Source organism: Pyrus communis, chromosome 15 (genome assembly GCF_041283825.1).
Source record: "Pyrus communis isolate YQ-2024b chromosome 15, ASM4128382v1, whole genome shotgun sequence".
Taxonomy (NCBI): domain Eukaryota; kingdom Viridiplantae; phylum Streptophyta; class Magnoliopsida; order Rosales; family Rosaceae; genus Pyrus; species Pyrus communis.
In genome coordinates, this window is record NC_142579.1 from 28,066,075 (window position 1) to 28,184,177 (window position 118,103).

At 35.4% G+C, this 118,103-nt stretch overlaps 10 protein-coding genes across 17 annotated transcripts; 5 read left to right on the forward strand and 5 right to left on the reverse strand.

Moving 5' to 3' along the window:
* The first annotated feature begins 7,424 nt into the window (after positions 1–7,424).
* LOC137725089 (glutamate receptor 3.6-like) lies at positions 7,425–13,739 on the forward strand. The gene is made up of 6 exons (XM_068463703.2): positions 7,425–7,774; positions 10,707–12,061; positions 12,155–12,432; positions 12,525–12,556; positions 12,722–13,128; positions 13,308–13,739. The coding sequence occupies exons 1-6, from the start codon at positions 7,501–7,503 to the stop codon at positions 13,737–13,739; spliced, it is 2,778 nt and encodes a 925-aa protein (XP_068319804.2). The 5' UTR covers positions 7,425–7,500.
* Positions 13,740–16,046: 2,307 nt separating this feature from the next.
* On the forward strand, positions 16,047–20,867 carry LOC137734150 (glutamate receptor 3.6). Of its 6 annotated transcripts, XM_088685701.1 has the most exons (8): positions 16,079–16,266; positions 16,416–16,602; positions 17,030–17,399; positions 17,525–18,876; positions 18,961–19,241; positions 19,413–19,444; positions 19,557–19,963; positions 20,102–20,867. In XM_088685701.1, exons 3-8 carry the CDS (start codon positions 17,114–17,116, stop codon positions 20,555–20,557), a joined length of 2,814 nt encoding a protein of 937 aa, XP_088541827.1. In that variant the 5' UTR covers positions 16,079–16,266; positions 16,416–16,602; positions 17,030–17,113; the 3' UTR covers positions 20,558–20,867. The 6 variants fall into 6 exon arrangements, with proteins under 6 accessions (XP_068329560.2, XP_068329550.2, XP_088541826.1 ...); XM_068473459.2 differs by lacking the exon at positions 16,416–16,602 and having other exon boundaries at positions 16,047–16,237; XM_068473449.2 differs by lacking the exon at positions 16,416–16,602 and having other exon boundaries at positions 16,064–16,266.
* Positions 20,868–22,152: 1,285 nt separating this feature from the next.
* On the forward strand, positions 22,153–31,491 carry LOC137737706 (exosome complex exonuclease RRP44 homolog A). 2 transcript variants are annotated; one of them, XM_088686475.1, is made up of 25 exons: positions 22,153–22,285; positions 22,721–22,952; positions 23,053–23,190; positions 23,289–23,446; positions 23,584–23,639; positions 23,836–23,958; positions 24,127–24,257; positions 24,355–24,595; positions 24,874–25,024; positions 25,322–25,562; positions 25,756–25,912; positions 26,032–26,100; positions 26,591–26,716; positions 26,814–26,866; positions 27,076–27,182; positions 27,900–27,954; positions 28,067–28,166; positions 28,645–28,756; positions 29,394–29,514; positions 29,632–29,691; positions 29,782–29,887; positions 29,969–30,064; positions 30,510–30,591; positions 30,682–30,747; positions 30,956–31,491. In XM_088686475.1, the coding sequence occupies exons 2-25, from the start codon at positions 22,899–22,901 to the stop codon at positions 31,152–31,154; spliced, it is 2,802 nt and encodes a 933-aa protein (XP_088542601.1). In that variant the 5' UTR covers positions 22,153–22,285; positions 22,721–22,898; the 3' UTR covers positions 31,155–31,491. The 2 variants fall into 2 exon arrangements, with proteins under 2 accessions (XP_088542601.1, XP_068333355.2); XM_068477254.2 differs by lacking the exon at positions 22,153–22,285 and having other exon boundaries at positions 22,595–22,952.
* Positions 31,492–31,854: 363 nt separating this feature from the next.
* Positions 31,855–38,558, reverse strand: LOC137737716 (Auxin efflux carrier family protein). 2 transcript variants are annotated; one of them, XM_068477266.2, is made up of 11 exons: positions 38,292–38,558; positions 34,323–34,579; positions 34,152–34,231; positions 33,773–33,897; positions 33,556–33,677; positions 33,252–33,461; positions 33,039–33,140; positions 32,842–32,942; positions 32,654–32,706; positions 32,363–32,548; positions 31,855–32,241 (listed from the first exon to the last, which is right to left on the reverse strand). In XM_068477266.2, the coding sequence occupies exons 2-11, from the start codon at positions 34,455–34,457 to the stop codon at positions 32,117–32,119; spliced, it is 1,239 nt and encodes a 412-aa protein (XP_068333367.2). In that variant the 5' UTR covers positions 34,458–34,579; positions 38,292–38,558; the 3' UTR covers positions 31,855–32,116. The 2 variants fall into 2 exon arrangements, with proteins under 2 accessions (XP_068333367.2, XP_088542602.1); XM_088686476.1 differs by having other exon boundaries at positions 33,039–33,136; positions 33,248–33,461; positions 38,292–38,437.
* A 15,324-nt stretch (positions 38,559–53,882) lies between these two features.
* On the reverse strand, positions 53,883–56,451 carry LOC137715493 (uncharacterized). The gene is made up of 5 exons (XM_068454841.2): positions 56,263–56,451; positions 55,277–55,394; positions 55,048–55,141; positions 54,430–54,516; positions 53,883–54,195 (listed from the first exon to the last, which is right to left on the reverse strand). The coding sequence occupies exons 1-5, from the start codon at positions 56,321–56,323 to the stop codon at positions 54,061–54,063; spliced, it is 495 nt and encodes a 164-aa protein (XP_068310942.2). The 5' UTR covers positions 56,324–56,451; the 3' UTR covers positions 53,883–54,060.
* Positions 56,452–62,622: 6,171 nt separating this feature from the next.
* MLO10 (Seven transmembrane MLO family protein) lies at positions 62,623–67,894 on the forward strand. The gene is made up of 15 exons (XM_068471722.2): positions 62,623–63,464; positions 64,100–64,157; positions 64,265–64,470; positions 64,556–64,672; positions 64,845–64,905; positions 65,021–65,109; positions 65,227–65,301; positions 65,382–65,470; positions 65,581–65,630; positions 65,729–65,769; positions 65,850–66,023; positions 66,709–66,744; positions 66,843–66,910; positions 67,037–67,097; positions 67,322–67,894. The coding sequence occupies exons 1-15, from the start codon at positions 63,270–63,272 to the stop codon at positions 67,739–67,741; spliced, it is 1,740 nt and encodes a 579-aa protein (XP_068327823.2). The 5' UTR covers positions 62,623–63,269; the 3' UTR covers positions 67,742–67,894.
* Positions 67,895–84,097: 16,203 nt separating this feature from the next.
* LOC137744455 (RING-H2 finger protein ATL80) lies at positions 84,098–85,077 on the forward strand. Its single transcript, XM_068484263.2, has one exon. The coding sequence runs from the start codon at positions 84,287–84,289 to the stop codon at positions 84,932–84,934; it is 648 nt and encodes a 215-aa protein (XP_068340364.2). The 5' UTR covers positions 84,098–84,286; the 3' UTR covers positions 84,935–85,077.
* Positions 85,078–92,217: 7,140 nt separating this feature from the next.
* Positions 92,218–95,174, reverse strand: LOC137740125 (GTP binding protein). The gene is made up of 6 exons (XM_068479939.2): positions 94,754–95,174; positions 94,586–94,655; positions 94,298–94,433; positions 93,874–94,201; positions 93,235–93,366; positions 92,218–93,140 (listed from the first exon to the last, which is right to left on the reverse strand). The coding sequence occupies exons 1-6, from the start codon at positions 94,848–94,850 to the stop codon at positions 92,626–92,628; spliced, it is 1,278 nt and encodes a 425-aa protein (XP_068336040.2). The 5' UTR covers positions 94,851–95,174; the 3' UTR covers positions 92,218–92,625.
* Positions 95,175–98,689: 3,515 nt separating this feature from the next.
* On the reverse strand, positions 98,690–102,300 carry LOC137709291 (monosaccharide-sensing protein 2-like). The gene is made up of 6 exons (XM_068448405.2): positions 102,179–102,300; positions 101,758–101,985; positions 101,093–101,659; positions 99,956–100,872; positions 99,634–99,821; positions 98,690–99,404 (listed from the first exon to the last, which is right to left on the reverse strand). Exons 2-6 carry the CDS (start codon positions 101,834–101,836, stop codon positions 98,945–98,947), a joined length of 2,211 nt encoding a protein of 736 aa, XP_068304506.2. The 5' UTR covers positions 101,837–101,985; positions 102,179–102,300; the 3' UTR covers positions 98,690–98,944.
* Positions 102,301–102,825: 525 nt separating this feature from the next.
* Positions 102,826–106,207, reverse strand: LOC137718183 (monosaccharide-sensing protein 2-like). The gene is made up of 6 exons (XM_088685407.1): positions 106,075–106,207; positions 105,824–105,995; positions 104,962–105,528; positions 103,845–104,821; positions 103,534–103,721; positions 102,826–103,457 (listed from the first exon to the last, which is right to left on the reverse strand). The coding sequence occupies exons 2-6, from the start codon at positions 105,900–105,902 to the stop codon at positions 103,010–103,012; spliced, it is 2,259 nt and encodes a 752-aa protein (XP_088541533.1). The 5' UTR covers positions 105,903–105,995; positions 106,075–106,207; the 3' UTR covers positions 102,826–103,009.
* Positions 106,208–118,103: the final 11,896 nt, after the last annotated feature.

The window sequence follows — 118,103 nt, forward strand, 5'->3', positions numbered from 1 at the left end:
CTACCTTCTCCATCCCTCTGCTCCCTCTCTTGATCCAAATTTACAAGCACTAAAATAGGGTTTTTTATTTTTTTTTTATTTTTTATTTTAATTATGAAAAAATGTATTAAATGTCAGTTGCCTTTTGGAGAAGAGATAAATTTTAGGGAAAAGAGAAAAAGCAGAGCGGAAAGAAGGAAGAGAGAAGGATACAGATGAAATTGTTTTGCGCACTCGTTCGCTTTCTTTGTATTAAGCTTGCTCATACACTGTATTTACATGACATGTACACGACATACACGTGTTATTCTCACAGATTTGAGCTCAAACCAAAAATCCATAGCTCACAACTTTCTCTTCGAAATTAAAAATAAAAAAATAAAAAAATGAGGCAATAAGATAAATGACCCTAAACTTTATATGGTATCAAATTTGATTAGGTTCAAATACTTCAAGGATTTGAAAATTGCAGTTTGAATGGGCATGAAAGAACCCAACTGAATCAAAGGAAATTGTTTCATGAACTTGTTCGCCTTGTTCGTAATTGCCGGATCTGCCTCTGAATCAAAGGAAAAAATAGTAAACTACGTTAATGCACATGATATGCACCATGTACACTACATGCATACCACATGCACATAATATATACAGTACATGCACATGATATGCACAGAAACGAGAGAAACTTTAATGGCAACATATTGGTATAGTGGATACAATTAAAACATAATTGTTACATATAAAAGGTTACAGCGACAGTTTGAAAAGTTTTGTTACTTATATCAACCATCGTTTAACTGTGCACGTGGAAAACATGATACTCGTTGTCGTTATTTCATGGACACGCATGACTCTTAATGTCCTCTAGGTTTTTCTTAATTTTGTTTTTCGCCAAGGCCAACTAGGTTGTGGTCATACTCGCTAAATCCCGAGGCACAACATACGTGCATCATAACTAGTGAACATTCGCGCTTATCATATTAATATGCAGCCATGCACACCATATGCACATCACATGCACATTACGGAAAAAAATTCACAAATTTATGTAATTGAACACTTGAACCAGAAATTGTTCCATCCTAGTTTTGTAGCACGTCAAAACTTGAAATTTATTCCACAACCCATAGGCCCCAACATGAAACACAAACCTTAATTAATTCATCTTACAAACAACTCATTTATTCCATTAATCATTGATGAAGGAACTTGGAACTAAACACCCTACCTTATTATGCCTGCCGCAGCTTTAGTCGCCGGAAAAAATGGAACTTTCCGACCAAAACAGAAAATATGGTACAAAACCCAGCTCACTCTTCTCACCTCTCTCTCACATTCCTTTGTTCGAAATCAAAGGTATGAGGTCAAACCAAAACCCAGCTCACTCTTCTCGCCTCTCTTTGGACTTCCTTCACTTCGAAATCAGAGCTCAACCCAAAAACCCATAGCTTATAGAACTCTTTTGACATCCATCTCTTCCAAATGTGAACAGTGATGCAATGGGTTGATGATTTTTAGTATTTATATTTGGGTGTTTTAGTAATTTTGATTTTGTGCATAAAAGAGAAGAGGAAGTGAAAAGCAGAACCAAGAGAAGGAGGACTGAGAAGGCTTCAATTAAAGTAGTGCATGATCAACATAGTAGTTCCATTGATGGTTTGGATCAAAGTGTTTAAACAAATGACGAGTCCTTTTTTTGCTAAGCCAAAAAGCCTAATCATCAGAAACTTAATGCAATACTGTAATTAGTATAATATTAAATCACCTGATGTAAGTTTAACTCAAACAAACACTTTTGTCATAGACAAATGGATAGTAAATAGTGTTTGTGGGAAGATGGTATGAGTTCAAATGTCATAAACGACGATTTTTTATAAAAAAAAGCCTCTAATCCAACCGTTCCATGGCCAATAAAGGAAGACAATAATCCCTAAATGTGGGTTAGTAGAGACCCAAATGAGATAACTCTTCTACCACGAAATTTGTTTCCCTGAAGATATGCTTCCAACTGATATACTGAAATTTAGAAGCCAATAATTTGATATCCTCGACAATAGGTTTAAAATGCCAAAGGGGCATCCAAACACCTTGCACCACCTGAAGGACCAGCTTGGAATCCCTTTCCACAACAGTTTCTTCACACCTTTGCGTCTGGCGAATATAAGTCCTTCCTTTAAAGCAACAGCCTCCGCAACCGATATGGGGGCACCATCAAGGTTCAATGCACCAACTCCAACCGATTGCCCGTCCTCATTTCTAAGAACAAAAGTAGTTGCCACTTTCTCCAAACTGACCAACCCATTGAAGTTTAACTTCGCATAGCCTTAAGGAGGAGGACGCCAACTTATTGAAAATAGTTATAACAAAAAGCTTTACCTTTATTTTGGAATAATTATAGCCCTAGTCTCTAAATTATACCTTTGTGTGCACTTTGTTCCATCAATTCATTATTAAAATTTCATACTTAAGACTTCTCATTTAAGTGAATAAAAATACCACTAGACCACTATTAAATGATGAATTTCAAATTTTTATCGGAAGGGAAAATTCGAGAAACAAAACTTGGACAATTATGCAAGTGCCACCCAAATTGAAAACCATGAGAACACCTATGCCTAAATTGGCACAAAATTTTAGAAACTATTTACCATTAGAATCTTTTACAACACCACCTTCTTCAGTAGAATTAGAATTATTTTATTCATATGAAGAATTCTACGGTATGTTTATGAAATACAGGCAGCACCATTTATTCTTTATATAAACTTAAACTAGTAACACCACTTGATGATTAGTGTTATGGTAGGTGACATCAATAAATAGCACAAGCCAAATAAAGATGATGGATTTTCTTATCCAGTAGAGGTATTGACGTCACAAATGCATTATGCTTCGTATCATCATAGGCCATGGTGGTGATTATTGACCTTTGGTGGTGTGCATGGATTGACTACTTAGGCCACATTATTCACATGCCACGCTCTCGACCCTTCTCAACTACTACATTGTTAAAACTTGAATTACATTGTTAATTATCTTTCTAGTGTGCCCATTATGGTATTCATCTTCGCTTGGAAGCGAGAGGTCTTAGGTTCAAATCTCATAGATGGCAAATTCGATACCCAATTAGGCTGCCCATTATATGGCTTAATCGAACTCCCCATCTTCTTAGTGTAAAAATATCGATGTACTAAAAAAGAAAAACTAAGAGAAGTATTAAGTACCGAAAATCTCTGACTTTTAATGTCATTTCAATTGGTCTCAACTTTTTAAACACTTCAAACTAGTACCCAACCTATTAAAAATGTTACATCGATTAAGCCCGAGTTAAATTTTTGTTAAGGGGCTTACTTTGTCTCTAAAATCAATAGAAGGTCATGGAAGCATAACCTCCACTATGTAACATTCACCACCACCCTCATCAGGTCATCACCTCCAAACTCAACACCCAATCACCAACTCTACCCTACAGCTCAAGAATATCAAAAAGAAAGTCATGAAGGTTGCTAAAATGGTATGGACTGCCATGATGCAGCCACCACCATCTTCATCAGCCACAAAGAAGAACTGGAAGATGAACCAGTTAATAGGTTTTGAATATAAAGGTTGGGAGGGAAGTTCGGTGGTCCAAGTTGAGCTTGGAGGTGGCGGGGGCTTGATGTTTTCCGATCTTTATTTTTGCTTTATTTTTTTTTTTTGTGTGAATTCACTTGTTATTTTTTCATCTTCATGTCTTATTTTAAATTATTTTTATTATGTGTAATGGTAGGAGGACTAAATTTGCAAACTAAATGATATGTTACCAATTGAAATAAGCACGTTTATCAATGTTTAAGTAATAAATCAATTATCAACTTTCATGTCATTTAGTTTCCAAGACTTTGTCTACAAATTTAGTCTTCATATCATTACCTTTTATTATTATTTTAGTGTCCAAATAAGCTAAAAAGTGGGACTCATTGTAGCCATTTAATGGAAAAATTAACTATAACTTAACATATGTGACATTTTTAAAAGGTTGAGTACTTATTTGGAACGTTAAAAAGTTGAGACCAATTTAAAATGACATTAAAAGTTTGGAGGGTTTTAGATACTTAATCTTTAAAAAAATATATATATATATATTTAAATTTATAATTGTAATATGGCCGTTCATGAAATCTCAAGTGCATGTAAGTTTTTCTTCTACAATAAGTATGAAACACATGTGAAGAGTCCAAAAGGCTGAACACGGTACAAATGTTTAGACGTGTGACACAACAAGAAGTCCAGAAGCATAACGCGTTAGTTATGAACACATGATTAGTTGAGACCTCAGACTAGGGAGTTTACCATGGTCTCATTAGTTGAGACCTCAGACTAGGGAGTTTACCTTGGTCATCCTTGGAATATATTGTATGTTGTGAAGTAAGTGTGCGCGGAAACACGTGGGGTTATTGAAAAGATAGAAACTTATTTTTACCGAGACTAACTTTTATGAGACAAGTATATTGTAATTGTTTGTGTAAAAAAAATTGCACATAACATTATATTATTAACAAAACGTTATAGTAACTGAGTACTTATGTCATGAATGTTAATCTCCATTTTCCTCCCAATGACTTGGTTGATTATTTTATGCAATCCATTTTCATTAATCAGGCTTCTAAAGTCTCCTCATATTCCCGACATAGGTTAGTGGCTACCAGCCCCTTCTCCACTTTCTCAACCACTAGCCTTCATGCATGCGCTCACGCACATGCAAACGACATTTTTTTAATCACAACGTGCTACGCGTGACTTACATGTTTTAAATGTATTTATATGAGTAAATTGACAAAAGGAAAGTCAAATATTTGAAGTAAATAAATAATCTTAGATCATGCTAAAAAAAACCCTCATAAACCAATTAAAGTAGCTGAATTCACATAATAAAATCAATCTTTGTAGAATTTACATTAAATATAGAGAAAATAGTATTTAATAAACAATTGATTGAATTACATTATTGATAGCTCATTGTGAGGTTAAGCTCATCTCCTCCCCCTTAGTGTAGGTAATATCGTTTGTTAAAAATAATAATTATTTAACAACTAATTTAATCACATTATTATCCGCATGCGAAAAATATTTTTTTATAACCGGCATTACATGCCTCTTAAAATGTTTTGAACGTGTTTAAAAATAGAGAAAATAGTATTTAATAAACAACTGATTGAATCACATTATTGCTAGTCAATTGTGAGGCCAAGCCCACCCCCCTCCCCTTAGTGTAGATAATATCGTTTGTTAAAAAAAAAATCATTTCACAACTCATTTAATCACATTATTATCTGTGTATGAAAGACTTTTTTTTTATAACCGGCATTACACACCTCTTAAGATGTTTTGAATGTGTTTAAAAGTAGAGAAATTGAATCACATTATTACTAGCCTATTGTGAGACACTAATTTTTAAAATAAAAAAATATACATATAAAAAAAAGAGCAAAAAAATATTTAATTATTAAAAAAAACACTATTAAAATGACAAAAATACCCTTACCTTATTTGATGCATTATTTTGGAATACTTTTGAAGTTTTTTTTGTCTTGGAGGCATGTGACACATAAAACACTATCCACCTTTTGTGTTCTCTTTATATATAGATATATAGATGTGTTTATCTTTCTTACATCACATGATTAAAAAAAAAAAAAAGCACAGTTTATACTACTAATTATAGGACAATAAATTTTTTTGGTGATCAGTGAGAACTGTTGTGGAGAATAAAATGACCACCTTAGAGGATAACGTTTTACCGTAATAGCGAAAAATAATCCACACTAATTCTCTATTTCTTAATATTTAGCTATCTAACTAACTAACGGTATCATTTGTAAGAATAAAAAAAAGATAATGCTAGGAAGACCAAATTTCTAAACCAATTTTTGTGAACCAAATAATGTGAATATTGATTATTGGATTATTATTAAGTAATAATTAACGTTCTTATTTTCTATTGGTGACACATCATTTGATTTGTAAATTTGATCTACTTAGCATTATCTAAATAAAAAAATAAGATACACTTTGCTGAAAGGGTAATATCAGGAAGACCAAAATTTTAAATAAAATTTAGTAAACTAAATGATATGGTTGTTGATGATTGAATTATCACTTAAGTGTTGATTAACCTATTTATTTCTTACTGACGACACATAATTTAATTTGTAAATTTGATTTAAGAATTTATTACCTTAACATTATCCTTCGTTAAGATAGTGGTGATCACCACTTTCCGGAAGTGGCTATTAATCAAGTCAAGTCAAGTCAATTGGATAATGGTACACTAGTTGCCCATTCCCATGCCTGCTGTCCAATATTGGTGACTAAGATTTTTTTGATTAAAAAAACAAAAAAAATGTTGAGAAGATTCTTTCAAAATGAGATTCTTCATAAATTTTCTGTCACCTCATGTTTTTCGCATAATTTTTTATAGTGTTGACATATGAATTAACGTTTAATTACGGTGTGGCAGAAAGTCCATGAAGAGTCCTACCTTGAGAGAGTCTCCTTAACATTTCTTTAAAAGAAAATTTTCAAAAAACCTTTATCTTTTGCTATATTTTTTCTTACCACATTCAACTGATGATGATGCTTGTAACCTTATTTATTATTATCGTAAGAGTTTAAATTTCAAATCTGTACAGTATAGAGACACAAATATCAAAGTTTAAATTCATCTAATGATAATAACTAGAATGATGAGCATTACCACCACTTGACGGTGGTGAATAAAATGCACCCGCTTATTGAGTTTGGTTGCTTTTTATTGTTTAAGAATGTCAAAGTGTACATATCGTAACCATTTTTGTCGTCGTCGAAATACGCATTGTAGATTGAGAGTTACAATTTTCATACACAACTTCGAGCTATAGTTTTTCATATTCTAGATTTGTGTTCCGTATCAGCTACTTACATAGCAAAGTACATTTTCCCAAAAGCAAGATGATTTTTTGTTTGATCATGTCATAAATTTTTGTTTATTTGGTTCTGATACTTTTCTTCAAGACCGTGTACAGTGTACACTCAAATTTTCACACCAGCTGATGTCCCCGCGGACTTCAAGCTTATTGGATCGCTCATGTTTTCCAGTGATGTTTTGGTGCCTATATAATCCTTTGGTCATTCTGCACAACACACAGGCCATTTCTGGACTTAAAAATACGGAAGTTTCGTACTGTCCTTCTCGTGTAGCTCATTCGTACGTGTTTGGCTTGAGTGACGATACATAATGTAAGCTTTAATCATTATTCGTTATGCCCTTCAGATTGATCTTGTTCACGTTTGATTGATTTATTAGGTATTTTTGGACAACATGCATGCATGTGTTTTTGGAGCATGTTCTATTGTTCTTACTGTAATTTGGCTTTCTATACAACGTATAAACTACTCTATAACATGCAGAGAGGGGGATTCGAACTTGTGCACAAGGAGGGAGCAAGCATATTGTTCTAGCCAACTGGCCTTACTCGTTGATCCTCCTTTTGGAGCTCAAACATGAACATGAATCTAGCCTTGCTTCTATTATTTATGGTTTTCTACAAAGGCTCTTCTACTAGTGGACTTAATTCTACTAATGTCACTGCAAGACCTGATGTTGTGAACGTCGGCGCAATTTTCACTTTCGATTCTGTCATTGGAAAAATCGCAAAACTCGCAATAACCCTAGCAGTTGAAGATGTCAATTCCAATACAGAAATTCTCAATGGAACAAAGCTGGCACTTAAAATGCAGAACACCAAATCTAGTGACTTTCTAGGCATCATTGAAGGTACAAACTTGTTAACTTTCCCATGTTTTTCTCCTCTGCGCAAGTCATGTAATCGAATTGCTCAGTTTTCAGTGTTTTTTTTTTTTTTTTTTTTTTTAATGAAAACACTAAAACCTTGAAAATGAAAGGTGTGTGTTATCTACACACTCCTTGTTAATTTCTATCATTTGATCTTCTTTGATTCAGTCTATCCGATGACCGTAAATTAAGAGGGTATGTATGAAGTAAAAAGGGGCCCAAATGAAATAGTTATCAAACAGACCCAAAGATTTTATCTTTATTTTTTGGGAACTTTCATGAAAATGGGTTAGGCTAAGTTTATTTTAACAAAAAACTATGCTATAACTTTATTTAATGAAAAAGAATTGAATTTTAATGAAAACCCCTTAAATTTGAATGAAAATAACAAACAAAAAAAAAAGAAAAACCTTAAATTTTAATAAAAAGGATACAATTAAAAAAAGAAAAATGACTTACAGGACATGTACACTGTGTGACATCCCGCATCGCTCAGGGAAGTGATCCTTATATGTATATTCTCATCCCTACCTAGCACGAGGCCTTTTGGGAGCTCACTAGCTTCGGGTTCCATCTGAACTCCGAAGTTAAGCGAGTAGCACGCGAGAGCATTCCTAGGATGGGTGACCCATAGGGAAGTTCTCGTATGAGTTTCCAGAAACAAAGCCGTGAGGGCGTGGTCGGGGCCCAAAGCGGACAATATCGTGCTACGGTGGAGTTCGGCCTGGGAAGTGGTTCCGTCCAGGGCGGGATGTGACACACTGTTTATGAAACTGAACACTATTTATGAAACTGAACGGTACTATACTATTTATTGGTCCAATTTCATAAATAGAGCCTAGTTTTTGTCCACTTTTATAAATAGTGTCTAGTTCTTGGTCATGTTTCATAAATAGTGTATGGTTATTAGATCCAGTTTCATAAATAATGTATAGTAATTGGTACAGTTTTATAAATAGTGTCTCTTTCTTAATCCGGTTTCATAAATAGTGTCTAGTTATTAGTCCACTTTTATAAATAGTTCCTAATTCTTGGTTATGTTTCATAAATATTGTCTAGTTCTTACTATAGTTTCATAAATAGTGTATAATCCAGTTTCATAAATAGTTTTCACCTATTGGTTTAGTTTTAGAAATAATGCCTAATTTTTTGTTTTCGTTTCATAAATAGTGTCTACTTATTGGTCCAATTTCATAAATAGGGTACTTATTTTTCATGAATAATGTCTACTTATTGGTGAAGTTTTATAAATAGTGTTTAATTATTAGTTCAGTTTCATAAGGTTTGAAACTTAGACCATTTTTGGTTCTGTAAAAGAACTCATTGTGTCGAAAACGATGAACCCATAATGACTATTTAGACCAAATCCTTGAGAAGATTATGTTTTCAGTAATTATATTTAAAAAAATGTTTTCAATTACCAAATTAAAATTTTGTCATATTTTTAACATACCTACAATAATAAATGTAGCTCTCCATCCAAAGTTTGGTTGTCATCTTGGATAAATTTTTCCTTATGCCTATAACACAAATGGTATACCACGTGTTATTATGTAAGTGGTGGAAAATGTTATTTTTATGTTATTAATTTTTTAACATGAGAATCTCAAAACTTGTATAAAGTGTATCATCCTGTGTTCTGGGCACATTGAAAAGCTTATCGTCATCATAACTACTATTGGAAAACAACACCACAAAAATAAAACTGAAGAATGTAATTCAATTTGAAGTATTTTTCTTATTCTAAGCAAAAAAAAAATTAAAAAATCTATTGATGTAGCTGGCAATGGGAGAAAATGGTGGAAGAAAAAAAATGGAGTGTGGAAGGGAAGTGGGCTACGCACCTGAGCGCAAGTTGGGGGTTTTTTTTATTTTATTTTATTTTTATAATTATTCTTTTGTTCTTATTCTTAAATAAAGTTAGTAGGTGGTATTTTATTAAGAGTGATACTAGATCCATCCTATTGTTCTATTTTTTTCACCCCATTATAATCTCACCCATCATAAAAAAAAGAAAAAAAAAATTAAAATCCTATTTTTCCACACACTATTATTCCTAAAACAACCTTTATTACACCACCATCCCATCATTATCCTGCTTCCACCCCTAGTCTCTCTGGAACTTCCAGCAAAATGCGTTACATTGGCAACCCAAAACACCAAAATCCAATACCTTAATTAAACTTGTGAAAATCAAGAATTTTAATAGACTAAGATTACCTTCAACTCAACAACGCCCATAGAGAAATCAGTATCAGCAGACGTAAAGCATTCCATGATTCTTTAACATTAACAACTGACAGGTACACACTTGCCTCGAGAAAATCGGTCGACAAAGGTCCAAGTAAAAAAGAAGACGAGTAACCTTGCAGTTCTTCTTCTCAAATGCCATTTTCTCAATCTTGTTCCACAAGCTATGAATCTCTAGATTATGTATTACTGCAACAAATCATTTGCACTTGTAGCAACTATCAACCAATGATACCATTCAAAATCAATGGAAATTGAAATTTAAGCTCCAAATGAGAGACGTGACATGACGTGACGTGGCCGAGAGGAGAGGACAAGTCCTCTTGCCCTTCCTCCATCACAACTCTGTCGTGCTCCCCCTGATACTCCGTGCTTCCGGCCATGGCGGTCGGTGCAGAAGCTGAGAATAGAAATGAAACCGAAGATAGAGAAGAACGGAGGAGCGAGAAACGGGGACGTAGAGAGAGGGGGAAAGAAATGGGGTAGGGGTTGAATAGTCTTTTGATAAAATGATAAACATGTTAATAATACTTTAAAGATTTTTATTAGAACGTGGGTGAAAAAATAGGACAATGGGGGTGGGATTATCAGCACTCTTTATTAAAATATAAAGATTTGAAGTCATTTTCATTAGTTTTCTTTAATTTTTTGTGTTCCATCACAGCTTTGCAGTTCATGGAGAACGACACGGTGGCCATAATTGGCCCCCAATTCTCAGCAACAGCTCATGTAATATCACACATCGCCGATGAGCTACAAGTCCCTTTACTATCATTTGCAGCAACAGACCCCACTCTGTCTCCAAATCAGTTCCCGTTCTTGGTTCGAACGACGAGGAGTGACCTCTTTGAGATGGCTGCAGTAGCAGACCTTGTTGGCTACTATGAGTGGAGAGATGTCATAGCAATTTTTGTAAATGATGACTTTGGGCGGAATGCCATTGCTGCCTTGGGGGACAAGCTATCCGAAAAGCGCTGTAAAATTTCGTACAAGGTACCTCTGAGCCCCAAGGCAACCAAAGATGAAATCAGAAAGGCACTGATTAGTGTGTCTTCAATGGAGTCTAGGATTGTGATCCTGCACATTTATACTAGTTGGGGTTTACAAGTGCTCACCGAAGCGCAAAGCCAAATGATGATGTCGAGTCCATATGTGTGGATTGCTACAGATTGGTTTTCCACTATAATAGATTCAGATCCTTCCTTGCCTTTTACAGCAACAGATGACATTCAAGGGGTTCTCACATTGAAAATGTACACACCAGAATCGGAACTCAAAAAGAAGTTTAAATCGCGGTGGAGCAACTTGACTAGCGCAAGGAGGGTGAATGGCTCTTCTTTCGGCTTAAATACCTATGGTCTATATGCCTATGATTCTGTGTGGCTTCTTGCTCATGCCCTTGACTCGTTTTTCTCTCGTGGAGGAAATATTTCTTTTGCAAATGACTCAAATTTGCGCGAATTACAAGTAGGAAAGTTAAACCTTGATGCTTTGAACATGTTTAATGGTGGCAGCCAGCTGCTCCAAAGCATTTTAGAGGTTAATACAACTGGATTAACTGGGCAAATCAAGTTCAATCCAGATGGAAACTTGATTAATCCTGCATTCGAAGTGATCAATGTGATCGGCACAGGGACTAGGACTATTGGTTATTGGTCCAATTCTTCTGGCCTATCGCTTGATCCACCTGATAAGTCTCAAAGGAAGCTGCACTTTAATGGTTCCAGCACTGATACTCAACGATTATACAGCGTCATCTGGCCCGGACAAACAACTCAGAAGCCTCGCGGGTGGGTTTTCCCCGACAACGGAAGAAAGCTCAGGATTGGAGTCCCCAATCGAGTTAGCTACCGCGAGTTTGTAGGCGTAAAAGGCACTGAGTTCACTGGCTACTGCATTGACGTCTTTCAAGCCGCCTTAAACGAGCTGCCATATGGTGTCCCATTCAAGTTTATTGCTTTCGGGGATGGTAAAAAAAACCCTGAAAACAATGAACTTCTACACAGGATCCTAATTGGTGTAAGTATAAAATTTATGGCACATCAGAAAATTATTTGACTTTGCTTGACATCCGTATGATTATTAATTTTTCGGGTTTCAATCTTTATGCAGGAGTTTGATGGTGTGGTGGGAGATATTACAATCACCACTAGCAGAACAAAGGTGGTGGATTTCACACAGCCATATGTTGAGTCTGGTCTAGTTGTGGTTGCTCCAATTAGGAAGTTGAATTCTAGTGCTTGGGCATTTTTGAGGCCTTTTACTCCAATGATGTGGGGTGTCACAGGCATTTTCTTCCTAGTTGTGGGAGCAGTTGTTTGGCTTTTGGAGCGTCGGACTAACGAGGATTTTCGAGGCCGTCCGAGAGAACAATTTGTCACAATTATTTGGTAAGTTCTTCAATCCACATCTCCTAATGCAAAATTGAACTCTGTTAAATGTGTTAATATAATTCTCGTTCTGTTTTTTCGGGGCTTTGCAGGTTTAGCTTTTCAACTCTGTTCTTCTCCCAGAGTAAGTGAAATAAAGAGCGTTACGTTTTGTTAATTTTACCTCTATATCAACATAGGTGTAGTCGAGGTGGATAGAGCCGCGTGCTCCCCCTTCTGCATCTATGTTTGAACAAAAGAATTCTTACTTACAAACTGGCTGATCTTATTCCATGGTAACATTATGTAGAAGAAAAAACCGGCAGCACACTTGGTCGATTTGTGCTTATCATATGGCTATTTGTGGTTCTAATACTCAACTCAAGCTACATTGCTAGCCTGACATCAATCCTCACCGTCGAACAGCTTTCTTCACCTGTTAAAGGGATTGAAAGTCTGGCAACCGGCAATGATCGCATTGGTTTCCTAAAGAATTCATTCGCTGAAAACTACTTAACTGATGAGCTAAACATACACAAGTCAAGACTTGTGCCTCTTAACTCCCCAGAAGAATATGAGAAGGCCTTGAAAGATGGTCCTAATGCAGGCGGTGTTGCTGCAGTGATTGATGAGCGTGCATACATGGAGCTCTTCCTCTCCGTTCGATGTGGATATAGTATCGTAGGTCAAGAATTCACCAAAATGGGCTGGGGTTTTGTAAGTATCTCATATCCCTTCATATCATTCACAAAAGTACATGACATTTGTTTATTAGAAACATTTCTTAGCATTTCTCTAGTTTGATATGTTACGTTGTCATATATTAATATTCGATAGTAATAATTTACGTTGTCATATATTAATATTCGATAGTAATAATTGGTCCTTCGTTTTAGGCCTTTCCAAGGGACTCACCTCTTGCAATTGACATGTCAACCGCGGTGTTGAAACTTTCTGAGAAGGGAGATCTTCAAAAGATTCATGACAAATGGCTGATGAAAAGTGCTTGCAGTGCAGAAGGACCAAAGCAAGCTGTAGACCGCCTTCCGATGAGTAGCTTCTGGGGCCTCTTTCTGATGAGCGGCACAGCTTGCTTTCTTGCTCTTGTTCTTCATGTTCTTCACATGGCGCACCAGTACTACAAGCATTATGATTCCGACTGCGAGAGCTCACAAGCAAAACGCCTTCGATCCTTCGTTTCATTTGTAAATACAAGGGAAGAGGAAGTGAAAAGTAGAACCAAGAGGAGGAGGACTGAGAAGGCTTCAAACAAAGTAGTGCATGATCAAGATTGTAGTTGCATTGATGGTTTGGATGAAAGTGTTTAATTAAACGTTAACTTTTTTTTTCTAGGATAGTGCTATTCTCACCTTCATTTTTACCTCTCACACACCATTGTCAATTTTTGGTTATTGATCTTCTTTAATTCATTTGATCCAACGGCCAAGAATTTAAGAGGTGTGTGAGAAGTAAAAATTGGTGTGTGAATAGCATTATCCTTTCGCTAAGCCAAAAGCCTAATCATTAGAAACTTAAGTTAGTACTATAATTAGTATAAAATTAAATCACTTGATGTAAGTTTAACTCAAACAAACACTTATGTCATTGACAGGTGGTTGTTGTATGAGTGTTTGTGGGAAGATGTCATAAGTTCAAATCTCGTAAATAACAACCATTTGTTGAAAAGATTTATAATTAAAATTTCGTACTTAAGACTCCTCACCATTATGAAAAGGAATACCAATTAACTCTATATATAGTACGGTGTGACAAATTCAAATTTTTTATTAAAATGGAAAATTGTAGACACAAAACTTGGACTATTATGCAAGTACCACCCAAGCTGAAAACCGTTCCAGTGCCTCATGTTTTGTGAAGTCTAGTCAAACGTACCATTTGTAATGCAATGTGAGCCGTTTGTCAATGCTATTTTTGCCACTTAAAGATTATTAAATGACTTAAGGTAGGAATTTAGTTGACTAAAACTTAAAAGCTCGTGAGATACATACTCCGGTTTCTCAAAGACAACTTGTAGTCAACAGAATTCTTACCCCAAGTCGTCTAGAGATTTTAGAGTGGCACACTCGATGAGTTTTGGAAATTCTGACGAAGATATTTAGAGGTGGTACGTCCACATTGGTCTGAATGATAAATTGGTGTGCAGAGTTCTCTTGTTTAAAAAAGAATCTTGAGCATGTGTGCTAAATCATTTTGGTGAAAGCAGCCAACTCAACTCAGTGTCCAGTATGGACCACATGGTCCATATAATATGGTTCACAAGTGGCTATGGCTTCCAGGGGACCATCTTATAACCTGGAATCCAGGTTAAGCCAATTAATTGGAGTCCAGATCCTGATCAGATTCTCTTTGTGAGGATTCCGGAAATTCGTGAATCGTGTCAATTCATCGTATATTCTGCGGTCAAAAATTATTTTAAATATTTTTATGTAAAAATAAACAGAAACAGTATTTGACAAAAACTGACTGCAGAATGTATGATGAACGGATACGATTCACGGATCCTCAAAATCCTGTCAAAAAGATCTGAAGAGGATCTTGTTGGAATTAACTGAACAACTACTGTTTCTGATTGAGACCCGAGAGTCAAAAATGGACCACATTCTTTTTCTTGTCTGTGTATAAGCAGCAATAGGAGAAGCATATGAGAAGGTGGAAGCAGGCCCGGCCCAGGCGCAGTGCAGGCAGGGTGACCATCCGGGGCCAAAAAAAATTGAGGCACCAAAATTATTAGGGTGATATATTTATATATGTTTTTATAAGAGTACAAATTTATAAAATTTGGTTTAGTGACAAAGAAATTTACCTAGAACTGGTGGTTTTGTTGTTTAAAATGAATGATGACATCTTAGGTTCAAAACACCAAGTGTGCTTATTTACATTCCTATTTTTACAAATTTCTTTTCATAATAGTATAAATTTATAAAATTTGGCTAAATGATCAAGAAGTTTAATTAGAAGCAATGGTTTTTGTTATTTAAAATTAACGAGAGGTCATAAGTTCGAAATGCTATGTGCATGTTTATTTTCTTCAATTTTTACAAATTTTTGTTTGGTTGTCAATTTATTTACTAGCTAGGAGCTATGTGAGTTGCTATTTTTAAATATCCATTCCAATTCAAGTCTAATCTTTAGTAAAGAATAATGCATATACTAAACTTTTAGACCAAATTTGCAAATAATATTACGTGTCATCAAAATGTTTAATTTAGTGTTCATTCATTACTTATACATATCCTTAAAGATTCAAAAACATTAATATTTTTTTAGTCTTATATTGACGAGGTTAGTAAATAAGAAAAAAATAACTCATGATTTATACAAAAACACTTTAAAAGTTCAGATGAAAAACAAAACTTATAATTCATCTACTTGTAAGCAAGCCCAAAGTTTTTTAGCTTCCTTCTCTTGATACAAAATAAATTAATTATTCCATGTTTCTAAATTATTGAGTTTGAAGTGTTTTTTTAAATATAATTTTATTGATATTTTACGTATGAAAATAAATATTTTTTTATATGAAATGAGGACACATTTTTTTATATCGGATCTGAAAACTCTCTGGACCAGCCCGTGCGAGAAGAAAAACAAAGACAGAAGGTAAGACACGTCAATTACGTCATTTTCGTGGGTTGTGATCACTTGGTGCAAAAATATCCTAAACGGAAGCAGAAGTCCTGCAACAATTATACACCTCCCGACTTTACATGGTGAGAAAAAGGGGGAAATTGCTCCACAAACACCATTTTGTTTGCCACTGAGAATTCCGAGATCGTCATCCTCATGTCATGGAGCAACATCTCATCAGGTCCAACAAAGTCCCTTGCTTTCTGCCTGGTATTGATTTCCGACCCACATTTAGAAGCATGCGAATTATATGCTCCCAACAATACATGAGAACTTTCTACTTATGTGTGACAATTTATGCATAAAGTTCCAAACTTTATTAATCTTTTTGCATTTTGTATGCCTTTCATGTTCTTTAGATAGAAAGTTAGAAGCCCAGTTGGCCAATTCTAGTTGTTCTTGGAGAGGAAATTTCGACGCAACGGGATTTCGTTGTGGCGGAATTAAGTTTTCCTGAGAAGGGTTTCCGGGTTTTAGTCCAGTTCTTTGGATTAAGTCGGTACATGCTGGGTTAGTTGTCTTTTCATCTCGAATCGACATTCTGAGGTTTATTTTCCTTCTTTCACTGTTTTTTTTTTTGACTTTTTAAATTCCCTTTCACTGTTGAATCGAATGTTGCTAAAATATGTATCTTCATGTTTTCGCACAAATAAAAATTCTCTTTTTAGAGAGCTCTTGCTTTTCCCTCAAAGTAAGCACTTTCCTCACAAGCTGCTTTTTCACCTTAATTTCATCTATTTGTTGGTAATTAAGCATTTCTACTTAATACTCATCAACTAGCTATTGTGTTTCATGATTAGATCTACTTATTAATGAGAATTTCTGCTTCTTAAACCCTGTTTTATCCACTTCTTTTGGAGCTTATGCTGTTGAGCTTAAATCTGCAGATTCTTTCAATACCAATATTTTATTCATGTTATTGGATGAATTTTTGAGTTTCTTGTTTATTTTCGATGTTTTCTTGATTATGTAGTATTCATGAACTCCAGTTGATTGTATCACTTTCTGGGAGGTTGGTTTGCTTCCTTGGCAAAGAAAGGTGAAAATTTTAGGGTTCATGGTTGAACAGTTAACCATGAGTATAGTTTGGCTCCAGGTGTTGATGATTTTCTGTAATGGGTTGGCCTCAAATGGTGCCAGCACTACCAATGTCTTCACTAGACCAGATGTTGTAAATGTCGGGGCAATTTTCTCTTTCGACACCATTATTGGCAAAGTTGCCAAAGTGGCAATAGAAGCCGCAGTCGAAGATGTGAATTCTGATCCATCTGTTCTTGGTGGCACCAAGATGATTGTTACAAAGCAGGACTCAAATTACAGTGGACTTCTGGGCATTATTGAAGGTACGTCTTGCGAATTCGTTCAAAGTTTTAAACTCTTCTGTTACATTTTATTATATAGGTAGTAGGGTCACTGATTCATTGATAAGTTAATTAACTATGGTTCTGTATTTTATGATTGTCTGCAGCCTTACGGTTTATGGAGAAAGACACAATAGCGATAATTGGACCGCAGAATGCTGTCACTGCTCATGTAATATCTCATATTGCAAATGAGCTCCAAGTTCCTCTAGTATCATTTTCAGTAACAGACCCCACCCTGTCAGCACTCCAGTTTCCATTCTTTGTTAGAAGTACCCAAAATGACCTTTATCAGATGGCTGCGATAGCAGAAATGGTTGATTACTACGGATGGAGAGAGGTTATTGCACTCTATGTTGACGATGACCATGGGAGAAATGGGATTACTGCATTAGCGAATGCGCTTGCTGAGAAACGATGTAAGATATCATACAAGGCGCCATTGGTCCTTGATTCTAATCGGGATAACATCACTGATGTTCTGGTTAAAGTGGCTTTAACAGAGTCTCGGATTATTGTTCTTCATGCTTATGGCAGTTGGGGTCCTCTGGTGTTCGATGTGGCCAAGTATCTTGGCATGATGGGAACTGGATATGTCTGGATAGCTACTAGTTGGCTTTCTACTTTAATAGATACTGCCTCTCCCCTCCCTTCAGGTATGATGGATGATATGCAGGGAGTTCTAACGCTGCGCATGTACACGCCGGAAACAGAACTGAAAAGAAAATTTGTTTCAAGGTGGAGCAACTTGACTAGTGGACAGACATCTAAAGGCCCAATTGGGTTGAATGCTTATGGTCTTTATGCCTACGATACTGTGTGGTTGCTTGCTCATGCAATCAATGCCTTTTTTGATCAAGGGGGAAATCTTTCATTCTCAAATGATTCACGGTTGACTCAGCTTCGCGGAGGGGATCTGAATCTTGATGCTATGAGCATCTTTAATGGAGGCAATCTGTTAATGAAAAACATTTTGCAGGTTAATATGACTGGTGTATCTGGCCCGATGAAGTTTACTCCAAAAAAGGACCTCATTCATCCTGCATTTGAGATCATAAATGTGATTGGAACAGGGATTAGGACGATTGGTTATTGGTCCAATTTTTCGGGATTATCAGTTGTGCGTCCAGAAACACTTTACACAAAGCCACCAAATCATTCCAATTCAAGTGATAAACTGTACAGTGTAATTTGGCCTGGACAAACAACACAGAAGCCTCGTGGTTGGGTGTTTCCAAACAACGGAAGGCACTTGAGGATTGGAGTCCCAAAACGTGTTAGTTTTCGTGAATTTGTTTCATACACAGAAGGCAATGACATGTTCACAGGATACTCCATTGATGTTTTTACTGCTGCGTTGAACTTGTTGCCCTATGCTGTTCCATACAAACTGATTCCCTTTGGTGATGGCCATAAGAATCCAAGCGTCACTGAGCTTGTGCACAAAATCCAAACGGGTGTGAGTATCATTGTATACAGAATATTTCTTAAAACTTAGGAGGTGAATGTTTTTTCTGATTGCCCTGTTTCTTGTTTTATATAGGAATACGATGGAGCAATAGGTGACATTGCAATCATCACCAACCGAACAAGGATGGCGGATTTTACCCAGCCATATATCGAATCTGGGCTAGTAGTAGTTGCACCTGTTAAACCAACATTGAATTCAAATCCTTGGGCTTTCCTGAGGCCATTCAATCCCATGATGTGGGGTGTAACGGCCGCCTTCTTTCTCATTGTTGGAACAGCTGTTTGGATTTTAGAGCACAGGCATAATGATGATTTTCGGGGGGCTCCTAAAAAACAATTTGTCACTATTCTGTGGTGAGTAGCTAAGAACCATATCATGTGATCGCATTCTACATTGGCAAACCTTATAATTTTTTGTTTTGTTTAAAGACATTTGGTGTTCATTTCTCATCATTTATGTTAGGAGTTTTATCTTGATGTATTATAAATCCAAATTCACTTACAATTTGTGATTTCCTTCTGCAGGTTTAGCTTTTCGACTTGGTTCTTTGCGCACAGTGAGTAAATTCAAACTAATTCCATAGATTTTTAGCAACCATGGGTTAATAGCAGCTTCGGCTTGTGCTAATCTACTCGTATTGTTCTTTTTTGGGTTGGGATCTTGTGCAGGAGAAAATACAGTCAGCACCCTCGGTCGCTTAGTGCTAATAGTATGGCTGTTCGTTGTTCTTATAATCAACTCAAGCTACACTGCAAGTTTGACCTCAATCCTTACAGTGCAACAGCTTTCTTCCTCCATCAAAGGCATTCACGCTTTGCTTTCAAGCAACGCTCCCATTGGCTACCAGCAAGGTTCATTTGCCCGGAATTATCTAGTTGACGAACTCAACGTTGATGAGTCCAGACTCGTTCCTCTTATCATGCCAGACGACTATGCCAAAGCCTTGAAAGCTGGTCCCCATAAAGGTGGTGTTGCTGCAGTGATTGACGAGCGTGCTTACATAGAAGTTTTCCTCTCGAGCAGATGTGATTTCAGTGTTGTAGGTCAAGAATTCACCAAAACCGGTTGGGGATTTGTAAGTTATCTTTTATTCATAGAGTCTGACATGTTACGTTATCAAATTTTCAATCTATACCACATATTCAAACATAAATTTGTTGAACAATCATACAGATTACGATCTGACAACAATTTGTTGCTCATTTCTATTCAGGCTTTTGCAAGGGACTCGCCTTTAGCAGTGGACCTGTCTACTGCACTTTTGAAGCTGTCGGAGAACGGGGATCTACAAAGGATCCATGATAAATGGCTTATGAGAACTCCTTGTGCCTCACAAGGCGCAAAGCTGCAAGTCGATAGGCTTCAACTCAGAAGCTTCTGGGGACTCTTTGTTATCTGTGGTGCAGCTTGCTTCCTTGCACTCGCTATATATTTCTGCATGATGCTGCACCAGTTCAGCAAGCACAACACTGAGGAACTGGTCTCTACTGGTAGCTCCAGGTCCACACGCGTTCAAACGTTTCTCACATTTGTTGATGAGAAGGAAGAGGAAGTGAAAAGCCGGTCGAAAAGAAGACAAATGGAGAGGACTTCAAATAGAAGCGCAAGCGAAGATGAATCGATGTATAACTCCAAAAGAAGACACCTTGATCAATCATCGTCAGTGTGAGTTATGATGATAGTAAATAGTAATCATGCCTGATCAGAACCATCCAACTCCAAGTGGAACTTCAGAGGGACTGTTCTGATACGAATGAGTTTTTTATACACTCGATATTGAGAGGGAGAAATCGAGCGTAGGAGCTCAGGTCCATGCGGTGAATGCTCTTAACGAGCTTAACTACAATTCCATTGCTATACTGAGAAGCATGTATACATAAGTCGTGTGGTTATATATTTTTCATGCTACATTATTCTTACGGTAATGTTTGGGCAAAGCTCTTTGGCAAAATTAGTAGAGTATACAAATTTGTGCACAATGACATGAAATCTACCTTTTGTATTTTTAGTTGGTCTTTTTAGCCAAAATAGTCTTTTAAGATTGACATAACTCTTTACATTGGTTCCTAAGATTTGAAATTGATAGAAATGGTCTTTAAGTTTATCCACCATCAATCATTTTGATCATTTCGTAAAACATCTCCATTAAATAAGGATGAAATGACGAAAATACCTTCAATTTTTGTCAAATCATTTTGACCCATTGTTTATTAAATTGAGGTATTTTTGTCATGTTGGTTATTTAACAAAAAATTTCATGAAATAATCAAAATGATTGATGGTGAACAAACTCACATACCACTTCTATTGATTCCAAATCTCAATAACCAATTTTATTGATTTCAAATCTAAAGGTCCAAAATGAAAATTTATACTAATCTCATAAACCATTTTAGCTAAAAAGCCTTTTGAGTTTATACAAATATGAATTTCTCCGACGCCAATCACAATTTGTCTTGTGAGCATAAATATTTTTATTCATATACAGACTGTAATCAACATGAATGTAAGAATTCCTCGTAAGGGAAGAGGCCAAACAATGTCATTTCCTATTTCATTGAAGTTTAACAAGCAAAACTCTGACCAAATTCAAAGTTTGTAATGTAGCCATTACTTACTCATCTACGTTTTATAATATAACAGTCCAGATTGTGACACATGGCTAACAGTAACATTTCTGAATTTTTTTTTATTGCCAAGAAACATGGATAGTTGATCGGAAAATCAAATAGTCCAGATTGTGCCACGTCATCTACTCGTTGGAGGAGATTTCATTTTATCGTTGGAAATCCAACGGTCTAGAAAAATAGCCATTGAAAATCCAACAGCCGGAAAGCAACCATGTTGCCCAAACCCATTGGAAACAGCGTGTGGGCCCCATCGTATGCAACCTTGTTGGAGACACGTCCCTAGTTGCGCACAAAAAAAAATTATAATGTGGTTGACATCAACCTTACACATTTACTCAGGCGTTAGGACCGTGACTTTTTGCCTGATTGAGCCATTATGCTCGCCTGTAGCCGAATTGCCTGGACTGATGTGAAAGGTTTTCGGAAGGGGGGAGCAGATTGGATTACCTATTCCTAAGGCTATTTGCTGCCACTAGAGTTGCTTTATATGAATGACGTAAGTAATATGTGCTAAAGCATATAAAATATTAGAAAACTTAGTAAACAAGTACACCACGTGGCCATGTCACGTATACAAAAAAAAAAAAAAAAAAAAAAAAGCTTTATCACAAGCTTTAATCTGCATTGCTTTTGAAATACTTGCCAAAGCATTCTTCTTCTCAACAACTCTGTATTACTTCCATCGGAAGTCACGGAACCGACTTGCAAAGTAGAAATGGAATCCTTCGCGAAGAAATGAGTCTTGTCTCGGAGTTCCAAAGTAGAAGGTAAGAATAAAAGATCACACTAACTTAAAATACCTCTTTAAAATACTTTTAAGTATTATATTTATATTAAATTCACGATAATAATGACGTAATTTACGATTTAACTTAAGATGCTAGACTAGAGAGTCAAAGATTTTCTAGTGTGGTTATAAGTATATTTGAGATCATGCATTTAAGTCCTGCCAATATCGCTTGGATGGAAAAAATATAAGATACAAACGAGAGATATATAAAAAAAAAAATACTAAACGTTTCAAAAAAATTAGTTGGAATGATCAATTTAAAATCCTGATACTTAAAAAAGTAGTCGAAATGATTAATCTTTAAATCTCAATGGTTCAAATGATAAAGTTTTCATCATGAAAATCAATGGATAACGTCGTCAGTTTGATCTGCTCAGCAATTAAATTAAATTAAATTTTAAATCATTTTTAGCTAAAGAGTGAGCTAGTTCGTTGCCCTACGCCGTAACGGTCAAACCGGAGGCTGTAGAAGTAAAGCCACTCAAGGCCGCCGCTCGTATATCTCTCTCGCGGCAGTCCCCTTCCGGTTCACTCGCCACTTCACAAGCAACCGAAAACGACGCCGTCGCACGTATCAGGGAGGCCGAAACATGTTGCAGAACAAGTCATTCGTCAAGAGAACCAGAGGCGGCAAAATCACCAAGGTCCCCAAAAACCCTAACCCTTCCTCTTTGCGCTGCTGTTTTTCCAATTTAGGGTTTAAGCTAAGTAGGGTTTTTGATTTCGTTGTGCTTCGATTTTCAGGTCGTGAGAGAGCACTATCTCCGGCACGATATTTACTGTGGAGCTCCGGTATGCAAAGTTTGCGATACGTCCGGAGCTCGATTGAGCCCTACCGCTTCCACCATTCTCATCTTCGATACCAATGTCGTCCTTCATCAGGTTACAATTTCTAACAGTTCATTTTTTTTTTTCGTTATTAATTTGTTTTCTAATTGCGAATGAATGAACGAATGATTTCGAGCTGTGTTGGTTTGCAGATTGATTTGATTGAGAATCCGGCAATCGACGATGTGGTTGTGCTTTCGATTGTGTTGGAAGAGGTTAAAAACAGGAACTTGTCTGTTTACAATAGAGTTAGAGCTCTGTGCAGCAATTCTTTGAGGAAATTTTTCGTCTTTTCGAACGAACACCACAAGTATGTTCTACCCCTAAATGAAAATTCTACTTATTTATGTTAAAAATGCGTGCATTTGCTCATTGTAAATAGGTTGCTTTTGATATTGTCGATTTTAGGCTCCTATTTTGATTTTTGTTGGCTGCTGCTATGTTCAGGGATACCTATGTTACAGACATGAGCGGAGAAAGCAAAAATGATCGAAATGATAGAGGTTTTCTCATGTCGTTATTATGAAACTTTATTCTTCATGATATGCTTGATGTATAGTTCTTCTTCATTTTTTGTGTCTATGTTATTTGCAATACTTGAATACAAGTATCCACTTGCTTGTTATGGAATTTGGTTTGTTGTGTGGTATGTATCTTTTTATTTCCTACTCTTTTCTCACTCGATAAATTGTTGTTCAGCAATTCGGGTGGCCGCTCAATGGTATCAAACTCATCTTGCTGGTTCAGCTAAGGTTTTACTTATAACCAATGATAAAGAGAATAAGAGGAAGGCTATTGAAGAGGGAATTTCTGCAGAGACAGGTCTGTTTATGTTTGCTATCCAAATATTTTGACAGCATTTCTGATGTTCTAGACCTGCCCTTCAAGTTTAGTATCCACATAATTTGAATGTGTTTATTTTCAGTTTTACATCATCCTGACAGAAATTTAACGGAATTACTTTCTTGGAAATTATTGTCTTGTCTTCAGTTGAATCATATGTGAGGTCATTAAGTAGGCCAGAATTGCTCGACCTTCTGGTGCAGCCTGCATCTGAAGATTTAAAGATGGAGGACGCTGAAGATTTGAGACCATCAAAAAGGAAAGTCATCTACTCAGAGGTATTGCAACTGGCTATGCATTCATGCGTTTAGGTGGTGTATAAGTTTTATGAAACAAATGTTGTTCTTACCAGTTTGTTTCTATCTTCTCTTTCAGCATAAGCCCATGTCTGAAATTACTTCTGGCTTGCATCGTGGCATATACCATCAAGGAAAACTTCGAGTTAATCGTTACAACCCCTTTGAAGCATATGTTGGAAGCGAGAGCATTGGTGATGAAATTATAATATATGGACGCACAAATATGAATAGGGCTTTTGATGGTGATATAGTAGCAGTTGAGCTTCTGCCGCAAGATCAATGGCATGAGGAGAAGTCTCTGGCTTTAGCAGATGAAGGTATATAATAAATAATTAACAATATCTATGCATATAATGTAATTTTATGAAGTTCAGGCTTGGTTGGTAACTATAAGTCTGAATTGGTGTTTTTAGGTAGCTTTAGGTCTTAGTTATAACTTATAAATTAATTTGTAGTCACTTTTTTCAGGTAGAAAGCTGAAAAACATCTCTTCTCTCTCTCTCTCTCTCTCTCTCTCTCCCTCCCCCCCCCCCCCACAGGCATTTTTTCTTCTCGTTTAATTCTCTTAATTGGTATATTTTGTACTACCTTGCAGAGGATGAGGAAGAAGATGTTCATCTGGTTCCAGGCAGTGCCGATGATGCTCCTAGGACTATAGCTGCCCAAGGCTCTGCTGGAGTAACAGAACCTGTCCAAAATCGACCATCTGGCCGTGTTGTTGGTATTATAAAGCGGAATTGGCATTCGTAAGTCGACTTCATAGGTTTTATGAAGCATTTTTGTCTTGCTAACATAAGTGGTATCTTATTTAGTTATTATTTGGCTGAAAGATGTTTCTTCATTTAAGTAGGTAGTAAAAAATGTGTTACCTTTCAGCATGTCTGTGGGTATGCAAGTGATTGTTGTGCTATATGAACAGCCCACCCTACCTGGATGTTTGTAGATTCTCATTTCTCACACTTAATTTGCACTTGCAGAGATGTTTATCGTGAATTTCTTTTCTGGTTGGCTCTGTTTTCTGATATAAATTGATATTCATGCAGTTATTGTGGATCTTTGGAGCCCATGGCTAAGCCTGCAGGTGGTGGTGGTATTGCCCATGCTTTATTTGTCTCAAAAGATCGAAGGATTCCAAAGATTCGAATTCAAACTCGACAGCTTGAGAATCTGATGGACAAGAGAATTATTGTGGCAGTTGATTCATGGGACCGTTTATCTCGGTATCCTTCTGGCCATTATGTACGAACCATAGGAGTAATAGGTGATAAAGATACTGAAACTGAGGTACGTTGGAAGGGGTTCAGTTGTTTGCATTTGTTTGTTTGAACATCTATCTTTTAGTTTTCTATTGTGTTGGTTTTTCTAATTTTTTTTTTCCAAAAGAAAAAAAGGCTAAAGACATTGCGCGCTATTTGAACATCCAATCAATTGAAGTTTAGATGGCAGTGACACTAATTTAGCTCTTTGGATGTTGCAGGTGGTCTTGATTGAGAATGATATAAATACACGACCATTTTCTTCTCAAGTTCTTGCATGCTTGCCACCGCTACCATGGTTTGTGTCTTCTGAAGATTTGGCAAATCCTATTAGACAGGATTTGCGAGAATTGCGTGTCTTTAGTGTTGATCCTCCTGGTATATGACCCATAGATTAAATCTCTTTGTGTTTGTTGTTCTCCCTCTTCCTGCTTTCTTATTATTTATGCTGTTTTCTATGGTGTAATTTTTTTCCACCTTGCTTCTTGTTTCTGCAGGATGCAAGGATATTGATGATGCATTGCACTGTACAGCTCTGCCAAATGGAAATTATGAAGTTGGAGTCCGTATCCTTAACCTCGTGACAATATATTCATTATTGGCGATGGGTGTCTAACTGAAATTTAAGGTTGATCTGTGCAGTATGAATAAAGCGTGTGCATGTATATATGTGTCAACTGTCAAGGGGGAACACAAGTCTGAAAGAAGATATGTATTCTGAAAGTTTAGAAGATAAAAATTGAGTTGTTTATATTTTTCAGAATATATTACTAATGCTTTAGTCCAGTCTTGTCCGCTGCTTTCTCTGCTTCCTACTTCTGTTTGGTGCATTCAAGATTTTCTCACTTTGCATTAGGAGGATACTTCATTGTATTGTTGTTACTTTTATGCGTCTCTAGGATTCTTTAGATGATGAGCTTTCCGTTAATCGTAACTCAAAATCTCTGTTATACATGCCTTATTCTGTCACCTCTATAATGTTCCAAGCAAATATTAGTTTGAATATAAATTGAGTACACTACAAGTACAAGCTGTTTCTTTAATGACTTCGACTAGATATTGCTGATGTAACAAATTTTGTACACTCGGGAACTCCTCTTGATGATGAGGCTTCACAAAGAGGCACATCGGTCTACCTTGTTGAACGGCGCATTGACATGCTTCCAAAACCTCTGACAGAAGGTGACTTTTAATTTTAAGAATTTCTGTAATGAGTGTTGTATCCTATATGATATGATTGAATTTTCTGTGATTTAATTATATAATTCTTCATATGCAGATATATGTTCTCTTCGAGCTGATGTGGAAAGGCTAGCTTTTTCTGTTATTTGGGTATATGCTCTCTCACTAACTAGTCATGATAAGACAATTACCTTTTCTTTATCCACATCCATGCACACACACCACACATGCATCTGTTATACTCTTATGGAGATAGCATACCCTATTATATTCAACTGATACATAGGATAGGACTAACCTACGTCACAGTATGTTCTTTCCTTTTTGAAATGGTATTTAAGTGTTTACCTGAATTTCAGGAAATGACAGCTGAAGCTGAGATCATTTCTACAAGATACACCAAAAGTGTGATTAAATCATGTGCAGCATTATCTTACATTGAAGCTCAAGCGAGGATGGATGATAGGTACACTTGTACTTCAACTTAGTTACCTTCCTTGTTGATAAATTCCTTGGGACTTTACCATTTGTGTTCGCAGGATACTCTTATCATTATTAGTCATAATAACGTTTTATATCTTTGTAAAGTTTTCCAGTTACAGTTTGTACCTGGTATGTTCTTGCTACATGAACATTGTGTTGCTTCACTTAGACTTGCATCCACCTGTTACGTTTCAATCTATATATTGAATGTACATGCTATAAAAATGCCAATATTGTTCAATACTTCTGTAGGAATCATATTTTGCAGTGATATGTAAATTCAATATATGTGATTGTATGATGAATATTATAGAAGTGAGTCGATCTAAACACTTAAAACAAAGCAAGTTGTATGGGATGGGAGTCTCTGCAGAATGTGCTCGTCTGGGCTGGGAATGTTCTGATAAATAAATAGCCTGAATGCCTAACTCGTAATGTGTTGGGTTTAGCCTCTTCTGAATCCTGGATAGTGAGAAGTGTGCAAGTGTCAAGTTTTGTTGCTATACTGCTTAGTGAATGAAAAGAGAAATGAATTCTAGGATGAATTTTAAACTTGCACCAATGATTTAATCTGTTCACGGCATGGCATTTTGTAACCTGGTCCCTTCAGGGTTGATCCCTTTCCTGTGGCCACGATAGATATTTCTTTTAGCTTGAGTTTCTATAACAAAGTTTTTTTATTGCTTTTATATTACTGCAGTCGGTTGATGGATCCATTAACTACAGATTTAAGAAACATGAACTCTTTAGCAAAGGTATGCACATGTGAGCTCTTTGTTGGTTGTAAATTCATTAGTTAAACTGTTAAAATGTGTCATCTCACCTTCTTGGCTTCTTTGATTCTCGGAACATTGTGCTTTTCTACAGATAATGAGGGCAAGGCGTATTGAGAGAGGAGCCTTAACTCTTGCATCTGCTGAAGTCAAATTTGAAATTGACACAGAGACTCATGATCCTCTTGATATCGGTATGTTGTTTGAATGGCAAGCTTTCTTGTTCAACGTATTAAATTTTGATTGATGGTAATCTGACTCTAAATTTTGAACTTTAATTCTACTTGCACTGACAAGATCAGTTGTGCCATTGCTTAGTCCACTATAAATAATTACCTTATTTCGTGAAATTGATTGCTTTGTGCTGCTTTACAATCGTGTAGGCTTACTATTCATTTTAGAGTTGGTGCTGCATATATCATATTCTTCTTATGTTTGGTATTTTGGGTTGGTGAAGTTCTCAGCACCCGGGTGGACTTCATTAAAAGTTTAAAACATTATCTGCTTATTTTCTTGTGCAGTGATTTAATTCTTATGGTATTTCTGTTTTCTGTTGGGTTTTTCATTTTTTTTAAAACATTTATTCAGAAGGAGAGAAGTGACTGATCTGACATTCATGTATCCATTTGAGAGAAAACTTGTCTAAAATCACTGCACGAATTGTTTCTGCAGGTATGTACCAGATTCGTGAAGCAAATCAAATGGTGGAGGAGTTTATGCTTGCCGCTAATGTTTCAGTTGCTGAGAAAATTCTTAAACATTTTCCTCTATGTTCACTATTGAGGTAAGTTGATGGATTTTTCTTCAATAATTTCATGGTCTCATGTTATTTCCTGGAACAATGTTCTGGTTGTCTTTTGCTTAAAATTAAGGCTATAAAGTGGCAGAGCGATCAATTTAGGTTGGTTGAGTTGGAATGTATCAATTTCTGGTGTAGTGTAGTTCTCTTACCCTCAGTTTGGATGAGGGAAATAAACTTGGAATTTGGTCAAAAGTCGGAATTTTAAAATTGAAATGACTCATTCCCTTGTTTGGATTTATAACATAGAAATTAGAATTTCTGTCGAAAAACCAACTTGAAATTTCATGTAGATAGTTGTCATTAATAAATTTTCACAAGTGAGTTTATTATTTTTCATTTATAGATTGACACATTAAATTAATAAATTCTGTTTGTAAATTTCATTATAGCCAAACAAGAAACTTCACAACTTCTAGGAAATTAAATTTCATAATTTCAAATTCCATGATTTTGATTTTCCTTAGTAATCTCAAATTTCCTCATCCAAACATAGGGTTTTGTATCGATGTATTTTTTTTTTTCTTAAAATATTGGTAGCTGTGGCCGGATGGTGCATAGCTGCCTTGACACTCTGCCACCCAGACCTTTTTTTGGTCATTTAATGTTGTGTTTTCCGCAGGCGGCATCCTTCTCCTACCAGAGAGATGCTTGAACCATTGTTGCGTACAGCTGCAGCTATTGGTCTGAACTTGGATGTCTCATCATCAAAAGCACTAGCTGATTCACTTGACTCTGCTGTGGTATGTATTTTTTAGATATGTTATTAGTATGAGACTGATGGTTTTCCCAAGTTATGTAAATTTTTGCCTAATTATTTAATTCTCTCTTTAATAAAAGCAAAATTAAATCTTTTTCAGGGTGATGATCCGTACTTCAACAAGCTGATTCGGATTTTGGCTACAAGATGCATGACCCAGGTAATTTAACTTGAATGGTTAAAAGAAGTTGAAATTACTTCGAAGGACACCTTTCTAAATTTATTGATTTACCCTGTATTTGCAATCTAGGCTGTTTACTTCTGTAGTGGGGATCTTAGCCCTCCAGAATATCTTCACTATGGCCTTGCAGCATCTCTATACACTCATTTCACCTCTCCTATTAGGAGATATGCAGGTCAGTGTCAGTTTTAGCCATGTAGTTCTTGGTGATCGAATTATTGTTGTTTGACTCAGTAACAACTTTCTTTCCCGGCAGATGTCATAACACACAGGTTGCTTGCTGCATCTTTGGGGATATACAAGCTTCCAACTATATTCCAAGATGGACCCCGACTCACAAGCATTGCTGACAGTATGGAACCACTTTCCCCTTTGGACTTTTTTTATGTAGTGCAATAAATGATCGAATCTTAATATTACCCATGTTGTTGGATGTTGCATATTAATAAATAATATTAGAATAATACTGCTTGGCTCCTTACCCCACAAGACAAGCTGATAACATGTTGCGTGCGTCCAAATTTTTCATTTTCCATTTACTAGTTTCAGTGCCAACGTGCACATCAACACATCAAATTATCATGCTTTTAAGGAGCCAAACATTGTTCAGCCACTCGGTTTATATTCAAGATTGCATATGTGCTCCTGTGTGGTTTGCTCTAATGAAAATATTTCTTTCCTATTGCTCTTCTAAGCCATGATTAAATCATTTTATATTCATATCGGTGCATTCTCAACTTTATTTATGCTATGTACATGTTACTCTAACAATGTTGCTTCACTTATTTCTGCTACAGATTTAAATTATCGGCATAGGAATGCCCAGATGGCAAGTCGGGCCTCAGTGGAGCTCCATACTGTCATTTTTTTCAAAAAGCGGTACGAACCATTATGTCTGCCTCTGTCTCTCTCCTGCTTCCCCTCTCCCTATGTCTTTCTTTTTAATAATAATGCATTTTGTTCATGTAGGCCGACGGACACAGAGGCAAGAATAGTCAGAATACGATCGAATGGATTTTTCGTATTTGTGCCCAAGTAGATTTTCTAACCTCATAAGTAGTTCTATTAATTCTTTATGCGTGTTGGGCAGATGTGTGCAAATATTTTAAGGGTGTTTTCAATAGAACTTGCTGTTACCTGTTCTCGTGCTTGACTGAAATATTCTGGAATGGACTCAGGTGTTAAGATGAACTTATGGAGATGGTTTGTATTAGTGAACTCTTTCTTTTTTGATCCTTTGCAGGTACGGCATAGAAGGGCCGGTGTACTTGACCCCAAGGGGTGAGAAGGGAAGCGGAGAATGGTATGTAGATGAGCAACAACAGAAGATTAGAAAAATGGACGGTAGTATTTCATACAGCGTTCTGCAGACGGTGTTTATTCACATGGAGATTGTGGAACCCCAGCCCAACAGGCCAAAACTCCAACTGTCGCTGGTGTAGACCAGCAACTTTGCCTCTCCCCGGTACCCTCCTTTAAGATGAGAAAAGTGTCTGGAATGGTGGCGTGAGCCAGGAGCTTGGTTCTAACCATCTTGGGCAGCCAAGATATGTCACGGGACACACATTGAAATATTGTATAGTTTCATTTAGTACAGTTTGTTTTACCGCGTGAACTTAAGGTGTGAGTAAGAGTTTTGGTAATCGAGTGTAGAGCTGAGAGGTTAGCAGCAGTCTGCAAGTTAAAGACGGGATGCCGTTGAAACAGTGCTGTGTTTTCTTCCGGCCCCAATTATTTTGTGGAATGCTTGAGTATAAATTTTAAGGAGGTTTAATCACAGTGTTTTCTCGAGGTTTAATGTAATTACAACTTAAATGGCATGTCTGGTTTGGCTGGAGCCGGGAGGGAATGTATTGAAAAAACAAGGAGGAATATAAATTGATGTGAGAGGAATTAGAGATGTTTTGAAAAGCAAAGTGATTTTCGCAGTTGTTTTTCTCTTGCTCGGAAGAGTGCAGTTGGAGAAATTAGAAGTGTGAAAATCATACTACGCTTTTAATATTATCAACTAGTTGTACAGTAGTTTACATCAATCTTCTGCCAGTATCAATTTTCTCATTAGGGTAGTCCCACGAAGATGCCACTATTACAGTAAAAAATTTCTCTACTCAAACAAAGAGCAACCATCAAATTTCTTGGATGTATTTTTCAATGGATCATAACTTTATATGACTTTCAACTCCACAAATGCATACAGCCGCACGAGATAGATTGAGCCATGATAACCTAATGAAACCCCATTCCTTACTCCTACTACACACCAAGTAAATAAATGAAACCATGAGATCTTCAGATACACACCCAAATCATACCTCAAAAATAAAACGATTACTTTAAATTAACCAATTGAATTGAAAAATGTGGGAAAAAGAAACCCAAGGGATTGCTTGTGGCTCAAGGAAGTTCAAGACAAGATCCACATAAAGATTGTTGACCAAACAGTAAGTGCCAAGGCTGCAACCAAGTACATCCACAGGAAGATCACTGAGCACTCTGCCTCACCCACATCATACAGCTGCGTCATCGTACCTACATACAATCGCGTATTCAAATAAGTACTTCTATACAAAATTGTTACGAAGTTTCAAGGCTCCCGGATTGAATGACCGGGGATGGTGGACATTACGAGCACTTGATGCAATTTGCTTACCGATATTCATGGCAGGCGGCAGGGTAAACTGAAGCATCAGCACAAAGTGGAACAAGGAGTCAGATGGGAGAAGCCCTAGTTTGTCTGCTCCTGTTACAATGCCAATGCCAATTGCAGGCAGTACTACATATTTGGCAATAATCATTCCAAGGAGGGTAGGCACTTTGATTGTTGGTTTGCGTAAGCCTGCTCAATTAAGCACACAGTAATATAGCACTTTGTTAGATTATTGTCTTCCCTCCCAGAAACTAAGAAAGTAGTTCTAATATCGAATATCATGGTTCCCATTACCTTGGATCAGATTGCCTCCAAGAATGAGTGTGATGCAAGGGATTGTACCGTTCCTGTGTAGGGCATTTCCCGTTAATTTACACACTATGCAGAGGATGTTTTTTGTTTAAAATTGTTTGATTGAACATTAAGGGATTTTGAAGCCTTAAACATAGTAATTTTTAAGCTCTAAGCCGAAAGGTACCTACCCGAGTTGTGTAATAGAGTCTTCGATCACATGCAGAGGGGCGTCGTCACCAATTATTATGTTCTTAATAACTGTAATTGCCCCAACGAAGAATCCCACAATCTGATCATAGACAGATAACAGACAAGTCAGTTCTATTTTAGTCATGAGGTCTTGCGAAGCACTTATAACACAGGCGAAAAATGTTTAGAAACTCACTGCAGCAACCGTTGGTGGTGCCAATAACTCATGCAAAATCTGGCGAAAGAATGCTAATACTTTATGGCTGAATGGCATGTTTGATTCATCAGGGGCTACTATCTGTCATTTGAGCAATCCAGATCGTCCAAACAACAAGGCGAGTAAATATACGAATATATATACCAAATGCTGAAGCCAGACTGCTGTAATTTTAGATGTGAGGGTACTTACAGCGTGGTTTACAGAAGTTTCAGACACTACAACAGCGGCCTGCTCTTCATCTTCTCCTTTGAGAAGGTGAGTTTCCTCGTCAGCATCCAAATCTGTGTTGCGCCTCCTTGAAACCTCCTCAGCTTCCTCGGCTGCTTGAAGCTCTTTCCATCTAATCGATGAGGTTCGTATCAACTGGTAACTGTAGGTCCAAATGAAGAAATTACCAAGCTGCAATAGGCAAGTAATTTTTACTTAGCATTGAAATTACTTTCTTTTCTCTATAGATCATGAACAAGTGGTAGAGCTTTAATAATTGCATTACCGCCATGGAAAAAGATACGTATGCGAGTCCAGTCGTCTTACAAACACTATGATCGCCAAAGGGGTTCCCATCCTCGTTACATATTGCAGGGACAAGTATAAGGAGAAGGTTTCCCAAGTTTCCTATTCAACAAGATTGGTGATCACTTGATAAGCACACTAACAATTGCTGCTAAGAAACAGATGAAAGAAAGAAAATATAAAAATTGGCCAATTACCTGATGAAACTGTAGCAATTACCACACCTTCCTGATAAGGTTTTGGTTTAAAAAATTTTACCACAATCCATCCAAGAATCCCTCCAACTAGAAAGGTAAGCCCGATGTTGACAACCATAAACCACCTGAATCATTGATCAAACACGATAAAAGAAAATGAAGAGACCATATTATATGACATATCAAATATACTAAATCCCCTGAATCCTTAAAAAAATGGTATATGTATACAAGAATTCTCTGTTATCTACACTTATCATTAAGTTTATCGACACATTGTCAATAATATTGATGACATATCAAATATTGTAAGGTCGATATCAGTATATTCATCAACATATAATTGCTGCAAAGACTACGACCATATACAAAAGCGTACCATGAAACAATGTCTCCAAATGTAATAGTCTTGGCCACATTTGCAAACACAAGTGCGGGAGTGAACACCACAAACACAATCTGCATTTTTCATAAATCATGTACTTATCTCTTCTGATTCGTGCGCGAACAGACACTTATGTGTGAAAAAACCGAATATGTATGTACCTACCCTGTTTATGGACTTTCGAGCGTCCAATGGGAGAAGATTCCAGTACTCGGTTGCCATCAAAGCTCCCAATACACTGATTATGAGAACTTGGAAAATTGGCATGCAAGCCACCTCCAACAGCGTCCAGAAACCCATCTTTTTTTTATCTGAGTCCAAACTTTCGCACTTTGCTGCTTTTTTTTTTTTTTGTTCAAAACTGTCCTAATGTGTTTATTTTGCAGTGTTTTTATATCAGGTGGTTGCACTTCTCAGCAGTCCTACCAAAACAAAAGAAAAATCCCCAGAGAGAGAGTACAAAAGGTTAGCCTGGGAAACAAAATGCAAAGCAAAAATCACAGGTGGAATTTGAAGTATTACAAGGAAAGACACTAAAGTTGATGACATGGGAAGGAGGAAATAGCCATGAAGGTACCAACATTCCTCACTACTCGATTCAATTCCATCACACTGCGCGTCTCTACAAAATTGTACATATGTTTTGGATTTCTGGGTTGTGTCAAAAACTTTCTTTCCAGGAGATTTTACTTTGGAAAATTAAAATTAAATTTTTTTATGTATTAACTCAGATTTGGGTTGTTTTCTGCTAAATTAGCAATCCAATTATATCTTATATCTGTACTCTGAATCTAACCAGCTGATAAAAAATGTTAATATTTTAGGGAAAACATGATATATGTCCAATTTTTTAGCCAATATTTGAAACAGTCAGTTTATTAACATAAGTCCAATCCCTTTAGTTTAGGATTATTTTATTATCAATAATTATCTTTTTAATGATAAAAGATATATTATAAAAATTAAATTTATTCCTAAGTATCTCTTTCAGGTTAATTGTTTGTATCTACTTATATGACAAATTCTTTTTTATAATCAGCATATATCACTAATTAATTTGTCTTATTTGTAGGTATATTATGTTTTTGTACCTTTTAGTTAAGTTTCATATCTCACTTATAGGTATAATACACATTTATTTATTTGTTACTTGAGTTCGGGTCATATGTTTTGCAGATGGATTTGTGTTAGTATATTAGTTATTTGTTAGAAGATATTAAATAGATTTATTGGAATTAAAATATGCATGAAATTATTAGATATTAATTTATCTCTAATATTTTTTGAAAATATAAAAAAGAGTATAAAAGTGGAAAAATATAATACTAGATTTAATCTAATAATTATGTTGATTTTTTAGACTAGATTAATGCCCCTATTTTTTAATTAATTGTAAATTGGCGGTTTAAGCTAATTGAAATGGAACTGAGTTGGCTAACTATAAATGCCCTATCATAATCTTAATAATGGTTGGGATCATACCCAAAATTATTCTAGATGCAAGTATGTTATGATTTATAATATATAGAAAAGGACCAAATCTAAGATATATACAAGAAATGTATATAATATGATTTAGTATTTGGTGCATGTCGTCCAATATTTTAGTGGATAGATTGTTGAGTTTTCATTTATATGTTCCGAGTTTAAACTTCCCCTCCCCTTAATTATTGCAATAGTTTCAAACAACATATGTCACTTTAATATAGTAGCAAAAAGTAATGATGTCTATACACTCTAGTGCAGGTTTGATCTCCCATCCTCCTAACAACTAACAATTTAATCTACCAGCAAAATCGTCTATAAAAAATAATTTGACAACTAACAAGGCATTATTCAGTGAAACCTAAACATGTGTACAGAGTCCAAATTCAATCATAATTTGTTTTACCATATATAAAGAAGATAGACGTAAAAGGACGACGAGAGGCCAGTGACGCAAATGGCAACACAAGATAAAACGACAGAGGTTAATAAGAAAAAAAAAAGGTAGGGTTTAATAGTGTTAGAGTCTTAAGTACGATGGCTAGCTATTAGAATTCCTGGGGCATGATGGAGTGACTGATTTTGCTATTGATGTAGGCGGGTTTAGAGCATCTGAAATACTATTGATATATGTGGATTCCAAGCTTTCTAGACAGCAGAGGAGCATAAGTTGCTTAAATACATCAATAATTGACAATCAATCACTCGCTCATGTGCGACTAAACCCTAGAATGCTCGTTTTGAGTACTCTTTATATAAAGCAGAGGGCCCCGTCTTTCATTTATGTCTTCTTTTTTCCTTCTCCTCTTTACTCTTTAGATGGCTAAAATAGTTGGTGACTTAATTGTGCTGCGCAGGATGATATTCATGCACAGCAGCCAGAAAAATTTACCAAAGAAATTTGCAGCTTAATAATAATCGAATTTTAACGAAAAGCTAATGATACTGTTCATTTTAATGAAAAATCACATTTTTATATTAAAAAGTCAATTCTGATACTATTTATTTTACCATTTGTTTTGTCCTTACCGTTAAAATTCAAAATTTTCAAATCTTTTTTATTAATTTTCTTTAAAAATAAATGTAAATCAGCCCATTCTGATTTGCAAACCCTTCTAAATTAAGGAATACTTTTGGTTTTACGTGTGGTGTGTGTGAGCTGGGTCTGATTAAGCATAAAACGTAAAGGGCAATAGATGATGATAAAATTGACATAAGAATGTCGATTCATGTGCGTGTAAACGTTATCGCCACCAACATTTCCCAAGCCTCGACAAAAGCGATGATTAGTCAGTCATGGATGCTACAAATTTGAAACATGGTCAATGTAGAGAAATGTTAAAGACATGCTTTCAAAGTGATTTTTTTATAGGTTTTTTGTCGTTTTTTATTTTTTATACAATATTTTATAATAATAACACAAAAACTAATATTAATTGTAAGTTGATAGAAAATTTATAAATAATCTCATTTTTAGAAAGTTCCTTTAACGTTTCTCTAACTTTTTTTCTTTTGAGGGTGAACAAAAATCATTACCTGTTGGATCTCACAAACATCATGGAGTCCACCATAATTAGCACCATGAATAATGTTTGGTCCCACAAAAGAAAAGAAAGAAAGAAAAAGGAAAAAGTTTGTTGAAATAAACGACTAAATAAAATCGTCACATTTAAAAGCTTTTCATGCTTAAAACGAGCAACCATTACATTTAAAAGTTTCTTGTGTTTAAAACGCAAAGATATTCCAAAACGGTCTTTCCCTTTGATTTTTCCCCTCCTTTTTTTTCTTCTTCTAATTTAGACCCTATTAAAAAAATTTGATGGTTTGAAGTTATGTCCCATATTTAATTAGCTATATTTTTCTTATTGTTTTATTTCAACAATTTTTCCTCTTCTCCACCCATTCACCACCACTTATCCTCCTCCTTCCACAAGCTAGTTATGGCTTCTGATGTCGATCTTGATGTCGTAGCAGAATCTCGAAGGTCTCAGAGCCAGCGGGGAAGTCGGAGAGGGATATTTGGCACTGGAATTCTTTTCTTTTTTTTTTTTTTTTTTGTCAAATGATAGATTTTGTTAGATTAGATGTTAGATTAGTCACTGACGGAGTTTGAACTCACGTCATTATGCAAGGGCTCAACATCTTTCTACCAATGTGGTAAAGGGCCATTTGCTGGCACTGGAATTCTTTGATTGTGTCATTGTTCCCACCATTTTGTGAAACACTTTTCAACATTAGAGGAGGGGGATGAGAGCCCGTATGCAAAAAATTTCTTTTCAAAACTCTAATGAGTTGTTTGAGCGCATTCGTTTATATACAGTTTTGTTCCTTCATGTAAGGAGCCAATCATAAATTTTTACTACGCCAAAATTAAAGAACAATCTCTTTTCCTTGGCTAACAAGAGATAACTGCTGAACTGAAAATAACTTAAAAGTAACCTAACCCAGAAGTTGATATAGAGACACCCATCATTCCCCTAAAGAAATGAACGTACGAAAAGTAACCAGAACCAACTCAAGAACCAGAAGATCAAGGACTCAACAATAACCCATAAAATTAAAAAAGTTTTACAATAAAAACAAGGTTAACAAAATATTAAAACAAATTAGGCAGAAAATGGAAGAGAAAAAAGAAAGAGAGAGATGAACCTGGAATTCAGTTTTGGCTAACAGAGTTGGGAAGAACCAGTCGCAAAAGCAAACATGGCTGAGAAAAATTGGAAGGGAGAGAGTAGTGGGAAGCTGAGGCTTATAATCGATGGGAATGGGAGAAGAGATTAAGAAGAATAAGCCATGACCCTTCACACTCACATGCCTTGCCTTTTAAGTTTGGAGTATAAATCTCTACAAAATTGATAGTGTACGTACAAGTTAATAATTTGTGCTAGCTTTGTGTTTACTATTTATACACAGGGCACTTTGATTCCCATCAATGACTTTAATTTATGTCCACAACCGCTAAAAAAATAAAAAAAAAATCAAAACGCTATTTAAATCAAGCTTTGGTAAATTATGGTGGTGAATTTAGTTTAATTGACGAAGACAACAGCCTCAAGTAGGAGAAGATGTTATATGGATAAAAACTCAACATCCTATACAATGCCCATGAATTAAAATCCAACTTAATTAGGTGGACAAAGGTTATGGGGTTATGAGATGTCTACGTCAAATTGTCACTTTCTATCATTAATTAGCTAAATTGATTTTTGCATTTTGGAAAGGAAATTGTTTATTAGCACTCCAAAAATCTCATTCTACACTCCAAACATTCTATATTTGGAAACAAAAATACACTTACGAGGAGTGTAGAATGAAAATTTTGAAGTGTCAATAACACTTCTCTTTGGAAAAAGAACTTGATTTTTGCATAAATGAGTGGACCAACGTGGGTAAAACTTCATGGAAGGTTAGACGAGCTCAAAAGTTCGACCTAACAGTCTGGTCTAAGTTTCCAACCCAACGAAGTTTGATGTCAGCCGAAAGATGCATACATAGAAAAGTGAAGTTTGCATGGTTAGTAACATAAACACTTGTATGGCAACATAACCCTAAGAACTGAGCATTGCCTCTATTAAATAGGATATATATATATATATATATATATATATATATGATCATTTTGTTTACAGTTCCTAGTCAACCTAATTGTTAGAATTAAATATTATTTGTTTAAATAATTTGATTAAGATCCTTGACATTACTTAATAGATTTAACTCCTACATTTATGCATTCAATATCCCGCAAATTATAAATTTAAACAAAGTTAAATAATATTTTTACAATATAACAATTACTTAAAAATCAATAATATAGTAATATTATGCTTCACATAGTTCCAGCTAAAAAAATAATGTACCCATGTAACTATTGATAAATTTTAAGAAATAACTATTAATATATTTAAAACATAAAATATATACATATAATCATCATGGGTACATTCACAAAAAAAAAAAAAAAAAAAAAAAAAGGGTACATATTAAAATTCAAAATTATGGGTACAAATTAAAACTAAAAATAATATATGAAAAAAAATACAAAAAGGATATATTTGGAAATGATTAATAAGGTTTTCATTTTTAAAATTGACAAATGATGACTTGTAAATAATTTTAATATTCAAATAATGACATGGAAATTAGTCAAGGGACATTGAACAAAAATGAAAAGAAAATAAGGTTTCAATTCATGAGAATGAAAAATGAGCGATAAAAACCTAATTTGACTTTGGATGTGGTCCCTATTTATCAACGTTCTTTGACTGAAGCCTTGGTGGTTTTCAGTTTTTTTATTGAAGTTCCTAAAATTAATGCAATAATGCATTTTTGTGTAGGTTATTATAATTTTAAATTAAAATTTGATATTTGTAGTTACTTATATTAATGAGATTTTAAAATGAGGGATGAGAACCTAAATTATTTTTTTTTAATCTAAAATGTATCAATTGTTTTTTTTATATATAAAATGTACCCATTTTTTTTTATACGAAATGTACCCTTTTTTTAATAAAAAACTTACCACCTTTTTTGTATGAAAGGGACCAACTTTTTGTATGTAAAATGTACCGTTTAAAAACTACCAATTTCTTGTATGTAAAATGTCAATAATATAAGTAATGACACATCATGGGTTTTATTTAAAGATAATTTATCTTAATGACAGTTCATGTCATTAACGTAAATTATACTTTTTATATAAGTGTAATTTATTTTTAATATTTTTAATCCCTCAAATCTTGAATTTTATTTAAAATCTCATTAATATAAGTAACTACAAATATCAATTTTAATTTAAAATTATAATAACCTACACAAAAATGCATTATTGCATTAATTTCAGGGACTTCAATAAAAAATTGAAAACCAACAAGGTTTAAGTCAAAGAACGTTGATAAATAGGAACCGCATCCAAAGTCATCATTCTCTATATATATGATCACTTTTAAACCGTTTAATAAACAAGATATCATTATCAATTTAACAATTTAAAAGAGGTCAAATCAAGTGACAAACAAAGTCCAATATACGTGTATTATTTATACACGTACATCCAGTACTTACATTAGTCGCTAGCTAGCTCCACAAGCATGCAGATGCAGTGCAGCACACCACATAAGATGGTATAGTAAGATGCAAATTAATGCTAGTAATTTTGCCATACCTTGTAAAATTATTGAGTGTATCCCACGAATTACAAATCACTATCTTGATTTTTTCCTGCATGTACATACGACAAATTATCACATGGAATATTAGATTAATTAGAATTTTAATTAGGCAGGCTATGATTAGACAAATTCGAATCTGTCAGTCCAACCACAGAATTTGGGTGGACCAAAATTCTAAAGCATAGGCATGCATGTCTCCAGATTTATCAGGAAAAAAAAAAGAAAAAAAAAAGATAGGTACATTGGATGTTGATCGATGAAATAGGAAAAGGATCCTATGAGGATCCTTTTTCCTAATGATCCTTAGGATTCAGTAATCGTGACCGTTTATCGTATATCGTACAGTCAGTTTTTGTTAGGTATTATTTAGATTTAATTTTAAATTTTGAAATGATTTATGATCGCAAGATGCACGATGAACGGTCACGATCACAGAATCTCTAAGATCCTCAAGAATTTTCGATGAAATAAGCAAGTTGTACTAAAAATAAGAGAATTTTTATTTGGACCCAACTATCTATCTCTACATCCAACTAAAAAATTTTATGTGCTAAACTTTCAAGTTTGCCCTTAAATAAATAAGAAAAAGAAAATAAACATTGGTGTTTTTATCTCCACACCCAATGACTCAAAAAAATGGCACACATCTGCACTCCTCCATTATTTCCTGCGAAACAAGCCCAAATGACAACAAAATTATTCTCCTGAGTTCATCAACAAGTAAGCTTGCTAAAAACCCTTGTTGCATAAAACCCTTAGCACCCTCATTCATAAGTTCAATAGAGAAAACTTCTTACCAATTTGTTGGACATGAAACAAATTCCTACAATATGAGAAAAAAGCTTCCATGTCAGTGTCTATTAGAAGAGATAGGAACAAGGGTTTCTAGCAAGCTGACTTGTTAGTTTTAATAATTTATGCTAGTAGTCAACTCCCAGATAATGGTTCAAATAAGAAAACATATCAACCAAAAACCTACGCTGAAATTATAAATGAGGGCTGATAAGGGTTTCCAGTAAGTTGACTCGTTGATGAACTCGAGAGAATATTTTGCTGTTATTTGGGTGGGTTTTGCCGGAAATAATGAAAGAGTGTACTGGTGTGCTAGTTTCAGAGTTATGTGGTGTAGAGATAAAAACACCAATGTTTATTTTCTTTTCTTTTCTTATTCTTATTTATTTAAGGGTAAACTTGGAAGTTTGGTAGATGAAACTTATTAATTGAGTGTCAAGATAAGATAATTGGGTCCAAAAAAAATTTCCCTAAAATTAAACGTGCCATTTGAATATTAGCCGCACGATACGCCAGTGGACAGAGAAATTTTCCCAAATCTCATACTGGCTAGAATAATGAAACCCTAGGATTAATGGATTATTTGAGGATGAAGACGTGATCGATTAGCTTGGAGTTTTCTACATGAATTATACCATCAAGCCTATCATTGTTATTTAAATCTGACAACTGTATTTACGTACCAGGGACAAAGTCTACTATGATCATTCGTCACTAGTCACGTAAAAACAGTATTTGAAATTTCTTCGAGACTGTTATATTTTCGGGAAATTCTTAAGTTTATACTAAAATCGACAGATTTCGTCAGTATTGGACATATTGGTTAAATATCGAATAAACCTTTATATTTCGTCCAAACCAGTATTTGATGTTTTCTAAGTTTTATTTTAAATTTCCATCAAAAGCAATCGTATCCATATCGATATTCAATATATCCATGAATATTTTCACAAATTTGTATATTGATACATTTTCATAAATTTGTATATCGATACATTTTCACCAATACCGATATTTCAAATATTGCCTATAACTATATAAAATTTCGTTCTCTTGGACTCTATGATCTAAGAAAATTATAATCCACTTGCATAGGATTAGAGTTCAACCATGGAGAAAAAAGTAATAAAGTAAAATAAAATAAAATTTATTTACTTCCACAGTTGGATTAAGAATTTAAGATCGAACAGTAGTTTATTATCATAATTTATTCGGACCATAGGGTATATAACAGAATGATGCTGTAAGAGCTAGATCAATTTTTAAATTTCAATTTACTAAATTAATCTTAGTTTTTCAGTAGTTGTCGAATCTGATTGCTATTTCATCAAACCTAAAACTCGTTACTCACAATTAAAAAAGAATACCGATATACCATAGTATCAAATGACACTTCCATATTTTGTTCAAAAAAAAAAAAAAAATGACACCTCTATATATAAGAGCTATGCTTCATATAAAAACTTTGTTTAGTGGCATATTTATATCCAAAATTTATCTTACTCTTTTTCAGGTGAGAAAATGAATGGGCATGTTCAATCTCATCAATACATACAGCAGGGTACGTACTACATATTCAATTAAGTAATTTAAGTTGCTGTAAATCACATAACATAAGTGGCCAGCTAGTAATCAACTTCATGACCAGCTAGAAATCAATTGCACACATAAAAAGTGAATCCTTTAATTGTATTGATATTTTTGCTATTTGCATAGCCACATTACGGCTGGAGTTTGAAGTCTCAACTACCATACATTATTGGCGGACCACCGTTGGTACTATGAGTAGTTGGCAAGGCATGTGCTGGGTACCTACCTACTACTTTTATAGGACATCTCCCAACCAAATCACTGATTTACTATAGACTATATTTTGGAATTGGATCCCATCCGGATCCATTAGGGATTCCCACATCTTAGTCATTCATTGTCTATCACGCGGTCAGAAATCATTTGACTTTTTTTTATTTAAAATTAAACACAAATAATATCTAACGAAAACTGACCGTACGATGTACAATGAGCAGCTCGGATATGGGGATCCCTAGGATTCCCACAAAGTAAATCCGGAGAGGATCCTCGTCCTTATATTTTTCGTTCGAAAATGTATAAAATTCGTCTCTTAATTCCAAGAGAGCTATATTCTAGTTAGTAAACAGGGTTGGATACATATAGCTCTCGAGCTAACTATATTTAGCATCAAGGCCGCCAGTGAGAATTTAGGGGCCTATGCAAAATTTAGACTGAAGCCCTTCATTTTCTAATACTGTATTTTCTTTATTATTTCATATTTTTCAATTTTATTCTATAAAATTGAAATATTGCAGGTTAGTGAACCAAAAAAGTTTGTTTTAGTGATCATGAGTGTTTCCTATCTTCAAAGGGTTGCATGTTTTTGTCTAAATTTATCATCATAATAAGTTTGTGAACCAAGAAAGTTTGTTTTAGTGGACATGAGTGTTTCCTATCTTCAAAAGGTTGCATGTTTTGTGTAAATTATAACTGCTTAATAAGGTTATAAGTTTGCAAAAATTAAAAATCAAAACCACAGGAGTCAACAAACCTAACACATGCACGAAAAGGTAGAAAGCCTAAACCACTGGCGCTGGAAGATTTTGAATTATTTTGCACATTTTAATAAATGTACACATGTATCTATGATTATATATAAAAAAAAATGGGGCTCTCCGAATCAGAAGTCCTGTGCCATGACACTTTTTACACACCCTCAAAGCCAACTTTGTTTAGCACTTCGGTTACATTTATCTCCGAGCTGGATACCAGTAGCCATGTAAGTTGGAGTTGGCAAAAATATAGTCAAGACTACACAGTAAAATATAATATTTTAAAGACTAAAACATAGCCCGCCGCACTTCTTGACCCTCCTATGCTGAAGATGGCCTTGTTTACCAAGCGAGCTCCCCAACCTCAACCTAGCGATCTCCCCAACCTTTCCCTTTTGTGTTCTTTTATTTATTTAATTTCTTTTTTTTGTACAATGACATTTAACGGTGCCCACGCAATATTTAGCTGGAGTTGGACTTGGAGTTGGACAAAACATAACCAAGATAAAAAGACACAAGCTTTGAGCCCGTGGCTCTCAATATTGGACCCAGAGAATTGAAATCTCTAACTACACTACATGATTATTGTCATTGCACCCAGAAATTAACGATAATAGTACTTCAGAAGATTCCAGTTTCAACCACTGTGCCTTCACAAGGATGATGGATGTGATCTCAAACTATATGACACTAAATTCATTTCAAATTAACAGAATTTGGACAATATGTACACTAAAGCTGATTGTTTTGATACATACAATTATACATTTAGATTCTTTGCCAAAAAAAATTATTGCACGTCAAAAAAAATCATTTTCCACAATTTTAGGTACAATTTTTTAGGAAATTGATTAAGGGAACTGTTATTAGCATTCCAAAAATTTCATTATACATTTCTCACAAGTATATATATATATATATTTTTTATAATTATAGAAAGTTTGGAGTGCAAAACAAGATTTTTGAAGTACCAATAACAATTCTCTTGATTAAACAATTAGAAATCAAATCTCATTTGTTAAATTGATCAATATCAACAATATACCGATCAAATATTGATGATAAAGTCATCGAATATGGATAGCATACTGAAAACATATTTATTCTTATAGAGAATAGTTATTAACACTCCAAAAATTTCATTCTATACTCCTCACAAATGTATTTTCTTTCTCATAATAGAAAGTTTGGAGTGCAACATGAGATTTTTGAAGTTCTAATAATAATTCGCTTTTTATAATAGGAATTTAAAAGTATAGGCTCGTTTAGAAATACTTTTAAAATAATTGAAAGCTCTTTTGGTGAAAAAGGTTTTTAGGACCAATTCTTAGTAAATATGCAAATAATTCCTAAAAAATCACTTGAAATGCTTCTTGGAATAAGCTCATAAGAGCATCTCCAAAGGAGATGTCAAAACTACCACGTAGACGTACAACAATAAAAAATGACAGCAAACCCTTTCTAACCCAGCCTTCAACTTCTTACATGGTGCTAAGTTATTTGAAGGCAAAACTTTTTGCTGTCAAATTTATTAAATGATTTTTAATAGATTAATATAATATCTAATAAATGTTGTTATGTTTTCAAATACTTGATCGGTAGCCTTAAGTGGACTTCACAAAAAGGGAAAAAAAAATTATATGACATTATTATTTAACATATCAGGTAGAGCAAAATATTGTACAAAATATCAAATTACCACATAAGCCATCAAATATCATTTTGATGTTTAAAATTTGGCATCTTCTTTGAAGATGCTCAAACTGGTGTTTATTGTAGCCAGCACTTCAAGTGCTTTTGGAATCCAAAAGAATTTTCTTGAAAAACGTTTTAAATCATTTTAAAAGTACTTTCAAAAGAGCATTAAATCTTTAATCATGTATAACACAAGCAATATATTGCAGACCAATCAATGTCTAGGCGAGCTGCCACCACAAGGTCAATTAATCATTCCATCAATGAAGTTCATTATTTTGGTAGCATAGTGATCGCGGTTGTTTCACGTGTTCCAAGCAGTGGGGATTTTGTCGTTGAGAGCCATATATAATATATATCGAACAAGGTGTCGATCGAACGTCAAAAGCTGTGGACCTCCAAATGCCAATAATTTCATCACATAATGTGTAGCGATAGGACCCAAATGCATGTGAATCACGCATACTTCTTTAGTCACATTTCACTCCCTAATTGCCTTTGTGTTTAGGAATCTTAATTTCCAAGAAAAAAGTCCTCTGCCACACAAAAAAAAAAAAAAAAAAAAGCAAAAAATGATTGAAGAGAAACAATTTTCAATGGGGCAAAGCATGCGTGTATGGTGGTTAATTGCAAGAAGTGTAAAAGAATAATCATTGACCAAACGAAACTTTGAACCCTTCTAAATCCTAAACTTCTCAAATTATGTGTCAAATTTCTCTTTGAGAATCATAACAGAGATGTGTCAGTGTGATTAGATGCAACTTGATATCAAACTTACCCTAAAATTCAACCCTTAAACCTTAATATATCCATCGTCATTACGTCTAATTTAATCTAATAAAAAATATCCTCAACAAAAAAAGCGAACTATCACTAAACGAAAGACTGAAGCGATTGTGCAATTTAAACTGCATGCTCACAATTGACTCTGGAAAGTTTGGAAACTAATTAATTAGTTCTACCTGGCGTGCTTAAACTCTTCCATAATATTGTAGTTCTTAATTACTCCATAATTTCATTTTACTTTGTTTAAACAAACGTGGACGATTAATAATTATTACGTGGGGTTGTGAGCGTTGTGACCATATGTGTTTCCTCTTTTTTTTTTTTTTTGGAAAAAATGTGTTTCCTCTTTCTCTTGCTTGACAATGACATGTTGAGATCCATACAATACAATAGGGTCCTGAAACGAATATGCAGCCTTGATTTGTCTCATGCATAATCCCACGTACTATTTTTTATGCATGGCCATGGAATGTTCTACTGCATGCCAAGTGTGGTGTCATTATTATTATTTTTTTTTATAGTTAAAACGTGTTTATATTGTTTTGCAAGTGTGAAGTGAAGGGGTAGTCATGGAAGAAAATGGCTCTATCAATAGTTGTATATAACTTTGTGTCTATTTTGTCTAATCAGGCGAACTATGAATGTTTATTTTATCGGTTTTTATATGAGAGAAAAGATTATCTATGTGAGCAAATTTGTCATGTCACTAATTGTATAGAATCACATGTCGATCTTTCTTATCACTTAAATATTTGTTCGGAATTCCGTCTCTTGATTTAAGGGAGGAAGAGTCGATCAGTTCCGTCCCTTGATAAACACATTATTGAAACCAGTTCCGTCCCTTAATATGATTCCTTTCTATTCCATATATGGTCCCTTGACAATAATACTAAAGGAGGAAAGAGTCAATCACATGATTTGGCATGAAATGATCAAACTATTTGAGCCATTTGAGCTACAAACTCCATCATCGTATTAGGTTAAGCAAAGTGATTTATGCCCAAGGTGCACTTGCTTTTTCTTTTGTCGATTTCTAATCGAATTAATTACCCTTTATGTCACCATACACATTCCAATTTTTTCTGACCTTGTATTAGGTATAAATGAAAGAAAAATCAGTAAATAATTTAGAGTATTTATCAAATATAGTAAAAAATTAACCCTTAATTTCAAAGATATCACTTTTTATAAAATCTTTCAAATATATCCAAAATTCCACCTAAATAGACACAAATACTCTCAAATTTAACAATCAAATAAATTAGAGGCCTTTTAGCCAAAATGATTCGTGATATTGACATAACTCCTTAATCTAATCCTTAACAATTAATGATAATCAATAGTAATGTTCTTGAATTTGTCTATCGTGAATCATTTTAATCTTTCTTTGAATTAGTCCATCGTGATCATTTTAGTTTTTCCGTGAAAAATCTGTCAATTACTCTGTTAGTGTGATGATGTGGCGCCACGTGGGTCTCACAAACACAATCATATAACGACATGTGGATTAACTTTGAAAACTATTTTTATATTTAAAACTAAAAATGATATTAGTAATAAAAAAGGCGTTGAAGGCATGATTGAAATTCTACTGCTCCCACTTGCGGTAACCGCGGCGGCGCTCAATGTTAGTGATGAGGGGGGTCGAAGGGGATAGGGTTGTGGTGGTGGAGTTTAGAAGTGAAGGTGAAGTTGGACCAGAGCTTGAGGTGACAGTAGCTAAAAAACCTTTAATTTGTTTAATTGTTAAATTTAAGGGTATTTGTGTCTATTTAAGTGAAATTTTGGATATATTTAAAATTTTTTATAAAAAAATGATATTTTTTTAAATCAAGAATTAATTTTGTAACTATATTTGATAAATAATCAATAATTTATAATGTGCAGAAGACAAAAGTATACAAAAATCAGAACCCTCCGTTTGTGTGATTTGATTTCCAATAATAATAAAAATGAAATAAAGTGCTTGTATGTATAAAATAGTAAAACACACGAGAACAAGAAGATTAACAACATGTAACAAGTTTTTTTTTTTTTTTTTTTTTTAGCAAAGTACGATATTCATTGATTATGAAATTGAATAAGTACAACATTGAGGATAGGGTGCAAGTAATGGGTCTCCATAAAAACCTTGCCGAAAATTTTAACCCGGATGAAGGAAAAGAGTGTCCCGCACCAAAGAGCTTACTATGAAGGGCTATCCTCAATGAGGAGGCCAGAGATTACATCGGGTGGTTCTTCAAACCAAAATAATGGGTTTTCCACCGTTATCCCAACCCTAGCCAATCTATGTGACACCTTGTTTACCGTTCTTCGGACTGATTTGGTATTGTTGTTGCTTCACGTTTTCAATTTTTTTTTTTCACCCAAAACTGTGAAAATAAATTGTTTTAAGTATTTACCAAACACATTTTTGAGCTAAGCTTTTTTTAATACCTACTTTTTATAAAAACACCTCAATACCAAATCAATACTTCGTCCAAAAGACGTCTTGCAGTGATTGAATGACTCAAGGATCCTTCGAATGTCGTCGATAATATGCCCAAAAGGGGAAGAATCGTCATCTATGGCGGAATTTAGCTGCGCAATCTTCTCAAATATGATAATGAACATCCCAAATAACATGATCCATAAGGTACCGTTTGGTACGTGGGACGGGAAGGAACAGAATGGGACAAGGCGTTCCGTCCCACGTTTGGTGCACCTAAAACGGGTGGAACGAGCTGTTCCACGGAACGAGTTTTGGGTGAATTTTCGTTCCACCTCACCCCCCTGTAACGACTCCTTCCACATCCATGGAACACAAAATTATAACTTCTCCGTCTCCTTCTTCTTCCTCCTTGTTTCCATCCGAGGGCATCTTTGCTCCCGCTCCGTTCCGTTCCGTCCTGTCCCGTCCCGTCCCGTCCCATTCCGTTCCGTCCCGTCCCTTCTGCATACCAAACGATACCTAAGTTACGGGATTGACCAATCAAAGTTTCCACATAAAAAGCATATTATGCTCCCCCTTAAAGGCATTAATAATCAGACAGCAGTACTGCAGTAACATTTTAAAGGCCATGCAATATACAATGAATAAATATCAATAAGGTAAATGTTTTAAAAGAGGAAGACAAAGTCAAGGCGTTTCATGGATATAATACTTCGTATGATTCCTAGCTAGATTTAAAATTGATGCAAATGATCTCTGAGTTTGTCCATAGTTGATCATTTTGGTCTTTCCGTGAAAATCTCCGTTAAATAAGACCAAAATGACAAAAATACTCTCAAATTTTGTCAAATCATTTTGACCCATTGTTTATAAAAGTGAAGGTATTTTTTGTCATTTTGGTCCTTATTTAATAGAGACTTTTAACGGAATGACCAAAATGATTAATGGTGGACAAACTCAAGAACCACTTCTATCGATTTCAAATCTCAGAGACTAAAATAAGAAGTTGTACCAATCTTAAGGACCATTGTGGAAGAATGCCTACTTAACAGAGATTTTTCATTTTTTATGGTAGAGAACTAGAGATACAAGGAAAGCATAGGAGAGAAATGACAAAGGAGAAGGTGGTGGGAGGGAGGAGGTTGAAATGAAGGAAATAATACGAAATGAAAACTTGAATCCTTTCGCATTGTCTTCCACCATCACCTTCCTCATTCCTCCTCCCATATAGTTTTACTCTATCTATCACACAAAACAATGAAAAATATAAACGAAATGGTTATAAACCCAGCCCTAAGAAACACCGGTTCGCCAATTAAATTTGGAAGCTTTAATTAAAAGGAAAACTAATGAAAATAACTTGAAATTTTTTTGTTTTAACGATAAGGACAAAATAAAGATTAAAGTGAATAGTACCAGGATTGCCTTTTTAGTGTAAAAATGTGATTTTTCATTAAAATGAACAGCACCGGGAGCTTTTCGTTAAAGTTCCCTTAATTAAAAGGGCTTGGACTAACTTTAATTTAACCAAAAACCACTCTAAACTATTATTTAATGAAAAGGATTTAAACTTTAATGAAAATAACAAAAGTTCAATATAATAAAAAAATTAAAAAGTAATAAAAAAACTGACGTGTGGGTCCGCGTGTCCATTACTCTCTCTCCCTTCCTAAATATTTCTGTAACTGAACATGAATACTACACAATTTCTTAAATTGAACACTGATCATTTTTGAAAACTGAACACGGATAGCATCACTATTTCTTAAACTGAATATTGATTATTTCTGAAACTGAACATTGACGGTTCCAATCCCATATGTTCTTAGCACCGACACTTCCTCTATTTGGATAGAAGACTTTGAGGAGGAATGAAAGCCTATACGCGGGTTGGATTGTCCGTTGAAGACAAGAAAGCAAATGGTAGGATATTTGAAATGGAAAGGGTAATTTCTTGAGAGCTTTTTCAATCACCTTGTAAATTAGGTGAACAAAAATATTAGAATCAAGCCCATACTTCAACACATGAGTAGGCAACTCTCTGCATTTTCGATCGTCAAGTAAAACCACCATCCCACTAGAGCACATGAGTTCAGAGTTTCCTTGTTCACTTTCTTACCGTTACCCTCCTCTTGTTTTTTTGGGTCTAAAATCTAGTACTTCCTTATATTATAATATATTCCTGCATCGTCTTTCACATTTGGGGTGGAACACGAGAGAAAAAACAGGAGGGATGAAACAATCTTAGGGAAAAAGAACGAACCAGAGCACGTGAAAGAGAGAAAAAAAAGGTAACCCTTGCTAAACAGTTCCGTCCCTTGCTAAACACGTTATGGAAACTAGTTCCGTCCCTTGTTACGTTTCCCATTCTATTTCATGGACCCTTCCTCCCTTAATAAGGATATTAAGAGAGTAAGAGTCAATCACATGATTTGGCATGAAAGTGACCGAGGATTTGAGCTATTTGAGCTACAAACTCCATCATCCTACAAGGGGTTACTTTCATGTATTCAGTTGATTATAATTTGCAAACGTAAAATTAAGCAGAGTGATCAACGCACAAGGTCTATTTAAGCAAAGTAATTACCTGATAGGGATTTTACCACCTGCAAAAGTAGGGATAAAAACACTTAAAAATACTTGCAAGAGTACAAGGTTATCGTAATATAGTGGCTCAAGTAAGGTCGTTTTCCACAGAGATTGAATGAATAATTTATGTTCAAACCAAATCTTAATTAATTATTTGAAAACAAAGTTTGGAAGATGTGATTTTATGACCTAAAATATTAAAAACGAATTTAATTAAAAACAATTAAATAAATTGGGAAAGTAAAGAAAACAAAAGAAAATAGTTTTGAAAATAAATTTGAGCACTAGGGTTCCGCCGTTACCTGAACAATCCTATGTAGTTCTTTCAATTACTTATGAATTACACATGTATATTTTGAAGGTTAAGTTTTCCTAAAGTATGCCCTACTTGGAATGTCACATCTCAGCCCGGGCCCTCATCATATCCCAGGCTCGACTCCACTGTAGCACGATATTGTCTGCTTTGGGCCCCGACCATGCCCTCATGGTTTTGTTTCTGAGAACTCACATGAGAACTTCCCAGTGGGTCACCCATCCTGGGAATGCTCTCGCCCGAACTCGCTTAATTTCGAAGTTCCGATGAACTACAAAGCCATTGAGCTCCCAAAAGCCATCGTGCTAGGTAAAGATGAAAATATACATATAAGGCTTACAAGATCCACTCCTCTGGGCGATGTGGGATGTTACACCCCCTTTAGGGGCCCGACGTTCTCGTCGGCACACATCCGGCCAGGGATTGGCTCTGATACCAAATTGTCACATCCCGGCCCGGGCCCCACCACATCCCGGGCTCGACTCCACTGTAGCACGATATTATCTGTTTTGGACCCCGACCACGCCCTCACGGTTTTGTTTATGAGAACTCACACGAGAACTTCTCAGTGGATCACCTATCCTGGGAATGCTTTCGCTCGAACTCGCTTAACTTCGGAGTTCCGATGGAACCCGAAGCCATTGAGCTCCCAAAAGGCCTCGTACTAGGTAGAGATAGGAATATACATATAAGGCTTACATGATCCACTCCCTTGGGCGACGTGGGATGTTACATGGAACCTCCAACATAAAACGTATATCTAACATGCAACCCGTCTGTGGCGTCTAGATCGAATGTGAACATGCAAGACTCATTAAGTTTTGTGAAAACCTTCTGAAAAACCATGTAACCCTTAAGACGTGTCGTCCATCCTAAGGAGTTACATATATTAACCACAAGAAGCCAGCGCCAATTTCAGGGACAGCCCTTCACCAAAATTGTATTAAATTACTTTTCTAAATATCCTAATGGTGGCCAATCATCATTACAAATAGATAGTTTAAAGCACAATGATTAACAATTCAAAACCTGCATGCATAATATTAGAAGTAAATTGAAAATAAACTATATATTCTTGCTAAGGCTCGTGGCCTCGCCCTAGCAAACAAAACTAGTTACTAACAACCATAAAACAAAATATTATTAAAAACATGGATAGAAAACACCTTAAAAATAAACTTGAAACTTCTAAAGTAGTGTGTGAGTTCTCCTCCTTTTTTTTCCCCTCCTAATAGCTAAATATCTTATTTATACTAATACAAAATAAAACCCTAAAAGGTCTTAGAATAAAACTAGGAAACATAATAAAATAATAAAACAGAAAATAAAATGTTTCCTATTTGAACTGAAATTCGAACTTCTCAGAAAATCACATTTTTGACTAACCAAATCAACTCTGATTTGGTCCCAAAAGGTCTCTTTTGAAAGCTTGAGACGTCCCCTACAAATCCTCAGAAGGAATCTTCCTCAAAATATGCCATTTTGACCTTCAAAATACCCAAAACGTCTAGAAACGTCAATCTGGGAAAGCTGCGCGCTAGGCCTTTATTTGATTGCCACGGTCAAACGACTTTGTAGAAAAATCTGGAATTTTGATACAATCATCTTGAAAGGCACACGAACATCCTCCAATTGGAATCACTCCAAAATTCATCCGTTTGATTACTTTTTTGCTCCAGAGGAAGTCGAATGTCCTATATTAAAAATACATAACAAAGTATCAAAGTTCTACCAAAATAACCAATAAATTAATACTAAGATTAGGGTAAAATATATGATATAATATGAACTCATCATTACCCTCTTTGTCACAGTACACATTCTTGATTATTTCTGACGTTTGGATTAGATAAATCAAAGAAAAATCAATAAACAGTTTAGAATGTGCAGAAGAAAAAAGTATACATTGATTTTGCATGAACCATTATATAGGAAGAGATGATATCCAATAATAATAAAAGTAAAAATAAAGTGCTTGAATTTATAAACAAGTAAAACACACGAGAAGAAGAACCTTAACAACATTATTTTCCCAGTGTAACACATGTAAAAAGTTAAACAAAACTTCTGCAAACTATAATTATATGGAAGCTTCAATTTCGTCCGAAGCCACTGCGGCTCCATTCGGGGCATCATCTCCATGCAGCTGAGCAGAAACGTCATCTATGGCGGAATTTAGCTGCGCAATCTTCTCCGCCAGTATTTTGCGGGTTTTCTGTTGTCACAAAATACATAACAGAAAACACACAAGTTCAAACATGATATTGAACATCCCAAATGACATGATCCAAAAGTTATACGGGATTGACCAATCAAAGTTTCCACTTAAAACATATTAAATTCCCCTTTTTCGCTTAGCGATTCAATTCCCATTCTACAAATCTAGAAACTATCATAAAGAGGACCTCCTTTCTCATTGATATTAACTGCAGGAAAAAAAAATTCTCACCTCAAGAGCTTTCTCTTCATCATAAATAAATTTTGGTAACTTCCTCATCAAGTCTTTTCTATCGGCTCCACCTAGTGCCTTGCTTATCTGGGAATAGGATATGATATGTCAATCAAATACATGCTTTCGCGTTACTGTAAAGAAGTTGGTTCCTTTTGATCAGCTATATATCGCATACAAACCACATCCATGTCTCATCTCCCAAAACCAATTCATACACTGTATATCATTTAACAAGCATAACCTTATGTATCTTCTAGAAGGTAGTTCTTTGGACAGGGGAGACAGGGTAGAACCCACGGGAGACGGGGTAGAACCCACGCCTTAAGGGCGTTTATAATCAGACAGCAGTACTGCAGTAACATTCTAAAGACCAAGTGACATACGATGAATAAATATTCAAAAGGAACCATCAATTCACAAATAAAGGCTCGTACAAGTGAGGGCATGCAAGTACATTGACACGCAGAGATTGAGCAGCAACAGCAATAGGAATCACAACATCAGATCGAGGCACCAAAGATATCCACCATTAAATAAGCACACAGAATACAGACCCAATGCAACGGTAACAGGTCAAACTATGATAGATACATAAGGTGTGTACTTCAACCATACCTGAGGTGCATATACACAACCTAATGCTCCAACAACTATCCCTCCCAATACAAAACCACCAACGAAGATACTTGCAGAACTTGGTTTATCCGCTCTGTAGTAGCAAAAACAAAAGGAAAAGAAGAGAAGTATTACACAAGAACTGGCCGGCTAAAAGACATTTAAGACTTTAGAGATAAAAATAATAATGAAACGCTGAAAATTTTAGACAGCACAAAAGTATGCATACCCTGCTCGGACAACAAATGACCTTCTATGAGAAGTAAGCTTTGCTTTGTCCTGAAATGCGGCATTTAAATTACTGGGACTAACGTTCAAAAGACAATGGTAGGTTGGCTTTGGAGAACCTAGCATCAAACATTTGGCAATGATCAACAACAAAATTAAATGTGAAATTCAAATCCAAAAGTTTTGCACCGTGAAATTGGGACATGGTAGGCAGAATCTCAAGCCGAAGAAAATAAATTCATGCCAAAGAAAAGAAGTTGAAGAGGCCAAGGAACAAGGAAAATCACATAGAACAGAAAGATGAATTGAGAAGCTGAGGGCCCGTTCGACAGCCATTACATTTTTAGTTTTCATTTTCTGTGGTAGAGATACAAGAAAAGTGTAGGGGAGAAATGACAAAGGAGAAGGATGAAGGTGGTGGGAGGGAGGAGGCTGAAATGAAGGAGATAATATGAAAACGAGAACTTGAATCCTTTCACATTGTCTTCCACCATCACCTTCTCCATTCCTCCTTTCTCCCATATAAATATAGTTTTCCTTTATCTATATATAGCGCAAAACAATGAAAACTAGAAACGAAATGGTTAGAAAACCGGCCTCCAGAAACACCGGCTGGGACAATTAAATTTCCCAGTGCACTTTGAATTCAAAGTTAACAACTTTCAAGCGTAAAATGCCTAAGAAATCGTCTGATCATACCCTTTAAATGAATTTTCAACTGCTTTAAGTAAAATATCAATTTCGTAGACAATTAGATTATGGATTGCACCAATAACAGAATGCTATATAATATAATCATAGAAACCCACAAAAATCAGAGAATTATAAAATGGGCATCTCTTACATTCAATTTTATTTATCCCTTCAGAAATGGAGCCTCGGCTTGCATTAAAGAGCCCGGAGACTATTATGTTTGTTAAATAAAATAAAATCCATAAGAAACTAAATTTAAAAAAAAATAAAAGAAAAAGGAAGAATAATTGTTACCAGTTAAGAAGCGGGTTTTGTGATTCTGAACTGAAACGAACGAACTCGGGAGAGCACTCATGATTTTCAACTTCCACAATTCACAGAAACAGAGAGAATCAGAGAGAGAGAGAAAGAAAAGAAAACAAATTCTGGGTGTCGATGTAATCGAGTTATCGCCTTGTTTCAAACCTTCAACGACCAGAAAATAACAACATTTCAAAACCTTTTTTAATTAAAAAAAAAAAAAACAAGATAACGAGCGTCTGGTAATTTGGGCTTTAAATTTTGGGTTGGTGTGGCTGAACGGCCCAAGTCCACTCTTGGGCTGACCCAAAAGAAAATCTCAATGGCCGAAGCATCAAATCGTACATGTCGTTTTTTGGTAAATTGGGATTGGACAGGATTAGGAACTAGGGTTATATCGCGATGGATCGCATTGGATTGGAGAGGTTGGATTAAATGAATAAATATACTAGTTTGAGTTTGATTTCCGAAGTGACTGAATCAAATTGCATGTTATTCCTTGAAAAAAAAAAATTTGAAAAGTAAAATAACACACATAAGGTTTCAAATCCGAGAACTAAAATAGTAAAATGATTGTAACTAGGGTTTCGGATTTGAGGTTTTGCAGCCTCAAGCCCAAGTTCAAGTATCGAGGTCTTAAGTCCAAGTTTCAGATCCGTGCCACGGTTGCTAGTGTTCCTTGGTCACAGTCACGAGGTTCAAGAGGTCGAGCACTGGAGTTCCAATGAGTCTAAAACAATTTTGTATCAAACTCATCATTCATAAATTATAAATTAATTATTCATGTAAAAAATAAATGATAAATTAGGTTTTCATCCTTTATTTTATATTCTTATTAATTAAAACCTTGTTTCTTTTTTATTTTTTATTTATCAAGATACTTTAACTTTTGTTAACATCATTATTTAAATATTAAATGCATTACATGGTTTCACAGTCAACCAAGTCCATTCCAAATCGAAAGCTAGAAGAAACTGTCCAATCCAATAGACATTGTCCCATTCTCTCAGCTTCCACCCTCCAGAGTCAGTCCTCACCCTATTCTGGTTTTAAATTTGGAGAAATGCTAAAGAGTTTTTTTCAAAAACGGCATTCTCTATGAATTTTTTGGCATAATGTTTTATAATGTTAGTATGAAAATTGATGTCAATCTGTGAGATGACAAAGAATGTCCATAGAAATCTCACTTTGAGAGTCTTCTTAGAATTTCTCTTAGATGAGAGCTGAGTTAGCAAATTCCTTGTCCTCGCGCTCATTAAGTGACTTTTAACATGCTGAAAGTTTCAAGTCGAGAGTTTGATAAAACATGTATTTACAACTTATAATTATGTGATTTTATTCATAATTATATCAAGGACATTTTAGGATAAAACTCCACTCTTACTAATCTATGTTAGACTATATGACTTGTCTCTTTCAAACTTTGACAAAACAAACAATGTGTCATCAAATTAACTTTTATTTTTATACAAACTATATTATGTGGAGCGAAAATTGAATTTAAAACTTCAATTATATCGGTAGATGTTCTACTACTTAGTGCTACAGTCTATTATTATTTTTCTTCAGTTGTAAGTGAAAAATCTTAAGTTTGAATATTAAGAATGACAAGTTTACAACCAATTTATTCTTCCGCCCTTAGTTTAAATATATCTTTATATATATTTAGATATATTTAATTACTTATAAATGTGAAGTCTTTCTTTTAAATCTGATGGATGTCGTGTTAAAAAAAAAAAAAAAAAAAAAAAAAAGGAAAGGAAATAATAAAAGAAACTCGTTACAAATCAACTTGAATCAACAACAATCGAATACTTGTCCCTATCGTGGCTCCATGGATTTCAAGTCGCTTTGTAGGGTAGCCCACGAAAATACTTCTTTTATTCATACCAACTAATCAACTGCTGTCAATGTGAATGCTACCAGTGATCGCACTAGAAAACAATTGAAGGTGATCGTGTTAACACAATATATACACGAACTAATTTGATGTGTATATAAACATGTAGGGCACTGACCGTATTTTACACGGCATCCTCCCTCCATTCACATATGACCCACATTTTCGAAACAAGAAACAATCTTCCGCACTCGGTTCCATACCGCGGAACAATGCGAACGCATCCCTATCACTTGCTCCGACAAACTGTCCTCCCATTCCTGCACTGCTTCCTGTTGATGGCTACTGTGCCTATTTTTGCTCTTTTGACTTTTTCGACTCGTCTTCCAGCTTAAACTAGCCAAGATTCCTATTTCGGGTAGTATATTTTATAGTCCTTTGCTTTTTACAAACTCCGTTCATTCGCTCGTTTGGATTCATTCTCGTTCGGTTGTTGATTAGATATAGTTTTGGTTGGATTATTCACTAGAATAGCATCAAGTTATGCTTTTTTTTTTCTTTTTTTTTTTGGATAAATCATCAAGTTGTGCTAGTTATTTATTTATTTTTGGGTAAATCATCAAGCTGTGTTTTATTGGCAGATTGACATGATGTCACATTAATTTTTCCAAAAAAGAAAACTTTAATTTTTTTTTATATATAGAATATTGGATTTGGAATGACTACTGACTAGTGAGCTGACTAATCCTTGATCAAGTCAATAAATACCTTAATTTTCCATGTAATTCTTGAATTAGCATCGGGGCCACACGACATTATTTTGTTTTGTCATCAATTTGCAAATTTTAATCAGTATACATATATAAACTATACGGTTGACGAAAAAGCAATTAAGAAGGAAGTCTTTTTTGTGGCAGGATAATCAACTTCGTGTTGTGATATAATATTAATATAACAATTAAAAATTGAAGTTAGGCATAATTTGGTCGTGTTAAATTGGGATCCTCTCAACTTTATGTCCAGTATTTATGTGGTCCACGTAATTAACTGATCCCAGTCATGCCTAATTCTAAGTTGATGATCCCAATTATGCCCAACTCCAATACCGATTCACTTGTAAGAGAGGTCTTAGATTCGTTTCTTCTCAAAAGCAAATTTGAACCACATTATTACTACTACATTCCCTCAACTTCTTAATGTAAATAATATTGTTTGTTCGAAATTATGCTTAACTCCACTATTGATTTTCAAAATTGGAGTTAACGTAATTTATTTGGTCCAATTAATTTTTGGCAAGAAAAGTTTATCAATTAATTAAGCATGTGATTAATTTAGTAATGTACACTCGTCATATCATCTATACATATAAAAGGAGAAGGCAAAAAAGGTGAAACATTCATAATTCCAAAATTGCCTCTCCCATTAAATTCTCAAATAAAATAAGAAATTCATACAAAAAAAAACCCACTAACTAACTTTTTCCTTTAATATATATTATTTTGTTTTCTGTTTTTGATTTTTCAAATAAAAAATAAAAAATAAAAAAGAACCCCTTGCGACACGCGTAGGCTAGCATTATTCTATTAATGTGAATTGTTGCTGTATCATTTTTTTACACGACTCTTATATACCCTAGAGCGACAATCCATGCACGATGCTTCATTTCCGAAAGTAAGCAATGGCCATTATTAACGCACATGCGTTTCGGTCGTTTATAACGTCTACAAATGGAAACGACAAGGACGTAGTTAAGAGCTATGTGCTACAAGCCTAAAGTACGGCAATGATTTATATGATACAAGTACATTGTTATAGAGATTTTTCGTTCTAATAAAATAAAAAAATTTGTTAATTATCTATGTGATATTGTATTATCAACACAAAATATAATTGTAGCGGAATATCATGACTTACTAGTTGCTCTTCTAATTCTAAGTACAGGAAAAAATACCCTAAAAGTTGGTTGTATGGGCATGGGTTCTTCTTGTTTGGTCAGTTTCTTACAACCTTTCCTTTTCCCGTCGACGAATTCATTCACAGATTGACAGATTAGAAAATGGTCACAAATTTATTTAGAGAATTAGGAAATGGACGGTGCAATTAGATACGAACCAATTCAATTTAAACCTTAGAAGAGTAAGATTCTCTTTCACATCTATCTTTGCTTGTTTTCGGGCAAATCTGTTACGAAAACAATCTTCACCTTAGCAAAGCAAGCCAACATAACACGTCCTTACAACACTCCCATGTTTCTAAGAATGGCATATGATGTTGTATTTTTCTAATGTGAGATTCTCTTCACATTCATTTTGACTTGTATCGAGCCAACTTTTCCACCAACAGTCAATTGGTGAGGAAAATTGACATAATGTTGTACAAAATTAATTATCCATGCAAGAATTAGTCTGGTCTAAACCCAAAACTCGATGTAGGAAGTTAAATTTTAATGATATCCACATTTGCATCGAATGAGCAAGCTGTTGTGAACATGAAAGACAAATGTTTAGCAAGGGCGTCTCTGAGATTTTGAGGGCCCTGTTCGAAATTTATAAAGGGGCCCTTCCATAGAATAGTTTTAAAAAAGGTAGAACAATGTATTAACGCTAGAAAACAATCACTTAAATCAAAACAAAGTTTAGCACTCTTTTATTGCAAGTTTAAAAATGTCATTAATAATAAGTATAAAGAACTACAAACATAACGTTCACTAAATAATCAAGGGAACTTTAACAAAACACTTCAAGTACTGTTCACTTTAACGAAAAATCACATTTTTGCTCTAAAAAATCACATTTTTGCTCTAAAAAATCAATCATGGTACTATTCACTTACAACACATTTTTGTCCTTTTCGTTAAAACTCAAAATTTTCAAGCCATTTTTATTAGTTTTCCTAATAGTATCAAAAGCAATTCGATCTTATAAAAAAAAATAAAAAAAAAAAATCTTCAAAAGCTCTAACTTTGAAGTTTCACTTGAATATATAACATTATTATATAATAAAATTGAAAAAAAAAATCTTTTTTAAGGTGTTATTATTTACACTCAAAATATCTCATTATACTTCAAAATTTTATATTTAAATGAAAAAATTACGATTATAATGAGTGCACAATGAAATTTAAAGTGCTAACAAAAATAATTTTTAGAGAAGTGTTAATAGCACTCCAAAAATCTCATTCTACACTCTTCACAAGTGTATTTTTCATTCTAAATATAGAAAGTTTGGAGTGTAGAATGAGAATTTTGGAGTGCAAATAACAATTCCTAATTTTTAAATATAAAACATTATTACATAACAAAAGCAATTTTTAAATATAGAACATTATTACATATAAATATTAGATGACAAAAAATTTGGAGGCCCCTTCAAATTTGAGGTCCTACACATTTCGCTTCCCCTCAACGCCCCCTCTAATATTTAGGCACATGATCAATTCTCTCGCTTAATCGATCTAAATTCTAATTTTCGATGAATGAAATTACAAAGTGTAATATGAAACTCACGTACTCTTCAATTGCCAAAGTGTCAATAATATCATGAAAATAATAATTGTAGTCACCATTCCAAGCACAATAGATGCCACTATACAATGTCAACAACTCCCATCTCTTTACATGTTCTTTGTGACACCCATCAATGGACTAAAAAAACTTTACATCATGGATTCATGCATGCAACAGCAGCACTTTCTCATATCATATTGAAGGAATGAAAATGTCTGTTTTTTTTTTAAACTCCCACTTGCTTACGGGAAAAAGAGATTCTCTTTAGATTTCAATACCCATAATTGATAGACTCTAAAATCCCGATCATTAAAAAGAGAGAAATACATTCGAATTATTTAAGTTTTTAGTATTTTATGAGATGGATTAGCGAAATGGGACAATGAAGAAGGTAAAATTAAAATAAAATGGTCCAATTTCAAGATCTTGGACTCTGAACATTGAGATTTAGAATGAATCTCAATTCCTTGCCGGACACGACCTCTTTCTCTAAAAAGCAATAGAGAACTGATCATTTATGCCATTAGTTTAGGAAAAGGATCTTGCCGGATCTTTTTCCTTGGGATCTTATAGATTTTATGATTGAGACTGTTCATTGTATATCGTACGGTTATAAATTATTATTAAATTAAATATAAATAATATTTAATGAAAACTAACCATATGATATACAATAAATGATTTCGATCACGAGATCCTTAGAATCCTCATGATCCCATGAGATCCTTTTCCATTAATTTAATCACCAGTTGTCTTATTTTCTGGTCTGAATAGACTGAATTGGTGTGTAATAAACTTATTTAATGAGTTAAAAAAACAATATAAATCACAATTCATCCACGCGTTCCCATGTCCTTTTTATGTTTTGTTTTGTTTTGTTTGTTTTTTATTTTATTTTTTAATGAGTGAGAGAGGACAAGACCTGTTTGTTCAGCCAACCGACAACAGTACCAAACTGAAGAAGTAAAAGCCCCCATAAAGTGTCTGACATAAGCAACTCACCTGGATGAGGTCGATTCAGACAATAAAATTGTCCTCCTGGAAAGAGATCTCTCCGGATTTCTTCCATCAACATCATCGGATCAAATGATCTGAATCTTTGAAATTTAATTTAACGGTTAAAAATGATAATCTTCTTTAAAATGTATAATAATTTTAATGGTTTAATCAAATTTCAAGAATTCGAATTACATCCGATATTCTTGGTGGAAAAGATCTGAAGATAATCTCTTTCCCTTAAAGAGTGCCACAATGCAAGCAAATCTGTCTTAATCCACTAAAACACTGCCAACTTTTTTAATTAATCTGTTTAGTGTTTTATTTAACCGCGTATTTAAGACATTCAGATTATTTACTCTCACCCTTTTCACCAAACCAAAACTGCTGCTTTTTGAAAAAAAAAAGAAGGAATTAACTTGGAAACTGGGGTTAAGAAACCGTGTCCTGTCCTAATTACCAAATCACCAACTCAGCATTCTCCGTTGTTCTTAAAGCCTCAGTCTTCGAATTTCTTTCTCCGCAGATCACGCAGATTACCCAGGAAGGAAATTCAGTAAAGTCAGCATCTTTCCAAAAATTAAGGTGGCCCAGATTGTTCAATTGCAGCACAGCCGCCTCTGTTCTCTCTCTCTCTCTGAAGCTCAAGAACCGAAAAGATGGCGCCTCTCTCTCTGCTAGGTGTGAGCTTCTGCATTGTTGCTGGGTTGCTGGGTACGGCCATGGGAGCAGAAGAGACCACCTCGCACGCGAGGGAGCTCGACCGTACACCCACCTGGGCTGTTGCTGGTGTCTGTGCTGTTATCATCATCATCTCATTTGGTTTGGAGAAGGTCCTTCACAAAGCTGGAACGGTAAATTTAATTTCTCTGCAACTGCAGTTAAACAATCTACCCTTTTTCAATTGTGGTCCGTTTTTTACAGTTTTACTGAGTAACTGGTTTTGTTCACATAGCTGCCATGGTTAATTTGCTGCAAAATTTTAGATCGCAGCTCAAGTTTTCTGCGTACTAGCATAGTTTCACTTTCTGCTACAAGTTTTCTGTTTTTCTTTTTCTCGGAAAATGAAATGAAACATATTAGTTTTCTGGGGTCCGTTTTGTTTATAAAATCCTTTTCTTTTGGGTTAAAATTTTTTATTCTGATCGTTGTGTTAATTAATGATTTATTAAGTTGTTTAGTGGACAAGAAAGTGTGAAATGCTTGAATTTTAGTGAAAGGGAAAAGGGTTCATGTCAATAATTCTTAAATATGTTCAATCTTACATATTTATCTCCTTCATGGTGCTTATGAATTTACAATTTTACATTTACTTTTCGTATTCTTTCATTTTCGGTATTGTTTCGGTACAAATGCTTACTTGAAACCAGTAAGTAAATGTGTTGTGTTAAGAACAATTTGCTAATTTGACAATATGGCTTTATGTGCTTTTTTATTAACTTTCTTCTTACTCAAAAAAAAAAAAAAAAAAAAAAAACTTTCGATTCAGTGGCTTACGGATAGGCACAAGAAAGCGCTGTTTGAAGCTCTTGAGAAGGTTAAAGCTGGTAATAATCCTGTTTGTCCATGAAACTGATTCAATGGTTTCTGATTTGAAACTTTGCAAGAAATATCAAGTTATGGATGGACATTTGACTTTGTGAAATTGTTGCAGAGTTGATGATTCTAGGTTTTATTTCGCTGATCCTGACTTTCGGGCAGAGTTACATTGCCAAAATTTGTATTCCACTAAAGGTTGGAGACACAATGCTGCCATGTAGCGTGGCTGATGAGGAGGAGGACTCAACAGCTAGTCGCCGGAGACTCTTATGGTACGAACGCAGATCTTTAGCTACTGCCTCTGGTTATAAATGCAAGACTGTAAGTTCATGCTCCTCCTCACCACTGAACTTAAGCAGTTTTATTAACAATTGAGAACTGGTCATGATCAGATTCTTGTTAACAGGGATACGAGCCACTTATATCAGTTAATGGATTGCACCAACTGCACATCCTCATATTCTTCTTGGCAGTCTTTCACGTGATATACAGTCTTATCACAATGCTGCTCGGGAGGCTAAAGGTAGGGAAATTGGCTGGATATCGACATATGAAGTCTCTTGTGCCTTTTTGAAACTAAGGAACTTGAATCAGACCATGTTAGTTGTTAATCAATCTACCTTATTTTGCTAAAAGTTTATTAAATTTGCCTTCAGTGATATGTTCCATATTTGCTGAATGCTTCTTTTATACAGATTCGAGGCTGGAAGCATTGGGAGGCAGAGACTTCAACTCATAACTATGAGTTCTCCAACGGTATATAATCCTTTGACGCATTCATCCCTCAGTTGTCAATACAAATATTCGAATCTTATGCCTTGACAGCAAAGATCTATGTTGGAAGCTAAATTTGACTATGTGTTCATGCCAGATCCTTCGAGATTCAGACTTACTCATGAGACATCATTTGTTAGAGCACACACCAGTTTCTGGACTAGGATTCCATTCTTCTTTTATGTTGTAAGTCTCCAACATTTTTTTTTCGTTGTTGTTCTTCATGTTGGTAATCTCAAGGTTCTGGATTTGTTCTCATAGTATATGTTAAACCTGAGCTTCTGGAAAATTTATGTTTTGCAGGGATGTTTCTTTCGACAATTTTTTAAGTCAGTTAGTAAGTCTGACTACTTAACAGTGCGCAATGGATTCATCACTGTAAGTTTCATCAATTTCACAAATATCAGAATTCCATATTGAATGTGTCATTTCATATTATAGAAATGCCATATTTACAGGTTCATTTAGGCGCAGGAAGTAAATTTAACTTCCAAAAATATATCAAGAGATCGTTAGAGGATGACTTCAAGGTTGTCGTTGGAGTTAGGTAATAGCAATATTTATTATCTGCTTCTTATTCTTTCACAAGTATAGATTTCACAAGCCAATCTTGCCTCGTTTAGTTCGTTCTGAATTATTTGTTCATTTCGTTGGCAGTCCTGTATTGTGGACATCATTTGTGATCTTTTTGCTCCTGAATGTCAATGGTAAGCTACTTTCCAAAAAAAATCCTTTGCGAAATATTATTCCGACTTTAAAGTTCAGTGTAGTTGATTGACTTTCCTGTATAATAATGTTCTTTCAGGATGGCAGTTACTATTTTGGGCATCCTTGATCCCTCTCATGGTAAGAAATTGTATTCCTGTGAAAGATTAATCGCAATTAGTTGAAAAAACTGAAGTTTCTGACCATTTACATAATTTCAGATAATCTTACTTGTTGGAACAAAACTTCAAGCCATCCTGACAAAAATGGCTCTTGAAATTACCGAAAGGCATGCAGTGGTTCAAGGGATTCCTCTAGTACAAGGCTCCGACAAATACTTTTGGTTTGGTCGGCCTCATTTGATTCTTAATCTTATCCATTTCGCACTGTTTCAGGTATTGGATTGCCTTCTCTTTTGCAGACTCTAGATCCAGGATTTGCTCTTTATCATCTTAAATACTTTCCTACATTAGAAAAGTCAAAAATCACGAACGAAGGTAGATAATGGTGTTATTGTTTGCTGGAAACTTTAGTAAAGAGCATTCGACCTTAAGAGTTGTTGATTTGGTGTTGATTCTATGTTAAATTTTCAAACAAGTCCTGGTTTTTTATTGGTTGAGAGATTGAAAAGTTCGTGTTAAATAAAGATCCCACATGTTTGTGGCTGGTTAATTTCATCCTAAATTGTGGATCAACTAAAACCTCTCAGGGACTTGTTTAAGAATAAGAAAGAGAAATATCATGTAAATACCATGGAATAAGGGTTGACCCTATTCATGGGGATTCCGTTAAATTCCATTCCAAGAAGAGAAAGTTCAAAGGAAGAACACAAAAGTATTCATCCTAAATTGTTGCTACCAGATATCTATGTTATTTTAGGCCAGGAGATGATCCTTGAACCGTACTTTCATGTTAATGGGTAATCAATATCTAATTTTACTGCTGACCGGTCTCTAAATCTTGTATCCGTCCTGCATATCGACCAACTTCTGAATTTGTATCAATTTCTCGAGTGTTGTGTGTGGATTTCTCTCATATTTTATTTTACTGGTCGTCTAATCAGTTTTCTGGTACATGCAGAACGCATTCCAAATTATATACTTTTTCTGGATATGGGTAAATGCTCTGTTCTCACTTAATATTTCTATCACTCTTTGAACTTTGAAGTGCATTTCACGTCTAATACTCAAATCTTGAATGAAACTTTGCTGCAGTATTCATTTGGGTTGAATTCTTGCTTCCATGCCAATTTCAAGCTCGCAATCGCTAAAGTAATTCTCGGGTAAGCATTTTCTCCCTTGATTTATTATGTTCTTGCTTGGCTCTAATGGGATTGGTGAGGTCAAATTGATAAGTATTTATATTTCATTAGATTGGTATGTAAAATTATTTGGAAAATATTTTGCAGGGTTGGGGTTCTCTGTTTGTGCAGCTACATTACACTTCCTCTATATGCCCTTGTAACTCAGGTATTATTTTCGTTTATTTTCTCAATCCCGCGTTTCTTCATGTAGTGAAGTTCACTAGAAATTTTATGCCGGAGGTGGAGGCATGGTATTGAGCTCTCACCAACCCCCGGTGTCAAGATGTTGTCAAGCACTAGAAATATTAGTGTTATGCATTAGAATTTCCCTCCAATCTCTTTCTTTATATGATTAAACTGGATGCACATTTGTTGTGGTGGACGTTGCAGATGGGCTCACACATGAAAAAATCCATCTTCGATGAACAAACATCCAAGGCCCTCAAAAAGTGGCACATGGCGGTGAAAAAGAAGACGCACGGAAGCAAGTCTCCTGCTCGAACCCTGGGTGGTGGAAGCTCCACCATTTCAACGAAGGACTCCTCATCCTCGGGAGGACCAACACTGCATCGCTTCAAAACTACTGGTCACTCAACTCGCTCAGCCGCCTTTGAGGACCATGAGACATCTGATCTCGAAACTGATCCCCTGTCACCTTCATCAACAAACTTGATTGTAAGAGTGGATCCATTTGAGCAACAGACCGAGATAAATGAACCCCACGATGGGGAACAGACCACTATTCCAAATGATTTCTCGTTCGACAAACCTGCCCCGGATAAAGAACATAATACCATGGAGAAATATTAGTAGGATTATTTGAAATGCAGCTACACGTGGTTGCATATCTTGTACAGTAAAGTTCTTGGTTATACTTTACTAGATATGTTAGCCAACAATTCATCTTCTTTGTACTGGCCTGGTTTTGCTCAATGATTTTGTTATACCGATTTTCAAAACTCATCTCAGCTGTCATACGTATTGATTGTGTAACTTATGAGGGATTTTGTAGTACGAGTGGATTGCAGCATAATGGTGGGAATAGTAGAATATATAAAAGATTTAATGAGTAAATTGTAGCAATTGTCCCTCAACTTTAATCAAATTGGAGCAATGGTCCCTCAACTAAAAATCCATTAACATTGATTCCTCTACTCATCAAAATGTGTAGTGATGGTCCTTTTCGTCAACTTCGTTAAAATTTCACCCGCTAGGGGAACGCCAGGAGGGGGACATGGTCCAAGCCCGGTATAGCATAGGAATAGAAGAAGTTTTTTTTAATAACTGTATTAAAAAACAAAATTATAACAACTCAGTTGTTCAAATCCGAGAAGTCAAAATAAGTTATGTTAGAAGGATCATTGCTACAATTGGGATCCCTCAACTTATCAAAACGTGTAGCTATGGTCATTTTCGTCAACTTTGTTAGAATTTTGTCAAAGAAGTAAATTGTAGCAATGATCTTTCAACTAAAAATCCATTACCATTGGTCCATCAACTCATCAAAATGTGTAGCTATGGTTATTTTCATCAACTTCGTTAGAATTTTGTCAAAATAAGTTATATTGGAAGGACCATTGCTACAATTGGGGTCTCAATTCATCAAAACGTATAGCTATGATCATTTTCGTCAACTTCGTCAGCATTTTGTCAAAATGAGTTATGTTGGAATGACCATTGCTACAATTGGGTTAAAGATGAGGGACCATTGATTCAATTGGGTTAAAGTTGAGAGACCATTTCTCCAGTTGGATTAAAGTTGAGGGACCAATGGTAATGAATTTTTAGTTGAGGGACCATAGTTGCACATTTTGATGAGTTGATGGACCAATGGTAATGAATTTTTAGTTGAGGGATCATTCTCCAATTAAGTTAAAGTTAAGGGACCATTACTACAATTTACTCTTTTCAAAATGAGTTATGTTAGAATGACCATTGCTACAATTGGGTTAAAGTTGAGGGACCATTGCTCCAATTGGGTTAAAATTGAGAGACCTTTTCTCCAGTTGGATTAAAGTTGGGGGACTAATGGTAATGGATTTTTAGTTGAGGGATCATAGCTGCACGTTTTGATGAGTTGAGGGATTATTGCTCTAGTTGAGTTAAAGTTAAAAGACCATTTCTACCATTTACTCAAGACTTAATTGTAGTAATAGCTGCTGAACTTCACCTCGAGTTTAATTTTAGTCTTTAAACTCCTATATTAGGTGATATAGTCCTCCAACTTAATCCCATGTTGTACCGTTGTCCGTATTTTCTAACTCTCTCTGTTTTTCCGTCTGATTTTGGTGAATAATTTTGTTCATGTCTATCACATTTTTTTGGGTCACCTTTCACCAAGCGCTAACCTTATTAACTAAAACCTACACTGATCATGGCCTATGGTTAACCTCGGGACGAAAAATATATGACTCATGTCTAACCCTAAAGCCCCAATGGGTCAATCATAAACCCTAGCTTTAAAGTCTAAACATTATAATCTCTAAAGTTCTAAACCCTAACTAAACCTTCTAATCTCTAAACCCTAACCTTATCTAGAAGAAGGCTTTTATTTTTCTTATTTTCTTTTTGTTTGTTATAATGCTTGCACATTGGGTCTATTGTACCGACACATGAAGGAAGCCCACATTTTGCAAAATAGAAGAAATTAGGAAACCCTAAAAAGCTAAAGGAACGTTGTCTCTTAACACCTTGACTCTCTTTTAATAGTAGAGCATAACCCCTGACCCATACGGTCTTTGCGAGTTCCTTGTTCCCTTCTCTCTTCATCCCTAAGCTAGAGAGATTTGCTTATGTTTGGACGTGAAAAGATGTTTGTTTGGTTGTCTTGATTTCTGAATAAAGAGTATTTTTATTTGAGTAAACTGCCTATTTGCTCCTTAAACTATCACCCAACTTTCAATTTCCTCCCTAAACTTTTTAATTGGAAAATTAAGGACTTAAACTAATTTTTTTGGCCGATTTCCCCCCTACCGTTAGTTTTTCATAGATTTCATCCAAATTAACAATAACTCTTATCATGTGCAAACCACATAACTCTCATTTGTAGACAAAAACATCACTTCACTAGACCTTCAGACACAAAAGCTCAATCACACATATTTGCATAGGTTTATATTTCATAAATCTAAGGTTTTTAATTATTTTAAAGAATGAAGCGACTGAACTACTCACACATGTTGTGCATATGCTTCCATTTAACAGAAATTTAGATGAAATGAATGAAAAATTAACAGTAGGGGGCAAATCGGTCAAAAAAATTAGTTTAAATTCTTAATTTTCCAATTAAAAAATTTAGAGAAAAATCGAAAATTAAGTGATAATTCAAGAAGCAAATCGCTGGTTTACCTTTTTTTATTTTTATTATTGCAACTTCTATCTTTTGTACGCGACAGCTATTTTGCTTTGATGCGACTCTCTGGTATTTTTGGGTTTTTGTGTTCAATGATGATGATTTATTGTTATAACTTTTGCTAGAGAGGGTTTAGCCTAGCAAAGTCAAAAGGGAAGATTTTTAGTGTCACATTGGTATTCCCAGGAATATGCCCGTCTGTAATATTTAGACTTCTGTCGATTGTGTTTTTAATTATTTTAGTTTAAATTTATCTGTCATATTTAATGTCAAACGTTTCAAAGACATTTATTTGAGCAAGTTCATCATGACAACAAAAAAGGTGTGCAGCTTTTTTCAGAGGCTTTCTTTTGGGTTGCTGCGTGTTTTTGAAAGACAACAAAAAGGTGTGCAGCTTTATTCACCGGCTTTTCAACAAACGTCTTGTACAGTGAGTTTTCTCCAAAGAATTGTTTGAGTATTTTATAGATTTTTTAATTACATTCGTTCATCGTATATTGTGTTATTAGTTTTTATTAAATACTATTTATATTCAATTTTAAATAAAAAAATTACAATAATTTTTGATTGCACAATATATGATAAACATAATGATTAAATAATCCCTAAGATTATCACAAAGAGAATCGAGCATCCCCCTGCTTCTTTTTGCGAAAGAATGTCAATTTGCTTTTTCATTGACTAGTGTTATTTTTTAAAGGAAGTTTGATAGGAGCCCGTGAGCACATAATAGTTTTAAAAGTATTTAAAAAAAAAAATTGTTATTAGCATTTAAAATATTTTATTTTACACTCTTTAGAAGTGTATTTTTCTTTATATAGAAAATTTGAAGTGTAAAATGAGATTTTTAAAAGTGCCAATAACAATTCCCAAAGAAAAAATCAATTTGTTATCTGTGAGTTTCTTAAAAAAAAAAAAAAAAAATTTTGATCACTGATTTTTCATTGTGCTTTAACTAAAAATCAATTATGAAAATGTGTCTTGTGGTTTATGTAATTGATTTGTTTTTTAATAATCATTTCATTATATATATATATACACACACACACATTGTGCATGATTGCGTTAGTATTCTTCAAAGTTCGAGATGAAGGTGATTGACGGTCGCATTAATGTCGTGTCACTTTCTATCGAAAGCTGAAGAGAGATCGAGTAACAATACCAGCTAGTATATGTGTTTGGTTGATGAGTTTTGTAAATTTTTTTGTATTCGTTCATCTCTTAGTATTTTCTGGCTTGGTAACCAGATGATTTTTTTCAGTGGTGGGTTTTGCCTCATTAAATCCACACCGTGCTTACACTCTATATTTCTGCTAAATATTAATGTCTAGGATTTAGTTTGCATAACTGGTTATTTCATAATGCAGGTTAATTTCTTAATGGGAATATATATTGGTTGAGTTTCAAGAGTAATGCTAATTGTATTTTGGTGTTTAGGTTGGAGATGAGAGATACAGTGCAATCCTACTCCCCGAATCGTTTTGAACTTCCAGTCTCTCGACAGGCCTACCCTTGGAGGACTAGTTGATCGAGGCGAAGGAACGTGTAGCTCTTCTAGGGAAGAATGTGCATGACCAACTTAGGTTATGATTCTTAGAAATCCTGAGAATCATGTGGGAGGGAGACTATGTAAGTTGTTGGCCAACAACCATTGGCGACAGAAAAAATGTGTACAATTAATCAAAACAATTCATGAGCTCCTACGGACCATATGTATAAATTGCATTCGACGTTGACTGTGATTTTGGAGCTCCTAAATATGAATACTCGAACACTCGAGAGATTGAAACTTTCTACGAGGAATCATGATTGTTCTTTGTACCACTGCTCTATGGCACGCTATATGAAGTTCATTGTGCCGATACCGTGGTCGAAACCAAAGATTTATTAGAAATAGTTGATCTATCTCCTCCACTACCAAATGGTAATGGGACAAGAAACAATTTCCGTTATGACATTTGTACGATAAAATGATGTCACATTGTCGTCAGCAAATAAAAAATAATAACTCCTTACATATAAGAAGATAAGTATTTTCCATGAGACAAGCATGAGGTATTAACTATATTATATATGCCTATTTTTGTTTACATTTTTTTCTTCATCTCTTAGTCAAGATTTGCCCCTTCATTTGAATTGGCAAAGATGTGATTTCTGAGTTTACTTTCGACTTTTCAAATGTTTTGATAATGAGGCTATAATAATATCATGTACTTGTTTTCCATGTTTGAGTTGTTGTAGATAGGGGTGGAAAAAATTCCCAAAAATCCCGAACCGAACCGAAAAAATCCCGATCCCAAACCAAAAATTTCCCAAACCGAAATTCCCGAAATTTTCGGGATGCTATCCCAAACCAATCCCAAAATTTCGGTATGGGATTCGGGATTGGCTTCTCAATATTTCGGGAATCCCATACCGAACCGAAAATATATAATGTTAATTATTATATATATATATATTTATACATATATATATATATTATTCTTTTATAATTGATGCTAGTAGTTTCTAATTCATGCTCTGCAACTTGGAATGCCCTACACCTTGCATATTTTTCATGTTCTGTTTGATATTCATGTGGATTTTATTATTGCTGTTGCCATGACTGATGATTTCAGAAGACTTTATTCTTTTGTCTCTCAACAGATTGCAAAAAGAGTTTAATTAATTTGAGTTTTGACTATGATAAAAACAGTCAGGCATGCCAATGTTCAATTAAATGGTAGTGTGAATGAAATGAAATTCGTAGTTCATGAATGTGTTCTTGAATTATATATTTGAAGAACAATTCATAATTTCATATTTCAATTTGGGATTCCCGATTTGTCCCAAAATCCCGAAAATATTTCGGGATTCCCGAAATTTGAGATTCCCGAAAATTTGGTTTGGGATTGGTCTTCAAATTCCCGTCCCAAAAAATTTTGGTTTAGGATTCAGGATACTAGTTTCGGTATGGTATCCCATACCGAACCACCCCTAGTTGTAGATGTGCTTGTCAATTGAATTAGAGTGTGATTTTAACGGACTAGGATTCTGTTAAATGCTGACGTGGCAAGAGACAGGGACCACTTTCTATTAAAAAATTAATAAAAAATTATTAAAAACTAAAAAAATATTTAATATTTTTTAAATATTAAAATAATAAATAAAAGTAAAATTAAAAAAAAAGGGTAAAGTACAAAAAACTACCTCAACTATTGGGGTCACAACAGTTTCATACCTCATCTTTTAAAATTGACAATGTCATACCGCATCTTACAAATTTGTGACAATGTCATACCTCTGTCAATTTTTCTGTTAAGTGCTGACGTGACTTGATTCGGGACATACTAAAAAACAATTATTTAATATTTTTTAAATATTAAAATAATAATAAAAAGCAGAGAAAAAAAAAACCATCAGTTTGTCCCTCCCCTCCCCCTCCCCCCTCCTCTCTCTTCTCCCCATCTTCATTTTCTTCCCCCCACCTGCAAACCCAAAAAAATAAAAAAAATTTGAAAACCCAACAACCCCCTGCAGAAGAACAAGAAGGAGAAGGAGGAGGAGGAGGAGGAAGAAGAAGAAGAAGAGGAAAAAAAGGAGGAAGGAAAAAAAAAAAATCCCCCCCTGTCGGCGCGGAAGAAGAAAAAGGGAGAAGGAGAAGGAGGAAGAAAAAGAAGAGGAAGAAAAGGAGGAGGAAGAAGAAGAGGAAGAAAAAATAAAAAAGAATTGAAAACCCATCAACATCCCCTCTGCGGAAGAAGAAGAAGAAGAAGGAGAAGGAGGAAGAAGAAGAAGAGGAAAAAAAGGAGGAAGGAAATTTTTTTTTTTTTTAAAAAAAAACCATCAACTCCCCTGCGGAAAAAGGAGGAAGAAGAAGAAGAGGAAAAAAGGGAGGAAGGAAATTTTTTTTTTTTTAAAAAAAAAACCATCAACTCCCCTGCGGAAAAAGAAGGAGGAAGAAGAAGAAGAGGAAAAAAAGAAGGAAAAAAAATAAAAATTTGAAAACCTATCAAACCCTAAATTCACCACTTTCATCCATTCTCCACATCCTCTTCCGCACCCATCCTCTACCTTCTCTGCGCACCCATCTTCCCACCGACGGGATCTAGGTTTTTTTTTTTTTTCTGGGTTGCACGAGGGAGAAGAGTGTGGGTGTGGGGGGAAGACAAATTGGATTTTTTTTTTTTTTTTTTTTTTTTTGGGATTTGCAGGTGGGGGAAGAAGATGAAGATGGGGAGAGGAGAGATGAGGGAGGAGGGGGAGGGGAGGGACGAAATGAGGGGTTTTTTTTTTTTTTTCTGCTTTTTATTATTATTATTTTAATATTTAAAAAATATTAAATAATTGTTTTTTAGTTTTTAATAATTTTTTAATAGAAATTAGGTCACGAATCAAGCCACGTCAGCACTTAACAGAAAAATTGACGGAGGTATGACATTGTCATAAATTCATAAGATGCGGTATGACATTGTCAATTTTAAAAGATGAGGTATGAAACTGTCGTGACCCCAATAATTGAGGTAGTTTTTTGTACTTTACCCTTTTTTTTTTTTTTTTTTTTAATTTTACTTTTATTTATTATTTTAATATTTAAAAAATATTAAATTTTTTTTTTGTTTTTGATAATATTTTATTAATTTTTTAATAGAAAGTGGTCCCCGTCTTTTGCCACGTCAACATTTAACAGAAAAACTAACAGAAAAATTGATGGAGGTATGACATTGTCACAAATTCGTAAGATGCGGTATGACATTGTCAATTTTAAAAGATGAGGTATGAAACTGTCGTGACCCCAATAGTTAAGGTAGTTTTTTATACTTTACCCAAAAAATTAATATAAGATGTTAACGTGGCTTAACCATGACTGTTCAAATAGGAAGGGAGGGAAGGGTAGGGAAAAAAAGAGGGGAGAAAATCCTACTCCGATTTTAATTGGAGAGTTTTACTCAAAAGTTACTGACAACACTTTTTTATTTGGGAACTGGATCCCATCCGGATCCACTTTGTGGGGATCCTAGGAATCTCTGCATTTTAATTATTCATCGTTTATTATGCGGTTAGAAATCATTTGATTTTTTTTTATTTAAAATTAAACATAAATAGTATCTGACGAAAACTGGCCCTATAATGTACAATGAACGGCTAGGGATCCCCCACAAAGTGAATTCGGAAAGGATCCCCTTCCTTTTATTCGACCTAAAGGTGATTAATTATCTGTAAATACGCTTATATTTTCATGCAAATATCAGGATATTAACCCTTGATATTAGAGTGAAAAGGTAATATCGACGGCTCCAGGTCCCCCTTTTTGTACAAAAGACGTGTTGCTATGCGACTTAAAAAAGGGGTCTTACTAGGACTTGATGTTTGACGGGTATGCTCAGAAATAAACTGAAAAACTTTATAGTTCTCTCCCGATTGACTACAACTGATTTGCATCATTCCTAGACATCCAAATTTTATTTCAGCTTAAAGAGATTCAACATTGGGATCACGTTTATTCTTTTGACAATGCCCTTCAAAAGAGCAAACAAAAAGTCTCTCTCTTGCCACGCTTATTTTTACGAGCTTTGCTTTTTTCGAACACTAAAGCTAATGGTATAATCATATTCATTGTAAAATTCAAGGGCATATTCTCCGACTCAAAATCCATGCCTATTACTTGAACTAATTCTTTTCGGACATCAGTTTTTTCCATATCTAATGTTTCATTATTTCCAAAGTCTATCACAGGATTTAAGTCAATACACATTTCATAATTCATATTTGCCTTTTCCATATGCTTTTGTTCCATTGACTTGACCGGGATTATTTTCTCCGTCTATGTCCTTAAGGAAAAATGAAAAATATAATAAATAAGAATCAACTTTATATATAAACAAGAAGCCAAAAATTCTAAATAATTCAATAAACACACACATATATATCATACCTGATTCGTATTTCGTTGCTCAACTTCTCAAGAATAAACTACAGAGAAAATAGCAGGACAACCATGGAGAAAAAGATTGGGAAGAGTTCACCTTGTTAACCCAACAGCCACAGAAAAAAAGTGAAGATCCATTTTGAATTTGCTCACCCTGTTAATCCAACAACCAAGGAAAAAAAATGTGAAGATTCGTATTTTGGATTTGCTCACCTTGTCAACCCAATAGTCGGTCCTAATTAGTATTTTGGATTTCCTTTTTTTTTTTTTTTTTTTTTTTTTTTACTTTTAAATCTCAAATAAAAAAGTTGACAGAATTATCTTCAAGTTAAGTTAGAAGACGTATCAAATCAAAATATTTAGAAAGGAGACGTACAAAAATAAGACAGCATACCTGCCATTATGGCTATGGTCCTTGCCACGATATATCGTAGACTGGACATATTGAAAAAAATAATCACTAAAACCCCTAATTATATACCCAATTATACTTCTTGAAATTAACAAGTTTATGAATATTAGAGTTGAATACATGTATTATGTGAGAGTAACTTACATACAGTGTATTCATGTTGGAAATTTGCCAAGTATGTTCTTGTAAAAATCCGTTCAGTCCTTTAGGCATGCATGCTTTAATGGTGTTCTGTACTGTAATGGACTATAATTAACCGCCTTCTCAGTGAACTCAAAAAATATTAAGAATGGGAATTTAACCTAATTACGCTTGCTTTATTTATTTATTTATAATATTAGTATTAATACGATGGAGAATTCGAACTTCAGACCTTATTCAACAATTGAAAGTGAAACCTCACTTGACGATAACTAGTATGTGTCTCAATAAATAGTGGGAATGTTTTAAGTTCCAAGAAATTACGGAAAACTGTCTACGATCGATTACATCTATGATTTTCTCAATACAAACACAATATATTAGTCTCTCTCTCTCTCTCTCTCTCTCTCTCTCTCTCTCTCTCTTCACTGCAATTTACAGGTTACTTTGACACAGTTATAATACCTACCCTATAAAGATGTTTGTCAACTCCATCATCTTTTATGTTCAAAACCCACACAGGCCATAATATAATCCATACATAGCATACCAGGGGCGCATTCCATCCCAGGATTTTCTTCGAGTAGTCTAAATAACCTTTACATAAGAAGAGTAGCTGTCCTCATATCTATTGTGCTCCTAAATGCTCTCAATCATTTCAGTAAAGTGTTGAGATTGTCATAAGTCTCTTTTGGGGTTGTGGCCCTCATTCTTTGTATGTGTTGTGGAAAACCTTGGAGTATTGAGATAACGACTCTAGGTGGAGTGGACCACATGAAGAAAAAGATTACTTGATCAAGTTCAAAACTATCTTTTGGTCATGCGAAAATTCTAGTACACTCCGGTTTATAAGATGTACCAAAACATACTAAAAGGTGTAAAACGCTTACTGTATAGATTCGAAGTTTGGCATCCTCCCTTTGGCACCCAACAGAACAATTGGTTTGGATTGCATTGCTATGTCACACTATTCCCTAAACCCAACTCTTAAACTGCCCTTTTCACCCAACATATCAAATTGTTTAGTTAGCTCCGTTTGGCATCTGGTTTTCAATTACATCAATGACATGATGACCGTGTCGAGCTCGTATCTACCCTGTCGTTCCATAAATGAACCAAACTTACACATAACACAAGAATACTGAGTGTCATAAAACAAAGAAACAGCATGAATTACAGGCGCCTTGTTAGTTTCATATTTATCTTTCCTTAATAATTAGGCATGTTCGATCCAAATAAAAGGCACGCATGGAACCTTCTAGCTGAAGAAAACTTTTAGATCACGACTCAATTTCTAAGACAAAAAAGAAAACATATATATATATGGATATGATTTGGACAACAGAAAAAGTAGTGAAAGAGAGATACAAACAACCCACAAAGATAGATTAATTTGATAGTAATTAAAGTAGAGCTGAAATTTAGGACTCCACTAATTCACCTTCAAGTTTTCCATGAAACACGATAATTACCGATCGGTAAAGTTGATCGAAAGAGAGTACAAAATCAACAAGCAGCATGCATGTAAGCCATGAGTTGGTCAATCAGGCCTTGCATTTTAATTGCCTATTGTGGTAAAATTGTCTCTTGCTGTATGGCATGCATGCCCTTGATGGAAGCGCAAGTATAGTAATTTGGATTTGATTTCCCGACCTCCCTCTCCTCTTATAATTGATTGCGAACCACTGGAGTGCCACCAAGTCCCAACTCCAACCATAAAAAGAGCAGTAGAGGTCGGGGAGTCAGATGGTGTTTTATGCAAGCAGTTAGACACGTTGCGTGTAACTGCATTACCTTTGTACGCAAGGCAAGATTTGAGTCGGGCGTTGCCTTACCCACCTTCCCTTTTACACCCAACACATAAAATTGTTCAAATGGGTAATGTTTGCAGTGCAATGTCTAAACTCTAAACCCAACTCAAAAACTGCCCTTGCGTTAACCGACTTCCCCTTTTTCACCCAACACATCAAATTGATTTTAGTTCGTTTTGATTGCATTTTGGTTTTTAGTTACATCGATGACATGAATGTGTTGGGTTCGTATCAACCATTTCGTGCCATTTATGATCCAAACCGACATTTTGTCCTCGATTAATATCTCATTTCTACCATGAAACCTGCCCTATTACGAACCTATCTTTCTCACGTTACCAGTCAAGTGAAAAGCTTGAAGAGTCTATTCTTTTTCTAAAGAAACACTTTGCAATTAGGGGTGTGCTATCCACACATCTCTTTTTACTTCTCACACACCCCTTTTTAATTTATGTCCATTGATATTCTTCAATTCATTTGATCCAATGATCGAAAACCAAAAATGTGTGGGAGAAATAAAAATGGGTGTGTGGATATCACACCCCTTGCAATTAACTTACATAACTATATCAACTACCAAATTTAAAGACGGGATAGGTTACTCATCATACAATTAACTTACATAACTATGTCAACTACTAAATTTAAATACTTTTGCATTTTCTTCCTCTACATTATATATCCCATTCATTTTTTTATCTTTGAATTAAAGAAATCGAAGGATATCAAAATATAAAAATAAACATGGATGAGCGGAAATCATCTTCGTGTGTTCTAATATCTTTTTCTGATGCTATTGCCTATTGGCACTAGAAAATGGGGTGTGCTATCAACAAACCCTATTTTACTTCTCACACACCCCTTAATAATTTATGTTCGTTGATCTTTTTTAATTCATCCGATTTGATGGCCGAAAATTAAAAAGGTGTATGAGAAGTAAAATGGGATGTGTGGATATCACATCCCTAAAAAACATGTGCAAAGGAGGCTGATTGTCTACCCTCTTGTTTGGGTACCCTTCACATTCCTTCTATTTTGTGTAGTCACGGTTAAGCCACGTCAACATTTTATATTGATTTTTTTATAAAGATAATAAGATAAAAAATAATAAGAATATAAAATATTAATGTATCTTAATTGTGACTACACAAATAAGATGGGATAAGAAAGACATCTAAACAGGATGACAGAGAATGTGCCTCCCATGTGCAAATGCTGCTGAAAGTGAGATTGTCATTGAAGATAAGACCCCCAAACTGAACTTCAAAAAGAAAAGAAAATAATGTCATTTCACTGCCAAAAAGGAGTGAGAGATGGCCCAACTTGGCAGACGGTTGCATATGTTGATTATATGAGTTCACTTATCCACAGTGGAACTTATCTCTTCGGAAAAATACGTATCCACTTTTGTCACTAGCCCCTAGATCATTTATAATTTACATGAAGTTATGAACTATGATCTGAATAGCATTATTTAACAAAAAAAAAAAAAGAAGATGCATTTAACCAAATAAAGGACTAAATTCAGCCTAATTAAGTGGCTAAATTCATACTAATTAGCATGTCAAAAGATTTCTTGACTAAAATAAAATGCATGCATCGAGCTCTAATGTTCATGATTTTCCTCTCTTTTGCAGTTTACCAAAAGTCAACATTTTTATGATTTGGAAATATTTAATGCAGTTGACCACAGTCAAAATATTGTGTTAGAGATTTTTTTAGTATATAGGAATACGATTCGGTATATCAAGTGTAATAATATAATTGATTGAAAATTTGAAGAAAAAAAAAATCTAAGTAATTGTATTATGACATTTGATGTACTAACTCATGTTTTCAGCACGTTGAAAAATTTCTCTACACATACAATTAGACGTCTCATAGCTCTTAATTCAGTGTTATCTTCTTTTGGCTTTTTAGCTAAAATGATTCCTGAGATTTGCATAACTCCTCACTTTGGTCCCTGATATTTGAAATAAATAGAAGTAGTTCCTGAGTTTATCCACCATTAATCATTTTGGTCATTCCATGAAAAATCTCCATTAAATAAGGCTAAAATAACAAAAATACCCTCAATTTTTTGTTAAATCATTTGGCCCGTTGTTTATTAAATTCAGGGTGTTTTTATCATTTTGGTCCTTATTTAATATAATTTTTTTATGGAATAACCAAAATGATTGATGGTGTACAAACTCAGGGACCACTTATATTGATTTCAAATCTCAGAGACCAAAGTGATGAGTTATACAAATCTCATGGATCATTTTGGCTAAAAATACCTTTTCTTTTTAATGTAGAAAAATATTTCAAACTTGAAATTCTTTCATCCCATTAATAGTTAAAAAGAGTGAAATAATGAATAATCGTTAGTAGGTTTTTCTCAATGTGACATCCCATCATTTTACTTGTTGGGTTAATATCTTTCATTAATCATTTAGTATTACAGTCTAGTGATATTTCTCTTCACTTGTAAGTGAGAGGTCTTATGTTCGATTTTTGCCAAATGCGAATTTGAACTACATTAATCACTAGCCTATTGTGAAGCTTAGCCCACTCTCCTATTCCTAATGTAAATAATATCGTTTGTTAAAAAAAAAAAAAAGTAATGCTAGGGAGACCAAATTTTTAAAACCAAATTTGCAAACTAAATGATGCGGTTGTAGATGATTGGATTATTAATTAAATGTGGATTAACATGTTTGTTTCTTATTGGTGACACATCATTTCGTTTAAAAATTTTGGCCTCCCTAGCATTACTCAAAAAAAAAAAAAAACCTACCATTATTAAGTTTTTTTTTTTTATACAAGCAATTCTACGCTAATTTATACTAAAAACAAGGAGAGGAATTGAATCCATGGTACATTGAGTTGGAGAAGAATACCCTACTATTAAGGCAATCCATCACTTGCAATACATCCCATTATTTTAAACCATGGTGCTTCTTAAAATAAGAGAAAATGTGGTCACATGGCACCCAAGAGGAAAAAACAAGCGAAAATCTGCGGTTGGTGCATTCTTGTGCTCTATGAAAGTGTTGCTTAAAATGATGATTAGTCTTAATCACAATTTTCTATTTGATTCTATTATAGGAGTCCAGTATTTTGAAGAAGAGAGACACTTGTTGTAACTTGTTATATAGAGATTGCAACTTTTGTGCTAACACAAGTAGTGGGGTTTTGTTTGCAATTTCCAAGTTGGTTTAGTTTAGTTTAGTAGGTTTGAAGGATCGTCACGGAAAGGTGACTTGACTTGTACCAATATAAGTTTGGTAGTCTTAATTACCCTTCAACAGGCTATGCCTTTCCCATGGGAAATCTAATTGACAAGTGCCATTTTTAAAAGTCAAGTGCCATTTTTAAAAGTCATTCCCAACGGAACAGGATCCTCTCCTAATCTAAGGATGAAGATCCCCATGACCAAGGGATGTGGGCCGTTGGATGAAAATTCAACGGCTACAAACAGGGGGTCCCTTTAAAGTTATAATAATTATAACCGTTGGATTTTCATCCAACAACCCATATCCCTTGGTCATAAGGATTCTCATCCTTAGATTAAGAGAGGATCCTGATCCATTCCCAACTATTAGTATAGAAACTTCTTAATTCAAGTTGCAAAGTCATTTTCTTTTCATCTACTCTCTTATGTGCTTGGTAACGTCAAATAATGATAGCGAAAATGGACAATTGTAACCAAAATGAAAAAATGTTTTCTGTAATCAAGAACACATTTCACTCATTCATTCATTCATCTACTTACCTCTTTCTTTTTTCCGATGACCAAAAACCAATGGAATTTACCTCCCTTTTTGGTAAATTCTTAAAGATATATTTGGGTTGCAAGTTAAACATTTTAAAGGTAAATTGGTTCAAACTTTAAAGGGTGATTCGTGACCAGGAAAAGGCCATGAACAAAGTTATACTTTTGACACTTTAATTTTCCTTTAGTACAAAAGAGTGTATCTTAATACACAGCCTTGTTCACACTTTAACACAAAAAAGCAGATTACTTAGAGCATCCAATGGAAGTCCCTATTTAGGGACTCCCAACACTCCTTTTGAATACTCATTTAAAGATTTAAAGTGAATCTTTGTGTCTCTAAAGGAATATTGCCTCCAATTATAGAGTCCTTATAATAGAATCTCTAAATTTGAAGTTTTTATTGTTTTACGTGATAATTTGATTAGGTGCATATTTTTTGCTTATGTTAACCTTTTTTTAATTAATTAAAAGCATTAAAAGAAAAATATTCAATCAAGATTATGGGTACCGTTTTTCACTCAAGGTGCACATTTTTTATTTATGTTAACCATTTATAAATAATTAAAAGCATTAAAAGCTATAGTCAAGATTGTGGACCCCATTTTTCACTCAAGGTTGTCCCTATACAGTCCCTATATGTGAGGAAATACACTATGCATCCGATGAGTCCTTATACTTTTGGGACTCACTTTCCGATCTGTTGGAGATTCATTTTGTCTTGATGTTTGTTTTATACTTATTTTATATGGTGGTTATCCCTATTTAGGGACTTCATTAAAGATGCTCTTAAATTCAACAACTTAAATGTGGGAGGTCTCAGGTTCGATGCTCCAAGTTGGTGAGTCTGCTTGATTGTGGCCATAGGTAGGTTGAAATTCCCCATTGCCTCTCCGGACCCGAAAGGGATGGATAACTATATCTTACCACATGTTGTACCTCTTTTCAAAAAATAAAATAAAATAAAAATAATAAAAACATCTCTTTGTACGGTCCTATCTCTGTGGTGGCGAATTTGTTTTTCTTGCCATGTGACTGCAAAATCGTAGTTAGATAAGAATCTAAAACAAAAACAAGTCACCCAGTACTACGCTCTGATGATATTCCTCTTCACTTAAAAGTGAGAGGTCTTAATTCGAATCTTGTGGATGGCGAATTCAATACCAAATTAGGTTGTCCATTGTGTAATTTAGCAGAATTCTCCATCTCTTGATATAAAAATATCGATGTACTAAAAAAAATAAAAACATAACCCAGTTGATTAAAAAGGTTAATAATTGCTAGAAGAGTGAAAGAACATTGAAGTGAAGTAGTAGAGTGAGATTAAAATTGGATTAATTAGAAGAAAAACATATCTTAGTAAAGAAAAGTAATAATGTATATGTACTCTGATGCCCATTTATTCTCCATCTCTCTTCCTCTAATATTTAACAATTTAACTACTAACGCTATATTCTGTTAAAAAAATTGAAACAAAGACAAAACAAAACCCATTTGATTAAGGGGGTTAATAATTGTTTTTTTCTCGAACAAAAGGTTAATAATTGTTTTTTTTTTTTCAAAAGGTTAATAATTGGTGAAAGAGTGAAAGTACAGTAAAGTGAGATTAGAATTGGACTAATTGAGAGGAAAAGCATGGTCTGTCAATTGGTTATTGGTTAATGCAGAAAAAGATAATGAAGATAAGCCCGGCTAAACATAGAAAATCCACCGCCACCTGGGCCAACCTGGGCCAACCCTCCCTGCCTACCTCTTTCTCTCTCTAAACACTTATCTTCTCCCAACTCCAAACACTTTCCCTTTAGAAGTTTCAGACCAAACTGCTCTCGCTCTCTCGGCTCTCAAGCTCAGACTATAAAAACCCTTCAAACCCTTCCCAAAAAAATCAAACCTTTCTTTCTTTCCATTGAATCTTTCCACCTCTGCTTTCTGAAAACGACATTAGATTATAGATATACCGCCGTATGATCAGTCATGCCTCGCTCTCAAAGATTTCTAGGCAGCAGCACCCACCCCGCCAACTTCTCAAACATAACGGCGGCTCCGCCTCCTGAGGCCGTGGCTCTCGAGTCGGACTTCGTCGTCATACTGGCAGCGCTGCTCTGCGCCGTCATATGCGTGGTGGGTCTACTCGCCGTCGCACGCTGCGCCTGGCTCCGCCGCGTATCCGGCGGCAGAGCCGCTATCGGATCGGCTTCTTCATCCGCCAACAAGGGCCTCAAGAAGAAGGTCCTCCAATCCCTTCCGAAGTTCACGTACGGAACCGGCGGCGCCGAGCCGCCGCCTAAGCTGGGTTCGGAGTGCGCCATCTGCTTAGGGGAGTTCGCGGAGGGGCACGAGATCAGGGTTCTGCCGCAGTGCGGGCACGTGTTCCATGTCGGGTGCATTGACACGTGGCTTGGATCCCACTCCTCGTGCCCGTCGTGCCGGCAGATCTTGGTGGTGGCTCGGTGTCACAAGTGCGGTGGGTTTCCGGCTCCAGTATCAGAGGCGGAGCTCAAGGCTCACCAGGACCACACCAACCATTCAGCTCCTCCTCCGGCAGCGGCGGCTGCAGCTGCACCCAGTACTGCCGTTAGTATTAGTTCTAATACGGCTACAACTACCAATTTTCTGCCTTAAAGTTTGCTAATTAGCAAACCCACTTTTTTAATTTTTCTTTATTGAACTAGCCTTTTATTTTTCTTTTTCTCATCAATTTGTATTTCCTGCCACTCTTTTGTGTACAGAGAGAATCAATGGCTCATCATGTTTATGCTTCTGAAGTTTTTTTCCCCAATGGACGCCAATGCAATGCAGTGGTTGTGTGTTATTTTCTTCCCCATTTTTATCAAAAAGGTTAAAATTATATAACTAGGGAAATAGAGAGGGTGATTGTATTTGTAACCAAGAAACTACTTTGGATTTGACAAATGTGCACACACTTTTGTTTGAGTAATCACGTGAGAGAGAAACTCTTACTAAGGTAGATGCAGTAGATGGGAGAGCTAATGAATATTTGCTCATAACTTGTATAAAATTCGTATTACTTATTGACACGTATTATCGTAGACAAATTCTTAAAATACTAGAAATTTCATATTTTGTGTAAAATTATTCGAATACGACACATGGTTGGTGAATTTCAAAATCTTTTTTTCATGTAATAAGACAAACAACGTTGTTATACTTAATTATTTAGTTAATTAATATTTCAAATGCTCTGAAATTTCCCTCTCCTAAATCATACTTATCATGTTCTCCTCAAGTAGATTTGGTTAATGGGTTGTGTTTGTTGTGTTTATATCATTTCCGTATTATACTTGTTATTTTAACGGATTGTATCGCGTCAAACACGTTATGTTAACGAGTTCTTAATAGATGACCCGATAATGACTTGACTCGTTAATGGGTCGTGTCTTTTCATGTTAGGTTAATAGGTTCTGCAAGAAATTACATGCTTAGTGTCTAGACCTTGAAAATGGGCGTGTTTGTGTCGTTTAAGTATACCTGTTATTTTAACGGGTTCTTAAAGTGTGACACGATAACGACCAAATTCGTTAATTAGTTCTTAACAGATGAGCCGATAATGACCCGAGTCGTTAACGAATTGGCCCAAAACTTGTTATTTTCATCATTTCACATAAAGTAAAGGGTTTTGCAAAAAATTGCCAGTCCCAACCTAAAGTTAATAAATTACAAAAAGAGAGGTTCCATGGTTCTAAAGCAACACCCAATTCTGTATGTGGCTATTTTATAAATGATTGTTGCATGTCGCTTAAAGTGGGCAAAGGGTCAATGGGGTCATAGATGCTTGGAGACTTGGAGAGTGGAAAATGAAATAAAATTGAGGCCTAACTTAGAGAGGTCAGATGGTTGGACTTAGAAGCACAACCATTGCTCTTACTTGTGAGTTGGGATTTTTTATTGATTTTTGTTTCCATTTTTGTTGAACTTTGTGGAGCACTCTTTGCAAGTTGGAGTGCCATTGACGCTAACTTCTCAAAGCTTCAAAATATGCTCAATTTTGTACCATCCAAATCTAAAAGCAGGTCCAACAGAATAATGACAGGGTTTTAGTGATTGCTAGAATTTCTTCAAGCACAAGCATGGTCACTGAATGGAGAAGGGATACCCTTCAAAGTTCAAACCCCCTTTTGGTTTTTTTATGTAAACTTTAGGTTGCATTTCATCTTTAACACGACAATACTTGTGTTCAGCATACGACGGAATCGTTTCGCGAATAATTAATCAAATTGGTGTTCATCTAATCATTAGGGTATAAATATGTAACTTGATTGTCCATTTGTTGATGCAAGACAATACAAGTAACTTTTTAGGTTGAACGTTAATTTGTTAATGTATGAATAACTAAACGATCTCTAACTTGATCGAGTTTTTGCTAGAGATATAATAAACTTTATTACGGCAGTTTGCCCAATGAAGATACACAAATCACAGTTGGATGGATAAAGATGTGCACTCAAAGAGGGAACGTAAATTTTGTCCTTCCAACACCGCCGACTCTTTACAATTAACATTTAGTACTATAAAATATTAAAAAAAATTATGACTCATGTATCAAATGATGATTTGTTAATAAAAGAAAATTTTCTTGCATTTGAAGGAGCCAAAAAACTTGAATTCTTTGTGTGCTACAAAACCTATGAGCTGTAATTTCACTATCCTACCTGGTTATCTCTTCTAATTACAAAAATATACAGTTAATAAAACTATAAGTATCTCTTTAAACTCAAGTTTACTACCTAAATTACACTTACAAACTCAATCCAAAATGTAAATTAAATTTTACACCTAATTATAAAATAAAAAAAACTAAGTCGTCCTCGATCTCTGCAAGCAAAGAGCAGCATTTACAATCAGCAATGACTTTACTCACTCTTTTCCTTTCCTTATTCATTCATTCATTCATTCATTTTAGAGTAATGATTTAGTCTTTGATTATTAGCAAGGGAAAATTAGGTCCTTAAACTATTTTTTTTCAAAAAAATCAATCATTCAACTAATTAAATCTGCCAATTATATTCCTAATATTAGATTTGAAGCTATTATATTTAATTTTTCGTTAATTTAAGTCAAGTGACTTGCATGTGACAAACTTTGAGTTTAAGGACTTACTAAAAAAAAAAAAAAAAAGATTGTCTAGAGTTAACTTTAGAGGGTAAATTAAAAATGAGATTCACAAAGAATATACAACGTTAAAGACTTATAAGCGAGAAAATGACAAGGTTATCCTCTAAAATGTGTCATGTGCAAGTCATGTGATTTAGGATTGGTTTGGTATTGCTGTGCTTTGAAAAAAAAACTACTTCTGCTGTGCTGTGAGAATAAGCAGCTGTGAAATAAAGCAGCAAAGTGTTGGGTAAACTTTTTTGTAAAAGTGTTTTTGAAAAAAAAAAAAAAAACAAAAGCAATATTATAATGTTTGGTAAACTTTTATGTAAAACAGATGTGAAAGAAAGCCGGTTTCTCAAAGCTGGGTTTTGCAGCTTCTTGTTTTTGGCTTTTTTTAACCCAAAACTGTGAAAAAAAGTTGAAGCTGAATGTTTACAAAACATAAAAACAGCTGCCAGCTTTTTTTTATACCAGTTTTTTTTCAGAATCACCTCAGTACCAAATCAGGCCTTAGGTTGACAAAAAATTGGTTAGAGTAGTTTTGAATATAATTGTAGAAAAGAAATTAGTAATTTTAGTAAACTCGCGGAATTATTTTATCAAAAAAATAGTTTAAAAACTTAATTTTTACTCAGGTGATGATTCAAATCTAAATTGACAGTTCATCTTTTATTTTATACTAGCCTTTAGCCACACGCGTGTGGCAATTGGCCTTTTTATATATATTTTATTTAAATAATTAATTTACATATTTTTTAAAAAAATATTTTTAAAAAAAATGAATTAAAGACATGAAACCACCCACTAACGTGGGAGGGTTTTTTTTTTTTTTTTTTTTTTTTTTTTTCTTTCTATAATTTTAAATATTAAATGCATTCAAAATAAAAATATGGTTAAATACTTTAGCTTCTTTTGGTTTAATTGTAATTTATGAAATTCTTAAAGAACAATTTATGGTATTTTGAATGTTTCATCATTTTAGAGTGCTCACTTTGTATATATATATATGTATTAAAAGAACAAGTGACAAGACTTTGGGTTTATCTCATCCTCTGAACATGATGAGCTTTTGAGAGTGGTGCTGATATTCATCCTACAGAAAAAGCGCATCAATTTCTACTTTCTGTTAGTCTTCAAGTAACTTATTGAAAATAGAAAGAGATGGTGAGGGACTCGGTGGGTTCTTTTATTGCTGCTCGGCGATCTCGTTTTCCAGGCCCCTAGTGTTCCGGTTGCTGAGGCTTTAGCCATTCTGCGAGGCTGTGAGTTGGGACATTCTTTGGGTCGTAGTTATGTGGTTGTTGAATCTGATTCCTCGAATTTTATTTCATGTTTATAGGGTAGCATAACAAATGGCAGGTGGGAGGCGTTTCCAATCTTAACAAGGTGTAAGAAAGTCGGCAATTCCTTCCATGAATGTCGTTGGTCTTGGGCTCCAAGATCAGCCAATATGGTGGCGGACTGGTTGACGTCGCACAATTGTGTGGAGATGTGTGACTTTACTTGGGTTGACAGACCTCCATCTTCACTTGTTCATGTACTTAATAAAGATGAACTGCCTTACTCATATTAATTTTCTTTGGTTGTGTAAGGGGTGGCGCTAGTTGCTTCTTGGTAGTGTCGGCTTTCTTCCCCTTGCACTTCCAGCTTTGTTTTTTGCTTGTTTGCCTTGTTGTGGGCTTTCATTGTAATCTTTGGCATCTTTGTCCTGGCTATAAATTCCAGTTTACCACAAAAAAAAAAAAAAAATATATATATATATATATATATAGAAAGAGAAAAGTGATGAATAAATCTCATAAGTATTAAGAAAAGAGAAGGAGGCATCTTCGGATTTCTTCCTCCTAATCATCAAATTAAGGAATTTATACCATTGAAATTTGATTCAACGGCTACGAACAGAGGCCCACTTTAAAAGTTATAATTACTTCAGCCATTTGATCAAATTTCAACAGCACAGATCCTCTGATTTGCTGAATTAGGAAGAAGGGATCTGAAGAGAATCCCTTTCCTAAGAAAAGAAATGCCTTGGGCCCCCGAACTATAATCCTAGGTTATTGATCGTTATTAGATATCTTCTTATAAACGATGAATAAATCATTGAGAAATGCGTTCTCTAATTATTAAGAGCGTTTCTTTCTTAAATTTACAAGTGTTTTGTATCGAAAATCTTATTGAAAATTGTACATACTCGCTTACCTACTTGAATATATCTCTAATTAATTAGATGATCAAGACCGTTCTTTCTTAACAATTTATAATTGCTTTAAATTTAAAATAAATATAAAAAAAATGTTACTGGTGTTCGTATATAATCACTTGCCTACATATCTAAATATCTCATCAACCAACTAGAGAACCTTCTAATAATCCAAAAGTGCTTATGAAAATATCAGTAAAAGCGTTTTTCAGATAACAAAGAACGTTCTTTTCCATTACTTATAAGTGAATTTGGATTTGAAACTTGGTGCCGTAGATTGTTCACAATCACTTACCTAACCAAAATATCTCTCTGGTCAAATAAAAAACCTTAAAAGCAACTTATATTCCTGGTATTCATGAACAAAAGAGCACCGAGCCCCAACTTGTTCAATTGAGTTTATCCTGTGTGCTGCCTAAGTGGCTATGTCAATAGTTTAATGTTGATCCGCCGTTCCAGTCACTCCGGTACACTTGTCAGTCAAAAGCCTAATTTGGCCAACCCCATTATTCTCCCTACTTTCCACTAATCACTCCTAAACTCCTGCCTAATGAGAACTTGACATCTCATCCGGCATGAAACTCATATATTCCCGAATGTCCTCGGTTGAATAAAACTGTATGTGGTCTCTCGCTGGTATTTATTGGAGAAATTCTAAAATTTTATTGATGGTAGATAACACGTATGATATTTTATAATCATACACAATCGATGATAGAATAAATTTTCTTTGACAAAAACTCTCAAATATATCGATTGTGTCATCTTTCCAATGATTTCATGAAATCAGTAATAAATAAATTTTCTTCGGCATAACATTCACATTCAGAAGATTCTCGAATGTTGTTTGTTGCACACAACTATGTGCTCTCTCCTATGATTGCATACATGTGATAGGGAAGATTTTCTCCACGCGTTGTTCACGCCACCTTTCGGGTTGTCAAGAACTACCAAATGAGGCAGTCCAATTTGGCAACTCTCTAAGTTTACGGCTCCTACCATCATAAGAAATAGTAAACCAGCACTCCTACCACTCTTGTGAGCTGTGATTGGTGATTTTCAACTTGGTAAAAGTTCCATCTGAGTAATTTTTTTCAAGTAAAATAATTTGCACAAAGAAACCAATTTCTTTTTTTTAATAATACGTAATACTAAGTGATACGAGAAATAAATGACTAAGATTAAAAATAAAATCTAATGGCTAAAACACTCGTAAACTAAGTGCTACGTAGCATTGAAGCTACACACTAGAGGAAATTTCTAATTTGTATGTTGATTCCATAGCAAAGTTTAGGAACATCATCATGCAACGTATGAGACCACAGCTACTCGTGATCATACAAAAATGTTTACAAGAAGATATCTAATTGATTCTTCCCTCCGATATTCGAATACAATCCTAACATTTCCACTGTTTCATTGAACAAATAAGTTTCTAGCAACTCAGTTCGGGCACGGGTAATTAGTATTGACTTCTGAACCTCCTTATGCAGTACAAGAGATCAGAGTATATGAAGCACAAAATATATCCAAAAAGCTCATCCTATCTTTCCTTTTCGTAAAGAAGACTCCCCTTTCCTTAACTGCTTGTGGACAAAAGTACAAGAAGGAGACTCAGGGATGTGCAATTACTTGCACCTTTTAAACGCTGTTGGTTTGGTATTGCTGTGCTTTGAAAAAAAACCGCTTCTACTATACTGTGAGAATAAGCTCATTTTTGCTGCTTCACGTTTTCAGCTTTTTTTTTTCATCCAAAACTGTGAAAATAAGCTGTTTTTAAGTGTTTACCAAACATTTTTTTTAGCTTAGTTTTTTTTTTATAACCACTTTTTATAAAAGCACCTCAGTACCAAACCAGTACTTACTTGCCAATGCTTTCCACTTCATCACCACTGCCGATACTTCTTATTATATAACGGAGATGTCAAGTTCTCTGTCTTGGTCAGGATCTCTCGCTCATGTATTGGAGAAATTCTCGAATTTGACTAATGACATACAATACGTATGATATCTTTTTCATGATCATATACGTTCGGTGATAAGAGTAAATTTTCTTTGGCAAAAACTCACACAGATTAGAGAAGATTCTCAAATGTATCGATCATATACAATGTGTCATCTCTCTAGTGGTTTCATAAAATCAGTGATAAATAAATTTTCTCCGGCTTAACATTTATATTCACTGGAGAAAGTTCTCGGATGTTGTCAGTTGCATACAACTGTCTCCTCTCTCTTATGATTGCATACATATGATGGGAAGATTTTATCCGCACATTGTTCACACCACCTTTCGGGTTGTCAAGAGCTGCCAAATGCGGCAGTCAAATTTGGCAACTCTCTATCTTTACGCCTCCTACCATCATAAGAAATAATAATACCAGCACTCCTACCACTCTTTTGCGTTGCGATTGGTGGTTTTCAACTTAGTAGAAGTACATAGAACTAAGTGATACGAAAAATAAATGACTCTGATTGAGAATAAAATACTTTCGACATATGTGAAAATAAAATCTAACGGCTGCCACTTAGCACTGAAGCCACTCTATTCTCTATTTTTGGGGTGATCTCTAAGTAAGAATTGCAGCAATCATTGGAGGAAAGTTCTAATTTGTATGTTGGTTCACATATCAAAGTTTTGCAACATCATCACACCACGGGTACTTGTGCTTATACAAAAACGTTTACAAGAAGATATCTAATTGATTCTTCCCTCCAATTTCGAATACAATCCTAACATTTCCACTGTTTCATTAAACACATAAGTTTCTAGCAGCTCGGTTCGGGCACGGGTAATAGGTATTGACTATTCTGAACCTCCTTATGCAGTACAAGAGAGCAGGCAAATGAAGCACAAAATATTTCCACAAAGCTCAACCTATCCCGTTCTTTTCGTAAAGACGACTGCCGATTCCCCTTTCCTTAACAGCTTGTGGACAAAAGTATAAGGAGGAGATTCAGGGATGTGTAATTACTTACACCTCTTAAACGCTGATGGACTTTACTCGCCGATACTTTCCACTTCATCATCACTGCCGCCCCCGAACATCGTAGCCATTTTCATGGCCAGCTTTGCAGCCATATCTCGTCTCTGAAAATCGGGCATCAATCTCAAACTGTCACGCATGTTCCCAATCTCAGACATCAACTGTTCCAAATCCTCAAATTCAACATTCGAACCCTCATCTGGTTCTTGGGCTTGGTCAAGTAATGTGTCTTGGTCAGGTTTTGTGTCTTGGTCAGGTTTTTCTGCATTGGATACCCCTCCTTTGTTGATACCATCATCCAACGCAGCTGTCGAGGTTGAGGCATGGGACTCCTGCTTACCACAGCTGGTTCCATTCTCTTCTTTGCATTTTAGGACAAGATTACTTTGAGCAGCCAGTCCTCGTATATCTGAAGGTCCAGCAAAACCATTTGCAGAAACCCATTCTTCCGTGTCATCAAATGGGTCAGCTGAACCCGCAGAGAGGACTTCATACTCAAATTCATAATCAGATTCTTCGTCTGACAAGTCTAGCAGAAAGGATTCAAATTTCAAACATTTAAAATTCTACTTAATATAAAATATAGTATATAAACCAGATGTAAGCGGTATAGAATATATAACCTTCTCCTCTTTCAGGTAGTGATGGTTCAGCAATCTTATCGCCTGATTTCAAAATCATTCCAGGCCACATGTGTGCAGAAAGAGCACCAAAAAGCCGTTCAATACCTTGTGAATCGCCATCAACTGATAAACCTGTAAAAAATAAAAATAAAAATAAAAAAAACCTTTAACTAAAAATATCTTCCAAAACAGACATTGTGTGTACTGTGCAATCGACATGTTCATTCACCATGATATAACGTTTTTTTAATTTTCACAGGCGAATCAATTCTTTTTAATATTGAAAATGACACGTGAACTCAAGATGTACTCTCTTTCTTACTCGGGTATATATGATGTAAAAGTCTTACTCTCCTAAATCACTTCAGCATACAAAGACTCATGTCACAACGGTATGCCCTTAAAATTTGATTATCGTGGTCATCCTCTACAGCGATTATGAAGTTGTGAATGGACCCTGAAATTGAGTCTGCTACAACTTCTAAACCCAACCCTTAAAATTTTATCAAACACCGAGTGACAATATACTTCAATCGTCATAATTGTACCATGAATGTTTCACTTTTGAGCAGTGTACTTTTATTCCCCACTTTTGCATAAATCTTGCCATAAATATGTCAGAAAGAAGAGTTGCCTTACATTTGTCAAAATCAGCATTTGAAGCACAAGCTTCGACGAACTCAATGTTATGCTCAGTACACCATTCCAAACACGTGTGCCTAGCCTCCCAAGGTGGCTCGTCATCCCCCAATAAACTGCTTCCTTCAGCCTCGGAGATTCCATACACAGTGAAAGCCGGACCGTCATCAGCAAACGGGTCTCCAAGCTTCTGCAATTGTCTTCTATATACAGCATGAACTGGGTGACCCGGAACAAGATCAACCTTATTCCCTACACATACTAGTATATCGAACTTTTGAAGATCAGTTCGGGACACCCATTTCTGAAGTGCAGACAAAGACGCCAACTGCAGCATAGTGTAAGCAAATTGATATAAAACGAATCAATAAATCATACTAAACAAAGTGACAAAGAGTGAGGGGCAACGGCAACAGACAGAAACCTCAGTTGTGTCGAAAACCAAGATCAAGGCAGCCAACTGGTCATACATTGGGAGGGTCTCAATCGAAAATTCGTCATGGAGATGAGCCATCCATACCGAAACATCAGCAGTATAGTACTTTGTAGAGATATTCCATCTAATTTTTCCAACACAAAACTCATCAAAATTCACATTTAAAAATAATTGCAAACGAGTTCTTTGTTCTCAAAATTCCTAAAAATTGTATTCTTGTTCCCAAAATTCCTAAAAATTGAATTCTTTGATCGCAAAATTAAAAAATTTACATACCCATTAACCACCAGCTGAGATGACGACGATGACGAATCAGAAGCGTCGTCAAAATCCAAACCCAGTAATCCTGGAATCAACAGATCACGAATTTAATAGCGGTCAAAGGAGGGAGCGAGAGAGAGAGAGAGAGAGAGAGAGAGAGAGAGAGAGAGAGAGAGGGATTACGAGAAATAAGAGAGCGTTTGCCGACGCCGGGGGAACCAAGGAAGAAGATGCCGGGCCGCTTCTCCAGAGAGTCTCCTTCTTTTGCTTGAGCTTCCATTTCTCGGATTAATTTCGGAGAGTGATTAAGTTAGATCTTCGCAGATCTAAAACCCTAATTCTTCGACCTCAATTTGATGTAGACAATGACTGACTTTCTCATCAGACTTTCCTACTGCAAGTGCTACACGGCAACAGGGCTCGGCTTTCTTTTCTTTTTTTTTTTCTTCTTTTTTTTTTTTTTTTTTTTTCTTTTTTTTTTTTTTTCAGACTTGAGAAATTTCCTAAAATAAAGTCAAACGAACATATTACATCAAATATCGGCGTACAGAAAGAAGACGCTTCTTATGCAAATAGAGCATGAGTAAAGATTCTTTGTTGTAGCAAATTACAAATAGTACATAAGGGAAATAAACATGAAACTGTTTCAACCCAAAACAGATCCTCCATAAGGGCTCCAAGGTGACTAATAGAGAAAACCCTAAGGATGTGTTTGTTGCACCGGACTGGATTCACTTCAGGGACTAAATTGGACTGGCTTATACTAGACTAAGATGGACTAGTTTAGTGAAACGTTTGGTGCAATGTCAGACTAAGAAGCAGGATAATAACAAAATTTTATGCAAATACAAAAAAATTGAACCCCAACGTCAACATTTTCTGCAAAATCCAAATCCTAACATCCAAATTCTAGAAAAATCATAACTAGATGATCACCACTCCGGAAAATTCAAATCTTTCACTTGTATGTGCATGACCAAAAAATCAATTTGAAAACCTCAAATTACATTTTTCAACCCATAATTGAATATTTCCAATGAATCAAGAGAACCCAAATACCCCATAGAACAGAAAATTCAACCCAGCAGAAACAAAATGTAGTCAGCAGCAAGCAAACCACAATCAAATATTTCCAGATCGAGAAGATATCCATTGATGCATTACGTTACATGAACTTTGAGCATTTGGTCATCTCACGGATATAGAATCGAAGCAAACCCATCTAAGTCTGCAACCTCAATGGCAACCATGGCCTTTGAGCAACGATTTGATATAGAGTAATATATAATTCATTCAAACACATATATAGAATACGACGAATTAAAATTGCTATCCCAATTCTCAAACACATATATATATATATATATATATATATATATATATATATATATATATTATAATCTCAAGCAACACCATTAACAATAATCAATATTCACAACTTAGAATCAAGAGAAACGAACTAATAGAATTTCAGGTGATTCTTCCGAGTTTTTCTCACCTTTTTATTTTCATCAAAGAATTGAAGATTCTTCTGCAAATTTGCATGTTTGAATTGAATTTGGGGATTTGAGTACTGGGTAAATTTGAATATGTCAAGCTCTCTTTCTTTGTCTAACGGTGAGGGCCCAGGCGAGCTCAGAGAAATCGGACAACGGCGAGAGTGGGACCTTCCTCAGAGGTTTGCAGCACAGAAGTCATTGTTAGAGCTTTATGCAATTGCAATTTGGTCGGGTCGCCGAGAATATCGCCGTAGTTCTCTAGGATTCGAACAGAGGGAATGGTCTTGGTGTGGTGTTGTGATCTCGTTGGAGAAAGGACGCAATGCAGACGAAGCAAGGTCTTCGCAGAGGGAGGACGCCAAGCGGCGCAAAGGAGACGAAGTAGGTCTTAGCAATCCCGTGGTTTTCGGGGGGCTTCACTAAGACGACCTAGCGAGGGAGATAGTCCACACGAGTCCGGATTAGTCCCACTTAAGTTAGTCCCCAAGCATACCAAACATGGGACAATAATCCTAGCTAGTCCAGTCCCACTTAAGAAGGTGAAACAAACACACCCTAAGGGGGCGTTTGTTGCGCCGGACTATCTCAGACTAGATTAGCTTCAAGGACTAAGCTGGACTGGCTTAGACTAGACTAAACTGGACTAACTTAGTGAAGCGTTTGGTGCAGTATTGGACTAAGAAGCTGGATAATAACAAATTCTAATATTATATTATTTAATATTAAATTATTAATATTTTATTATGATCTTATCTTTTTCTCCATCTTTTCCTACCATTTCCATCCCACTTTCTTCCTCTTCTCTCATCGTCCCTCCCTCTCCCTCTTTTTTTTCTCTCAGACCTCTCAATTCATGTCTCTTTCTCATTCCTGGTCAAACTCCTTATTGATTCCAATCTCTATTTCTCTGTCCTCCCTCCCTCTCTAGCTATGCGTTGTTCGAACGGAACCTCACGGCTCCAATTTTCCCGACGAGTTGCAGGTTTCCCGATGTGTTTTCTAGCTAACCCTCGTTAAATTGGATGAAGTTAGCACCGCCAAAAAATTCATCACCATCCCTGGACCGAGATCTTAGCTTTGCATGCTCGAATCTGTCATGGATTTGAAGAAGCCCAAACAGGCCGAGACTTCCAGGCCATTTTCCGACCACATTTTGGCCTCGATTCAGGTAAAATCGTAATCTTGTCACTCCCATCTTCAATTTGGTATATTTTATATGAAAGTTGGTTGTGAAATGGATCTAAAAGAGAGTCGGAAAGTTAATGATTGATCTAGGTGACCGGAGATGACGAGGAGTCTGTCGGGAGTGGTCGTTGAGCATGACGAGGACGAGAAAGAGAGGATAGTCTTAGCTAGTCCCATGGTTATTGAGGGGTCTCGCTAAGACCTCTTAGTGAAGGGTTTTGTCCATGCTAGTCCCCTTTAGTCTCATTAATGTTAGTCCCAGCATGGAACAAACACGGTATTGGACTAATAGCTAGTCCAGTCCAGTCCAGTCCGACTTAGTGAAGGCAAACAAACGCCCCCTAAAAGCCTAGGTGAGGAATCATCCTCCGCAGTTGCTCGAAAACCAGAAACGGGCAACAATCCACATAACCAGATTTGCACAACAAAATAACAATTCTTCACCCTTACTTTAGGCCATACACAGACCTTTACAAGCCCCAAATAAATAACAATACTAAAACACATAACAACAACATCATAAAAACCAAAACAAAACTGAAAATTATCACCAATAAACCTGCAAACCGAAAGGAGAAGCCAAACCTCATTGCATAACCACCACTCGATGACCAGCAAGAACAAAGTTCAAATGTCAGAGAAGTAGGATATGAATTCAGAACCAAAGAAGGAGGTGTGGCAAAGCTCGACATTGAAACCAAGTGCTTGGTTTTGCACACCTTCAACTGAATGAGTGACGACTCGCTCACAGGATGGGGTTTCTTTTCTTTTCTTCCTTTTTCCTTCAAATTTTAAGTGACATTGTAAATTCATTTGATACAAACTTAAATAATCTAGTTCAAACTTAGTTGTATATAATGTACGTTTTGAATATATAAAATTAGTGATTTATCCTTTGTAAAATAAATTATTACGAGTTAAATAATATCGATAGGCTAGTATGTAGGTCGAATTAATATTAGACACGAGTTTTGTAAAAAGAAAAATTGTTACTCACGAGTAACTTGATTTTGATTAGTTTCATGATTAACAATAAATACTTTGGTAAGAATTTTGGTGAGCCGTATTCAGTTATTTGGTATATGATTATTATAATTAACAAGAGTGTTTGCAATAATATCCGTCCAATGGGATACAAGTTTGGTTTTTTTTTTTTTTTTTTTTTTTTTTTTTTTTTAACAAAGGATATTATCTACACTAAAGGGGAGTGGGTGGGTCTAGCCTCACAATGAGCTAGCAATAATGTGGTTCAAATTTGCCTTTGGCGAGAATCGAATCTAAAACCTCTCATTTACAAGTGAAAAAGAATACTACTATATCGTAGTACTAAATGGTGAGATGCACGTTTGGTTAAGTAGGCTGTTTTAAACTTCAATTAGTACTTTGGAATATGCTTGAAGGGATTTCTGAAGCTTATAAGAAGTGCAACTAGTCGAACAAAACATGTCACCTTAGAGTCTATGACCCAAGAGAATTGATACTTTGGCATCAAAGATACTTGTGCGGCATTAAGGGAGGGATAGTGATGATTACAAAATCACTTTCAAAAAAAGCAATCCGCTCATAAGCACTTTCTCCAACTCAAATTCTGTAGTCATAATCCCAGTCTAAAACCAAACCAAACTTTCACCTGTAGTCATAATCCCAGTCTAAAACCAAACCAAACTTTCAAACTCTCTAAACAATCAAATCACTTATCATTGGAATCCGCAGATGTATCAGCAGTAGCTGGTTTTACACCTGCAGCAAAGAACTCGGATATAACTTCTAAAGGCATGCCCTTCGTCTCAGGCACCTTCAAGTAAACAAATATCCAGGAAACGATGCACCCGACAACATAGATGCCGAAGACACCGGCGAATCCAACAGAAGAGAGCAGGACAGGAAATGAGTAAGTGATGATGATGTCTCCAATCCAGAGTGCAAGGGCACAAATGGCAATGCAGAGGCCACGGACACGCGTAGGGAAGATCTCCGCGCATAGAATGTTCGGGATTACTCCAAACGCCATGACGAAGCAGCAGAGATAGACCACAACACTTGCTGCGGAGATTGTTGCATTCACAACAGTTCCCAAGTTGACAATGTTGACAAGTACTAGTAGAGTGAGGGACAATATCAGGATTGGTAATGTGGAGAGCAGCAATGACCTGCATACCAAGAAAGGCAAAAAGGAAAGCTTATTTTCCCCAAATATACACAGATAAAACTGGTTACAAATTTTTAGTCTAAAAATTGAACTGGAGGGGACACTTAACAAACCATAAAGGACACTAAACCATGTTTTATATACGTTTGGATAGTGTCCCCTATTAATGATTTTGATTAAAAGTTAGTAACCGGCTCTATGAAATCAAAAGTGTTAAAAGAGAGAATTACCTTCTGCCGGCTATATCCATTAGCCACATGGAAGTAGCAATGCAAGGAAGCATTAAGAATGTTGTGATGGCACTTAAGAAGAGAGATGCAGATGTCGGATTCAGCCCTATATTAGATAGAAGAACGGAGACCCCGGCTTGCTGATAGAACTGAGGAGTGTAGTAGAGAACACCATTTATGCCAGAAATCTGCACAGTTGAAAAGAAAAGACATAAGACGGCTGACAAAGAAAACAGTTTTTCAAAATATTTGTGGATTTTTTTTAATAAAAATCCAATTGTTTTATAACCCGTAAGCACTTCAAAGTTTTTTCGTGATAAACCTGCTGAAGAATTTGAAGTCCAATCCCTACAACTAATGCACGCTTTACTCCCGGTTCAAGAAGATCTCCCCATGTCGGCCCTTTAACAACAGCTTCTGATGGAGGAGCCACTTCTGCTCGAAGAGAATGCAGACTTGTTAGTTCCTTGGCAGAAACAGCAGGTTGGCTAACCAGAGCAGCAGCATGAATGAGTTCACTTTCTTGCCTTACACCAGAAACTGAAACAACCGACACAGGCCGAGACTCAAGTGCACTATCCTGGTGCAGATACACTCTTTGCAATCCTCCTTCCTTCTTCCCGTCTTCACCTACTCGGTCAGAATATTTATAAGCTAGCTGCCAGCCTCCACCTATGTCCATACTACTACTGACAGCTGCCTCACTAGCTTCTACATTTCCTTGCATCAAGATTGCATAGCATCTCACACCTAAAGCACTACCGCCAGACCTAGGAGTTCCCATGCTCGTTGTTTGGCGTGAAATCAATGGACTTCTCAAGCTGTCATCGCAATAAGCCCCAGAGGCTTCAGATTCGTGATCCTCATCATCCGTCTGGCTCTCCATGTCCCAGTGTGCATTTTTATTATGATACTCCCCGACATTCAAATTGCTACCTAGATTCGGATAAAGCATGCTGCCTTTACTTCCTTTTTCAGAAATCTTCTCGTGGACACTGCTAAAGAGAGTGACCAGAGGATCCACGAGATGGATGCTTTGGTTCAACGCGCTCCCATGGTGAGATATTAAACTCTGTCCAGTTGCAGGCTTGGCGATATATGATAAGCCCTCTTGAGGGCCATAGAGCCGTATTTGATTTGCCTGATTTTCAGTAAGCACATTGGCTGGACTAATGATGAACTCTTTCAATGATGTCTCTTTGCCAGTGTTAAGACCCTCAACTAGCAAAGCTAACTCACCTGTGTATCATAGAAGCCAAAAGGTTAGCTCGAAAATGTCAATGGCATGAGATAAATGGGCCCTATAAATCTCGACCCTCCTTTTCTAGCCTCTGCACTCCGCTTGTGAGCACAAAGAAAATAGTTATAAAAATTAGATTTGGAGTGCAGATACTAAAAGATGAGTGCTAAAATCGCTTCCCTTAAAAAGGGAGAACAAAACAAGGACGGACATAGGCACCTGAAACATCTTCCCTGCCATTAAGTCTTTGCAGAACTTGTTTGGCCTCGAGGATTCGACCCTTGCTCACAAGCCATCTAGGGGATTCGGGCAGGTAAAACACCGTCAAAGCGAAATAAAGTAGAGATGGAATGGAAACAACTCCTAGCATTAATCTCCAGTTCGGCAAATCCATCAGTGACATTCCAAACACCATGCAATAGGACAGGAACATCCCACCAGAGCCTGTGAACTGTGGAAGGGTATTCAACCGTCCTCTTATATCAGGGGGTGCTATCTCAGATATATAGGTAGGCACAAGTGTAACAGCCAGACCAGTTCCAAATCCGCCTAGTAGCCTCGCGAAAAGTAAGACGTAAACATTGGGGGACAATAACATTACCAGACCACTAATGAAGTAAAGAACCGATGAAATGATTAGCATTGTACGCCGCCCTAGCCAGTCTGATGCCGGTCCAGAGAATGTTGTTATGAATGTGGCTCCAATGAGCGATGAGGCTGCGATTAGCCCTTCAAATGTTGGTTCACTTTCCAATTCAAATTCCTTTTTGATATAAAGAACAGATCCTGCAACATTTTGTGGGACAAATAGAGAATTAATAGAATTATTAACACTAGAAATAAGTGATTAAACACATAAAACACATAAGATTTATAGTACATGCCTGCAATGACTGAATTATCCCATCCTTGCAACAGGTTCCCAATAGCTGCAGCAACCGCTACGAAAACAGCTCCCCTCATTTTTTTCTTGAGTGACCAAGTACAACTTTCGAAACGCAAAAGAAATTCAGATAACAGATGCAAAATTGCTGACTAAATTTTTTTTCAGATTAACTATTAGAATGAACAAAGATTAGTAGGGTTGTGTTCTCCAATGGTAGTCATCAAACCTGCGTAAAGATGTCGAAAATTATGATTGAAATGAACAGATTTCAGACATGTTTAAACCAATGTAATGCAATTTTTTTCACCAAAAAAACTGTAATGAAATTTGAATTTTGAATAGAATAAGTCGAAATCTGTACGTTTAAAATTTTTCTAAGATGTTAATTGGTGGGTTTTTGAAACTCCAAAAAGCAGTACCTGTTGAAACGTGAAGTTTTAGCCACTTGTGACCGAGGAACTTGATTTTGCAGATCTTTTTGCAATATTTAAACTTGGAATTTGAATTTTGAAGGAAGAAGACAGGGAATATGAGAGTGACAATGATTTACATAAGCTAATGGTTCTACAATTATAACATAATTGGTAAAAAAATTTATGTTCAACAGTTTGGCAAGAGAAAATTACGTAGGAAATGTAATTGTAACAATTTTTACTAATTAATTCTGTAAGAAACAATTTTGTTAATTAATTTACTAAATAGGTAAGTGAGACAGTCAACAGATATGAACGGATGAATATATGCATGAATTTAATATTGGAAATTTACTCTAGCTTCCATTTATATAAACAAATTGGACCATTAGTGAATGGTGCAATTATAGATGTATAAACCCTTTGCACTTGAGGTCCTCTATTTCGATTCTCCTTATCCAATATTGTTTGTATTAAAATGTTATGATTTTTTTTTGGGCAGTGGGGAGGACCGAAGATCTACATAAGAACAAATTTGAAAAGAAATGGACCTAGTTCATCTCAACCCAACATGTTCAAATTGGGAGACTCGGACTTGAGACTTTTTTTTTAAATTGGGAAAAGAAACCAACAACTAGTTATAAAATGACATCTTGATTAAGCGTTTAGAGTTTATATTAGAAATAAAACCAAATATAGACCTAAATCCATAGTTCGTTTCGAGATGACCAGCTAGAATCTCACATATCCAAAGATTATATATACAACAGGACAAATCAAATGTGAATATAACAAAGAACAAAACTCAAAACAACATGATCATCAATTCCTTGACTATCAAGTCAACTTTTCATCAATTTCTGCCTGCTTTGCACCCACAGAAAAGAACTCAGAGATAACTTCTAAGGGCATTCCTTTTGTTTCTGGCACCTTTAAGAAAACAAACACCCAAGAAATGGTGCACACAACAGCATATATAGCAAAAACACCGGCAAGGCCAATCGACGTGAGCATGATAGGCAGTGTGTAAGTCACAATGATATCTCCAATCCAAAATGTCAGGGCACATATGGCAATGCACATGCCACGAACCCGAGTCGGGAAGATCTCCGAGCAAAGGATGTTAGGGATTGGTCCGAACCCCATGACAAAGGTGCAGAAGTAGACCACAACGCTGATGGTAGAAATTGTTGCATTGACAACTGAACCCAAATGGACAAGTTGTCCGAAAATTAGTACTAGGAGGGTGCCAGTTAGTACCGGTAATGTAGTCAGCAACAGCGACCTGCAGCGAAGACAGACGAGTAAGAGATGAAGATAACAGTTAATGGTTTACTTGTGGAGCAAGGGAACTACTATACCTTCTGCCAGAAGTATCCATTAATCTCATGGCAATGCCAATAGACGGAAGCATCAATAGGGTTGTGAGAGCACTTATGAGAATAGATGAAGAGGTGGAACTAAGGCCTAAATCCGATAGGAGAATTGCCACCCCTGCTTGCTCAAGAATTTGGGGAGTGTAATAAAGAACCCCATTTATGCCGGAGAACTGCAAAGATGAGAAAACAATCAAACAATATTCAAAACTCTCAGACGGATTAATTAGGAGTGCCTAGTACATATTACAACATAACTATTTCTACCACATTTACTCAAAAGCATGAATTAGTACCTGCTGAAGAATTTGAATTGCCACCCCGACGAACAATGCACGCTTAACTCCTGGTTCTAAGAGATCCTTCCAAACGGATCCTTCAACAGTGTCCTGGGTCTCAGTCTTTCCTTCTCCACGATGCTGGCTCAGTTGGTTCCTCTTGGAAATTAGAGAAGGTTGGCTAACCAGAGCAGAAGCTTGAAAATATTCGCCTTCTTGAGCCATTTCAGGAACGCCAGCAACTGAAAGCATTGAGCCTCGTCGAGACTCAAGTGCACCCTCCTGGTGCAGATAGACTCTTTGGTACTCTTCTGTCTTTTTTCCATCTTTGCCAACCTTCTCAGAGTATTTGTAAGCCAATGCCCAGCCACCGCCAATGTCCATACTACTCACAGCTTCACCACTAGTCCCCGGCATGAGGCTGCTATTGCGCCTCATGCCAAAGAAGCTACTGGACTTTCTAGGCATCATGTCATTTACCATACTCGCTGATTTTTGACCTGAGAGCAATGGCCTTCGAACATTGTCATCGAAATCAGCTGCATTTCCATCCCCCTCCAAATCCCAATTCTCCGTCTTGTCTTGGCTTTCAGGCGGCACCACATTTAGCACGCTGCCCATGTTGAGAATGCTGCCCATGTTAGGCAAATTAAGAAGGCTGCGCATACTTCCTGTGTTTTCGGGAAGCAGCTTCTCATGGACACTGCCAAATAGAGTAACAAGTGGATCCACATAAGGCACATTCGGATTCAACAAGCTTCCTTGTCGCGACATCAAGCCAAGATTGGCTTGTCCTGTGACAGATTTTGCAATCATTGAAGCCCTCCCTCCAAGCATTGAAGCCCTCCCATCCTCCGGTCCATACAGCCTTATTTGATCTTTATCTGAAGCCATTTCCTGGCCCTCACCGCCCTCATTGGCCGGGCCAATTATGTACTCTTCCAATGATGCTTCCCCTCCAACTCCAAGTCCCTCAAACAGCAAAGTCATCTCACCTGCATATCAATCAATCCTAAAGAAAATTAAGCATTCAAAAAATCGAAAAGGGAAAACCCCGCTATATTTTTAGACATACGCACAATATCTTCTCCAAAAACATAAGCATTCATAAATTCAAATGCACCACATTATGCACCTGCAACATCTTCCCGTCCGCGTAGTCTCTGCAGAACTTTCTTAGCCTCAGCCATTCTTCCTTTACTAACGAGCCACCGTGGAGACTCAGGCAAGTAAAACACAGTCAATCCAAAATACAGCAAGGAGGGAATAGAAAGAACCCCAAGCATCAATCTCCAACTAGGGGCATCCATCAGTGACATACCAAACACCATGCAGTATGAAAAGAACATCCCTCCAGAACCAGTAAACTGTGGGAGAGTATTAAGTAGCCCTCTGATTTCGGGTGGGGCAGTTTCGGAAATGTAGACAGGGACAAGAGTAACGGCTAGTCCAATCCCAAACCCATCTAGTAGCCTTGCCAATAGAAGAACATAGACATTTGGAGCCCATAGCATTACCAAACCACTGAGAAAATATAAAACTGATGAAATTATCAGCATTGGACGTCTTCCGAGCGAGTCTGAAACTGGCCCTGAGAATGTTGTGATGACAGTGGCACCGATCAAAGACATGGCTACTATTAGCCCTTCGATCGTCGGTTGGCTTTCCAACTTAAATTCCCTTTTGATGTAAAGCACAGCCCCTGCAAATTTGATTTGTAATGTCACAGCTTCCATCATAAACTATAAATCACACAACATAATGCGCCTAGTGTGTGATACATTTTCCGGTAACAAAGAAAACCTATGCCTCACACGACTCACAGTAAATCCAGATACGTGCAATCGTTTGCAAAAGAAATTATTAATTGTGCCTCAAATGAGATCTTAAAGATTTGTTATTTAGATTAGCATACACCCAAGTTCAAATACGCTTTTCTAAAATATATATTAGATTAAAATGTCGCTCAAATAAAATATATATTATTTAAACTGTACCTGCAATGGTTGCATTGTCCCATCCTTGCAACAAGTTTCCTATAGCAGCAGCAATGGCTACAAAAACAGCTCCCCGCATTCTTTCTGCTGCCACAAACAAATAGGAGGACCTTTGAAATCCAGAAGGGAATTCAGCTGAGAGAGAGAAACTCTTGGACTTCGTAGCATCAACCTTTAAATATAATTTTATTAGAAATGAATGCCAAACTTGAATATATATTTGCTTTCTTGGAAAGAAAGAAAGAATTTACCTTTCAAGAAGAGAGAGAAACCATGAAATTAAAGTACATATCTTCTGATCTCAAACCAATGTAATAAGTTGGGGAAAATTTTACAGTGGTGAAATGAAGAGAGAGAGAGAGAGAGAGAGAGAGAGAGAGATAGAGAGATAGAGAGAGAGAGAGAAGAAGAAGAAGTGATCTAAGTAAGTGCTTTTGGGTTTTAACAGTTTCCAACATGTTTGCCTCTTTTGAACCACACACAACATGTAGCCCTCTTCTTGCGCTTGGATAGTGGGCAACTGTTAACTACCTTTTTTTTTTTTTTTTTTTTTTCAAATTTCTCCTCTAATACCGGCGATGTAAAGAGTGAAACAATCAATGAGAGCAAAACTCAAAGATTAAAAAACTAAATAAAGAAAGTGTTTTGTGTGGTGGTTCAAAATTGGCGTTAAGATTTACTACTGAGAATGGTTTGTATAGTTGTTCAGGTATGTGTTTAGTCTCCTTGGCAAGGACGGGCCCAAGTATTGGACAGAATTTTCAATTTGCTTGAAATACGGGACGGTACGTTATATGCTATCATAAAAGTGGAGGAATGTTTTTTTTTTTTAAACTGTCCCTCCATTTATATAATGACATAGATTAATATTGCGTTATGATGAGAGGTTGATAATTGAATTTGGAGTTTACTAATAAATTTTAGTTTTATTGTTAATTTTATCTTGTAGTTGATGCAATAGGTAAAAAGGACAATTCACATGTAAAATTTAAATTAGGTGTATAATGAGGTTGTACTGGTTCGAATAAAACGTTCCAAATATTAAAAATAAGCACGTATTGAACAAATCTAAAACAAATCTTAAACCAAATACAGTGCATTAAAACATAATCCATCCCTGATTTTGGGCACATTGTTTTTTCCAATACTGTTATCTGTAAAACCACCGTCTTCACCTATAAAATAACTCACAACTGAGTTGGTATGCACACAATTGCAATCCAGTCATATATCATTTTATAATTGGGAGTTTTAACGAAAAGTTTCTGGTACAATTTACTTTAACGAAAAACCACATTTTTATACTAAAAATTCAATCCTGATACTATTCACTTTACCATTTATTTTATCTTTATCATTAAAACTCAAAAATTTCAAGGCCCTTTCATTAACTTTCCTTTTATAATCCCTTTAAGTGTTGATTCTCATTTTGAAAATGATCGAGGAGAACTATGAGGCATTTGAAGGCCGAGATGAGAACAAAGATGTTAATTTTATAGAGTCATACGTGATGGGAAACCAAATCGAATCGATGATTTACCAGAGGTATACATTCCTAACATTTCATCTATCCAATCTTTCATTTTTTTTTTATAAACCAACATTCTTTATTATCCTTGGTTTTATGTTCTTTTATTATAAGTGACATTTTTTAATAAATGATAGTATTTACACTGAGGGAGTGAGGAGTGAGCTAAACCTCATAATGGAAAAAAAATATCACTAGACCGTAGTACTAAGTAATGACATTTGTTTTTTTTTTTTTTTTTATGTAAATCAATTATACTTGAAAATAGTTAACTTTTATTGTTTTAAAAACTTCAAATACTGTTTATGAATTTCAACGTTGAAGAAATTTACCATCTCATATCTTTAGTTTCTATTATAAATGGTTCTAAGATTGATTCACCTCTTTATTTTGGTCATTTAATTTCCAAATGAATATATTGTCCATGAGATTTGATCTAGCACATCAATGTAATCCATGCTGTCTAATTTTATCAAATCTTCTGTTAATGTGCACATAAACAGGTTTTAGCAACCCAGCTTATACTGGGCTTCTACTCTTCTTAAAGCAACTCCACCCCAACCATCTCCAACCCTTGGATTAAAATCTAAAATTTTTAGCCTATAAACTGTTTTTCTGCTCAAACTCTTCTGGCCTAAATTTTTTAGCCTGAGTTATTAAAGAATAAATTTAGACTAATTTTTTTTCTTTTAAAGTAATTTAAAAAAAAATTATGTACACTATCATAATTTAATTTTATGAACATTTTACCCTAAAAATATTTAAATTCCGAAAAATATTAAAAAAATTACTAAATTTGGGTGAATTTTGAGTTAAATAATTTTTGAAATTATTTTAACCGTTAGATTTAAATTTGGACCGTTAGATTTAAATTTGGACCGTTAGATCTTTTTTTTACCGTTATATTTGATTATATTTGATTTCAACCATTGGATTCAATAAATCCTGGAAGACATGCCCATGTGGGTGGGGTCTCGTTGGTGGTGCTTACACCATTTTCTAGGCTAAATTCCGGGGGAAATTTGCTTTTTGTTTGACGTTTAGTTTTTAGCCCACATATTTAGCATAGATTAGGTTAGATTTGGGAAGGGAGGAATAAAACCTTAAAAATAACATTTAGTCCAGGATTGTGTTTGATCTGAGAACGATAATAGCTCAAGCTATTGGGCAATTGGCAATTATTGTCTTAGTAAACATTAATGACTTGAGTACATCGTCACTCCGTAAAAAAATTGCCCGTGCAGTAATTTCATTTTGCTTTTTCCTTTTTTTTTTCTTTTCCATTCTTCTTTCTTCGCTCTTCCTAGAAACCCAGTAAGACTATCTCCAATGGTGGCTTATAACCTGAATTTTCCCTTCCCCCCCCCCCCCCCCCCCCCCAAAATCCACTCCAACCCAAAACCTAAACCAAACCTAAAACCTAAAACTTAAAATGAACCCAAATACCAGTCACAAATTTAGCCCGCAAATTGAAGTGGGACCCACGGATGAGAGTAAAAAGTGGGCTGTGAAACCCACACCCCAAAACCCAATCTCCCTCACGCGCATGAACAGTGCAGCTGAAGCCCACCCACGTGGGTTGTCCCATCTGCTATCAGTTTTACTGTAACCCAACGGCTACTTTTCTTCATACAACGGCTCCATTTAAATGGGCTGTTGGTTATTCCAACGGTCTAGGTTCAAACTACTTTTTTTTAAGTTTTATATTTATATATTTATTGAATCCAACGGCTTAGATCGAATATAATCAAATCTAACGGTAAAAAAAAAGATCTAACGGTCCAAATTTAAATCCAACAGCTAAAATTATTTTAAAAAATTATTTTACTTAAAATTCAACCAAAAACTCTATAAATACCTATGTATTTGTTCAAACATCCACACAAAACTCACTTTTCTCCTACAATTCTTCCAATTTTTCTTTCTACCATTTCTTCTCATTTCCAAAATTTTTGAGATGGCAAAAGAGCATGTTAGAGGTCGTAATTGGACCTTTGACGAAGATATTGCTTTATGTTTGGCATGGATTTCTTTTAGCGAAGATGGTGCCGTCGGCACCAATCAAAATAGAAAGGTTTTGTGGGTGAAATCGTTGATAAGTTCCATGAAAACTCCAACGCCGGTCGAAGGGAAGTTGGTGGTGTTTATGATCGGTGGAAGATTATCAACAAAGCATGCACTTTGTGGAAGGGAAGCTTGGAGAGAGCCATGGTTGACATGCCTAGTGGAAGGGGTACCTCAGAAATTGTGAGTTTCTTTGTTGATATTTTAGTTGTCATGTACATAATAGTATTTTGCAACTAATTGTTTTTATGTATTTGTTGCATAGGGTGACAAAGCAATGACAATTTACAAGATAAGAACTACACCAAAAAATCAAGCTTTTAAGTTGCATCATGCTTGGAACATCCTCAAGGATTGTCCGAGGTGGGGAACCGATGCGAATCAACAATGTGGAAGATTATTTCATAATGAAGCCCCACCCCCAAATGATGTCAATGAAGGTGTGAATTTTGCCGACAATGAAGGTGTCGACCAAATGAGCCCAACTTCTTCTTTTCCAAGACCCCCAGGTAGAGATAAGTAAAAGGAAGCAAAGAGAAAAGGGAAGTCCTAAGATCCGATACGTGCACAATTTGCTAGCAAAATGGCAAGAATAAACGAAAACCAGTGCCGTCGGCAAGAAGAATCGGCCCAAATGTTTTTGGCCATGAAGGAAGAAGGGGATAGGGAGCAAGAAAGGTACGAAACTAATTTGATAATGGAGGACCTTGACAAATACACTCTAGAGAGGAAGAAATACTTACATGGTAAATAAAAGGAAATTTTACGAAGGAATGCCACAAGGAGTATATTTTAAGATGATGATTCATCTCAAGACTATCACCCAAGTCCATCACCAAGTCAAGATGATGGATATCATTATTAAATTTACGTAGTCTATGAGTTTTCGATTGTATTAAGTTTATGTGGTGTTATTAATTGTCTTTTTTTTTTCTTTTTTTTTTTAAGTTTATGTGGTTTATCATGATTTTCATGTATTGATTTAGTGATTTTTCAAAATTTATCGAAATTTAAATATTTTTAGGTTAAAATGTTCATAAAATTAATTTAAGATAGTCTACATAATTTTTTTTTTTTTTTAAAGTTAATTTTAAAAAAAAATAGCCTTAATTCATTCTTTGATAATCTGGGGCTAAAATTTTAGGCTAGAATGGCTGGAGTAGAAAAACTGTTTCTGGGCTAAAACCTAAATTTTCTGGGCTAAATATTTTTAGGTTTTAGATCACCATTGAAGATGATCTAAGGCCAGTATTCGTCACCTCCAGATCCCTTCCCAGTAGAAATTTTCGTTTTTTTTGTTTTTTTGTCAATTGAACCCTCGTTTCCTTCGACCTTCTTCCTCCGCATTTCTCAAAATTCTCAGCCTATTTGATTTCCTCCAAAATTATAAGCCGCTGCTTTGGAGCCAAATCAAAACCCAAGACTCCACCTCTTCCGCTGCCCCGACTGCGCAAGGCCAGAACGCCGTCAAGGTTTACCTCCATGTCGGCTGCAACACTCCCGAGACCAAGTGGATCATCTTCGAGAAGACTGCCTCATCCCCCGACCACCGTCTCCTGCTGCTGAATCCTGACTTGCAAATTTTTTTTTGTCATGCAACATTAGCATGACATCATATAGCCTCAAGCGCAAAGGCAGGCGAGAATAGTCTGATTGTTGAGTCTGGGGGAGTAAGACCCACTGATTTGGGTGGGCTGGAGCTGTTTTTGTTGGAGTAAAGGGATTGAATCATCCATTGCAAGAGCAAGTGGAAGGGATGAAGTTGCTCTTAGGCGGACATGCTTGGAATTGTGGTTGAAGTGGTATGGATAGCTTGCCATAAAAGGGGTCTAAAGTTGGTTGTACGTATGTAATTTTTTTTTTTTTTTTTTTTCAACATAAACTTCAGAAAATGTAAAGAGATATGAACCTAAGGAGAAAAACTTGTGTGGGGCTTGTCTTGCCACTGAATTTTGCTGAGTGGCACTACAATCCAATCAAAACTCACCGCATGACAATTCTACAATATAAAACTTTTATTACTTTTTTATATTTAAAGCTCTCATAATTATTTTTTCTATGAGATTAATCTAATGATTTTTTTTTCCTACTCGTGTCTTCCTTTCCTTTCTTCATAAGAATATGATAAAAAAAAATTAAGCCATTCAAATTTTCTTCCCAAGTCCTTTCTATTGCTGGGAAAAAGGAAAATGGAGATGGAAGTTTGTTCCTTTTTCCTTTGTTGTGTAATATTTTTCAAAATCTATTTTTCCTTTTTTACTTTTCACCTTCCTCAATGTATATATAAAAATATAGTTTTCTTCAGGTATGTGAACTCACCTTGTATCAACAGCCGGTTTTGGTCACTGGGTTTCCAACATTTGCAATCTTAATTACTGTAGTAAGTTTTGTGTTTAAAATATCAAAACGTTCATTATTATTTATAATATTGTTAAAAATATATAATTAAATTTTAAATGAACGAACAACTCTTGTAAAAATACAGCTTTTGTAAAATATGAAATATGTGTTGGATATTTTTTTTTCCATTTCATGATAGTGGGAGAAGATGACTTAATTGTTTTTTTTCCCATATTCATATGAAGAAAGGAAAGACAGAGTGGGGAAGAAGACAGTAGAGAAAATTTGGGAAGAAAAAAGAGAGAGAGGAGAAGAGGAAAAAAAACCATTAAATTATTCTTATGGTGTATATTAATTAGTAAGAAATTTTTTTATAAGAGCTTTAAATTTAAAAATAAAAGATTATATTTAGACTTACCATGTGGTGAATTTTGATTGGATTGTAATGCTACTTAATAAAATCCAATGGCACGCCAAGCCCCACACAAGTTTTTCTCGAACCTAAGAGCCCAATAAATTGGCTTAAGGTGTCTGTTCAATTGAGATTTTGAAATACTTTAATGAATTAATAAATTTATGGATTTTGATGGACTTATTGATTTCTAGAGATTTTATATAACTTTTGAGTGAATATCTCAAATTCTCAAATGGATATGATTTGAGAATGATTAGATACACTATGAAATATCTCAAATTCTCTAGAATTTCCTTAAAATTTTAAAATTCTTTAAAAGTAATTTATAATTTAATACATCTGAAATGTTATAAATTCCTCTATACCATATCTGCCCGAATTGCTTCAATCTAGAGTGAATGCCTCAATCGAAATAAGATTGAAAACAAGAAAAGGATTTGTGACACAAATGGGCATAATGTTCAACAAAATTTGGATTTTGACCTATTTCATAAAATATGGCTGTAACTGAAGCCCAAAACCAATTGGGCATATTATATAAGTTTTGGGGTTCAATGGCCTATTTTGAGCGAGCCCAAGTTAAAAAAAAAAAAAATTTAGATTTATGACACAAATGGGCATAATGTACAACAAAATTTGGATTTGTACCTATTTTCATAAAATAAATAAAATAAAAAGTTTGTAACTGAAGCCCAGAACAGATTTGGGCCAATTTTCATAAAAATAAAAAGGGCCTGTAAATGAAGACCAGAACCGAATTGGGCATTTTTCATAGCAAACCGACCCAAACCCGTCAGGTTTGGTATCAATTCAGCATACTCTCGTGCCGAACCGAACTGTACCGAGTTAATTCATTTTTCGGTTTTGGTAGCAGCCCTGTACCAATCCGTACCAAATCGAGCCTATGCCTACTTCTAAACAAGTATATATGTACATAAAAGAAATTATAGTATAGTTAATGTGCAAAAGATAAAATTCAAAAAATTAAAAAAAAAAAAAAGATAAAACTTTGTGGAATTTGTTTTCTTGTATATATCTCTTCTTTCAGCAGCTAGAAATGTCAGTATATTATAATTTTTAGCAAATGGTCCAATCATGGAATTAGCATTTGTGGAATCTGTATACATGGAGATAACTTCAGGTGAAGTATGATTATACGGTCCAGACACGACTCGAAGTTCTTCTGTTGATCCCAGAGTTCTTTTTCGACGGCCAGACAACTCTATATCCAAGCAATGTTTGAGCTGAGGCGATACAACAACATCCATTGTCGCTCTATGTTGGGAGGTGGAGGCTGTGCATGCCATTCCCATTTCTATTGATGTATGTATAACTTCTGCGTTCATGACATAACAACTATGTCGGCCATTTAATAATGTGTGGACTGGTGCACCAAGTAATGTGCCGGTACGTGTAGCTGTTATACTAAAAAAAACTCTTAAGGGAACCAAGTATATGCATGAATCTGTGCCCGCCATAAGATAAGGAAGAACTAGGCTTTTTTGCTCTCTATTTCTGTAGAACTCAAAGGATCATGAGTGGACCTTTGATGAGAACAAGAAGTTTGGAGCTGTTCTTACAGATCTGATCATTGACGACGATACCCCGGACTTCTTTGAAGAACTACGCTCAAGAGTTCCTGGTGAATACTGATGAGCAAGATGAGAAACACTTGGAAGCATTGCTTCAGGAAATTTTGATGATCGAATCGGGTCTTATAACGTACGGTACCTGAGTACCTGAGTACGAGGCTAGCATCAAAAGAAAAGTTAGAGAGAAACCAATATTTAGAAGGAAAGGTAGTAAATGGACCGAGAAAGAATAGGTTGACAGTCTGTTAATGTATATTTTAATTTGGGAGATATAGGACGAAAACACATTGCCATGCTCAAAAGTACTTCCTCCGCCATAATCACAGTTCTGCAGAATATCCCATCAAAATGCTTACGGTGACTGGTGATCATCATTCCACCTCCAATGTAGAATTATTGACAGCATTGGCTAATAGCCATTCTGTCACTAAAAAACTCTCAGCAGTTTTAATAACATTTGACTGTCACTAAAGATTGAAGAAATAAATTTCTTGCAGTATGTTTTTGTCTAATTTTTTCTTTAATTAATTCCTCTTTTGTCCATCAACAAATTAGCTAGATGACCTTCTAGTCCTAATCTTACAACGAGACAATTACACCGCTATTGGTGTTACAAATTCACTCAATTTGACACGTGCATAATTTTTTTTTTAATATTAAATGTTAGTTTCATGACATATCAACGTAATTATTTATCCATATTATAACGCGTTGATTAATAATACTGCTTGACGTGTGTTCGTTGAGCTCAAAATTTCTCATGATCATGGATCTTCAAACTGTTACATTCGTAATGAAGAGAGTACAATCAAGTAGGTCACTCTATACTTCCGCACATCAGCGTTACGGGCCCAATCGGGGCCATACTCCTCAAGCGTTGTCATTTTGTTCACCTTGCTAATTATATCTAGGGTAAAATGCGGTTTAATCCTCTAAATTATTACTCCAGTTGAAATTGACACCCTGAATTATTTTTTTGATAAATTAACCCTCTGAAATATTTAAAATCAGTCAATTAACTCATTGCCACTAGATTCCGTCCACCATTCCGTCAAATTCAAAGGCAAATTAGTCATTTCATCATCAATTCATACTAGTCAATGATAACTACCAATAAAATTATGACACATAAACACAAAATAATGTGTAAAACATATAACATAATTAGAAAACATTAAAAATAAATAAAAACCGAACGTTTACATATAGGACAATTTCACATTGTCATTACACATTATCTTGTGTTCATATGCCATAAATTTATTGGTGGTTATAGTTGATAAGTAAGAATTGATGATAGAAAGACTAATTTATTCTTGAATTTGACGAAATAATGGATAGAATCTACAGACAAGGGGTTAAATGGTAATTGACACACCCCGACCCAGAAAGTCCACTTGGACCCTGAATCGAGCTGTGCTGGCCGTCACCTGGAAGGTGACGAAGCCATAAAATGTGATAGTGCATAAAAAGTGAATAAATTTGAATCTAAAAGTGTCTAAGTACCAGAGTGCGCTACGAGTGGGAGCGAACCCATTTCACACGCGATGTCAGAGCATAAGTAAGGTACAGTAGTGTGGGTAAGAATCATACCCTCAGAAATATCCATTAATACTAAGATTCACCATAGATTCTTGTCGATACAAACTTAGCAGCTAAAACCTGGAGGGCACCAAACAGAAGGTGTGAGTAAGCAATAAAACCAAGCTTCCCAAAGTTACTATCTCTCAAAAAGTAATGCCCCTAAATATAAAACCCGTATCGTTTTCCATAAGACAGTACAACATATATACATATATCCCAACCATACTCAGAAATGACCAAAACCACGGTTTGCCATCAAATCCACCATACATTAATAAGTAGGCCAAATGGACTAAATCAATACAAAGTAATATATCAGTCAGAGTCATCTAAAATGACATGTACAACTTATCCGTATCTCATCAATCATGGCTAGCATATAAGTCGGAGTCACCTATAGTGACCTGTACGACTTATCCATATCTCATCAATCCTGGCTAGCATATAAGTCGGAGTCACCTCTAGTGACCTATACGACTTATCCATATCTCATCAATCATGGCTAGCATATAAGTCGGAGTCACATATAGTGACCTGTACGACTTACCTATATCTCATCAATCCTGGCTAGCATATAAGTCGGAGTCACGACTTATCTATATCTCATCAATCCTGGCTAGCATATAAGTCGGAGTCACCTATAGTGACCTGTACGACTTATCTATATCTCATCAATTGATAGAAGCATATTTATGCGCCTTAGTTAGCTAGTTCTTATGCATTTATGTTGTGTTTTCTTACTTAATTTAGTGTTTAAAGTCATTTTCGTGTGTTTATAGGTTCATATGGCTAAGGATGCAAAAGGATGCCTTTCGGAGCCTTTTGGAGCAAATTAGAGATTGGAATGGATTGCATATGCTTAAAGCCAAGTAGATGGACGAAATTGAAGACCAAAGGAATGAAAATGAAGAACAAAGAGTTCACATTCATCACCAACACAACCATGCATCCACACTTTCTTTCTCCATCATTGCCGTGCAAAACACCATCATTGCAGCCACATGCACTTGTTCCCCTTTCATCATTCCCTTTATTCTTTCATCATTCCATCCACTCATTCATCAAACCACTCCCATCCATTTCATCATTGCAAACATTCAAACAAACACCACACAATGCCGTGGCTCCTATCCCATTTCCAGATTTCCCCTTTGCATTTCCCCTTCATAAATCAGCCACATGCACTTTAATCATTCAATCACACCAACACACATTCAATCTCCAACCTTTCACATGCATTCCATCTTTTAATTTAATCACATGCACATTCACCTTGCCTTTGCAGAAAATCCACTTCATAACACATGCATCTTGGCAGATTTCACATGCACTCATGCACATTCACCTTAATCATTCACATAGCTTTAATCCACATGCATTTCCACCTAGATTTCCACCTCACAACCACCAGAAATCAACCAAAACCGTGCATTCCCTTTCATTTCTGTCAAAGCACATGCATTTCCACCCTTTAATCACATGCACAAACAGCCACATGCATCTCCCATCACCATTTCAGCTTTCCACCTAATTCCTAGTCATCATGTTCCCCCCATTTCACCTATAAATAAGCATGCATTGCAGCCACAAACAACACACTCTTCCATTTCAGAAAACCATCTCTCATACACATTCATTCACGCCAGAAATTCCTTCTCTCTCTCTAGCACTACCATACTTCACCATTCTTCATATTTTCTGCCCAAAAACACTCCTTGCCTTCCCCTACATCCATCCCTACCCTAAACACATCATTCTACATCATCCATAACCCCCAAAACTCACCAAAACCCCTTGTGCCGCAGCAACTAGAGGAGAAGAGGCCTAAACGTTCATACAATTCAAGATTGAGTTGTTGGAATTTTTAGGTGTACTTCGATTCTTGTTTTCAATGTTTACTTTGTTATTACTCTCTAAGTTTGTTGTAATCATGAGTGGCTAAACCCCTAATTAGTTAGGGGAAAGTTTGAAGCCATGAACATGTTTGAAATATGAATTGATTTCTTCCAATTGTGATTTGTTAATTTGTGATTGCAATTCAATTATCATGTTTATTAAAGACTTGTTTTTGTATGCTGATTAGGGATGCATACTTAGTCTTCATGCATAAACTCGATGCTAGTTTATAAACGAGTTTCACCTAATCGTCACAAGTTTATAAACATGAGTAGTGAAGGTTGCTAGTCACAACCGCGTTAATTGAATTCTTGGCAAAAGTATCATGCATTCATAGTTACAATTGCCTCGTCAACACTTATAATTTTCATAGAGCATAATGATCTCTCATTGTATCTCTTCTATGCATTCATGTTGAGAACCATTGGAGAATGATTTGAATTGTCGCATGCATCATCCAATTCAATAACATAAGGAAAATTTGAGAGTTAATTAGTGCATCACGGTTAACTTGGGGTGTTGAGCATCATAGATAATGAAAAGCAATTGGAGAATCGATTCATATATAAATGTGTCATGTGTGGAGAATGGACCTCTAACTAATCCATCCATCATCTTGTTTCTCAAATCCGTTTATACAATCTGCCTAGTTTATTAACTTGTTTTATTTAATTTAACTTCGTCAAAACCTTAATCCCCCTTTACTTTAATGTCCAATTTAGTTAGAAATCAATTTAGTTTGTGCTTTTAAGTGTTTTGATTCATTTTATTTCCCAATTTCGTCCAGATTCACCAAAGTGCTCAAAACTGCCCAGAAAGTGATTTTAAGGCAGTTTTGAGTGTTTTGGGTGATGTTTGAGT

What these genes read in the sequence shown, in the direction of transcription:
- LOC137725089 (XM_068463703.2), top strand. Translation starts at nt 7,501, where the DNA reads ATGAACATGAATCTAGCCTTGCTTCTATTATTTATGGTTTTCTACAAA. An exon ending in CTTTCTAGGCATCATTGAAG is followed by an intron (nt 7,775 to 10,706) that starts GTACAAACTTGT and finishes GTTCCATCACAG; the next exon opens with CTTTGCAGTTCATGGAGAAC. An exon ending in AACTCTGTTCTTCTCCCAGA is followed by an intron (nt 12,557 to 12,721) that starts GTAAGTGAAATA and finishes AACATTATGTAG; the next exon opens with AAGAAAAAACCGGCAGCACA.
- LOC137734150 (XM_088685700.1), top strand. Translation starts at nt 16,213, where the DNA reads ATGTCATGGAGCAACATCTCATCAGGTCCAACAAAGTCCCTTGCTTTC. An exon ending in TGCACAAAATCCAAACGGGT is followed by an intron (nt 18,877 to 18,960) that starts GTGAGTATCATT and finishes TGTTTTATATAG; the next exon opens with GAATACGATGGAGCAATAGG. An exon ending in GACTTGGTTCTTTGCGCACA is followed by an intron (nt 19,445 to 19,556) that starts GTGAGTAAATTC and finishes GATCTTGTGCAG; the next exon opens with GAGAAAATACAGTCAGCACC.
- LOC137737706 (XM_088686475.1), top strand. Translation starts at nt 22,899, where the DNA reads ATGTTGCAGAACAAGTCATTCGTCAAGAGAACCAGAGGCGGCAAAATC. An exon ending in AAATTATGAAGTTGGAGTCC is followed by an intron (nt 26,101 to 26,590) that starts GTATCCTTAACC and finishes GACTTCGACTAG; the next exon opens with ATATTGCTGATGTAACAAAT. An exon ending in TCATGATCCTCTTGATATCG is followed by an intron (nt 28,167 to 28,644) that starts GTATGTTGTTTG and finishes TTGTTTCTGCAG; the next exon opens with GTATGTACCAGATTCGTGAA.
- LOC137737716 (XM_068477266.2), bottom strand. Translation starts at nt 34,457, where the DNA reads ATGGGTTTCTGGACGCTGTTGGAGGTGGCTTGCATGCCAATTTTCCAA. An exon ending in ACGTATCTTTTTCCATGGCG is followed by an intron (nt 33,462 to 33,555) that starts GTAATGCAATTA and finishes TGCCTATTGCAG; the next exon opens with CTTGGTAATTTCTTCATTTG. An exon ending in TGGAGGCAATCTGATCCAAG is followed by an intron (nt 32,549 to 32,653) that starts GTAATGGGAACC and finishes TTAATTGAGCAG; the next exon opens with GCTTACGCAAACCAACAATC.
- LOC137715493 (XM_068454841.2), bottom strand. Translation starts at nt 56,323, where the DNA reads ATGAGTGCTCTCCCGAGTTCGTTCGTTTCAGTTCAGAATCACAAAACC. An exon ending in GTTGTGTATATGCACCTCAG is followed by an intron (nt 54,517 to 55,047) that starts GTATGGTTGAAG and finishes TCCTATTCCCAG; the next exon opens with ATAAGCAAGGCACTAGGTGG. An exon ending in ATGAAGAGAAAGCTCTTGAG is followed by an intron (nt 54,196 to 54,429) that starts GTGAGAATTTTT and finishes TTGTGACAACAG; the next exon opens with AAAACCCGCAAAATACTGGC.
- MLO10 (XM_068471722.2), top strand. Translation starts at nt 63,270, where the DNA reads ATGGCGCCTCTCTCTCTGCTAGGTGTGAGCTTCTGCATTGTTGCTGGG. An exon ending in CATCCTTGATCCCTCTCATG is followed by an intron (nt 65,770 to 65,849) that starts GTAAGAAATTGT and finishes ACATAATTTCAG; the next exon opens with ATAATCTTACTTGTTGGAAC. An exon ending in ATCGCTAAAGTAATTCTCGG is followed by an intron (nt 66,911 to 67,036) that starts GTAAGCATTTTC and finishes AATATTTTGCAG; the next exon opens with GGTTGGGGTTCTCTGTTTGT.
- LOC137744455 (XM_068484263.2), top strand. Translation starts at nt 84,287, where the DNA reads ATGCCTCGCTCTCAAAGATTTCTAGGCAGCAGCACCCACCCCGCCAAC.
- LOC137740125 (XM_068479939.2), bottom strand. Translation starts at nt 94,850, where the DNA reads ATGGAAGCTCAAGCAAAAGAAGGAGACTCTCTGGAGAAGCGGCCCGGC. An exon ending in TCTCAGCTGGTGGTTAATGG is followed by an intron (nt 94,434 to 94,585) that starts GTATGTAAATTT and finishes TGGAAAAATTAG; the next exon opens with ATGGAATATCTCTACAAAGT. An exon ending in ACTACCTGAAAGAGGAGAAG is followed by an intron (nt 93,141 to 93,234) that starts GTTATATATTCT and finishes CCTTTCTGCTAG; the next exon opens with ACTTGTCAGACGAAGAATCT.
- LOC137709291 (XM_068448405.2), bottom strand. Translation starts at nt 101,836, where the DNA reads ATGAGGGGAGCTGTTTTCGTAGCGGTTGCTGCAGCTATTGGGAACCTG. An exon ending in GGATAATTCAGTCATTGCAG is followed by an intron (nt 101,660 to 101,757) that starts GCATGTACTATA and finishes AAAATGTTGCAG; the next exon opens with GATCTGTTCTTTATATCAAA. An exon ending in GACTTCAAATTCTTCAGCAG is followed by an intron (nt 99,822 to 99,955) that starts GTTTATCACGAA and finishes TCAACTGTGCAG; the next exon opens with ATTTCTGGCATAAATGGTGT.
- LOC137718183 (XM_088685407.1), bottom strand. Translation starts at nt 105,902, where the DNA reads ATGCGGGGAGCTGTTTTTGTAGCCATTGCTGCTGCTATAGGAAACTTG. An exon ending in GGACAATGCAACCATTGCAG is followed by an intron (nt 105,529 to 105,823) that starts GTACAGTTTAAA and finishes TCAAATTTGCAG; the next exon opens with GGGCTGTGCTTTACATCAAA. An exon ending in CGGACGGGAAGATGTTGCAG is followed by an intron (nt 104,822 to 104,961) that starts GTGCATAATGTG and finishes ATTGATATGCAG; the next exon opens with GTGAGATGACTTTGCTGTTT.